The sequence below is a fragment of the Balearica regulorum genome, chromosome 3 (genome assembly GCF_011004875.1).
Source record: "Balearica regulorum gibbericeps isolate bBalReg1 chromosome 3, bBalReg1.pri, whole genome shotgun sequence".
Taxonomy (NCBI): Eukaryota; Metazoa; Chordata; class Aves; order Gruiformes; family Gruidae; genus Balearica; species Balearica regulorum.
In genome coordinates this window covers 49,634,935-49,779,113 of record NC_046186.1, presented here as the reverse complement: position 1 = coordinate 49,779,113, position 144,179 = coordinate 49,634,935, and the positions used below count along the sequence as shown (strand labels likewise).

The 144,179-nt window shown below is 40.2% G+C and overlaps 3 protein-coding genes across 7 annotated transcripts; 1 reads left to right on the top strand and 2 right to left on the bottom strand.

Annotated features, from left to right (window-relative positions):
- Positions 1-37,430: 37,430 nt before the first annotated feature.
- Positions 37,431-50,621, bottom strand: QRSL1 (glutaminyl-tRNA amidotransferase subunit QRSL1). 2 transcript variants are annotated; one of them, XM_075747814.1, is made up of 11 exons: positions 50,478-50,621; positions 50,035-50,194; positions 48,769-48,867; positions 47,450-47,546; positions 45,507-45,683; positions 43,116-43,291; positions 42,899-43,011; positions 41,170-41,362; positions 40,660-40,777; positions 38,369-38,574; positions 37,431-37,878 (listed from the first exon to the last, which is right to left on the bottom strand). In XM_075747814.1, the coding sequence occupies exons 1-11, from the start codon at positions 50,499-50,501 to the stop codon at positions 37,667-37,669; spliced, it is 1,575 nt and encodes a 524-aa protein (XP_075603929.1). In that variant the 5' UTR covers positions 50,502-50,621; the 3' UTR covers positions 37,431-37,666. The 2 variants fall into 2 exon arrangements, with proteins under 2 accessions (XP_075603929.1, XP_075603930.1); XM_075747815.1 differs by lacking the exons at positions 50,035-50,194; positions 50,478-50,621 and adding an exon at positions 48,080-48,221.
- Positions 50,622-50,631: 10 nt separating this feature from the next.
- On the top strand, positions 50,632-76,351 carry RTN4IP1 (reticulon 4 interacting protein 1). 4 transcript variants are annotated; one of them, XR_012834480.1, is made up of 10 exons: positions 50,632-51,032; positions 52,616-52,767; positions 53,575-53,643; positions 53,889-54,013; positions 59,186-59,234; positions 60,788-60,924; positions 63,076-63,259; positions 64,616-64,708; positions 69,498-69,664; positions 76,218-76,351. XR_012834480.1 is itself a non-coding variant. In XM_010311897.2 (9 exons), exons 1-9 carry the CDS (start codon positions 50,777-50,779, stop codon positions 76,332-76,334), a joined length of 1,182 nt encoding a protein of 393 aa, XP_010310199.2. In that variant the 5' UTR covers positions 50,632-50,776; the 3' UTR covers positions 76,335-76,351. The 4 variants fall into 4 exon arrangements, 2 of the variants coding, with proteins under 2 accessions (XP_010310199.2, XP_075603931.1); XR_012834481.1 differs by lacking the exon at positions 69,498-69,664 and adding an exon at positions 65,227-65,341; XM_010311897.2 differs by lacking the exon at positions 69,498-69,664.
- Positions 76,352-77,285: 934 nt separating this feature from the next.
- CRYBG1 (crystallin beta-gamma domain containing 1) lies at positions 77,286-143,260 on the bottom strand. Its single transcript, XM_075747813.1, has 22 exons — positions 143,131-143,260; positions 119,265-120,754; positions 112,161-113,625; positions 111,900-112,076; positions 109,279-109,326; positions 109,058-109,176; positions 107,538-107,700; positions 106,377-106,516; positions 103,476-103,602; positions 103,117-103,152; positions 102,578-102,720; positions 102,189-102,315; positions 101,952-102,097; positions 95,070-95,196; positions 94,850-94,882; positions 92,997-93,106; positions 92,605-92,734; positions 88,757-88,896; positions 86,294-86,417; positions 84,943-85,101; positions 82,443-82,605; positions 77,286-79,242 (listed from the first exon to the last, which is right to left on the bottom strand). The coding sequence occupies exons 1-22, from the start codon at positions 143,164-143,166 to the stop codon at positions 79,154-79,156; spliced, it is 5,292 nt and encodes a 1,763-aa protein (XP_075603928.1). The 5' UTR covers positions 143,167-143,260; the 3' UTR covers positions 77,286-79,153.
- Between the last annotated feature and the right edge of the window lie 919 nt (positions 143,261-144,179).

Genomic DNA, 144,179 nt, shown 5'->3' with positions numbered 1-144,179 from the left:
ATAATATTATATGACTAATAACCTCAATACTTGCTCTAAATAAAAATGTTATCATGACCTGATTATGGTAATTTAATTTCCATCATACAAAGAATAAAATAGACAAGTGATTTGCTAATGGGTCTTGGGCACAAAGAAAACTACCAGTCACTCTAAATAACTAGTGTAACACCTTAGTGTACTTAAGCATAACTCTAAAGATATATCACAGCCCTTATAATATGGTAGATGACCTGGAGGATGCTTCACAGCAACTCTGTCTGAGGACTACTTCCCATACAGTGTTCAGGCTCCATTTATAGGAAGGAAGCAGGACTTCCCTCTGCATCCCAGACCTTTGTCAGTCGCTTCTATTCAAGGCTCGCTCTTCTCCTTGCTTCCACTTCACCATTCACTGAGCCACAGAAGAAGTGCCCCGGCCTCTCTCCTCACCCATCATTGATTGCTGCTGTACAGCTCTAGGAGGGCCTGGCATCCTTCAGCATCACCCAAACTTCAGGTGAAAATATACTTATTTTCTCCTTTTTTGTTCCCACTCACTTGCTTCTACAAAGTGTTCACCTCTATTGTTTGTTTGGATTTTGTAAACAGATGCTTTTATTTGCTTTTCTTTTAACCTTGCTTGCCTTAGAGTGATTTTAAAGTAATTATCTGAACTCTTATAATCCCTCTGCCAATCTTAAAAAATAAGATGCTGACTGCTTTTCAGGTTCACAAGCTCTGTACTATATTCCACAACTGGAAACTACATGCCTTTGGTAGTACGGTAGAATTGAAATATCACTACATTACATATACTTATTACTGTGAATCAGCCTCCTGACGGGTCCATGGCAAATGAATAGGCACCAAGTTTATGCTTAGAAACCATTCACTCTCACAGTTGCATATCCCGTAATCAGACACTGTGGAAGAAGGGGCAGTCGGTGCTCCCCCCCATACATTATATTGAGTTCCATCATTTAACCAACCATGGCAGGGAAAGGATGGACATTTAAAAAAAATAAAATTTCTCCCTCTCTAAGTATCAGCTGAGAAGCCCCGATCATAGTGTTGTAGGTGGCTCTTTTCAGTTAAGTAATTAAGTATAATATGTAAGAAGTAGGTATTATACACAGCACTTGACTAAACCCCAGTAAAGAATAGAGGAACATTTTTACAATTCCCAGAACTTGGACTATTTGCTTTGAAACATTCCTCAAAGGTGACTTTATGAAACATAGCTACTCCTGGTAGTGGTGATCATCTAGTTTCCTTCCTCTGGTTCTCGTGAGGTGGGAGGAAAGAGATCCCAGGCCAGATGTTCATATGCTATAAATTGCCACTGCTCTGCTGAGTCTCAGCCTCACTAGGCCTGTTTTTGCCACTTGGCCAGCAGACCTAAACAAATTTTGTAATCATTGCAAACACTTAATTAGACTGGATTCTCCTGTTTCATAGATGGATTTGATTCTGAAGTGGAGATAATAATAAAAAAATTGCCTTAGAATAGATATAAGAAATCCCATGTTATGTTATGCCCTTGGAAGTCCTTTTCAAGAAGCTCTAAATCATAATGCCGTAAAGGCAGCACATATGGAAATTTGCTGATTATTTGAGATCCTGATCTTGCAGGTTAGTAAGCAAGTTTAAAAGATTTATCTGACTAAATGTAGATGTCTACATCTCAGCTACTCACCTTCAGCTGTCTTCATAGTGACAGAGATATAATTGAAGACGAAAAAGATTCATGATGAATAAGATTCATGTAATCTGAGAGTAGATTTCTAAATTTAACTCAGAGGAACCGCTCCTTCAAAGCACCCATTTTCCTCCATCAGATATAAAGAAGTTCCAGAGTGTCTAGACATCAGCGGTATAATTATCTGCATATGACCTAAAGTGAAATGTCACCCACTGTCAGTGACATCAAGTTTTTGCCTGCAATCACAGTAACAAAAATGATTGAGAATCCATATGGGTGCAAATACCAAAACTACCTAAACTGTGACACTGCTGAGATGCCCTGTGATACTGTCTATATTTGCACTGCAAACTCAAGAGAAGCAAAACCAGTTTGTGAAACCCTGCAACACCCCTTTTCCCTCTAACGCCGAGTCATCGTCAACCATACATAAGGGCAAAAGACCCCTCTAGTAGGCAGCTGTGTTGAGTTTTGTTTGCTTGGACATGACTTCCATTTCCTCACTATCCCCCACAGGAAACCTAAGTTATTTTCTAGGAAACCTCATTTGGAGCATGACTTTTGTGAGGGGTCTCTGACTATGTTAATGTCAGTATTGGTTTTGAGGGTGTTTAATATAAAGTACCAAATACTCAGCTTTATTGCTTACCCTGCAAAACTCACTGGCCTACGGCTGAAGGTGATGCTGAGGCAGAATCACAGATTTGTGCTTTGTTTGGTGCAGGTTGGAATCTGCCGGCTTGCATCATCTAGTTTATAGCATCTTCATAATTCAAAAATATTGTCAGTCTATGGCTCTGGATGGCTGCGATGGAATAGTTTGTTTCTACTGGTAGACTTTGCAAGGCTTACAGTGATGCACCTGGGTTTGGTTCTAGGAGGCACCAGATATTAAAAACTCTTCTGAGGATGTTAGCAGTCAGTGAGTTTTATTTGGGTTTGGAAGATGAATGCTGAAGAGATAATTTGATGACTAGGTCTGGCCAGATAGTCATGTTTAGAACTGAGGAATGGTGCCTGAAAAGACAGATTAATAATGTAGAGTGCTCTGTGGGGTAGGATTCATTTGAGGTGTAGATAAGGCTATGCTTTGGCTTCATTTACTGTTCAGATCAGTCAGAGCTACAAATGTTAGATATTTCTGGATGACAAAAAATGACTTTTGGATGGAGGTTGGGGTGGGGCTCCAGTGGCAGTTTCTGGGTTTATAGTTAAGTCTGGGGTCAGTGCTTGGCCTCTCCTTAAGGTGATGGACTGCTGGGTTGGACAACCAGGCTTTTAGCTGTAGAAGGAATATCACTCTGGCCTAGATTATGAACTGGTTTCATAAAAGACTGTTTTGTGTCTTTCTGTGGCCTGCAGCTAAGGCAGAGGTTATGGTTAGCGAGGCCTGATGAAAAGTAGATATCTATGTGGCAGCTTAGAGTCAGGACTGGTAGCCAGAGGGGAAGAGCTCATTCTTGTTTCAAGCTGTGATAAGTATCTTGGGACTCTATGTCCAGACATCAGGGTAGTGTATAGACAGCAGGGCCAGAAAAGCAATGTCTAAAGGTGCAATACAGAAGGCAGTGTGGACTAAGATACGGGCTTGTGCCAGGAGGCAAGAATATTTCGTGCTTCTCTACAGCTTAGATAAGGGTTTCAAAGATACAATCAATTTTAAGGATGGAAACAGCAGAGCCTGAAATACTAGCTTGACTATTTGGATCCTTAAAGATGCCATGTCTAGGAATCAGGCAGGTGTAGATTTTGTAGACTCATAATCCAGTCTATAACTATACTAACTGGAGTTTGGATTTTTGTGTACCAGGCACCTATGAGTTTGGCTTAATCCAAGAACATGCAGACTCTGTCTAGTATGAAGGGCTGTGCAAGAGGTGGAGAATGGTCTTCATTATTACTTCAGCCTCTTCCAGAAGGCTATACACACATATAGAAATGATGCATCTGTATATGTACTTTATTTATTTATTTATTTGTTTGTTTGTTTTCTGTATTTGGCTAAAGGGCTAATAATCTGCCTTGTGCTAGGGCTGGTAGAGTTATTAACAGCATGACCTGAAGACATATATTCATGGCTACAGTCTTCAAGACTTGGTCTCTTACAATGAGGACCATTGCTGGAAGGGAAGAATAGCTTATAGTTTTCTTTTTTCCAGCTAGGCCTCTCTGTGTTAAGACTAAAGCCTAACTTGATGGATGGGAATGAAGTTAAAGTTTTAGTATGTAGAACTATATACATTTAATATATAGGACTAGCCTAAGCCAAAGTCTTGTCACTGAGTCTTGTAAAACACTCAAATTCAGAATGAATGGTAGAGGGGAATTGTTTCCCCACCACTGTGGTCCAGTAGCCACACACTAACCACACCCCTAATGCTAGTTGTACCAAGAGACACATCCCAGTAGCAGATGTATTCATAAGGAGTTTGCTTCCTTTTGGTACCAGTACTCATCCTAATCTGCTAGGCTTGACAAGATCCAAGTCCTTCAGTCTCTGTTCTCTGTAACCCAACCTTAAACATAAACATGACCACAACTCTAGCCACAGGCTTAATAATAATAAACAACTTATCCGAACAAGAAGATAGAGCATACTAATCAAACTAGCTCTTCAGTTGAATCTTGGCTTAATTACATAGCCCAGAGCTGCCTCTTGTCTTTAGTTCTCCCTTGAACTTAGAGTAACAAAGAAACAAATTCTCACACACGGCCCCACATCTCATCCTCTGTCATTGAACCTTGCACCACTGAATTGAGATCTTCAGCCACTTTTCCCTAACTCTCATCCCCTCTCCAGTCTTAATCCTATGTGTACGTAATTGTTCAAGAGACATAAAAAAATCAGTTTAGCTACTGAGATGGACTTGTCATGACTAGCCCTAAGCCAGTTTTTCTTTTCAGCATGAATCTCCATCCCACTCCTCTCCACATGACAGATCCATGAAAAAGCTGTTCCTGCCCTCAGTAATTGTATCCTGAAGGAATACTCTAACCTTTCCTCACAAGCGTTCCAGAAGTCTGAAACTAAAGGAAAACCAAGGAGGACCCAGTAAATGTCCTAGCAATTTGATCCTTCCAGTCCAGAGCCTCACATCTAAGCCCATACTGAACTTAGACTTGCCTATGGTTGGGGAGGTCCCTGTTACAGCAAGAACAATTTAATTTCAGCATTGGCCCTTATTCCGGCTCAGAGTGCCTTGTATTTTACTTTGACTTTCAGTTGCCTGCTCTTTGCAACCCTATCTCTAGCTCCAGTTCCAGCTATAAACTTAACAATAACCCAGAAACATCTACCTGGACAAGAAAAAAAGGTATAAGCTATTCTGTCCTTCTCTTGACCACATTTGCTTTCCATATCAGTGAACCATGCAGAAATGAGCCTTGCCTTCACTGCTGCATGTGTTCATGCCTTATCTCTTTTCCGGCTCATTCTCTTCCTGCCCTACAAGTGACACCATGGTTGCTGCCCCACCTTTGAGTTTGGTCTTTGGCCAAAGACACTGTGTGGAAGAATGGTGGGCTTAATCTTATAAATACAGCAGCTGCTCCGGGAAAATTCCTCAGATGAACTGCTTGCAGACTTCCCAGACATCCTTTTGCTTCAGGAAGAAGACATGAACAATGAGTTCCTGGGAGTCTTTGTGCCCACGGATACTTTGCTGTTGGCCAGCTAGAGGATCTGGGCCCAGGAGAGAAGTTTGGTCTGGTGGGATCACATTGTCCTTGAGGCAAGGTACGATCAGCAAGGGGTGCAAAACTGTAAAGGCCACAGGCAAGACTCCTTACTGGTGTTACAATTTCATTGTTACTGGATAAAGGCTTGAGATCTGCATCTGTGCTCCAGAGAGTGGCTCTTTCCCTGTGAAACCTTATGGACACTGACTCTTACCATGGGTGTCTGTTGAGCAGTCAGGGGTAGGCAAATCCACCCTCAACAAAGTTGTGTTAAAAATCTCTGAAGCTATTGTCCAAACTCTCTACTTCTGGGTAATGAGAGTGGGAAATGAGTATGAACTCATCCAGGTGTTTGCTTTCCTTGAGTTCTTGGAAAATACTGGTGTTTTTCATGGGATCCACTGCAGCTGGTGCCTGGCTGGGGGCAGGCAGAGTTGCACCAGCTGTATGTGTGCTGCAGCCTCTGTGGCTCACCGGCTGGGCCAGCCAGATGGGGAGAGAGCTGCCACCTCTTTGAGGAGGGGGCAAGTGAATCCCTACAGCAAGTGAATCCCTACAATAGCTGTTGTGGTCTACCATCACTCTTCAAAGTGCAAATACAGTGACACACAGTCACCAGTCAGCTAGGGTGTAACTTTATTATCAACATCTATGGACATGTTAGATTAACGTTGTATCTGTTACAAATAAGCAACTGTAGTTAAATGAGAGCTGATCAGATTTTACACATCATAGACCGTCCCAGGGTCGTGTGCTGTTCCTCAGGTCCTGGCAATGCTCCTTGACGTTGAATCCTGATCTTCTCTCTTTAGTTTTCTTCTCCAGTCATCTCTCTTCATCAATCCCTCTTTACAAGCTCCTCTGTGTTATGCAAAACTGGTTTTTACATCCAGGCAGAGGTTTTATCACATCAACAATGGATATTTTACTCTCACACGGTGTTTCTTTTAACTTGCTACAGTCTCTGAACTGCCTCCATCCAGTTTGTGTTCTTACTGAGCGAGGTTAAATGCAAGCAAGACCTTTTCTATTACAAGGTCAGCTTTTTCTCAGGTCCTTGCATAGCAGTTTATCTGGTCAGGTTGTTTTGGGACCCACAATACTGTCTAAATAACAATGCCTCCCATTGCTGCTAAAACCTGTTTAGAAATCTCCAAGAACAGACTGTCCTGCAGACCTTGGTGCATTAGCAAGACAGAATTACAGACCCACATGTCCGCTTTAAGGGTGGGAGTACACTTGGAGGGGGCCTTTCAGGTTTGTTTTGTCTGCAAACAGTCTATTTACGTGCACCAAAGCTGCATGCAGTACAGCCCAGTGCATAGTAAGTGGGAATGATTAGAGGCTTAACTTTAAAAGCACGTTGTAGCTCTGATTTTAAAAGTTATTGTAGAATCACACAGTAATATCTTTAGACCTACTCCAATAAGCCCTGCCTGGACCAACACAAATATAAGCCATTCTCCATCCTGATAATGCTGCTACTTTTGGGCGGCAGGCAATACACCTGCCTCCTCCATCTTCCACACTCTACATTTTGAACTTTCCCCGATTCATTAGCAAGAGGGGAGCAGTAGACCTCTCATCCCTCCTGTGAACAGCAACAGTTTTCTGCTTCTCGTCCCAACTGTCCATGTCTCTGCTGTCCAGCCTGTTACCTCACACCAACCCATAGGCAAATGAGCCCTGCTCACACCTGAGCTAAGCTTTAGTCCTCACACACAGGTCTTACTCTAGTCCTTGCAATTTTCAGATATGGCTGCAAACTTTGGACCCTACTGTCAGTTACCCTAAACCCTGCTCAACCTAAAGTTAAACCTTCCACTCCATAAGCTATTCATATCACTTTCTCCTTCCCATAAATCAAACTCTTCGCTCTGTCATTTCCTGAGTATTAAGTCTTAACCTAGCCCTAATCCCAGTGCAAGCAGTAATCCTGTTACCCCAGCATGATCTGGTGCTGGCTTTAAGCCAAATGACTGTGAATCTTTTTGGAGCCTGGTGCTTAATTTTTTTTTTAAGAAGTGCACTGTAGCTCATTGTATTCAGGACCATTTCTTTTCTCATTTGTCGCCAGTTCTCTTATTGATGCTAATAAGCAAAAAAAAAGCACATGTGGTCTGGGCTAGCAGTCATGTTATAGCCATAGCAAGGACTAAGGGTTGAGGTGTTTTATCATTCAAGGCCAACAAAACTATCATTTGGGGGTGGAATTAGGTGTCTAAGTAGGGCTGAAAGGTTTGTTTTTTAACACTGGTTGTACAGGTGTTTCTGGGCTGTGGGCAGTGCTGAGGGTATCGGGAAGTTTGGATTTGGAGTTAGGCCATTGTGTGCTGAAGAGATTGGTTTGCTACTGGGTTCCACAGAGCCTGCACGAGTGGTCAAGAAAGGGCTCTCCCTGCAAAGATACTGCCTACACCAGCACCCAGTGCGCCCTGGTGAGTTACACAGGGACCTTGTGTTTCCTTCCTTTGGTCTAGCTTGGGGGACAGTTTGGTCAGAGAGCTGCTGCACCTGGTGTACCCCAGGGCACTGGCGTGGACCATTGGGGCTGGTGGCAGCGGGCAGCGTATGGATTGAGAACCCACGACAAAATCCTACTGCGGTGTTTTTATCGCAGAAGCTTGTCTGAGAGCAGATGAGGTGAAAACACCTCCTTCGAGAGACACGGTAGCCAAAATTTTAACTCACAGAGAAATAATGTTTATGCCATGGTAGTGTCACCAGTGAAATGCAGGCTCTGCTAGTCTTATTCCCACAAGGGCTGGAGAGAGTTAAGCTACAAGTGCCTCCTTCATCATCCCTGTTAATTTAAGTGAGCACCTGAAACTCGCATACCATGCCGGCAGACCTGAGCCAGCATAACAGGTTCTACTTAGAGTTGCCCTAGCATCTTGTTTAACCTACAAAACAACAGAACCTCAAATTTTCTTGATGTGGCAAGAGGCTAATTTTGCTGAGCCAAAGGGTCAGATAAGCAGGGGTCCCGTAACAAAGATAAAGCGGCACTTGCAATAATGGAGGTCCTTAAAAATGGTCCTCATCTCTGCTGGGATTTGTATAGGGAAAAAAATTATACAAATGTATTAACATAGTACCTGTAAAAAATGAATGTAAGTCTTGTTGAAACATGTCATATTGGCAAGCCTGGAAAATGAATTCACCAGTTATGTAGGGCTAGCAGCAATTTTTTTTACCACAATTTACAACACAGGCCTGTGTGAAGGCTGAATTCATCGTGGTGGGCTTAGAGGGAGACTGCATGCATCTCACAAGCAGTTGGATTTTTCTGAGCGATGATGAAATCGAGGATTTAAAAGGCAACTTCCGTTCACCTTTTTTTTTATTTATTAAATATTTGTATTTCAGAACCTCTCAGCTGCTGATGGAGAGAGGGTAGAAGGGCTGTGCTGTGTGGCTGGGTTTCAGCCATGCGCGGGGTGTGTGGCTGCGTCTCAGCCTGAGACATTACATACGGTGTCTAATCCCGTAAACCATAAAATCTCACGTGAATAGTGCCATTGATGAAGCTTGCAGGTAAGGGCTGTTTGTGTGAATGACTGCTTGAAGGGCCCAGCCCTCTAATTTCAGCCTGTAGGAAACTTTCCTAGCTGTGTTTTGTGTAAAAACACCTAAAAATCAGATCCTAATAACATTCCTGGCAGACCTGCCACTGTGGTGTAGGAAGGTATTGCTGATATTTAGCTGACTGCCATGACTGTGAAAAACGATGAACGGATTAAGGCCCTGGCCAGGCTCCCAGCGGAGCCGGTCGGTTGCACCAGGAGCAGAAGCCACTCCTAAATGTTGGCGAGGCTGAACCCTGGGACTGGGAATAGAAGACAGAGACAATCTCTGAAAACACTGTGAAATGAAGCGAAGCTGACCTTCCAGTCTTAGCTTTATGCCCAAAGGAGAAGAAGGTGGGAGGCAGGGAAGGGGGAAAGACTGTAGTTAATAAACTTGTGTTAATGATGTGAGTCATTCCTCCAGTGTCTGCAAAGAAGCAGTTAATTTATCTGCCAGGAATAAATTAACACTGTAACTGCTTTGCCAGTCTAATTACCTCGCAAGCTGAAAGGAAATGAGAGCTTGTTGTTCCTTAATAGGTTTTTCTTCAATGAACTGCTTCAAACATTTGCACTAAAAATAATGGAGATGAGGAGGTGTGCGTGGAGCGAGATCTGTTTTGCTCTAAGTAGCAGGGCTTGTTCATTCTTATGGAAACTGGAGGGAGGAAAGTTTTATGCCCCAAGCTAAACAGATATATTAGAGACATGTGGCAGACAACTGTCTCAGGGTAAGATACTTGGAGAAAGAGTCTTTTTCCTTGCCAAGACTGCTCTGTTCCATACAAGGAAGATTTTATCCTCCTAAATATTTTACATGAATACGAACTATTGATCATTCAAGCCAACAGATATATAGCCCCCCCCTTTTTTTTTAATTTTTTACCATTCAATATCTTCTTCTGTACAAGGTGTAAGCAGAGAGGTAATTCATATAATCATTTGTATTCATATTCCTATACAGCACTAATTATTTTTTGTCATTAAACACTTTTTTTCCAGTGCACCTAAGGAAGGGAATATGAAAAGCAATAAAGTGAATCTGAAGGTTTCAGGTGTGCCAGACTCAAATTGTGTGTCTATTTGCTCTTCTCAATAAGTTTCAAATGATGCCAGAAGTGTGACTGTGGACACTAGCTGTGGAATATGTCATTGGCTAGAGAATATGCAATTTGATTTGATTTGAGGAAAGTCAACAGCTAGTCGTTTATCACATAATAACCTTATTCCTATAGGTTTCTCTGGGCAGAATCAAATACTTTAGTATAGTTATAAAGACCTATGAGTGATGATAAAGACCTCTGCAGGCAGGTATTGTGGGATTTAATATTTCAGGCTGAAAATCTCACAGGATGAAAATGTCACAGAACTAAAATGTTACAATGTACATAAAGGAGAGATGAGCTTATGTGGAGACAGTAGTTGAAGAAGAACGAATCAAGAAATGCACACTGGGAATATTTGTGCCTGCAACTCCCCACTCAAAACCAGTATTTACCGTGAACAGGCTTTCAGAGACTGTCTAATGTGACAGTTGGTTGGATTAAGTGCCAATTATTCATTACTTAGTCACCAAAATGTCTGACAGTGCATCAGTTTCTTAGCAATTGTACAGCTGGTTAGGAAAAAAAAAAATCAATAGAACACCTACTCAGCAGAATTTATTGATTTTTGTCAAAATTAAAATGTTATGTGGAGATGGTTCTGGTTCAGTGGAAGCCATAAACAGATATTTTCTCCCAGGACCACTGTACTTGATGAAAGGGGTTGTTGCAGTTCCTCTGCCGTAGGCTGCTCCCCAGGTGAGCTCCTGGCCAAGTGCTCCCTAATGTCTGTCCTGCAAAATCAATCCCGGCAAATCGAAGAAGTGGATGGGGAATAACGGGCTTGATTTTTTAAATGATGTTTAAATGAATGAGGGAGTTCTCAGGTAGGAAACAGTAACCCCTTCCACCTGTATGGCTGGGCCTGGAGAGGACACCGAGATGCATGAGTGTCTGTGACACTTGTGTCCCCATGAACCAGGTTTTCTCTTGTCCCTCTTTTGACTCCAGACAGCTTGGTTTCCTGGTTGTTCTGGCAGGTACCCAGTGGTATGGCTTGGGGGTTTCCAAGCTCCACAGCTCTGGGGCACTTGGCCAAGCAGAGGCTCTTTGGTGCTATTTAGTGGAGGCATGAAGTGGCTTTTATACTGACAGAGCATTTTGAATTCTGCTGGGGACAAAACTGGTTTGAAAGGCTGAAGTCTTTAGCACAGAGGAGTTTCATCTCTTAAGATGTCTCTGACTGTTTCAAAATTAAAATGACATCTTTGACTGAAAGTACATGAAAAGGCAGGCTCAGAAAGTGCTGAAGACTGAGATACACAGGTGGTTCCTGTGCAAAATGGGCAATTCTACTAGCTGACGTGGGTTTGCAGGAAAATGAAAGGATGGTAAATGAGTTTGGAAACTCTCTTCAGGGAGAAATAATTTCAGCAGGATTTGAAAATTTATGGTCGTTTAGACTAGCCTCTATCACCTACTTCCCTTGTTATGTCTCTGAAGCAGAAATAGTAGGATAGAAGAAGATTCAGTATGCAGTAATCTTCACAAAACCTGCATGAAGATTGTACTTTGGGGCAAAGAATTGAATGGAAGCAATAGAAAACTAGTTTGCCATGGAATCACTGGAAATATAGCTATGGTGCTTCTCTGAATTGCTTTCTTATCAAAAAGCCTGTTTGAAATATGGAGTCTTCCTGTGTTACGACAATAAGGCAATGACTCTCCCACACTGTGGTCATATAGGGTGGAGATGCTGCTCAGGAAAGCTGCCCAGTTTATTGTATGCCTGTGAAGTATATGGTTTCTATATGAAGACAGCAGTATATCACAAATAAGGTATTTTGTAGACCTTAAACTTTTGTCAGAAATGCAATAAGACCAACAGAATATGAGTTTATCCTCAAATATTTTACTGGTGGCACTAATTCAGAAGATTAGATATTCAAATTTTGAAATTCAGATTTAACAGATTGGAAAATGTATGAGTTTTGGAGTAAAATTACTTGAATCTTGTCAAGAACTGCAAAAAAGAACTATGTAACTGAGTCTTTACTTAAGATTGTGCTTTCAATCTGTGTTTAAAAACATTAAACACTGTCACCTAAGAAAACACATTAGTCTCATAATTCTGTATTTTCAGTAAAATAGTGGTCTTATTTAATTTGTTTTGCTTTCATTAAATTCTTTTTCCAATTCTTGATTTATGTTTCTGTTACATAGGTTTTTATATACTTTCTAAAACCATGTTTGTTGATTTCGAAGCAGTTGGTTGAGGAGAGAATAAAGAATCGCAGGAAAAGTAGTAGAGAAGAAATTTGTTTGCTGGATTTTGTGTAAGAGAACCAACATTGCCCAAGAAAGCCGGGGATGAAAACTTTGCTTTGTAGTTAGAATTTCAACAATATGCTTGTGCATTGCTTTTGTTTCCTGGCAAATCCTACATTGGTCAGATATGGCCCAAAGTATCTCCTGTTGATTTTGCATTTACTAGAGATTTTTATAATCATCCCTACAGTGGGGGAGGGAGGGAAGAAGAAGAAGAAGGAGTGCTAGAGAATTAAATTATAGCTGAGTGTGGTTGATTATATCTGTAGGTTTTTTCTGTTCGCTTATAATGCATTTTTCTCTTAGAATAGTTTGCCTTACGTGCCAAGATGTCAGGAAGATGTTTGTATAGTAGTTATGCATCTTATTTTAAGCCTAGAGAAGGAGACGAATAAGTAATACCAAATCTGTCTTAACTTTTTATATACCCTCCCAGTTAATGAGGACTTCCATTCAAGGTTAGATCTTTTCATACCTCCAAGATACATTGGTGTGTTATACTTTTAACCTTGTTATCTCTTTCTAGTACAGGAGTAAGTGTTCAGTAGTTCAAACCACACACAAACATTTTGAAGATTGTTCTGCAAGTATTAGACCGTTCTACTCATCTGTGGAGCTGCTTTCTGTGTATATTCAGGGCCTTGTTTCTCAAAAGACAGGAACAGTCACAGACTCCAGAGTGTAACAGGAGAACCACTGAATCGACTGCTTAGTGTCACTGAAATTCAGGGTTTCTTGGTCAAAGGTTTTGCCTCTGAATGCAAGCAGGAGTGAAGATGTGTCTGCATGTGTGTGTGTATTTTATTTCTGTTTAATGACTAGAATCTGAAATCTCTGCATAGATATACTGGGCTTATAAAGTGCTGTATTTATGGGGTGAATTGTTAAATTCTTTTCTCAGCTGCAGCTTCACATAAGTTAAAATTAATATATAGGCTTGAATGAGAGCAGAGACTGACATGTAGGTCTCTAATTAGGTCTGACATAGAAGCAAAAAGCCCAGGGTGAGTTTGTATGACTCCCTTGTGATGACCTCCAAGAGTTATCACTGTTGCATGCAGGCAAAATTCTGTCGCCAAGAGACATTTGCCACTAAACCAGGGCAAGGAAGTTCTGGAGAACCTCATCTGGTGGTTGTGCTGGGAACTGAGAGATGTCTCCTTGTCCTTCTTGGAAGAGGAGCTTTTCCTCCAGGCAGCAGCAAGGGATCTCCATGGGGTCCTCTGCAGTAGCTCCCTTCCGTCAGGAGAGACTGCATGGGGACACCTTTGCATCTACTCTAACACAAGGGCCAAGATTTACATCAACTGATCAGTACTTATAGCAGAATTGGGCATTAAAACAAAAATTGAATCAAACTAGAAGATAATGTTAGTAAAGCTGGTCAAAACTCAGTAATTCATTACTACTGTCTACAATATTGGTGGCATTGCACCTGGCACACTGGTTTTAACATGTGTGCTGCCCAGAAACTTTCATTACCTCATGGCAACAAGTGTTGTTGTAATAGAGAGTTCTTCAGCCTAGAAGGTGGTCATAAGAAAGTTTAGTGCTGAAACTAAAAGAATTATACCAGAAATAAAATGCATAAGGCCATTGAAAATGCTTACATAAGCATGAGTGGTTATGCAGTTATAAAAAGCCTTTAATTTAGTAAAATATGTTCTGTTTAGGAAAGGCTGGAATTCATATAAAGGTTGCTCTGGGATTTAAAATCTATTAAAAAGACTTGTGAATAATTACTTGCAGTAAATGTTACTGACCTCAACTCATAAGGCCTGATGTACATTAGTTTAATGTTCCTAATAACAGGTCCAGATTCTTCTACTTTCAAATGTCTGTAATATCCTGAGAAATGAAGCCTTAGATCAAGACTTTGTTGGATTAAGATAATCCAATACATGCTTTAGAATCTGCATGACACTTATTATAAGGGGTCAGCTATGTTTTTTCCAGAAAAGCACTAAAAATGTTGAAAATTAATGATACATTTTGGAAGACAGAAATGATCTGGAGTCTCACTTTCTCATGACCTCTGAAAATGGATTAGTTTTTCTTCTTTTGACTTTTCCTTTCTTCTTGGACCATCATTCCCTCTTTGCTCACAGAACCAATGTTGCTGTGCAAAGATGGATGTAGGGTATTTGTGTGTCTTTAGCTCAGGACACGGACAGCAGCTGTTGCAGTGCATGGAAAGAGCAGAGCAGGAGAACCTGGCTGGAAGGGCTCAAACATACCCTGGGATGGAAGACTGCCACTGCCAGCCAGGCTTTATGAGTATGTGACTCATCCTCTGTAACAGAGAGAACGTGAAAGACAAACCTTGTAGAAAAAAAGACTGTGATGCTAACTGCCAATGTGATTGTCCTACATGAGGAACAGTGTGGTACACAAAGGTCTTCAGCGCAGCGAGCATGGGGAAGGTCCCTCACATGCGGATGGCAGGTGACAGATCAACAAAGAGGCTGTATTTCCACCACATAGGCAAGCAAGCTGACCAACCCTCATGCACACAGCTGAACAAAAGACAGAGCTGCATGATGGTAGGGTTTGCACAGTCTGTTAGGGCTGATCTGGGCTCAGTAGGAGAAAGTACTTGCATGTACTGAGGGTGTGTGATCAGCCATGCTTATTTTCAGGGGCATCGCTTGCTGCACTTCTTTGTGGTGTGAGAGTAGACCACATTAGCCCGTTAAGCTCTAAGGCACGCTGTAGTTATGGGTTAAGTGTCTATCTTCAGTGTGATCTGTCTTCTCTGAAGGTACTTGTGTTTAGTGTGAGGAGCCCCAGTCTTTGGATAAAACCAAGAGAATCTGTCTTCTAAAGAAAAAGCTGTTAAATCATAGCTGAGGATGACAGACTTTACCCATTAAATTACTATATTAAAGTATCTATCAAGTGTTGTACCTGTACCCCAGGTAAAGAAATCTTCTGTGAGGAGAAGGATTTCTGAAAAGATTTTGTTAGTGACTACTAAATGTCAAATGTAATATGCATTAGTGCAAAAGTCAATTCAGCATTTCACAAAGTGTGTTGTGCTCGAGTGTGATGGTATGCCAATTCACTCGGGCATGGCATGGAAACTTCTGAGCAGAAGTCATAACAAGGCCCTCTGGAAATGTTCATCTCGCAGCCTATAAATAGGTGAGGCCCCCAGCCCATAAAGTGTTACTACACTACTGGCACTTTCTGAGCAGGGAGGGAAGTAATAAAATGAGGGTTTCACAACTTGGTCATGGAACTGGAAAGAGAAAAACATTGCTTTTAGAGCTAGGGAGAAGAACTGAGTGAGAGTTCAGAAAAGACGTGAAGGGGAGGACGTCTTCAGAAGACCTGGAATGGAGGCTCCACGGACGTCGTCAGAAGGCTTATGCTTGAAGGCTGAAGAGCATGGCTGGGTGAAAGACAGAGAGGGTTTTCTCTGGAAAGGTTTTTCTGACTTTCTGTCAGACAGTGCCTGAAGGCTGGGTGCCCACTACTTGTTGCGAGACCAAGTCTTTTGAATTTGATCAAACAACAGTTTATATTGCAAATAATCTGAAATGTCATTAATTCCATGCCAAATATGTTTTAAATTGATTTTTGTCTCCAAAAGAGCTATAGCTTATGTAAAATACTAGAACCTGTGATTATGCTGAAATGTTCAAATTTCTGGGATCTAGAGGTGACCTTAATCCCATTTTTCATGACTTAAATATTGATCAAATAGAGTACATCCATGGCCTGCAGGCTGATTGTGAAACAAGACCACTTTGAAATACTAGTGATATGTCATCAGTCTGACTGATCTGCATGGATCCTGACTGTGAGTACGATGGTAATATTTCCTCCAACGTGTCTGCTCCTGCCCGTGTTGGAAGAAATGCTCTGCATTGTCTTCCCAAGCAGAGGAATGACTTTGCACGGATCTGTTCAGGTGCATGGCCATAAGGCTTATCAGCACATGCAGAAAATATTTCTTTATGACTGATGGGGTATTGTCAGATGTAAGAGACCAGGAAAACGGAATATATTAGAAAAAAAAATTGTAAATTAGCTTCTACAAACAAAACTCAATAGGTTTTAGAGAGAACAACAAAAATTAGCGTTGTAAAAGCAGCGAACCACAGTCGTATTCTCTGCAGTCATTCATATAAATCTCTTGACTACGACAGCAAATTCAATAACAATTTCTACCCATTTCTGAAGTAGTCTAGCTTTTTAGAGTGAGAGCTTCATTTACTGTGAATAACATGATCCTCTTTCAGTTTAGAAAACAATTAAAGATTGTGACTACTGATGCCTCAAACCCCTGGAAATATCCAAATGTTTCCAATGTTTATTGTTGGGTAGGTAGAAAAGAATAGTGTGCTCTCTAAATGAATATTTTCAAGACCTCAGTGAAACAGCATTATGAATATCTAAAAATGTAAAAATTGCTCTATAGACAGATGGTTTGAGCTTTACTGATGTACAACTGTTCGCAGTTGCTACAGCTAATGTTACTATTTAGAAAAAGACATTTTGTCTGCAAATTAGTAGGCAATAAGAAGCAATACTTGCTTCCAGCTACTTTTCTAGATTATAGGCAGCTTAAAACAGGGGACAAACATACTTCTGAAGTTGATACAGCAAAACCATTTGATTGCTTTTCTGTAGATCCTAAGAAAAAATTTGGGAATCACTCTGTCACGTCTCAAAACATGGCAGCATTGAGGTATACCCTAGTTAGATGTTTATCTCTCTGGCCTGCAGTGAACAGGATCTTAAAATATTTTACAGGTCCTATAAGTTGTTTCTGCACATTAGGTAAGTCTACAATAATTAAACTTTGTTTATTAAAGATGATGAAGAGACTCTTTCAGTAATTGCATAATGCTTCTCTTTAACAGCATACCAAATGTTTTATGATAGTCTTAAAATCAAAATAGTCACATCTTGACTGTGATACGTTGGAAGAACTGCTATAAATACATTAGATCATTAAAGAAGTGATGATAAATATTTTGGTTATAAGTGTGCCCATACAGAAATACAGTAAGATACGAACGCATTTTATGTGACAGTCTGTACTAGCTCTGAAATACATGACTTCAGATTTCAGAAAACAAGTGTCTTTTAGTTTAATTCAACCAATTTCTCTGGAAAAACAGTGTAGAGTTCAGGCAATTCTACTGCTTATTAGAGCTTACAGACTTGACAGAAGGTTGGACACTGTTGGTGTGAGGGGTGTTACGTACTGAGAGACCAAGGAGTATGTGTTTACGTGCTATGGGAGTATTGATTTCAGAAATGGTATGATTTTCTATCTATCTGTAAAAGCTCATTTTCTTGGTTACTCAATAAAGTCTATAAATACTACATTCATATCTACTCCTGATGTAGTAGCTGGAAGAATATTTCCCTTGGGTAAATTGACTTGGACATACTGTGGAAAACTGATAAATAACAGTTGTACTGAGGCTAACTTTGGACTAATTTATATTGCGTTTATGAGGAATGGATTTTTTAAATATCTAAAGTGGATAAATGTTACTTCATGTAACAGAAAATTGAATTTGAGTGCATTAAATGTACACTTGCCAGAAATGTACCTGATCTGTTGAGAAACATTTTCCTAAAATGTCTCTTAAATTAAAGTTTTTCAATGAGAAAGACTTTTGGAAAGAGGAATGAATAGTTTATTCTCTCTGAGGGGGGATATGACAAGAAAGACGTCTCACCTTACGGCAAAGTTAGGCAATGGGAAAAGCTTTCCAACGGTAAAACTAGTGAAGTAGTGAAGCAGATTACCTGAGAAGCTGTCAAAATTTCTAGACTTCCAGCTGTGAGAGCAGATTAGACAAATATCGGGAATTAAATACATGTACTGGGTTTAATTTGGAGGAGGACTGGTAAATTGTTTCCTGGGATCCTTTTAGCTTTGTTTTCTTTTTCATCCTTTCCCCTCTCCCCCCTTGCAATAGGTTGGTTTTCAGCCCTTTTCAGAAAAGGAGTGAGCCTTCATAGAAATCCCTGAAAAATCTGTGCCACCTGAGTTATAGTCCTGAGGCTTCCCTATCACTAGCAATGAATCAATTATTAAACCACGTGCCAAGGCACCTCGTGGAGCCGGTGCTTGCCGAGGCCTTTGTTCGTGGATATGCTTTCCTCTTGCTCTCAGACTGAGCATGGAAATCCCCAAATGCGGGCCTTCCTCCGTGACCTGTCTGCAGAGTCAAAGCAACTCTAAAGGTGACCTTCACCTTCTGGAGGTGAATTGGGCAACCACTAGTGGCTTGTTCCCAGGGAAAGCAGATTCGTAAAACCAGCCTTTAATGGCCATCTGCGTTAGAGATGGGCCAGAAAAAACAGGAGGAATTCAGCTACCTCTTAAATATCAAAAGAAATATGTATGCCACAGAGTTACATGGAGTCTCACATGTCCTTCGTAAAGCAAGTTGTCTTTGTGTGATTTTCATTTCAAGCGGAGACATGCTCATGGCTGACAGTCAATGTCTCGTGTTGTGATGTCCATCGTCTTTGGCAAGATGTCACTCTCAGAGTCATGGCCTCCTGCCTCAGGATCAGACTTTAATCCATTTGTTTCTCTCTTTCAAAGAGCACGCAAAAAATGATGGGGGAACTTGGTCAAGCACATTAATTTTAGAATATATTCTAAAACATGTTTATGTTATTCATAGTGATAGGTCCTGTGCTTCACCCACACTTCACCGGGTGGCCTCTGGCTCTGGTGTTCTGCCAACTTCTAGCTGTCTCGTGATTTGCTGGACACTTCAGATTTTGAAATTATGCTGAGTGGCCTAGAACTGTCTCAGGTCATACCTGGTAGCCTTCTTTGGCAATCGAGTAATTCACTTGCTGACTTTGTTTTAGTGCTTGGTGCAATCTTGTTGCTGTTTTTGTTGCATTTAACTAGTGACAAATGCAAGATTGTCTTTGTTCCTTTACACTGTAAGCTAATTCCCAGTAACATTAGTTATAGTAGTAACTGGCTTGCAAAGACAGAAGAAGAACAGTCTCTTTGAAAACACTGAGAATGAATGAAAGTTTACTTATTGATTTATAAATGGGGAAATTAAAGTTAATTTATAATGGCTTATTTAATCTCTAACTGAATGTAGGCAGTACATTTCTAATAAGAACAAATATGCATACTAATATAAAAGTTTAAAAATATAGTACAGTTGTTTAGGGATTTGTTGGTCAACCAGTCTGGCTTTTTTAACCAGTGGCTCGAAACTAATAACAAAGTAAGCATGCTATACAACATTACAGCTGTAGGACTTTTAATGCTGGCCAGGGAGTGCTTAAAGACATGAAGGGAGAAGTTGCTTTTACTTTCAGATTGGCTGCAGGCTCTAGCGTGGGTAACACAAGGACTTTGGCAACTGCTGCCATTGCGGTCTTAATGGGAGGCTACGCTGAAGCAAAAATTCAATTCAGTTTGGATTTATATTGTATTTTCTTTCCCTCCTGAATATTCATACTGGAATCTGGCACTGTGTCTGAAAGGACAGACTCTGTCTGAAGGACTCAGGGTACGTATAGGGATCGATCGGATAAAATATAGGATGCAGAAACAATTCACTGAAAATTAGTTACTTGAACCACAGCCACATCAAGCCTTTCCCCTTCTCATAGGCAACCATAAAACTATAAAAATTAAACTATCCTTCCCTTCTCAAGTTTTGCCAAGTTACACAAAACTTCCTGATCAGCTTTTTTCTCGATGCTTTTTGCAAAGCTTGGTGTTATAACTCATCTTTATTTAAGCCTGGAATGGTGCCAGCAGAATTGTACCTCAGTCATTTCAGGAGGCGATGTCTGACTCTTGCCCAGTGCAAAAGAAAAACTTCCAAAAAAAATTATTTGCAATGACTGGATAGTTCCTTGTGGCTGCAGCCCTTGCACTGGAGAGTACGGCGTCTGCTTCCTCCTGGTGCCTCCGGGAGGGCACACCATCCCAAGGGTGCAGGGAGAAGGTGGAGCTGGGATGGTACTGTCTCCCTCAGCATTAACCCAGGGTGTTGGCTGGCCTTCAAAGGAGGGAATAAGGCATTAACGAAGCAGATGGCAAAGCCTGGCTTCTCCTGCTCTGCTTCCCTACACCTCCTGCAGGTGTACCTGCATCCTTTGATATCCTTCAAATCAAAGGGAGCTGCTGAAAAGCCTGCCTGGGATTTTCTAAAATCCTCATCAGTAGTCCTCGCAGGTCAGGCAAGATTGATAGCTGGGTATGCCCCTGGTTAGATCTTTTTTTGATCAATACAATTGCATCAGAGGCTGCTGGTGCCCAGAGGTAGGGAGCTGGGTGCAGTACAGCGCACGCCCACGCATCTAGATGAGCTGTGTGACCAGAACACAACAGCATGGTGTATTTGGGATACACAAACCCTTAGAACAAAGTCTAACAGTGTTGAAAAGGATCTAATTGTTGAGAAGTACAAGCCAAACACCTCTGCAACTTTTTGGAGGTTATGTTTTCAAGCCCTTATGTTTTATGAACGATGCTTAGGCACAGAAGAAGTGGCCAGGATGTGAAAAGAACAAACAGTTCAATGTCAAAAGAAAATCATGCGGCTGCAAGTCAGCCTGCTTGCTCGCCGCACTAAAAGTGCAGCCAGGTTACAGCTGGAAATTCCCACTCGGGACATTAAATTGGAAATAGTTTTGCGCTGAAAACAGCGGGGGCGTGGGGGGAGACAACCATCCACAGCAGGCAAACTCCTGTGTTCTTGAGAGGATTTCAAGAAGATGGAAAATCAGATTTTGGGATGAAGGTGAAGTAGCAAAGGTTCCTTGAGACTCCACTACAGTCCACTGAAAACCTTGAGGTGGAGGCAGCTGTTGACCATGCCACGCTGCAGCGCTGCCCACGCCTGCCTCCAGGCTTCCTCCAGCACCAGCTGCTCTCCCGTTCGGGCACCCCGGGCAGCCGCCGGCACGCAGGCGATGGTCACAGCGGCACCCAGTCAGACGAAGTCAGTGGGAACTTGCTGCCAAAGCCCAATACACGCAGTCACACACCGGCAGACGAAAGCCAAAAAGGCCTGGGGAGGGTTTTTTCTGTAGAAGTACTCTCGCCCTTCTTGCTTATTTTTGGCATATTCCCTACGCTCGCTTTAGCAGACGATTGACGATATGTAACAATTCCTTTTTGATGTTACATTGTTCTCAGGGCAGCGGGACTCGCTTCTGCTTTCTCTCCCTGTTTAACAGTTAATGATCTGGAAAAAGAAACGAGGGGTAAGGTGACATTGGCAGCGCCGCAGCTCCCGGGGGAGACAGGCTCTCTGTGGGAGCTCCTGCCCTGTCTGATGTTGCTGGCCAGTCGTGCCACACAGCGCAGGCTCCGGGGAGGCATGTCTCTCCCTAGGACTACTTAGCCAGGGTCTACTCTGGCCCCACGGTGCCCTGGCAGCTTGGCTGGGACAGCTAAGGGACGGTGGGGTGCTGGCACAACCCAGCTGGCAGGGCACAGGCTGGACATCCTGGGCAAAAGAGGGTGCAGCCAGAGAAGATGGCAAAGGGACCTCTACGAGTGGGTGGCAAACTGGGAACAGAGTTCAGATGGCGGCAAATGTGGGGAGAGATGCAAAGGGAACTTGAGCTGTGCGTGTTGCAAATGTAAGCCTGTAAGAGCAGCCACACCAAGGGGTCAGCGTTGCCCCAGGTGGCCCCCAACCAGGGTCAGCACCTTTGTATTAGTCGTGGCTGAACTTTTCTTACAGGAACACGTCCCGCTGCAGTAATGGGCTGGTAAAACCGCAGTGCACCGTTAGGAGCTGTCGTAAGCCTGCCTTGCGTGCTCAGAGAAGAAAAAGGCTATTAAGATGCTGTGGCTGCTGTCTGAGCAGGGACTGAAAACACTCCAGCCAGCAAGGTATCATCTTGTTGGCAACACTGTGAGTTGGACACAGCCTGGCTGGCCACAGTGGAGGTGGTGGAAGTGGTCACAACACCAGTGTCTATATGCTCCTCCTTGCCTGTGGCTCACAAATACCCTTTTTGCTGCAGCAAATAGTTTAAATGAAAATCAAAATGTTTTCTTGAGGTAGGGACAGCAACAGCTAATGGTTGTGTCTCCTGATAAATGCACACGCGTGTGTGACATATCACCTGTATGTGTGTCTGCAGGGGTGTGTGTTGCAAGGAAAGAGCTGGTGCCCCAGGGGGCCACAGAGCCGTTTGCCCTTCAGCAGTGCTCCAGGCACGGGCCTCGTCCAGGAGCTCCCCCGGGAGAAAGCTCCAGCCCAAATAAGGTGTTGTTGCCTTCATAAGAAACAACAGTAACAGCAGTCAGGAGGAAAGGGGCCTGTACGCGTTGCTTTTAGTGGTAAATGCCTCTGCACGTTTCCAGCCTTTGCTGCATGAGCTTTAGCAGGTCTGACCCCACAGAACAGCCCGTTGTTTGCTACAGAGGTAGGGCTCCCCATGAACAGCACGTCTGGACGCGCCAGCCTGGATTTGAGGCACGAGACAGGCAGACAAAGATTTTGAAGGTTGAAACAGTAGAGGCTGGTGATGGAGAGAGCAGCCTGTGTGCAGGACGCAGGTAGAGGCAGCTCTCCCATGAAAATGGCCTCTTTCTGCTGACAGTGCTGCAGAAAGTGTGGCAGCGGGGGTGTGGAGGACTGCAAGAAAGCAGCAAATGGCGACTGTTGAACTTGCTGCGGCAGCTAATAATTACCAGCGAAGTGCTAATTCAAATGAAATTAAGATACGCTTGACATAGTTGCTTGGTGAAGTTGCTATCCACATCATGGAGAGTCAAAGCTGCTTCAGCACCTGCAGGAAGAGCTGTCAGAAGCACACTGGGTCTTGCAGTGAAACCCACATCTGGACAGGTCCTGGGGTACGAAAGTGTTACAGTGCAGTAACAGGAGTTCAGCTGGTTCCCATTACATCTCTTATCCTTGAGACTGTGATGGGAAGGCAGTACTGGGAACTGCAGAATATCTGCTTTGAAAACGATTGGTGGTCGAGGCTTGACTTTATTGGTCATCCTGGACTTTGAGAAGATGCATTATCAGAGAGAAAACTCCCTATGTTCCTGAGATACAAACAGCCAGCTGCTGTTTTAAAATTGGCAACACATCACAGCTGCTCAGGTATCAAGAACGTCAGCAATACAACAGGGCAATCGGAGCAAAGGACTTCACCTCCTGCTTTGGACAAAAATACCATCATATTATAATCATAGTCACAGTATTCTGATTGTTCAGTTTATAGCTGAGACCAAAATCAGAGGTGGCAAGACAGCATATTTCAGTTTTACACTCTCAAAAATATCTCCAGTATATTTATAATTTTTAGTTGGGTGAACTGCTGGAAGATTAGAGGCTTTATTTCTTCCCTGAATCCAAGTAAATGTGAAGCATTGATTTAAGAATAAATAAGCACTAATCCCTTTAGTCATTGTCACTTAAAACTCACAGTGGCAGTGCTGCTTGGAGAAGGTGAACAATGTATTTTGTTGGCTTTTCAGTTGTGCAACAGAGAAGATGAAGCTCTTCCTGCTCAAATTCTTGATGGTGCACTGCAAAATGATATGATAATTACATCACATTGAGTGCATGTTCACAAAGTCAGCAGCTCAGTTTTGCTTAGCTTGCAGCATGCGGTGGGTGCTTAGGGATGCTTTTTCATTCGCCAATGGGATGGGATGTTGTGCACGGCAGTGTGGCTTTGGGACTTCAATCTGGAGCTAATCAGAAGATATCTGCATGATATTTTCAGTTAGACCTTCTCTTTCTGCTCCGTCAGCCAAATTATACGTGTATGCTCTCAATACTAATATTTCTGGTTTGGTGTCAGTCTTTTTTGTTCTCAGTTTGCTTCTGTGAAGAACGGTTCTACTGCATTTTTTTCATAGGGATGATCAATAAATATGGGTCCCCAAGCTTCAGAAACATAAAAATGTCGTTGGTTCAGGCGCTTCACTTTAGAAAGGTGAAACCATAGCAATTCAGACTTCTCAATTTCCCTGTGTCCCATCATGTGAGACACCTTAGGTCAGGTTATTTGATCTGGAAGGGCAAAATGCTTGCACAACCGATCACGTGCGAGAGAATGCGATGAGGACTGTCTGGGCGCAAGGATGAACGGGCTGGTACGTCCGCGCGTCCATGCCCCCAGGGAAAGACCTGGGGCTCAGTGATCAGCAATGCTGCAGTGGGGCAAAGAGAGCCTGTGGCGCAGCGCTGCTGCCAGGGCACGGGTGGAAGAGGAGGACAGAGCTGCAGCCGTCAGGCAGGTCTGATCTCTCAACATGGAGCTGAGCGGGCCTGGGAGATTTGACGTCAGATTCGGGGAAAAAACTTCCTTCCAGCATGCATGGTACTTGCTAACTGACAAGCTCTTCGCTTGCCAGAGTGATTAATTTCAAATAACCAGGATCCCAGGTCAGGAATGGCATCCATGGAGGCTGCCAGGGACTGGCCGCATCCTCGATACCTGTGCCAGCAGGTTTCCTTACGTGAGCAGTCCCTGCTAACTTTGGTAAAGGATGTGGGCAAGGCAGGCTGATCAGAGCAGCTCCTTGGAGATCATTAAAAGCTTCAGGAAAGAAATCGTCCTGTCTGTGAGCTGGCCATGGAGGAGGCAGGGAGTAACTGTTGCTTAAAATGCAGGAACCTGTTCTAGTTTTGCCTTTCATGCTCCTTAGGACATGCCTACAGAGTATGGCTTATTCTGCCACGGCCTGTCATGGTCGATAAAGTGGCACAAGCTCATTAATGTGGGTACAGTATAAAGCAAGCAAGGTTTGCAAAGAAAAGGTATAGCCCTTGTTAGAGCAACCACTGCACTGGAAAAAACAGAGAAGATTTGAGGTATTGGGCCTTTTTGCAGATCCTCTGCTATTTACACAACCACAGATACAGACATGGTTACTACAACACTGTACAGGCGCTCATAAGTAGCTGTTCCCATGTGGAAAAGGAAATACACACAAACTTACACACAAGTGGGTTGTTGTATTTAAAAAACCCCACAAAAATAAATCACACTAACTAAAACAATTGAACCCTTCCCAACTCAGTTTGGCTTTAAATCAGGCTTTAAAACCTTCAAGTTCATCCTGCCACATATTACTAACACATGACTTTTGTAAACAAGTCCAGGTTCTTTGTCTCCATTCCTGCACAGCATGCAAAAGCATAAGCTTTTTCATTGAAATGTAAAGCTGATCATTTCTTTTGCCGACGGACCAGTTTACACAAGGCAAGTACACCTGGATGCCTGGTGACAAGCAGGATCTGAAGGTTGCTTCAAGGCTTCCGGCTGCTCTAACATGAGGTCAGGGCAAGCTGGAAAGTCCAAGCAACCACTCTGAAAATTGATGAGTTTCTGCACAGCGGTGAACAATACATTTGTACATTTGCTTTGCTGATGCTTCTGGTATATTCAGTCCTTTATGCTGTGACCGGGTTCCATGTCGTCTAAAAGGTCCTTATTGCCAGCTCATTGGCATGCCATAGGAATTGGGAAGGATGAACTTGGAGGTTTTGACCACTGGCTAGAAAGCAACTGGCATACAGAGAGGAATACGTTTTCTCAATGGTTTTGGTAGCACAATCAGTGGTGAAACAGCTAAAAACCTCATTATCCAAATGGTTGTCCGCAGCTTGGTGTCCAAGCAACCCATTGAAATGCGTGAGGCAATTCACGCTTTCCGAACACCATTGATTTAGTCTAGCTGCCAACTTTGGGAATTAACGCTGCAGCGATTTGCACTTGTTTCATGTTTTCACAGCCATAGATCTGGAGACAGATCCAAAACCAAAACTAAGCCCTTAAATTTTGGAGGACTGGGGGATCCTGAGCTCCATGGACTATTGATGAAAGAGTATAAAATCCTGGGTGTCATTCAGTCATGCTTGTTAACACAGCCTGTACCTTTGTTCTTGGTGGCTATTTTCTAGTCTGTTTTTTTAAATTTATTTCTTTTTTCTTTCTTCCAACAGACTCGCAAGGAAATCTTTTAGACCTACAATACCCTTGCAGTGGTACTGGATTTGAATTGAATCAAGTTTCTCTAGGCATTTGAAATAATAAGGTCATCAAGTGTGAGTTTTGTACTGGGCTAAGCAAACTGAGTAAGAAGTGGTTACAGAGAATGTAATAAACATTTCCTAAGCAAGAAAATGCTTTAGATGTGGAAGGAAAAAAGTTCTGGCTTTTAAAGTAGCTGTATAGGCAACAGTTCCTTTAGGACACTCAACTGAAAAGTTGCTTATTTGATCTCCCAAGATGATGTAAGATCTCTCAGCACAAAATGCTGAGCCATTAGGAGATTTGGATTAGGAAGGAATCATTTCTGTTCTGAGAGTAAGGGAACACTGCAGCTGAGATTTTTATTCTACGAAGGCATATAAAGAGCTAGCAGCAGAACATTGTGCTACTTTATTGGGAAGATGACAAGATTTGAAAGTGGCAACCATTAAATAAATAGGTCAAAGTGCAATTTCTTGAATAAATTGCTTTTTCTTTCTTTTTCTTTCACTGTTTTTCTCACTTTCATTATTGCTGTTAAGTACTAATTACAGTACAATTTATATTACAATCTGTAAGAATAATTGGCCCTGTTTTAAAGCACATCCTCGAAAAGGACCATTTTACAAGGTGTTGATAGGAGATTGCAAAAGCTATTCTCATACATTACATCTCTGATAAAATGTGGCACTGATTTCAAGAATGGGCTTCTGCAGTTTTGATTATTTGTGCAGGATAATCATCCTGATGACATTTTGTATCACACTAATAATCAAAGCACGGGACTGCATCATTAATGCCTGAATATATGCACAATAAAACAACTTCAACCTTGAACTGACCTCTGATATATTTAACGCCAGGTTTCCTATAAAACAACGAAAGCTAAGAGCAAGGATATGGATACACAGAAAGAATGACTTTTGCTTTAAAGGTTCATTCCTGTCTACCCTCCTCTGAGGTGCAATGTTCTGGGTTTTTTTTAACGGGGGAGGGAGATGCAAAGCAACACATGGTCAAGTATTAACAGGAGTAACAACAGAAACCACTTGCACACGCCTAAGAATGGCTGCGGGCATAAATTTGTCTGGCCACGGAGGAGAAGGAAGGCTCCTCTTCTCGGAGGGTTGCTGGTGAGCAGACAGACCCTGAGCCCGCTGGGGGAAACTCGGATGCTTCTGCCCTTTGAGAGAAAGGGACCGAGAGCAGAGAGAGCGTGGGAGGTCTGGCAGCGCCGGCATTAGGAAAAAGTGAAAAGGGGAAACATGTGAGCATCCATTTAACCCCAAGCCGTGCCGTGGTGAATAAAACCAACCCAAATGCCAAAGGACATGATAAAGAGAAATTATTTAGCTGCTTAAACCAATGCGAGGGTCTGGAATTGCTAATTTATGAGCATAAATTCGATAAGATGGCATTGCTGGAACTTGATGGGAAATTTCTGGTGACTGAAATCTTTAAATCACTGGTTATAATCTCTTAAGAAAGGTTCAGTGGACAGAAGGGGATGAGAAATGGCACACTATGACAAAAAAAGGGGGGGGGGGGCATGATTTATTTACTAGTGACAAATGAAAAAGAAATGATCTCATATATTGATTTCCCACCATGAAAAGTGCAAAATGGAGTATGAGTTGCTGTCTGTGAGGGAGCAGCCATTTTTATGGAGGAACAGATGACTGGCTGCTTCAGTTACTATCTCTAATGTATAGGAGGAAAAAGACAGTTGCATTTTTGTGGGAGCCATTAATCCAAATGACATATGCTGGCAGTCTCATGCTGCCAGCACTGAAGCATCTTCAGAATCACTAAATAACATTCTTAATTTTCTTGCTTATAAAGGATTGCACCAGATACCAGGGAAACTCTAGACTAGACTTTTGCCTCAGCAGAGGGGAGAAACCACAGTACTAAAAATTAGCAGCACGATAAATAAATAAAAATGTTCGTAACTTGATTACATTTGTTGAAGGCAAACAAAATGCAAATCAGTAGCTTTAGCTGAAATGATTTCATAAAGTGGAAAACAGTTCTGAACTAAGTCAGTTGGGGGAAAAATGTAAATGATAATTGGAAAATGTCTAAGAATATTACACAGGTTGCCTAATAAGCCATAACTGGGAAAAAATAAGGGTACATTAGTTTCAAGAAAAACACCACCACGCTGGCTGAGAGGGAGCTATTAAAACAGTAGTCCTCCTCTCTGTGAATATATAATAAGTAGAAGAATGGGGAAGCTGAGATTGACAAATATAAGACAGAAACTTCTATCTGGAAAAGCTGATACAGCTCTTTTTATAGGGTAAGGTACTTAACACTTGAGATAAGATATTAAACACTTGAGCCTTAAGCTTTCTTAAGAATAAAAATCGACCTTCCCATCTCAGCCCAGCTGTGCTCCTGGTCACCTACTGGTGCCACTGGCAAACAAAAGCTTTGTCACTAACAGCAGATAAAGGACTTAAAGATATTTATAGATACAAACCAGGGATATTCTAGCCATGTCATATGCCTGTATGATATCTTCCCCTTCTGTAATAATTTGGGAGTATATTAAATTGCAGCTAAACATTTGAAAATGTGTAACTTCCCTCCAGGAAACTGAGGGGGACCGAGAGGCTGTGGTGAGGTTTGGGGTGGCCACGGGGGAAGCCCCACGGAAGGAGGCGAGGAAGCTCAGGTGGTAGACATGTTAGCATTTCAATGGCCACAGCTAATCGTGAGTCTGGTGGGTTTTAGTCACAGGAAAAATAATAGAAACCATGATGGGGGGATTGGACTGATAACGCTTTGAAACAATAGAATGAGTGTCCTCAGACTGACAGAAAAATGCTTCCCGTCAAACTAACCTGAGAGCTTTGTAATGTCGTTATAAGAGGTGGCTGATAAAAATAATGTTGTTATCATATATTTAGAGTTGTAGAGTGATTTTTTTTTTTCTTGGATGGTACTTGATACTTGTATAGAAAGTGGGAGTGATACAAAATGAGCATAGCACACTAAATTAAATATGGCCTGCTTCAGCAGAACAGTAAGAAAAATTATTTATCACAAGGTGATGCAAGTCCAGTCTCTGAGTATTGGCCTTGTCCTTGTAACGTTTCACCGGGATCCTGGAAGGCAAGCTCAAGTCTGATGGCCGATCAAGCTTTCGGAAGGCGTGCCCTGAGTACAGAGCTTAGTCATTTCTTTAAAAATCAGTTTGAAAATGGTATCTTCAGTTTCTCTGTTCAGCTGCTCTTCCTTGGTAAAGCAGAAAAACCCAGTGCCTCCTACCTATTGGTAAAGATTAATATATTGAAAAATAGAAAAATATAACAGATGTTATAAAAGTAGCATATGGGTAGGGACCTGACAATGTCAGCCTTAGAGAAACAGTTAGATATCTCCAAAGGCTATTCATGAATAATGATGAAACTCATTTTCAGATTTCATCTTCATGTTCGGAGAGTTCATAATTTTTCAGGACTGTTTCTTGCCAATGTTCTTTAATGGTAATTACAGATAAAGGTTAGTGCTTGCAGCAGGTCCTAGAAAAAAGACTTAAAAATGGAATAGATCAACAGAATAATTAAGTGGTATTTAGTCTTCCTGTCCCCCACCCATCCACTGTGCTAACTGATACTTAAGGCAATGACAGTAACTTCTGACTGTAGACTGAAATAAGCTCTAAAATAAGACTGAAATATGCTCTAAAATGGCTTCAAAGTGTTGTTAATTCAATAGCACATTCATTCTGGTAATACTAGACTGCATGGAAACGTGACGTTTGTTTAGTGAGTTTGTTCATGAGAGCCACAGGCAAAGGTTTAGGGAACGTCTGTGCTTTCAGAGTGAAGAATGGCAGAAGAAGGAAGTTTTGGACACCTTCGTCAGGCAAGTGTGCACATTACTATGTTTATTAATGTCTCTTCTTGACAACAGCACATCCATTCCATCTATAGCAAGTAAAACCAATTTTCTTCTCATTTTTGAAAGATTTCCTCCACCATCTCCTGTCTGTCAATGAAATCCACGTTTATTGGCCAATTTCATTAGGAAATCTTGTTTTTAAATGGAATAGATTTAGTGGCAATGAAGCGTCAGACTGGAAGAGCAGGAGTCAGAGATACTCTACACAAAGAGTGCAAAGGTTGCACAAAGAGCAATAGTTCCCTGAAGCTCCTCTGTGCCATAGCTTGTCTTAGGGTCTCACTTTTAAAGAAGAAGGGAAAATAATTATATTCTTTATTTTCAGTTAGGGTGCTAGTTTAGTGCAGGTTCGGCTGAAATCTGTTTTTCACCAGGTTCAAAGCACGTTAGATCAAGTCCTAATCCTTCAGCACTCCAATTCGGTGTCACTGAGATGATGGAACTGGAGCAACGCACCTTCCTTTCATCAGGCTGTTTGCAAATCTAACTGTGCTTGAAGAGCAAATGTATGAGAATATTTTGCTGACTTGCTTGTAAAAATAATCTTGTCCTTTGGTATTCCATTTAACCTCTTCATTTTTTAAGGCATGCTACAAGTTTCCTACCACCATCTTTTCCTCTTGTAGCATGTACTAGAAAAGGGGAATTTGATTTTCAAGAAAAACATGCCAGGTGGGAGAAATAATACACTTGGCACCTGCGATGTCTCAGTATATATTCTGGGGACTAAACAAAGAGTATTTTTGTCTAAGAATAGTGTGTTTCCCCTGGGAGAGATACTAGGAGGTATAATCTCCTCTCCCTTTGGCCGAGAGTCAGTATGGCCTCTTTGCTTGCTGTGTGAGGGAGTCCCTCCTGCCTGGATGTGCTGTGGTCCTGCTGGGCTGCCCTCAGGTGCGAAGGTCTCATGGCAAAGGTGTGCAGCAGTGTTGGCTACAACACAGAGTGAATGTTTTTTTGGCTTCGAAGGTGATCCTGTCAAGTGGATGCTTTAAGTCTCAAATCTAACAGGTATGAGCAGAGCTGGGTCCTTGTTCCTCCCTGAGGATGTTTAGGCACGTTCCCCAGGGCAGACCTCATGCCCTGGGATGTGTTATTGCCTCAAACGCATGGTCAGTGTTTCACATAGTCCTTCTGGCTTTTGTATGTTCCTCACACCGTGTGCGTGCTATGATCGGTGCTTTGAACCTTGTGATTGATTCAAGATCCATGACTGGGATGGGAAATGAAGAAACTCAAATTTATCATTGAGTCCTTGGAAGCTAAGAAGTCTAATAATTATTATCATCACTATGCTTGAAAACTGTAAGTACAGATCTATTAAAAAACAATCCTGAGAAATGCCCCTCTCCTAAACATGGTATTAGCCTTCCTATGGGCCAACAATTCTGGAGAGGCACCAGGTCTGCCCTCATGTCACCCCAAAGAAAGCCTTTGCCCTGCTGCAGTGGGCAGGCCTCTCAGGGGCAGCTTTTCCTCCTAAATATGTTCTCTGCCTTGTTGTGCGACCAAGCTGATGGAGCCCAGCACCTTCCCACCACGGCTGGTCTGCACAGCAGGCAAGCTGGTGTCCCTGGGAGCAGGTAGATCGACCCAGAGCCGATGCCTCTCCCTGAAAGTCTTTTTGAGGTATTTTGTGCTCTCCCTGAGCCAGGCTGTATCGGAAAAGTCTGCATTGTCAGCAGAGTTGTGTAGCACAGTGGAAGGACACAAATACAACCTGAAATGGAAGACCCAGAATGAAGTGTAGCTTAGAGCTCGGTTCAACAACATGGAAATCCCCCTGCCTGTCGCATTCCTAACCGGGGCTGCAATACAAGATTTTCTTTTTGTTGTCTGTTTAAATACTGTGAAGTTAGATGTTTTCTTCTATGAAAGAAATGGCATTGTCTTACATGCTGTATGAAAAAAGCACAGCACAAACTTTGCAATGCAGTCGTTCTCCCCGCCCCCCCCCCCCCCCCCCCATTTTTTAAATTAATAACTGCCAAAGTGCTATGACTACTTTGTAAAAAATATCTTTTTAAAGTAGTAACATCTTCCCTGTTTAAGTGATGCTATTTTCCTTCATGGTTTATCCTGTCCACTCCTCTGGGAGTAAGTCTTAATTTTAAGCATTAAACAAAATTCTACACTTTGTGTATGAACAAGAAAGTAACATAACGGCCCCTCCTTCTAGCTGCAGTTGCAGCGACCATCTGGAGACTTCCCTGTTCAACTTTGGATGAACTTCAGCCGAAGCATGAGAGCCAGTTTGGCTCCATACAAACTGTTCCAGCCCTCATTGTTGCTCTTAGCAGTTTGTCTTAGTGACAAGGCTGCATTTTGCCTATTGAAGGTTTGGTTTTAGTGATTCAGCGTGTTTCCATTGTTCACTATTGAGAGTAGATCATTCAGGCTCTTATGTTTCCAGTGTTGTGGATACAAAGCAAAAAGGCAGCTCTTGTTCACAATAGCTTATTATCTTGGGGTGGTTTTTGTGGTGTTGTTTTTATGGGGGGTTTTGCATAGATGCACAATAGATGCAAGCTCTTTTGAGGGGCAGGTTCTTTTCTTTATATCCTTGCAGAGCATTTATCGCAACAGGGCTCTGTTTGCTTCTAGGCTTCAAAGCAAGCCAGTTATGGAACAGTGAGGACCAAAACCCCAAGTTTTTGTTAAGGGTGGCTGCAGCTCCTCAGCCTGTATGTAGCTGTTGTCAATAGGCGGTGCATCGTCATGATTCACCAGGACATGGGTGACACTTGAAAGGGCACACAGGAGAGGCCGGATTTTATTGCCCTCTAAGTCCATTGGCAACAACAGCTTGGAAAATTATTGCAATGAGGGTAAAGTTATGGCGATAAGTAAAGTTATGGCAATAAGTAAAGTTATTTGAAGGGCACGTTCTTTGTTTCTGATGACATGAAGCTAGGAGCTACTGTCAAAACAGCGGAGAGTGGGACTCTACAGGAAAAACTGGAAAACACCGATAATTTGAATAGCAGTAATGAGAAGGAGTGCAGGGTCATGAACCTAGAGGCTTAATAATGAGGTCTCAGCTCATACCAGAAATGCTTATCCATTGAAAGCAAAGAGAAAGCCCTGAGTGAATTGGTTAATCATAAATTGGCTTTGGGCTACCGGTGTGGTGTAACGTGGCTGAGTAAAAGACAAGTACAATTCCAGAGTGTTCTGGGGAGGAATTTTTCAGGAGCGGTGGGGGAATATTAATGCTGTTGTGCTTGTAAAACTGCACCTGGGATTGTCTTTACAATGCTCGTCACCCATGTTGGAAGACAGATGGATTCAGCTGGAGCAGGTGCAGTGAACAGCTACAGGGATTAGTACAGGACTCTCTAATATACAGGAGTAAACTGGAAGAGCTTGACTTATTCGTCCTAGCAGAATAAAGACTAAGGAAGAATGCAACTGTGCTCTATAAATACAGGAGTGAATTAAACACAAGGAGTGAGAAGGCATATTTAAACAAAAGAACAATATTGCCTTGAGCAAATCGGTGTATGTGGTTTGGCTGTGATTAAAGTTTCTAACAAAAGGTTCTGGAATAATAATAGGAGAAAGAAACCAAAATACTCTTTAGATAGACTTTAATAAATTTATGGAGATGACTGTATGAAATAATTACCTGTGAATAGAAATTGAGCCCACAAGGTCCCTTTTGCAGTGTATTCCTAGGCTTCCTGAAGTATATTGTTAATAACATAGTTTTCTTTTTGATATTATGTGTGCCAGGCATTATGTGTGCCTGAATAGCACTCGCTTTGGGACTAAAAGCGTGCAAATGCGAGTCTTATACACTCTGGTCTTGGACTAAAGCAAGCAGACTGTCTAGTTCAGAGAGGTACAATTCACAGAGGTACCCACCTTCAAAGATTTCAACTTAGGAACGTTTAGTTGGGGCCCCTCCTTCACCAGAATACTCCTGCTTCCTCATCCCAGTGTCCTTTATCTCTTCAATCTTCCTCTCCTATCTTCCTCTCCAATCTTCCTGGCTTCTCGAATGAGCTACCAGCCTCAATGACACTTAATCCTTCCCCTCTTCTGTGTGTTTTCTACCTCCTGGTATTTCAGTCTGCCTAGACAACCTTTCTGTGCTTCTGTGTCTGTTCTCAAGCTGAAACGTCCCCTCTTGGGTGGCATGATGAAGTCCCTAGTGCTTTTGCTCCATACACTGCAGTGCAGGAGCTTGTCTCAGCCAGTCTTTCCTCTGCCCTGTAACTCCAAGCCCTTTTCCTCTCCCACCACCATGCACTCTCCCCTGCAGAGGGACATCTAACCCAGGAGTCTCTGTTGCTGGCCCAGGTGTCTGAGCCGGCACACACGACAGCAACCTGTCCACATGTCACGATCAGCATGGCAAGGCAGGCCACACAAATCCATTCACCAACCAACACAGTGACATACAAGAGCAGTCCCTCTAGCTAAAAAATGAAAAAAATCAGTTCCCAGTGCTTTGAAGTCCATTTCATCACATACTGTGCTGCAGCATTTGCTTGTGATTCTCGACAGCACTTACACCCTTATTGTAGGGGTATGGGACCACAGCACAGGCTATGAAACTGCTCACAGGAACAGGCAAAGCCGCCTGGCTGTGTTCCTGCTGCTTTCTCTGAACACCCTGCGCTGCTGAGCTAAAGACACCTTTTATCGCTGCTCAACAGCAAGCATGGGAGGATGCCCATGCTGGGTGGGAAAAACTTTCTTCTGTTTACAAAAAACCAAAAGGTTAGCTTGGAATCCCTTAATTGTATCTGGGCATAAGTCAAGCAAAGGTGTGGTGAGCTAATTAAGATGACTGTGAGTGTTTTTCATTTCCTGCCTCTTTCTAACATTCCTGTAATTGGATACCTTCTCCTTTATTTGAGAGACATACTGAAAAATAACAAACTTAAATAAACCTTTATTTGCTCCTCTTTTTTGCTTATTTCCCCACTTCTCCGGTGGCACTGTGGGCACCAGTTTAACATGAAGAGTGACTGCCATACAACCCTAGCAGATTTTTAGGCACACAGTGCACACCTCTTCACCGTTTTTCAGTTGCCCATCTCTTGTATGCAAGTCCAATGATATTGGACTCAGTATTCTGGGGGGCAGAGCTGAAGAGAGGGGTGTGTGGAGCCTGGGACACCGCAGGTAGGCTACAAAGCCCATTTCCCAGTGCAGCTTTCCGGACAGATTAATTCCTAGCGATAGAGAAGATGTCGCAGTAACTATTAAGTGTCCAACACCTGAAAACTGAGAAATGTAGGAATAAAGAAGTAGCAGCAGTCAGGTTAAATTTTGCTTTGAATTTCTTCTATGAATCTGTTAAGGAGGGTGAGAGAAAAACACATATATGGAAACTGCATAAACTGCAACATTGGATTGCAGTTGTATTTAAAAACAGCTTACAGCAAAAGGTCTTAAAAATTTTCTTCTCAAAAATAACTTTTCCACTAGACAATGTCCTTAAAGCTTCTCTTTAACTGAAGAAAAAAATTTTGCACTCCTAAACATTTAAGCAGATTGTTTGCTAAGCTCTAGCTTTTGTTTCCTTCAGGAAACACTGGAATTATCTGGGCTTACTCTGTACTAAGGTTACACTTACCCCCTGCTGTGGCTACGCTGCAGTGCCATAAAACTTTCAACTCTATCATTTCAGCGAATTGTTTTTCAAGGCAGCTGTACAAAATGTTTGTATAGGCAGGGATTTTTTTTCCTTTTTTTTTTTTTTAATCCCCAGACCTTCCTGCTCTCTGGAATTCCTCTACTTCTGTATCAAGGGGTTTTGAGAGTCTAATTATCCGTCATAGAAACTTCACTGTTTATAACTCTGGAGCCCTGACTTAGCAGTGGTAGCAGTTTCACAAAGCTCTGCTCAGACATAACCCTCGCAACCGCTTATATCTACAGGTAAGCCAGGGTGTTAAGCTACTTCAGGAACTGCTGAAGGGCCCAGAGTCAACTCCTTCAAAATGGTTTTCTAATACGAAGACAGCAAAAGTGTCTTAGATACCCTCTTGCAAAACTTGAGGAACTCTTGCTTACAACCTGAACCTGCTCGACCACGCGTTCCCAGGCTCTCACCTCTGGCTTGGTGAAATTCCAGCATTAGCTAGGGGAACGCAGGAAGAGCATCAGGTATATGGTCCCCCAAAATTCAAAACAGCTGGGAGTGGGAGCAGGGCAGGAGCCTTGTTGGGGCTGCTTTGAATCTGATAGCCCAGAAATGTAAGTATTCACCCAGGAATTTTGTTTTCAAGTCTTTACAACCTTTAATTCAAAGATGCGTATCAACCACTAACAAAGTTATAAATGCCACGCAGAATGGATGCCCACTTGCCTGGTTTGTACCTTCTCTACTGTGTATTTCACTGCACAGTTATTCTATGCTCAGAAATCTACCAACAGAAGAACCTCTGAAGGACCTGTGTCAGAACAGCCAATTTCTCTGATCATCTGAATGCTCGTTTAGAAGATGCTGGAGACTGGAATCAAAGCCAGGCTTTAAAAATAGAAGTAGTGCAGGTATGAGAACAGTTCCCCCCCTCCAGCTACTTAGCAAAACCAAATCTACCAACTTATCTTTCATACTTTTTCAACTTTCAAAAAATGGAATCTCCAAGATTCACAACAGATTATTAGTTGTTTAGTAGGTCTTCCTACTTCCTACCAACATCATGGTTTGGAAATTTGTTTCAAATTACTATTGTGTTGAATGGCCATCCAGGAAGGAATAACTCTTATGGAGAGTTACATTGAAGAAGATAATTTCTTTCTTAGAAAGTATTCATTTTAAGTACTGATTATAAAGAAGAGTGATGAAGGAAGAAGAAAATAACTACTCAAGGACTAGTAGGCATCCTTGCCCGGAAGAAATCTGGAATTCATCATTCTTACAATGAATGTAACCAGAGTAATCTGCATGACTTGTAAACCTGGAAGTTATTTCACCTCTTGCATATGTTTGCTAGAAATGATTTTTTAAAATTTTTTTTTTTTTTGATGAACTATCTCTATGTTATTATCTTGTTTACTTTTGTATTTACCTGTTGGTGAACAGATCCATGATACCATTGTTCCATTAGAGCTTGTTTGATTGTTTCATTACAGAAGTCTACGCTCCAGAAGGAAACCAACCCTTTGGCAACAATGCAATTTTCACAGGAAAGTTCAGGTTAGTTCTTTAATGGGCCAGATACCTTACACACCCTCTGGGGATGGAAAAAAGCAGTTCCAGAGGCATGAGACACGTAATTTCAACCTGTTTTTTTTAATACCAGTTAGAAATGGTTCTAATAACAGAGATATTTACTTAATGATTCTCTTTGCCTTAAGTACATAGTAACAAGCTGTGATGATTCCACCCTGCATTACTGTATATGGTCGTCTTAAAACAGATTATTGTTTCTGCAAAAGAGAATTAACTGCAGGAATACATTTTTAGACCATCCCCACAGCCTTCTTACTTTAGGTGACTAGCAAGTCCCATGTTATGAAAAAGAAGCAGATTTCTGATGCTGAAAGGCATTGTGGTCATGCCTCTTCACTTCTTCTAGCTGGATCATTGGGAATTTTACTTGTTTTTCAAACCATTTGGCCACAGTGAGAAGCTGTTTCTCCTGGAATGAACGTCCAATGAACTGAAGCCCAATTGGCAAGCCCCTCTCTGAAAGAGCTGTAGGAACATTTATGGCTGGCAGTCCTGAAAGAAATAAAATAAATAGAAAATACACATGCAAACACTTACTATTAAACAAATCCAGTTGGAGTACTTTTTGTAATAATTGTACTCTTAGAATTGTTTTTATGTAGAGGAAAAAGACTAGCTAAAATAATTTCAGTCAATGAAATAAGGATACTGCTAGGTGATCACAAGAAATGAATTAGAGTGATTTAAGCAGTTGGCATCCCCTGAAAAGAGAATCAACTCTCCTAACAAAGATATTTCAGTCTCTGGAACTTGAATGGATTCATCTTATCTGCAGCCCAAGGTGCCTCATTTTAAAAATCTAGTTTTACATTTTAAAGCATTTCATAAATAAGCTATCCTTACACCTGCTTATCACTGTAAGAGTTACAACACGCAGGTGAAATTGTCTTGATTCTGAAGAAGAGGTTAAATAGCTGAGGGGAATGGATATTAAAAATGACTAGGTAGGGGAAAATGTAGTTGAATTCCTGTCCCTACTCACCAGCCATGTTTGCAGCCTGTGTTAGGATGTCATCTTGTGTGCTGCGGGTTCTGTTGTCTTCTTTGATGAATTCCATATATGGTACTGCATCACACAGAGTGGTAGGAGTGAGTAAAATATCAACACCACTCCTGAAAACCTTCACAAAGTCATTGGCAATGAGACGTCTGACTTTCTGTGCCTTGATAAAGTAATTCTCGTAGTTCCTAGAAAGAAATATGGGTATGAGGACCTGACACTAATTCCAAAAATACAGAACTTAATTTCTTAGTTACTGTAAGAAAGACAAGACCAGTATTCCTCCTGCTTAAAACATTAACAATGGTACTTGAGTTTTTTATATACCAGAAGCTTAGTCATCAAACGTGCTGTTCATGTTCTCATAGCAATGAAGCTGTCAGAGAAGGAAGAGATGAGGGCACACTGCTGAAGAAAGGTGAAGGGAAAACAAAACCCTTGTTTACAATAATTAACTAAAAATAAAAACAACACTTTTATGACCTTTCTGAAACTAAACCGTGTATTGAATTTCACTGCAGGACAGCACAGCAAAGCCTAGAAACAATATAGAACTAAACAGGCCTGGAAAATCAGCATTAATCATTTAGGATTCAATCCAGCAAGATACTTAAAGCATATGAAAAAGTTCCAACGTCTATGGAACGTTATTTCTAAACTGTCTCTACGTAATTCTGAAGCAGAAACAAATTAGTCAGCTTTATGTCTATTTTTCCTTTTAACTTAATATGCAGAACTGGTAAATGTGGAATCCTTAAATTCAGAGAAGTTCAGTTTCAAAAGCAGTTGCCATCTAAAACCACAGCTATTCTTAAAAAAAAAAAAAGGGGGGGGTATTAACAACTACTACATGCCAGACTGTAGATAAAACAACTGAAACTGCCCAAAAGCCACTTTGTCAGAGTAATCTAAAGATTTATCTTTCTGAAAAACTGCAATGAAAATCATGATAATCAATTATAGACAGCAGAATCAAGATAAGAAATTATATCATGTGAATTAGCCCTTTTTCTACAATCATTTCTGAAATCATCCTAGCTGTTAACTTCAGAAAAAACAGTAAAAGGAACAAAAAGGACCTCAAACAATATTTTGAGCTGGAAAGACTATTTTGGGTTTAAAGAGTGAAAAAATACTGTTAAATCAGACACATACTCTCTATTAATTCTGATACAATGCTGACAAGCTTCCACTGCTTCCTAAACAACCACCTAGTTCTTTTACAGATTTTGAAAGCGAGATAAAAATAATGTGTAAAATGCAAAATTTGCAGGAGAGACAGATGGTTTTCTCTACTATTTATTCTAAGAATGTTTTCTGAACCCTGGGTTCTGTTCTTCAAAAGTAATTTACTGTGGACAGGAACAGGTCTCTCCTGTTCAATCTTGATGGAAGCTAATTGTATATTCCTTCACAGAAGAATGAACTACATGAATTTTAAAGCAGCCTTAGGAAAGCTGATCTGGATAGTTGTAACCAGAAGGAGCACGCTTGGCAGGAAAACTGGCATTCCATAAAAGCTGATTGTTACATACTGACTGACAACATTCCTATCTCTGAGAGCAACTAGAAGTCACATCTGATGAATACTCTTGCTGACAGAGCTCTTTCTGCAGCGCACTTGTTTTTGAGACTGATTACACAACTAATATTTCTGTTAGTAGCTGAACAAATTAAGGCAGAGAAAGACAGCAGTTTTACTAACACAAATTAAGACTGTTGGATAAGGAGTGAAAACTAAAAAAAAAAAGTCAAATTGATCCATGCACCAGCTTCTCTACATGAGCTGGATAAAAACCTGTCTTCTGGAAAGATGTTAGTTCAGTACCTTTGCCAGTGCCTTCCTTTCCCTTTATACTGAGGCAAAGAGCTCTATATAGTTAATTTAATTGCTGTACCTTCTGGCTTTCTCTAAGAAGACCTCACTAGAATGTACCAGCAGTTTTTCTATGCAGTTTTAATGAGATTAACAGCTACAGAACTTAACACTACAACAGTGATGGCTTCAGTATGAATTAAATGTCATACCATAGGATAGATTTTTGCATAATTAATGGGTGCCAATAATACTCTGGTGGGGGAAAAAAAAATAAAGATCATTAAGTTGTTTTACTTATTTAATTCAGGTATTATATAGCTAAAACAATAATGATAATACAACTAGCTACTAGTATAATGATGATTTTTTTTTCATGTTACGATGAACAATTAATCACCATTTGCTTAAAAAATTGTTAACTTGGCAAATTTGAGTTTCAAGATGTTCCACTTACTGTTTCAACAAGAAATAGTTTCCTGATAGAATTCTTCCTCTTACAACATCATTAAAGCCTTCTCGTCGTGTTGCAGCATACATACTTTCTGTGGACTTGTTCATGTCAGAACGGTGTCCTGAAAAGAAAAAGTAATTTGGAAATTAATACTTTTTTGTAATCCTTAACTTTTAACAACATAAGGTAATGTTACACAGAGTAAGACAACATACCACTGTTTGATGCAGTCTGACATGCTACTATTCTGGAAAAACAACAAAGCATATTCCTGTTTTATTATAGAAATATTAAACAGATTGTAAGCCCAGACACGTGTCTAGAAGTGAAACATACTGAAGTATGTATTTATTTACTTATTTTTATTTGGGCAGGGTTTTTACTCTATTCCATCTTGGAGAAATAACACCAAACATTCAACCATGAAAAGCATATCTATTAAACCTAATAATTTTTAATGACATCCAGCAATGTTTCTATTGAGAAAAAAAAGAGTTTTTTCAAAAGCCTTACCATATTCCAGTCCATCAAACCTAGCCATATTTGATGCCACTTCTGCTGTGCACAGCACGTGATAGCAGACAATTGAGTAACAAGTGTGTGGTAGACTCACTTCAATTACTTTAGCACCTGCATTCTTAAAGAGCTCAGCAGCCTTTGACCAGAGAGCCAGAATTTCACTAGAAAGCCCCGGTGCATGATATTCCTGAGAGAAAAATAAGAAGGGGAGTGATTTTACATACTGGTTTAATTTTAATGGCAACCAAAATGCAAATACTCCTTGCTAAAAATACATTGAAATGATTACCTCACCACTGTATGATTTAAACTACTTATTAAAGCTTCTTGCATCTAGTAAATATTATACGATCAAGGAAATTAACAGGATTCAGTCTTCTTAAGAATACGACGTTCACCTCAGTAGGATCAACCCACATATCGCAGACCATGGAATTTCAGCAGTTTCTTCTGAAGGAGAAATTCCCCAGTTATCCACTTATTTGTCTAATTCATGGAGACTATACTGCACTGCTCTGCATTTTGCAGGTAGAAACTCTTCAGGTTTAAATCCTAACACTAGGGCTGCTGTGAGTAGGAAAGACAAAAAGAAATTATGGCCATAGCCTATCAGTGGCAACTGGCATGCCTCAGTGACACAAACAAAACAACCCACCAAAGAAGAACTACAATCAAGGGGTTGGGAGAAGGCTTAGATAACCTACACTCCTGTTTAAGAGCAAAGTTAAAGATATTCTATTAAAATTCTCTATTTTTGAAGACACTTGCTTTAGTTCTAACTCGCAATATCAGGGTCATAATACTGTCTGATTTCTGAGTAGCTATGACCCATGTTTAATGTATGCACATTATCTGTTTAGGATAATCTGTGGCAGTAGAAAACAACTGTCCAAAGGATATGAATAATTAACCAATACCACTATTTCAGATTTATCAAAATCTAAACAGTATGCAGCTAATTAATTTTCTAGGCATACAATTTTTGCATTTCACAGATCCTGAATAATTGGTCAGTGGACATCTCTGTTTACTGAATTAAATGTTTTGATATACCTATTCTAGTGCAGTTTCAAATACTAAGAATCAAACCAATAAATGTTATTCACATTGTCTCTTTGAAGGCAGAGCCTTTACTCCATTAAAAATAGGCTGAAGTCCCAAACGTTGTTCCTAAATTGCAAGTATCCTTACAGTTACAAACATGATTGAACTGCATACATGAGAAGCCAGATTAGCTGTCTTTCAGTCCCTACTAGAGGTCTGCGAATCACAGCTCCTTGTGCCACTCAACTGCCATTAAAATTCTGTTTCCTATTAACACAGTGCCATTTAGACAAGTACCTCAAAGCACTGCAGAAACCAGTACTAACCTCATTGTATGAGAAGGCACTGAGAGCAACTGGTTTGAGGTTATACAGGTGACTGGTGTAAGAGCAACTGAGAGAACCAAGAACTAAAGCTCCCTATTTCCCTTGGAACTTCCCAACAGTGCTATCCACAATGACGACAAAATGTTGTAGATGAAGCATTAGCATATGCTCACTCTGAAGCACTGGCACAGGCAACAGAGCACACACTACTCTCTTCCAGGAGCTGCTTGTGCTGTTTTCACTGTTTTAAATCATGAAAGACTGGGAGGTGGTGGGCAAGACATAAATATTTTTTTGTTAGGTGTCCTATTTGCTGTTCCTGTCCAGAGTTGTTGACAGGATTTAAACGTTACCTTTGGAATTCCTATTGAGAGCTTGCTGACATCAGTCAAATTGGGTAGTTCAAATGGCGTAAAGTTGTCCTGAATTGTGGTAGAGTCTTTAGGATCATGTCCAGCAAGTGAACCTGAAACATGACATATGAAGAACAGGAAAATGTACATTGGGTAGCCAGAATTCAATTTTGTTTTGAGACAATCTTGTAAACAAAGACATATAAAGTAATAATACCTAACACAACTGCTGCATCATCCACACATCTGGTTAGGATTCCTGGCACATCCATGGAATTCACTAGAGGAATGAGACCATGGCGAGAGATCAGTCCATATGTTGGCTTTAAACCTACTACACCACAGTGAGCAGCAGGGTTTCTGGTAGATCCTCCTGTGTCTGACCCTAAGGCTCTATGGTTTCAAAAGGATTATCATTAGTAAAATAATTCAGAACATTTCTAAATAATAAAAATGTATGGCTTTAAGATGTGTGTATTTAAAAATGTGAATTTTTCCAGATTAGAAGTCATAATCACAGTCTAAATTTCAGTCTGTTCCGTATGTCTGCTATTTTTTATCTGTTCTCGTATTTTTCCTAGGGGCTCTGAATTAGTCATCAGCAGAGACCAGTTCTCTCCACAAAGCAGAGGTAGACAGGCAGAATTTTAGCCATCTGAATATGGCCCTAAGTATCTACTTCTGCCTTCTCTGTTGGTCTTTTCCAATTCTGTGGACTCCAAAAGATACATCTCATAAGATTTAGTGTACAATTTTCAGACATTGGTATCTTATTTATTCAGTAGCCAATACGCTACGAAGCAGCATTTGCTCCTAATAATAGGGCATACTTTTAAAGTCTAGGATGTTTTTCCTGTTTCCAAACCTAAAAAGCATAGCCTCAGAACTCCCAGTTTAGAGTAGCTTAGGTGCATTTTTAGAACACAGTATTATTTTTTTTCTTAGCTGACTTTTTTCTTTCACAGGTGAAACCTTGTTCTTTCTAAACTGAAATTTTTATTTCAAAAATTGTAATGGAACTGGAAATTCATATTGAAATGAAACCTGCTCTTCTTTTTAATAATTTTAACTCAAGCATCATTTAAGAAATAAAATAGCTTTTATCCACATCTTTGCCAAAAATAAGCTTCAGAAGGAGGTACAATTTTTATTGAAGTGGGTATGTTACTTCTCCCATAGGCATCTGTTTCTGAGATGGCTGAACCAATTCAACTGACTTTGCTGAAGTGGAATTTTTTCAAAACTTTTGTGTTGATACAAAACATCCTCAATTTTGTAGCATTTCTGTACATCCAAATCTCAAATTGAAAAGACTAAGACTGGCAGCATTCCTGATGCTTGAAAGAAACTAATAGAGTGGATATACAATAGGTTATAGGCAATAAAATAGCTGGATGAAAAATTTCCCTGATCTGACAAAGTGCTGAGCAGTGCAAAAGGGGAGTTCAGCACACCCAGCAACATAAGAGAAGGTGCCAGACCCCAGCAGGATGGGGCCATTCTGGCTCAGGACAAGGACCAGCAGTCCTTGGGAATGGCTGCACTGAGGTCAGCTTCAACAGTATGAAAATGTTGAGTAGACTACATCCTAGCAAAAGGCAACGAGATGAAGAGATACAATTAAAAAAAATAATAAAATAAATTGGGTTTTGTATATAAAAACATAGTATTTTTTTAAAAAGCTGTAATCAGCATTAGAAAAAATATTTTAAAAATAAAATAGACATTTGTAATATAGTCTATAGGTAAACAAGGACACAGTAACTAAAGAGCATTCTTAAACAGCTTCCAGTCAAGAGCACAACCAAAATTATCTTCCATAAAATGTGTTCCACTATATAGCTCTAAAAACTGCATAAAAATGAAAGATGTAAAGTTTTAAGGATCGGATTTCTTTTAACAGTTGGATGGGGAAGATAGTACAGACAACTGATTTGTTAAATAGTATGTTGCTATTCCACGCAGATAATAATTGTTGTAAAAAAAAAATCTAGCTTGTTTAAATTCCTTTAAAAAAACAACCCCCAAAAAAACCTAAGACTACCTCCTAACTTTTTAAACCAGACAGGTTTGTAAGTATCTGTGTATCCTTTTGTTAAGTTGGGGATTTGAAAGCTTTTAGATCCCAAATCTCATGTATTATTACATAACTGCTATAAAAACAAAGGAGGGGAGGAAAGATTATTATATTGTTACAAATTAAGGGATCTTTTCAGGTGTTGAATTACATTTTCAGCATGTATTTGTGTAATGCACTTACTGAGGAAGATGATGTGTCACAAATTCCATATTAATTTTAAGAGAGTATGTGGGAATAACAATAACACTGTCATTCTTTACTGCCATTACAATTTTATTTCACACAGTGTAAAGTGGTCACATCGGTATGCTGAATAACACTCAGAATGAATAAGCCTAAATTTGCCTACATCGATTCATTCTGACTTCATGATATGTCATGAATAAACAAGGAATACTGAAATAAATTCTCACATATCAGTGCAAATAACCCTCCCATTTCAAACTAGATTATAAGAAAATTATAAAATTAAAACCTTGCAACGTATTTTGAGACATTTATAAAAAACAATTTTAAAAAGTCTCTTACGCAAAACATGTGAAAGATGACACAGCGGCTGCACTGCCTCCTGAGCTCCCTCCTGTTATTACCCAGTTAGACTCTTCATCCTCAGAATGGGATTTTGGGACAGATTTTTCCTTGTACTGTCTTGAATAACTCCAGGGATTTCTGACTGGTCCAAATACCCCATCTGTACTCCCAGATCTAAGATAGTCAGACAGGACAAATACAGACAGAAGTGACAGATGACACGCTGCATTCACCAAGTTTTTTTTCTTTACCCAATTCCTCACCCTTCATCCTAGCAAATTCAATTTCAACACAAAAAGACTGGTGTATGTAAATCCTTGTGCAGTCAACTTCAACAATGTTACACAGAATTATAAAATTTATAGATCTTCATCCCTTTCTGACACAGAACCTGAACTTGTACCACTTTCTAAATTCTGCTAATACCACTGAGAAGAACATAATCACAAAAACATAAGACTGATTTAAGCTACATAACAGTAAAGCTGCACATCTACTTCAAAATAAAGGTCTTCTGGTTTCCTAATGCTGCATTTGGAAAAGGCAAAAGATGACCACAGTCTTGTGGAAACCCACACTGCTAGAGGAGGGGGAAGCCCTGCAATAGCGGGAACAAGCACTTCTCTGTAAATAACACACTATTACTCACTCTGTAGCCCTCTCCTGAGGCCACAGTTTGCTGGTTCAGAGTGCCAGACTGGCTTCTCGGAAACTGCTCTCAGTCAACCTGTGGTCACCCAAGTGTGAGCTGCCACCGGAAGCGGGGTGGGGGTACCTTCCTCCTTCCTCACAGCCTCCACCCCATGTTCCCCCTGACTCCAGGGTGCCGGTGTCATTGGCCAAATCATCAGACAGAGTGGGCAGTTGGCACAGCAGTTTTAATTAACTTTACTGAGACATCATTACTTTTGAGCTGGATCAGCTCCCTGGTCAAGCTCATGGTGCAGCTGTGTTGCTGCTAGCGTAAGAGACCATGCAAACACACAGATCAGAGATGAGAGGCCAACAGTGGGATAAGTCTTTTTAGGAGAATCCTGTGCTTTAATGAGCTTAGGCCAGTTGTAACATTGCATCAGGCGTTTTTTGTTCTTTTTCCCTACTCTTCCTCTGAAGAGTCTCTCTGTCAGAGAAATGACTTTATCCAGAACAATAATGTCAAAGTATTTCCACCCCATCCATGTCCATTCCCAATCAAACCTTTCTCTTCAGTTTAAGTAAAATAAAAACAAACCCAAGCCATGACACTTATTGTTTCTCATAGGTAACTAAAGTCCCAGACATTCCTTTCCAGACCCAGCAGTTGTTCCAGACCCCTCCCATTCCTAACAGCCCAATACTGTTCCCTGCTATAGCTTGGCCGCCTTCACTGATTTGCTGGAGAATCAATTTGTCAGAGCGATTTCCAACGTGCTCCTGACAAAAAGTCACCAACTTTAGCTTAGGCAATTTTAAGTGTTTCTCTAGGTTAGCCTGTTTGCAGCAAATCAAGGAGCACTCATACAAATTACTCCAGTGGCTGACTGGCAGAGGCAGTGACTGCCATCGGGGGCATGATAATAATTAGCTAAGGGCAAAAACCACCAGTAAGGAGAAAAAGGCAGCAATTAACTGGTGGTGTAACCAATTCTACTAACACACTACTGGATCTGAAAGAAGTCCACTTGTCCTCGGCCTTCTGCAAAGGCTGTACCACTTCCTCCTCCTCAAACACAGCTACAGTCGAACACTATGTTCATAAAACTCAGCGTTTATATCTTTTACACAACAGTATAAATGTTCAGGGAGAAATTCATGCAACTCTATATACTCTTCACAGGTAAGTATTCATTATTTTCTAACCTCACAGAAAGAGGAGTTAAGGATTACAGGTAGATCAGAATAGATGGTGTATACTCTATTTAATGTGCGATCACACATTAAAAATAATAAACGTCACTCACCCCATTGCAAATTCATCTAGGTTTGTTTTTCCTAAAAGCACAGCTCCCTGATCCAGTAATTTCTGAACTACTGTAGCATTGTAAGGAGAAATATAACCTGAAAACAATCAGAACAGTTAAGAGAGTGATTGGTGAGATACAGCTGATTTTTAGAAGTAGCTACTCTGAACACTTCAAAGTTGTCATTATTTGTGCATAAGAATTGACAGTTCACCGTGCATAAATTTTGCTTCAAGATAACATGAGTAATTTCCAAAATTTTGCAAAAGTAAACCAAATGTTGCTTTGTTTGCAATGTCTTTTTTTTTTTCTCCACAACTTACAACCCAGTAATTCTGGATTATACATTTCTTGAGTGCGGAGCTAAGACTTCACATAAACAAGTTACCACAAGGGTAGCAAATTACTGCATTCGGCCAAGTTGCAGGAACTGTCTAAAATTAGAAGAGATGAGAAACAGCTCTTTTGAGAAAAGTGCTAAGCTATCTTGAATTATCTCCCTTTATCATAAATAAAGGGGCATATGGTTAACCACAAGCTGAAATACTAACTGGCTATCCTGTGATCAAATGTGTGCAGCCTTGACCACTTAGACCTTACATAAACTAGGATGAGAAACATGACACTTACACGAGATTCTAGGTAGCAACCAGTTCCTTTGGTGAATATTGACAGGGGTTTCTCCACCCTCAATGGGACCAACAAGGACAACGTCACTCCTAATAGTCTCAGCCATGACATTGCAACCAATCACAATGGGTCTGAGAATGTGCTTTAAGGAAAAGCATCTCAGGTAGTATAACACTTATAAATTAAAAAAGCCTTATAGAACATGTCTGTGTATCAGGAATATAGAGAATTGTTAATATCTACTCTTCCTACAGCCAAATGAAAAAATTATTAAAGTCAACAATTATCAACAGAACAACCACAAAAAAGAGACTTTCTTTGGATTTTGCTACACAGAACAGCAGCAAACAGTACTGACTGCTCTCCTGTAGACCTAAAGTAACGTGAAGCAAAATGTAAACTACAGAACAAATCTACTTTAGTATATGGGCTATAATAAACATTGTTTTGTTAAAAGCATATAGCTACATGAATAAAGGAGATAAAGTGCTTATACAAGAAAGATATGCATCTGTAATACTAGATGAGCTTGGCAGAAGAAATTAGATAAACGTATTTTCTCAAGTGAGTTCAGCTCCTTTTTCTGAAAATACTCAGATTTCTGGAAGACTCTGCTCCATAAACCCTCTAAAGAGAAGAGCAAGAGCTCTGAAATGAGATCTGATTTTACTTTAAAAGCTCTACTGTACCTTTTAGCATGTTTGATGCACATGTTGTCTCAATGCCAGCTGTATTAAAGTTGTCTTTTACTGCAATAGGAATTCCATCTAAAACACCCAGCGGCTGACCTGCATTAGGAATTATTGCAAAGACAACAGCGATTAAAGCAAAGTGTGCTATATGTATAGTCTCCTCATCAATTACAATTTATGTGTCCCTACAGGTGTTTATTGGAAGCAAGAATGCTATTCACTTAACATTTGATGGTTGTCTGTAACATTTTCAAAAACCATCTTCCCTTCTAACTCTAGCATTGAGCATTCTGCTCAGACCAGACTTGACCCTTCAGAGCAGAGGTCTGCAAATGTGTCTAAGCCTCCAAGACAGGCAGCTGCTTTCATATAGGTTAGCTATCCCAAAGGAATGCTTACCTCTTCAAATGTGACCACGTAATGCTTATTTCAGGCACAGGTGCCGCCTAAATCTACTCCATCTCTAGGCTAGAAGCCATAAATTCTGCCTACCTAACATACATTTAGATGATCTAAAAAAATTACTGAAGCAGAGAAAGTCTTCCCTATGTGATCGATTATCCATCAACCAGCAAAAAAAAAAACTTAAAATGCCTATATCAGGAAGCAAAATGCTCTGGCTGGCAATTTTCTTAAGCTGTCAGAGAACAGCAAGTATGACCCAGGAAGGACAAAAAGTACCCTATTAGGTGAAAATTTCCCTTTTCTGTCTTCCAGGACACGCAAAGGAAAATGAGGATGGCCAGCCTCTACGTGCTGCAGATGACCAAGATTTAATGCTGTTCTGTTCACCAACTCATAACGGCAATTAATAAAGTTGCTTTATTTTCAGTTGCTTTCTTAATTTAACACCTGATACGCTGAGCCAGATGTTTGTCCACCTCAGTCAATGGGCCTGCAAAAGACCACCGCATCTTCCTCTGCGTGCTACCTGCTGGCTACCAATTTAAAATAAACTGTTGAGGGAAAGAAGCAGCAACCAGTGGCAGTGCTGTTCAAGAAGCACAGAGCCCATTCAATCTGCAGTGCCTGCCAGGTTTGGTCCAGGTTTTACCTTTGATCTTTGAGCTGAACACGCTACCGAACACCAAGCATATACCCAAGAGCATGCACCCACTGAAAACTCAACCGCAATCCTCATCCCCTAATAGTCACACACATAGCACATACACCTGCTTTAAAAAGAAAAGTTGCTTCATCTAATAAAAAGAGCTCCTCCACAGCATCTTTTTAAGGACTAATATCAAGTAGAAGCAAACATACCTTTTCTGTATCTTTTCTCTGATTCTTCAGCCTGCTTCAAAGCGGTTTCTTCTGCTACGGTAATGTAAGCATTAAGAAACTTGGTGCTTTTGATGAGAGAAAGGCACCTCTGGCAGAGCTCCGTCGGAGTGACATGTCCTTCCTTCAACGCTGCCGAAACCTGAAAGCGCACCCTCCGTTTCAAGGCAGCCAGGTGACAGAGCCCGCTTCGGGGCGTTGAGGGGATAAAGCGCGATCCCCGCTGTCACGTCGGGAAGGAGCCCACGGGAAGGGCCCCCCTCAGACCCCGCCGTGACTGGTTCCCCACCGCCCCAGGGAGGGGGGGGATGCGAGGGGACATCGCGGCGGGCCCGCTTGCCCCGGTCACCTTGCGAGCCCACCCCGCTCCTCGGCGCACCCTCCCCGCGCCGCGGCAGCTGGCAGGGCGGGCTGGCACCACTCACCTCTCGGAGAGAGGCGCGCAGCATGACAGCCCGGTTCCCCCCCACCTCACGCCTGCCGGTCCGCCGCTACCCTTCTCCCGCCACGGCTGCTGGGCGCCGCCATCTTGCCGCAACACCGAGCGGCACCATTGGCAGGGCCGCCAAGAAGGCAGTCGCCCATTGGCCGCGGGTGCTACTGGGGCGAGGGACGAGGGCAGGCCGGGCCGGGCCTCCGGGGCTGAGCGCGGAGGTGAGCGGGTAGCGCCGCGTCCCAGCGCCATCCCGCGGGGCGCCGGCTGCGCGGCCCAGCTCCCCCGGCCATGCTGTCGCGGGGGGTGGCGAGCGGGCGGGCGCTGCGCGGGGCGGCGCGGGCGGGCGGGCAGCCGCCTCTCCGTGGCCTCCGCGCCTCTCCGCGGGCGCGGTCCGCCATGCCCTCCTGGGTCATAGACCGGTACGGCCGCAACGACGTGCTGCGCTTCACCAGGAACATGGTGTTCCCCATCATACACTTCCCGAACGAGGTCATCATTAAGGTTCACGCTGCGAGCCTGAACCCCATCGACCTTAGCATGAGAAGTAAGTGCCGGGCCCGAGCGGCCGGGGCCAGGCTGGCGTGATGGTAGGGGGTGTGCTTGGATCGAGGCTTCCGCATGTCCCCCGGCGTCCAAATCGTACAGGCCTGCCCCGGTAGGCACCTGTCTCGGCAGCGTCAAGAGGGCCCCGTGGAAGCATGTGTCACCCCCGGCCCTGTGGGAAACCACCTCTTTGAAACCTGTTTTTTCAAGTTCTTAGGGAAGAAAGGTACAAAAAGCCATTGCTTTTCTGAAGGCAAGACCGTGTGTGTTGAGGGAGTAAATTTTTAATCCGAGTGACTAATTGCTGTCCTCCACAGGCTTGCAGCTTGTATCTCAGCTTCCTTTTGTTAGTAGCATGACCATGGTGGGGTTTATTCCCTGGTCTTCTCCCTTGTCCCCATCACCTGTGTGGTGGTGTTGTCATGGTCAAGAGACTAGTCCTTCCGAGGAGCAGCGTTCCCCCGGAGGGGTACTGGATCTTCCCGTCTCTTTGAGGTGTATGGGGCTGAAGGTCAGTTTCCTCAAGGTTGGCTAATGCCAGCTAATCCAAGCCATGTTGTTCGTATTCGTGCCCTTTCTTCCTGATTGCCATCTTCCTGCTGTCATCTGGCCCAGGAAATCTGCATCTTTGACAGAATAACTCTTTGTATTGAACACATTCAATCAGATTTTTTTCCCTCAGTTTCAAGGTTTGAAACGCAAGAAGGAAATTGTGGTAGTAGAAGATCTTATACTTCATGTTGAGAAGTGACCTTGCATATCAAATCAGATTGAGTAGCGCATGCAGAGATACCTGCAGGAAGCTTACCAACAGAGCTGTAATTTGTGTTTCGGGTATCTAATAAATTAACTTTAAAAAAATCTTTGTATATAATTGTAAGTTTGATTATGGGACGTTTGCTATTGGAGTTGAACTGCAGGGCTGCTGTTAGTATTTTGAGTCAGTATCAAAGTATTTCGAAGAAACTACATTCTCATCCTGCTTTCAAGGTGCCTGTTTTTGTGTATGTTTCTTCTCTTTTCAATATAAAACCACTTTCTAGCATAATAGGGCACCTAGGCAGACTCCTCCAAACTTTGAAAGGGCATACATGCTTGAGCGCAGATTTTTTTAGGCTAAACAGTTATTCACAGCATTTAGCTATTGCTTACTGAATAGAAGTTCAGGTTACTCATCTTAGGATCTATGCTTTAATCATTTTAAAAACTATTTTTATATTGCTTTACAGTACTTCATTTGAAAAGGCAAATGGAAAGCTTGGAGTTCTTTTGGATTCCTAGCTACATGATACTGTTGGAAAATGGAGCGTTTCTAGCAGACTTCTTAGAATTTTTGACAGTGTTATCACATACTAAATATTTTTATAAGGGAGAGACATTTCATGGGCAAATAAGCCAGAACTGAGATTTGCTCTTTATTTGTAAAATCTGTAAAAATATAAAATAGTACAGTGGTTTTTTTCATGCTGAAGTTGTAACAGGAATGAGGCACATTAGGTACAGACAGTGCTTTATAACTGGAATTGTTCAGTTAACAAATGAAAACTCATTACAGTATGTTGTGGTTAATTTCATGTTTTGCAGGTGGTTATGGTGCAACTGCATTAAATATGAAGCGGGATCCCCTGAAAATCAAAGGCTCAGACACTGAATTTCCATTAACACTTGGCCGAGATGTCTCTGGTGTTGTTATGGAATGTGGACTGAGTGTGTCTTGTTTCAAACCTGGAGATGAGGTGATACCACTATTCTCTTTTTTTTCTAAAATGTATAGTTAAAATATACTATGAGGTGTTTAGCTTTTATTTTCCTCTTAAGAAAATTTGAGGGTTTTGATGTTGCTCATTCTGAATGAGGACTATCTGGCAGTAAATTCCTAGAATGCTTTCTTCCCTACCTTTTTGCTCTGAAAAACATAGTCTTTCCCAGACTTGCTTTTGCAAGTTAATTTCCCTTCCAGTTTTTCATTTTTGGTTCATTTCAGTGGTAGCAAGACAGGAATTTATTTATTTATTTATAAGTGTGCACTCAAGATGCTGCTTCATTTTTGACTGAAGATAGAATTCTAACAGGAAGGGATTTGTTGTGGGTTTTTTTTTTTTCTTGAGTAACTTAGGATAGGAACTCTGGCATAACTGAAGAACTACTTTGTGAGTCCCTACATAAATACTGGTATTGTGTGCTCTCACCTTCACCGGTTGCTTTCACATTTCATCACTTTTTGTGTAGCAAATTCTGATTCCTTTCTGCCCCATCCCCTCTAGCCTGGGCTTTCCTGGCATGGAAGTAGGTTGGGTTTTTGCAAAATTATGTCTTAGACACAGTATGGTGCAATTTATTTACATAGCTCTGCAGTCCTTCATTTAGTCAGTCTTGTGATTTTTTTTTTTGTGTAAAGAGTAAGTTAAACTGGTGACTGATAAGTAACAGTGAAGACATTCTGCAAATTGGAAAAAAGATTTCTTTGATGAAGAAAACTTTTCTGTGTAGGTACAATCATGTGCAAAGTCACAAAATGATACGTGTTTTCTCTTTGGTTTTAGGTGTGGGCAGCGATTCCTCCGTGGAAACAGGGCACTCTGTCAGAGTTTGTGGTAGCTAGTGGAAACGAGGTAAACCTTCAAAACTGTGGCTAACACAAAACCCCAAAATTGTAAAGACTGGCTTTTTTTTTTTTCCCTTTGGTGTCTAAGTAACTGTCTATTTCTTGGTGCTTGGATTGATTTACACTCCAGCTAGTTACGAAGATAGTTGAAAATGTGGAATACACAATCTGCAATTCAGTAAAGCTTGTTTAAATATTTCAGTGTCATGTAGGATCTGCTGTGTGACTTGGATGCAATTGGTTTTATTTCAGGTGTCTTTTAAGCCAAAGTGTCTGAGTCACACAGAAGCTGCTTCCTTACCGTATGTGGGTCTCACAGCCTGGTCTGCAGTTAACCAAGTTGGAGGACTGAACCGAAATAATTGTAGTGGGAAAAGGTAAATAGTGTTTCATTTTTATACTGATTAGCTGCTTCTAAGACATGCCTGACAATGATGAAGACTGTTACACCATGACATTCACAAAGACCAGCTGGCCTGAAGATGGGTAGGTTCAATCTACACAACTGCTGAGAGAAAGGTTTCTTTAGAGGGAGACTCAGAGGAGGACCCTAACTGAAGTGTACCTGGTCACTTGCTGCTCGCTTCCTCTATATAGTGACTATGTATAGTGACTATATAGAGGTAGTCCAATGTGCATCTAATATAGAGAATTTAAGGATGGTATCTCTGGGAATTTATAGCGACTTTGTCTTTCTGCCTGCTAGGACAGTTATCCAAATGTAATATCCTCTGTGAGTTATTTTGGCAACTCACAAAAAGCCCTCTCAACCACAGAGGTGTGGTTCACTCAGTTCCTGCATGCATGGGCCATTTGGAACAGACTGGTTTTCTAGCTTTTTAGAAAAAAAAAATGAGCAGGTGACTGGGTCTCATTTGACCTGTAGGCTAGAACTTTGATGAGGTCAGGAACGCAGAAGAGAAGAGAAGAACATACAAGGCGAGCAGCCAAATCAAATAGAAAAATTGGCTTTGTTTATCAGCCTGTTAATCTGACAATGGCAGATGGACGACAGAAGAGGAAAAATGCATTGAAAGATTGGAGCAGATACCATTTTTCTCCTGATAATTGGAATTTGCAGTTATTTTGGCCTTTGGATGTTTGTGTAAATAGATAGCAAAATGTTCAGAATGGAAAGAAGGGCAAAAGTAAAACTACTGGAATTGAAAAATAATTGTTAAAATTACTATGCTGCACCAAATTATTGGGCAGTAGGAGTCTAGATGCTTGACCTCCTTTTATCTTGGGTGTTACTGTTGTAATGCAACACATTGCAAAGGACACTAGACTTATTGAAATTCTTCACCCACATCTTTAGAAGGTAATTGAGTGAATGGTTGTTCATATGTCATGGTAAATTTCATTATGAAAATATCAAGTAATTGTTGTTCTGAAGATAAACAATGTTTTGAGAAAATGAAATTGCAAAATTTAAAGCAATTTCAAAGAGATGTCATTGAAATTAACTTCCAGCTAGTGACAAAATTCTAGATACCTTGCCTTCGTTTTTATATTTCGGTATTTGGACTTTTTTTATTATCTTAACTTTCATATGTAAAGAGAATTAACCGAAAGATAGGTTGATAGGCTAGCCTTGTTTAAAGTATCTTCCCAATCTTCAGGTAAGTGTTTAGATTGCTAAAAGTGAAATTTGAACTGCATTTATAGCGTGTCTTTACATTTAACATTTACTTTTATGTTCCCAATAAATATTTAATTGCTCTGTCAGCAAAAAAAACATTTTAATGTTCATATAAAATTATGATGTTTCCCATCTAGAAGTTTTGAATTGTAAAAACAGCAGTGGATGACTTACATTATGGTAGCTTTTTTCCCCTGAATAATTTTTTGTAGGAAAATACATAAAATGCATTGAAGGGGCTGTGCAAAAGTGTATTCCACAAACTTTACATTACTCTCTCAAGGCAATAATTTCAAAAGACAAGAATTCTTAATTTCTTGCAATAATTTAATATATTTGGTAAGAAGTTACCTATATATGTGATTTTCTGTTGATCTTTTTGTCTTCTGTAGGTGTATGTAAATAGCTATGTAGAAGGGTGTATATACACACAAGAGTCTGTCTTATTTTGAAAGAGCAGCTGTATTCCCTGATGAAAGCTACTTCACTGATACTTTATTGCAGTGTTAAGACATCTTAGAGCGAGATTTTTCTATTGGTGTGTATTGTTTTCTTTGCCTCTTTAAGGTGGAAGAATGGGCTAACCAGAAATACTCGCTAACAGTCCAACATCTGACTGCATGTTGATCTGACAGGAGTAGCTGCTGCACTGCACACACTTTTCACAAATTTTGTTTTTACAAGTTCCCTGAAGTGTGCTCACATTGTTTGTGATGTCTCCTGCTTTGCTATAACTCCAGTCATCTCTCCATAATTTTTGTCCTGTACCACTGTAATTTATGTCAATGTTCTTGCACAAGCTTAAAGTGAATGTTCTTATTATCCAAAACGTTCAGAATGACTCTGTTGTTTTGAAGTTCTCTCTGGGTAGTACCTGGAGAGCTTTTCATATGTGCCAGTATCCTGTTTCAGTAGAAAGGGGATATGCTTGTTCAACAATTGCTTTTAAATATCTTGCTTGCTGTAGTCACAAGAAGCATGATAAAAACAAACCTGACAATTTGGGAAGTTCTCGAAAACATTTATGTTAATATTAAGTAAAGGTCTTTTTATATAAATACAGAGTCAGTATTTTACAGGTTTAAGTATGCTAGGGAGAGATGCTGGATTCTGTTACCGTAAGCTATTAAATGTACACTCCTGGTTTATATTGTTACAATGAAAATTTGAATGATATAATACCCCAAGAAAATATTTTTTTCAAAGTCTGTGTGTTATTTCATCATTTTATCTGTTGAGAAGTACAAAATGAGTGTAGGTTGTAAAACTTCTTGATAGGGTAAATGCTTCTTGATACAGGAATAAATCTCTTAGGGGGATTTTGTTGACATAATCAAATGGAATTTATTTATATATATAAAATTGATATATTCAAGAAATAAAATATTTTTTTATTTGTCATGTGGCTGAGTCACTGAAAATTGTTAGTTGTTTATAATCTGGAGAAAATGTTAGTCCTTGATCTGTACACCCACTCCCCACCCCTTGCGTCTTTTGTTGCAGGGTGGGGGGACGAGGGACAACAGAGCTGTAACAGGTCCTGGCTCTCTGATGCCTGTTTCTGACCACACCGTAGTTCCAGGCAGGGCCCAGGGAGAAGGGCTAAACTCTCACATCACATGGTGTGCTCATCTGGAGAGATCTGCTGACATTCTGGTCATTTGAACCGCTAGAGCCTCATACAGGGCTTGGTGAATGCCAGCTTGAATTAGGTGCCTCTGTTGGAAGGGAGCAAAGCCTGGGGTGCGAACGTTTGTTTTGTTCTTTTGAGAGTATTGGTTCTTGTGGATCTCTGTTCAGGTTAAATAATTTGTTAGTTTGTTCCTTCGTACACGTGCTTATATGTTAGTTTTCTCCTGAGCTCACCTTTGCAGTGAAACAGGTTTTCTCCTGGCTGTGTTTTGCCGAGGCAATGCAAACAAACTCTCACTGTGCCTGCTTTGGCACTTTCCACCATCTATGGTCCTTCAGTAGCATCCTAACAGGTCCTGCACCTTCAAACACTTCCCCATTTCCTTGTGTTGTGCCAAACAACGTGTCTTGCTGTCCTCGGTATAAAAATGTTGATCTATTGAGCTGTGGCACATGGATCTCCTGTGCAGACATAGTTTGTCTCTGAAGCTAAGAGCTTTCTTGAAATCACAATGTATGGAGACAGTTTTAATAATTAGAAGGTTTGGGAGAAAATAGCCCGCATACCATAGGAACAAACTAAATCTGGAAGGTATTTCTATCTGAAGAATTTCAAGGGCTTTTATTGAAGGGGAAAATAAAAGTCCTAGCCAAGCAGCTCCCCCAAACTGAAAATGTTACCTAAATCCTTGAGGAAAATGTACATTTTAAAATGACAGCTTTCTCCAAAATTTGTAGTGGAAGAAATGCCCTTTAGCAAGGAGTGAAACTGCAAAGGCAGTTTGACAAGGTTTTTTTGAAAGGATTTAATTGTGATGGGCTTAACCCAGTATCTTGAGTGTAGCATCCCTGAGCCTTTTCAAGTATAATAAAATCTAAATATGAATGTTACTTCAGGCATCTGTTGTTAGAAGCATGGCTCTGAGGATAAGTACTTTTTGGCAGATTTAAAAGCTGCAGGCATTGTGGTTTCAGATTCTTAATCTGAATTTTGCAGCTTGGATCAGTGAAATAGGAGGGAACAGAATCTGATCAGTTACAAAAGAGGAAGCATTTTAAAATGGATTCTGTGACCAAAGCCAAGTCTCTTAGGTTACTTCAAAGAATTTTTGTAAACTGAGACTCCAGATTGTATAGTACAATTTTGCACTGTAAAAAGCAATTTCCTTCAACATCCAGCACAGTGAGATTTAAAATAGGAACATCACCAGCTTCTGAAGGTGCTTAAATTTTTCTGGCAAACAGAAGTTCTGACAAACATCATGTTCCCCAGTCCTATGCCAAGGCTTCATCTTGGATCTTCCTTTTATCCTAGAACTAGCAAATGAGTCCAAAGTCCAAGCACTGTTTGTGGCTTCAGCAGCAAGGCTTTCTTGCTAATTCCCTTTCTGAAATTTAGTTATTTAATAAAATACTCAGATGAAATCTTTGGGCAGTGATTAGGCTGCTAGGGGTAAGGTTCTCGCACCACTAAACTTGCATTAATTTTTGTGAAATTTAGGGTAGTGTGTTCATTTAAAATGAACTCTCACTTGCTAATAATTTGTTAATACACTCTTCCATTTTCTTGCTTGTCTGCCATTTTCAACAACCTGGCTTTTACAGGGTCTTGTTGAGATGTACTGAACCAGAAAAATTCTACTGCCTTTTTTCTACAGAAAAAGGCACATATCTTAATAGAACTTAAACTTGTTTATGGTGAGGATACTTCATTGTATTTTTGTCTTTCTTTTAGACAAATATTATGCAATATGGGAAAATTATGTTCCATATATTCTGAAGTTACCAGTCTCCCTAAATATTGTGATACTGAACCACTTTTTGTCTTAGATAACATCAATTTTTGTAAAATGTTGGTGAATCAGATTTTTTTTCTTTAGGATATATGACAGTGGAATCTGAGAGACAGAAAGACTCTTAATTGATTTTGTCCCAAACTAAGCAATTGAGTTTGGGAAAGTGAGGTCAGTGACAGCGCTTCTGTGTGATGTTACTGCCTGACAGCTCCACTGCCTGGTTTTAATGGAAAGCACACAGGAGGGAATCTTTTCGGCTGTGTATTCAATAATGCTCGTGGCACAGGAAACATGATCAGCAGCATTAAGTCACATTACTGGTTCTCTGAAGAGTTAACCACTAAGTTACGCTGAATGACAAATACAGTCTTTTGCTTAAAATAATTTAGTGTTAGAGATATATAAGAAGCATTAGAATACATAGTTACCACAGAGCTTATTTAAAGAACTATTTAATATATTTTAATTTTCTCTTACAGAGTATTAATATTAGGAGCTTCAGGAGGAGTTGGTACATTTGCTGTACAGGTAATACAAACCAGCATGCCCAGGATGCATCTTCAAACTATTCAATATAAAAAAAAAGAAATTAACAGAAGAGAATTGAGGGAAGGAATAGTGAAATAGCAAGCTACTGATTGATCCATCTGATTGATCAATATTTCCAAAAGTGAGATATTTTCAGATTTATTGCTTTGCATTTGGTACGTTGTATTATTTTAAAGTAGGAAGCAGAGACTTTCAAAGAAAGGAGTTGTGAATGTAGGTGGTGAAAGATCGTATTTCACAGTTTGGGTGCAGGAAATCTCTAATTGGTGTAACTTGAAATACGTAGCCTGTTTTCCTAATCTTGCAGTCAGCTCTGCTCTATAAATATGAAAAGAACTTGGTGTATGATTAGAAAAACTGATGGAGAATGTATCATCTACCATAAGTGTTGTAGGTGGTTAAATGATACGAAAGGCACCAAGCTTTTGTGTGCGGGGTATGTAAAGCATGGTGGCTTAGATTAGCTTTCCCTCGCTGTCTTTGCCCTGTTGCCGCTTTGTGTGTCTTTATTTCAGTAGCTCTAAACTTTGGAGAATCAACATGCTCTTATTGATCCATTAATTGTGGAACATCCTCTTTTCTTGCTCTCATTTAATTTGGGGATTTTGATTCTAATCGGTGTCATCTCATGCTGAACTATATTTCTCTTAAGAATATTAAAAAAATGCAGAAGTTGGGTGATTACATCCCTGCGTTCCACATTACTAGACCATAAACATAGTGATTTTAAAGAGGCTTACAGGAGGATTTTTAGTGGTATGCTATTTGCCTGATCCATGATAAAGCAGGTGACTAAATTAGATCAGTACGAAAGGCTGACCAGCCACTGACTAGTTGCAATTTCTACCTGATTAATCCTGAGTAAGCTACATTAATTAATCTGGAATAAATATAAAAAAGATTACTGTGAATGAAAAATGAGATTACAAAAGAGATAAATATCTAGCCAAAATCCTTTGCTGTAGCTTTTGGAGTAGAAGATAATCTGGCATCCTCCCTGTGGTAAATTAGAGATTACTTTCTTCTTTTTCTCGTTACTAATATTTAAGCTATTTACAGTGAGATAGATATATGAAATATTTAATGAGCAGGTAGGAATAGAAAATATTTTAATTTTGAATATTTAAAAATATTTAATGGTTGACCTGATGATGGTTTTGTAGATTGATAACTTGGACAGTACCTCTTGGTATACATTTAGCTGGCAGATTCAGATGGCAAACTGAGTATTTTATTTGAAGCCTTATTTATCCTGAGACCTGGTATCTGTAAGTGGCTTTAAAAAAACCACCTTCCTTCTTCCACGCCAACTCCTCTCTCCCCAAAACCTTCTTAAATATCGATAAATTCTAACCATTGTTTGTCTGTGGGATGTGTGACAAATGATCCTGTCTTGGAACACAGTCTCCCCACTCCCTACTAAAGGTGCTCATTTATTATATAAATATAACAAGATTTTGGCTTTTTAATTTGTTCTCAATGTTTCACTAATTTTTAAACTTTGGACTTTTTTTTTATATTCTTGTTTTTAGCTAGTGAAGGCCTGGGGTGCTCACGTGACAGCAGTTTGTTCTCATGATGCCAGCACACTGATGAAAAAGCTTGGAGCAGATGATGTGATTGATTACAAATCTGGAAATCTGGAAGAGCAACTTAAAACATTACCCTTGTACGTGTTTGTCTTGCTTAATACTGAGATGAAGGAGTTACCGGTCAGACCTTCTGCCTTTTGATTGCTTGACTGCAGTCTATTAGAACTCTCTTTTGTTGTGTTCCCCCCTCCTAGTTTCTAAAGTGTTACTTTGTAAAGCAAATTCATCCCAGCCTTTTTTGAATGCAGTTTGCCAAGTGAGTATCCCGAGCACAGATTTCATTGTAAGACTAAGCCAGTTAATTGGGCTTGTGGAGTCAAGCTCGCTTCCACATGCTTCTCTGCAATGACTGTGATTTGAACAGTTTTGTCAGCTTCCATCCAAGGATCTTGGAGCATTTACAAAGCATGAATAAATTAAAATAAGTCTCAGAAATCCTGGATGAGGTTAGTAAATAGTAAAATTGATCTTCTAGAGGGAAGAACTATGTCATGAAGCAGTTAAATGACTTGCCTGAAGGCCTTTAGCCACTGTGCAACTCAACTGGGAATAAATTTCTCTTCTGTAACGTTGGGTATGGCTGCCTCTGATAAACAATCACACTTATCTTGTCACAGCAGTGATGTTTCAACTAGCTCGGGGGTTTTCTCTAGAAATGAAGGTTTTTTTGCTTTTGTAATCTTTCCATCTGTTTAAACTTACTCTACTGTGAGTTGTATTTGAATATGGTATTTACACTGCTGTCTTTAGCTAGATTGAGTTAACTTTCTCCAAGGGGAAATAGAACCTGTTCAATCTATGAAATAATCTTAGATAACTGTGCTAAGAAGGCATGTACCCTTTAACTATGGTGTCACTGTCAGTAGGCCTGAGGTCAACTGTGAAGGTACGGGCACTGTCTGTATGGGCAGGATGTGCAGCAACTAACTTAGCAGTTTGCAAGCAGTGTTAAATTTGCCTTTGTACAATTCAACATCTTAAATGCTAAACGCCCATTCTAGCAAGTGACCCTTTTTAGGAGATACCACCAGCACTGTCCTAGGATGCAGTTTTATGATATACCTAAGCTGATCAGTCAGGTATACTGCGGGGGGTGTGTTCCTACTGCCCTCGACTTTTCAGTTGTACTGACTTTTCAGACCCCATGTGAGCTAGTTTTTTCTTGGAGCATTAGTTTTCATGATTTTAATTTTTCTTGTTGGCAGCTAACTGTTAGGTTGACTGAACTTTAACATGAAATCACATCCTTGGAAGACAGGTAGGAAAACTGCCTTTCCAGAGATAAAAACTTTTCTATTTAATTTGTGTAAAGTATTTTCCTTCTTATTTGTAGGTCATTTAGATTAGATGTATGTGTATATACATACCTGCTGCAGTCAAGATTGCTGGAAATTTACAGATGAAAATGAGAATGAGCTGTGTATCTAACAGCATAGGTGCAGAGCTCCCTGTTGCCCTATTCAGCCTTTACAGGCTCACATGCTGGGATAATGAGAAGGAACGCTGAAACTGTCGCGTGTTGCCAGAGGCTTTATATACCCATTCCACAGGAGGAACGTTTTAGACCCTTTGCGTTGTTAGGTTCTACATTGATAGGTAGATGCGAAGAAAAGAGCTATCAGTAGAGGTAAAATGGCCCCAAAACAAATGAGGTAAAAAACGACTTTTAGAAGTGAAGCTGAGAATTGGGTCACAGAAAAGATGTGAGGAGATAAGGGTTAGTCATTTGTTTACATAACTTTGGCCACTGGAACTGACTTTCACGTGAGTACAGCTTGTGCAGGAGATGTTACTAGTCAGGGTGTGAGTCCAGACTAGTTTTTACATGCACATACCATATTGTTCAATGCTAGGACCAGATTTCAAGACTGTTCCAGTAGTCTCAGTGGGAGGGCTGAAGAGAGAGCTCTAGAAGGCTTTAAGCAAGTAGAGAATGCAGTTGTGCATCTAAGAGTCTGCTTTTTGGAGTTTAAGTTACCTAAATAGCCTGTGTCTGTGCAGTGAATGGGCAATAACCTATAAATCTAACTCCCATTGTACAGTAAAGCTGGGCTTTAGCTGAAGTCTTGGGACTTTCTTGCCACTGTCTTGCAGGCAGATTATTTTACTGCATTGCAGTGACATGTAAAAATGTAAATGATAGCCATTTTCTGATATGAATTAGCTTAATTATGATTAAATTATTTTTCCCACATCATGATTTGAAACCTGTTTTTACACGTCTGCAGATTTGATTTCATCCTAGATAACGTTGGTGGATCCACTGAGAAGTGGGCTCTAGATCTCCTGAAGAAATGGTCAGGAGCAACATATGTTACCTTAGTGACACCTTTCCTCATCAATATGGACAGACTTGGAGTGGCTGATGGCATGTTACAAACAGGAGTCACTGTTGGTTCCAAAACTGTAAAGGTATTTGACAAAATCCTATATGCTTTAATATTATGTAGTACTCTAGTGGCTTCCTCTGTGGCTTCGATGCTAGTCAGGTGGGCTCATCTAGAGGCATCTGTTGTATTTTCCTCATACATCATTAAGTATACTTCAGATGCATTTTTACTCTTTCCTTCTTTCTTGCACTGAAAAAAAATTATGTGTTGGGGTGGTGCTGATTGGTGTGTGTGGTAGTTTGGGGTGCTTTGAAGTTTTGATTCCTTACTGTGCTTTTCATTGTGGCCTTTTTCCATATGGCCTCCCTAGCGAGTCCTGCTGACAGCTAGTGTTTCTTAGTAAACAGAGCAAATCCCTGCCTCATTGAAGTGAGGGTAATTTTGCTACTTGCTTTAGGCGGGTCAGGCTTTCTTTCAAAACATTGTTCCATGACTGATTCTCTTCATCCTATTCCAGCACCAGAGAGCAATAAAAATGGTTGAGGGTGGCTAGGAAGTCTTTCATCTCTCTCATGTTCATGCATCTGGATGGCGATACTGATTTTTCTGGTTTTCATAAGTGGATCCTAAAATATTCAGCCAGTGGCCAGATCAGTGAGGCTTTTTAGAACTTTTCTCTTTCTTCTCTCAACATGTGTACTTGCTCTCCGAATGAATGCTTTTCAAGCAGTTGCCATGGTATTCCTGTGATGGCATGGTTGAAAGGGATTCTAAGTCCTGCACCGATACTTTCAAAGGAATGCTCAGAAAACAAAATGCAAAGGCTGGGAAGAAATCACGTAATACTGTTTCTCAGTGTGCATGTTTCCATGATGAGGAGCATTGTATGCCATGTATTCAAAATCAACTGGCCCTTTTATTCCTATTATGACTGACTCAGAGAAGGTGTTCTTGACTTGTGCTTGTGAGATCTTCCCAAAATGCTTTTCTTGTGAGCTACCATCTGTCATTGGATCGTGATGACTTTGGCAGATGTGATGGTGGAAAATTTAATCACTGACACCAAGGTGGAAGGTTCTAAATGTCCCATTGTTGCGTTTATTTCACCCCCTTTGTGAATGAGTATAAACATATAGCACCATTTCTCTGTTACATAAGAAATAATGGTGGTTTTAGCTGCAGACATGAGGCAGTTGTTTTTCTCAACTAGCTGACTTGTGCAATTGGACACAAAATTCACCCTGATCCTATTGTGGTAACACAACATCCCTGTCTGTACATTTAATCCACATGCTTAGGTGAAGTTTTTTTTCAGGCACTAGCATGTAATTTCCATGTGTTTTCCTTAAGTTACTTCTCTAGGGCTTCTGTCATTAATTTTAGTTCCCTTTCCAGTTTCCTGTCATGATTTTTAATATATTTGTGATCTTTCTTGCAGCATCTTTTTAAAGGAGTCCATTATCGGTGGGCATTTTTTATGCCAAGTGGCCCAAGTTTGGATGAAATAGCAGAACTAGTTGATTCTGGAAAGGTATGTCAGTAACAGTTACTTGGCTATTTGTGCTGAAAGAGGTGCTGCTTTGACTCAAAAATGGTGTAGTTTACAATTGGGGAATAAAATGTCATGAGGGTTACAGTGAGGAAAACTAGTTAAGAATTTACTTACTCCTGTTTCTAACTTCTGTCTTTCGCATGGAATTTAGGAGTTTGTAATCCTTAAGACTCTTCTGCCTCTGTCCTCTCCACCCTACCTGTTTTTAAAAACACAAAGCTTACTAAGTTATGAGGAAAGTATGTCTGGCAATTGTTTATTTTTGCCAGTGGGAATCATTTGGCATGAACTCTGGTGTTGAGAATGATATGTTTTAAGAGGCTTCATTTGGTCAGAATGAACATAACTTTGTATCTGCATATGCAAAATTGCCTAGCCTGGATGATCAGGAGTCCTGCCCATAATGTGCACAGAACTAGAATATTCAGGTTATTGCAGGTCATAGACAATCTGCATTGACAGGGAGGTGACAAGAATATTGTGTTTCATTATTTCAGTGCTTCAGAGCGTAATGTTTGTGCCAGTTCAGCACAGCAACCTGGAATATTGTGAATGTTCTTAAGCTTTCTGGGAATCACTTAGTGAATTTGGAGGAAAGGCATGAAGTGGCAGGTAGATTACTGCTCTTCTGATCTTTTCAGGTTTATGAGCTTGTTTCAAAATGTGTGTGAGAGTGAGCAGTTGATTGCCTGTTTATTGGACTGTGTGGTGCTGTAGGTCCTTCCAGTGTCTTCTTTTGGATAATTTCATGTTGCCAAAATTCCCAGAATAGAGAATATGGACAACTGCTGTTAATCTTCCTGTGTGGTACTTAAGCAGAAGAGGAAGCAGAGTCTGCCATGACTGCTGGCAAATCCAGTATGTGGAATTGTCAGGGCATCTTGTGCTCTAAATTTGTGTGTATTAGTAAAACTTAGATCTCTCAATGTTTGAGTGTTGATTTCCTTTTTTGCTATGCATTATGTTCCAGAGGTTGGAGAAGAGTAAATAAATTGCTGTCGTACTTAAGGCCTGATTGCTTCCATTTGCCACCTCAGTGCTGCTGATCAGAATAAAAATCTTCCTGAATTCAGCCACTCCTGTTCCTCTGTCGTGACCAGTGTGCTGCTGACACAGCCAGTGAAAAGTCTGTGTTTCCTAAAAAGTTACCTACTCATAAACAGAGGCTGCAGCAGCAAATAGGCGGTGGTGAAGTGTGCTCCGGGCAACAGCTTTGCACCACTCTGCTTTGCATTATGCCCAGTGCTGTAGGCACTATCCCATGGTCAAGAAAGAAACCCTAGAAGATGCTCCTCATCCTGTGATTGCATCCAATCACACTGCTAAATTATAATTGGCTAAGAAACAACAGTGTCCTTGTCTTCGTTCTTACCGTTTGCCCTGAGTCTTAGCCAGTCACAACTTGTTTTGTGCTCCTACCTTGTATGCAAAACAAATGCAGAATATGCCCATGAAAGCCTCTTGGGAAACACCTGTTTATGCAATAGAGATAGGGCTTAATCGGTGTTCTCTGCCTAATAATCTAGACAGGTGATTTGTAGTGCCATTTAAAATGTACGTCATACATATATGAATGTCCTGATGTACTTTTTGCTCTAAGATGATCATGAGGACAAAGATGTTTGCTTGGTCTTTTATTCTCTGTGCAAAACCAGGTCATAATGTCAGACTGTTTATCTGCATAGTCATTATTCTAGCAGCATTTTACTCTATTTTGTACAATGCTGTAAACACCCGTGCTATCATCAGTATTTTGTAAGACCCAGATGTGTTCCACTTAGATGTTAATAAGACTATGACCTTTATTGTCTAGACAAGAGTTCTCTTTAAATGGACAGATCATCCATTCAGAAGAGTAGGTGTTTGGAAAAAAGGCAGGAGAGAATTACTGGTGGAAGTGTACCATAATTTCCCGTAACTAAGTGAAAAGACATGTTTATGGTTGAATAGGAGAGAATAAATGAGAACTAAAAAAAACAATAAACAAACAAAAAAACAACACAAAGCACTAAAATTGAAGCAAGAAGACTTGAGGAAGCAAAGTGAGCTCATGTAGTTGAACTTCTTAGTTTCGCTTGAATACAGTTTTGAGTAATGCAGATTTAGTTATTTTGAAATTTCAGAGAATTACCTGTTCTGTTACAGACATCTTAATTTTGATATTGTATGAAGTGTGAATAGGAGAGGAATTGGAGAGCTCCTGAAAATGAGAGGCTTTTTTTCAGGAAAGTGTGAATCATGAGGGGGGATTTAAATGAAGGAAATTAAAAAGAGCTGATGGTTTAGAGAGATGATGTTAGGGTAAGTGACGCTTTGAAGAGCATACCCCTGAAGCAGTTACAGATCATATTGATTTGTCAGTGTTTTTTTCTTTCAGACCTTTTGCACCAACACAGATTTTTAGTTCTGATGAGTTCATCATCTTCCTTTGTGAAAGCAAAAGGATTCTCAGTCCTTCAGTGGATGAAGAATAAGCAAAAAGGGCATTTTGTTTAAAGAGCCTTGGTTTTCACACGGATGGTCTTTGCTACAATGAGTGGAAATTTGCAAAATATCAGCTATGAGGAGGAATTCTGTTAACATCCTTTTTTTATGGGGAGGAGGAGAGGATTTGATGAGCTGGTAGTGCAAGGAAGACTAATTTTCATTTTGTAATTTACCTGCACATCAGCTCAGTTCTGGGGATTGTAAAACCATTTTCAGTTTATGAGCTGTTTTCTCTGCCTTGCAGCTGGACATCTTGCAAAGAGACTATTGTGAGACTGAGGTGCTAGAAGGCTGCTGCAACAGTAGCAGGCATGGAGAAAATCAAGTATTTCCTTGTCAAATTTTAGAGATACTGGCTACTTTCTGAACTGCTGGGAAGTCCCTGTTGTGGGTTGAACTCCACCAGTTAATTACAAGCCACTAAGGATTGGCTTAACATGGGCTCCACCAAATCAGTTGACGAAGCTCATGTCAGAAGCTGGAGATCTCTTGACATGACAGAACGTCCCTGGTGAATTACAAGGTTCTTATCTAAAGACAACTGGAATCAACAGAGCCTTTAGTTCAGGACACAGATTTGCTGGCGCACTGTTTGCTGAAGCATCGTCACTGGTCTCTGCTGCCAGCATTGTTAGGAATTAGTTTGATGTATTTGTGGTCAGTGTTGTGGATTTAACATTGACAGGCTTGGGTTTTGCTGCTTTCTTGACTTTTTCCTCCTTTCTAAGGATGTGTCATTTAGTCCTTGGTGAAAATACACCAAACTCGTATAACTACCTAAGTTTGTAGAAACCCTCTAACTTATAATTGAGCACTTACTTTGCCTTTTATAAAGCCTGATGGAAGAAGGCAGGCTCAAAAGACTCCTTAGTGTCCTAAGGGGGAGCACTAAGTATGTTGTATGTTCCTTCTGGACCATGATAGGATGTGGGCTAACATGCAGCCCTACAGAAATTTGAAATTTTCATTTTAATTTGGTGCCATTTAAATGCATGGTGCAGGCATGTGTGTGCAGCGGTTCTGGTGGCTTAATGCTCTTTCCTTCAGAGCAGAGTTGCATCAGATGGGCTGATGGGTGAAAGTTGATTTTGCAGAAGGAAGGCTAAAGGACAAGTAGAGTCTCCGATTGTGAAATGAACAGGTCATTCTCCGTGTTGTTTGCTTTCTAGATAAATGTTACAGCACAGGCACACATAAGAAAAACAATTGCTTGCCCATATTAATGTAATTTGTGTGAAGTGTTGATTATACATTCTGCTGACTACAGTAGATGCTTTGGACTTAGCACCTGCTTTTGTGGTTTGGAGGACAGGATGCTGACTGTTCTTTGGCCCTTTTGCTGTCTTCCTGTGCAGTGCTGTACAAATCACATAACCTTTTGCTACCATAATTTCTCTATCTACTAATGAGGGCTAATGCTCTTTATCCACCTTTGGTGATTTGCTCTGAGACTGTTAAAATGTGGAATTCAATTGTTTTCTACTGCTAGTCTTTGCTATTCAGGAAGTAAATAACACAAATATGTATGGTCATCCACTTTGGCATTACTTGGGTTTTCAGTTGTTTGGATGGCCATGATTTAAGATGGCTTACATTTCCTCATGCTAGCATAGGTTATTACAGCTTCTTGACTCTGTATCCTAACCGTGTGGATTGATTTGCTTCCAATTCATCTTGTTACAGTTTTGCAAGTAACTTTTTCCCTGGCCCTCTGTGCACAATTGTGCAGATTTCTCTCATCTGCATGAATATCAAACAGCTAATGTAACATATTGAGTCCTTGAACATTCTCCAAATCTGGCATCTCTAGATGTGGCCTTCTCTGCAGTAATTCCAGTCTTTGTCTTTATGGCTGTGCTAAGGTGTCTTAAGGTACCTGAGGTGACTCACCTCTGGGTCGTGCTTGCTTTACCTTTACCCTCCCTATCTGAAGGATATTAGGGTAGTGATTCTGTACTTAAATGTCAAATTGACTAGAGATCAGTTCTTCTCCCCACACTCTTTAGTCACTCACGCTCATTCCAATGACCATCTTTCTCCATGCTAAACTGCAAAGCTTGCACTTTTTTTTTTTTTTTTTAAATTTTGTATTTTCTTGTTGCAGTACTTTTGCTTGCCAGGTTGGTTGGCTAGAGCCCAGAGATGTTGGTCAAGGAGAGGTTGCCAAAAGCTCTATTCAGTCCTTTCTCTTCCAAAAGGAACCTCTATCTGCATTTTGTCACAGCCACCAAAAAAAACCACTGTGGTTTTTATTAAAACACTTCTGCTCCTCTTCCTCTAGGACATTGTAGCTTGCTTATGCTCTTTATGAAAGTGATGTGTGATTACATCCTAAAGTGTCTGTGAGGAAGACTAATGGAAATTTTGCATACTGTGGAGAGATGGGGTTTGAATACGTAAATTCACATATATCACAATGAGGTCTGGAAAAATTTCATCATATACCAGGTATTTAATCAAATGTGTTGCCTCAGCCTGATGTAATTGCATATTCTGTAGAAAGTCAGTCCTAGTGTTCTGAGCTCTGGTCTCCAGTGTAGGAGGGAATTATGTCCAGCACAGCAGTGAAATGCGGGGTCAACAAGATAGCTCTTGTCTGTTGTGAGTTTTATTTGCTGATACCTGGGGAGATGCAGATCATGTAGGACTATTCTATTATATGTAATATATAATATGCTTTAATATATAAATATATATATACTTATATCATCATAGAATACCAGGTTGGAAGGGACCTCAAGGATCATCTGGTCCAACCTTTCTCAGCAAAAGCACTGTCTAGACAAGATGGCCCAGCATGCCATCCAGCCAAATCTTAAAAGTGTCCAATGCTGGGGAATCCACCACTTCCCTGGGTGATTATTCGGATGGCTGATTTTTCTCATTGTGAAAAAGTTTCCTCTTGTGTCTAATTGGAATCTCCCCAGGAGTAACTTGCAGCTGTTACCCCTCATCTTTTCTATGTGACTCCTTGTAAAAAGAGAGTCTCCATCTTCTTTGTAGCCACCCTTTAAGTACAGGAACATGGTGATGAGGTGTCCCCTAAGCCTTCTTTTCTCAAGGCTGAACAAATCCTGTTCTCTCAGTCTTTCCTCACATGGCAGGCTTCCCACTCCTTTGATCATCCTGGTGGCCCTCCCCTGGACCCTCTCCAGCCTGTCCACTCTTTTTTGTATAGTGGGGACCAAAGCTGAACACAGTATTCCAGGTGTGGCCTGACAAGTGCTGAGTAGAGTGGGATACTGACTTCTTTATCTCTGCTGGTGATGGCCTTATTGTTGCAACCCAGCATCTTGTTGGCTTTATTTGCTGCTGCAGCACACTGTTCACTCATATGGAGCTTGTTGTCCACCGGGACTACAGATCTGCTGTCCAGCCAGGTGGATCCCACTCTGTGCCGCACTCCTGGATTATGTCTTCCCAGGTGCAAGATCTGACACTTGTCCTTGTTGAACATCATAAGGTTCTTGTTAGCCCACTCTCCCAGCCTATCCAGGTCTTGCTGCAGGGTGCCTCTCCCTTCTGAAGTGTCTACTTCCCTGCTCAGTTTCGTATCATCTGCAGACTTCATCAGGGTGCACTTGATCCCATCACCCAGATCACTTATGAAGACATTAAACAGCGTTGGGCCCAGTATCGATCCCTGGGGGACCCCACTTGTGACAGGTTGCCAGTTCGAAAAAGAGCGATTTCCCACCACCACCCTCTGGGTGTGGCCTGTCAGCCAGTTCCCACCCACTGTATGGACCACTTGTCTAGACCATAACGCAGCAGTTTCTCTAGGAGGAGGCTGTGGGAAACCGTATCGAGTAATATATATAACTGTACTAAAGTTTGTTCTGTCATAATTATGTGGTAGCATTGCCCCAGATTGCTTTAATTACCAGCATAAATATCAGGACAACTACCATGAATGTGACTGCTAGGGGATTCCAGAAAAAAGACTTGCTCTTTCCTTTAGTTAATAGTTTCTCAGCATGGTTCAGTAGTTAACTAAACCCAGGATCTTCCTAATTTCTACTGATTTAAGCTTGGCCTAGGCTGGCACACACTATAATTCTGGGCTCATTCCAGTTTCTTACTGCTCTGCATAGCGTTCTGTAGAAGCTGTTCTGCCAGGGTCAATTAATGAATGAAATATTTTTTTTTTAAGCCTCTGTACACTCTGGACCATACCCTGATAGCCTGCTTAACTGGGATTTATCTTCTAGCATTTTAATAATTGTAGATGATACTTAGGAGTTCCTGTGGGCTGCTGTTAGAAGCTTGATATGAAAGAATGTACCTTGGCTTGAAAAACAAACAAAAAAACAACCTGGTAATACAGTTGTTTGCAAGATGACCATAGGAGTAGACCCCAGGACACGTGCCTTCCATGCCTGTGTCTTAACCACTGCACCACCATTCTTCCTGTGGGTGTATCAGACTGGGTCGTTGGATCATTTTTACTTCTGGTAGGCATTTGGGACAGAAATATCACATATCTGATGTCCTTTAATGTGCTTTTGGATGAAAGTGCATATTCTCCAAAATACAAGTTAGTAAGAAACACAGTACTGTGTAGTTGCAAAGCTACCCATACAACTTGTGACCAGAGCCAGCTGTTCCAGAAGGTAAAAACTTGAATCTTCATCTTCAGTGAGGGTTGACCCTAGAACCTAATGTTGGTAAGCAGTATGAAGCTCAGCAAACATTGTTGCACCCCATTTTAAAGGGAAGGAAGGATGAAGAAAGGGATGGGATGAAGACCCAAAGAACCTGGAACTTGAGTACAGCAGAGGGAAGAAATGACAGAAACAACAGTGTCCCAAACCAGCATTTTTCAGTAAAGTACTGAACAGATAACTAAATGTTTAGTTACAGGACAGGGACTGTTCTTTGTAATGATTTCTGTTCAAGTCTCTTGTTGGCACTGAAAGGAGACTTGGTGAAGGCCAAAGGAGAGTATCAAGCTCTGCATTTGTGCTCATAGACCACATTTGGGCATGGTGGCAATTTCTGGAGGAAGATAGCCTGTATCTTCTAACTCAGCTAGTCAAAATGGCAAGCAGGTCTTTCCCACTACAGTAAGATTTCAAGAGGATTTTGATGTCTGGTGGAGCATATCACAGCTCTTGTTGTGTGCATATACAAGTATCTTTTCCCAAGTGTGTACACAAGCCGTGAGCAGTCTCATGGCTGCTTCCTAGGCGTGAGTAGGGGATGTGCAAGGGAAGGCAGCAGCTGGGAGAGAAGCACGCTGCAAAGCAAGGCTGCCCTGCAGTTTTGACACACGCAGCCATCCTTTACAAACCTGGAGGAGAGCCAGTGCACTGTCATTACCCTTGGAGTGACGGAACTTGTTTTCTTTTCGGCTTTGAACTAGGCTTGCTCTGAGGGTTTCTGAGGTTCAGTTCTCTCTTCTGAAAATGTCAAGGCTCTAGCTCTCCCTCCAGCGGCAGGAAGCAGCTCCACGCTCACTGGAGTGACTTGCTAATATGAGGGTCAAAGCCATCTTCATTCCCTTTGTGTTTTCTCCCTTGTCCCTTCCTGATAAATTCAGCCTGTGTCCTTGCTACCACAGAAATGGGGACCTCCAAGGGTGGGCTTCAATTTGCCATTAGCAGGAGCGTGTTCCTGCTGCCCAGTCAGCTCCTGCCAGTGCCTGGTCACTGCCTGCTGCCTTTGGAGCTGGATTGGCTGGGATACTGCTTCTGTGCTTAATGTAGGATAGCCTCAATCAGCATCAGCAATTACTCTTTTTATTTTCCCAAACACGAGCTCATTTCAAGAGATCTGAGATTCGTTTCTATAGTATGTCCTGCATCGGAGAGAATGAAGAGGAAGAAAATACCTTTCAGGCCCAATCTGTTGTCAGATAAACATTTCAATGCGAGTGTGTTAGTCCTTTCTCTCTCAGACTTTAGTTTAATCCCTTTTCCCTGAACAAATAGGTGTCCTCTGGCAAGGAACTGATGTGTGGCTGTAAATAGGCAGTGTTTTTATTATCCAGTTAATCTCCATTTATTATCACACATTCAACAAACAGCAGACGCTCCCCTACTTGTTTGTCTGTTCACAGGAAGAAATTTTATCTTAGTCAGTGGATTATGGTAAAGGCTGAGTGAATCACTGTGCTGCAACATGGTCAGCCCTTTCACGGTTATTCAAACAATGGGACTGACCAGCCAGCCAGATAAAATGTTTAATGCTCTAGATTGTCAGGATCATCAATTTAGTATTCATGTCTCTGTAGCGCTGCCTAAAGCCAGCGTTTAAATGGCGCTAGAGGTTACATCAATGTAGCAGATGGGCTTTGAGTGTGTGGTGGCTGCAATACACATGGTGCTTTGAACTGTGAGGCTGAATTCAGGGTTCCTCTGAATCCCTGTGTCACCACTTTTCAAATGTGGTGCTTTGAACTTTACCTAATAGACTGAGGATGTAACATACCTCGGTCTGTCAGGTCTATAAGCTGCAGCCCACAATAAATGACTGCTGGTAGCAAAACGTTGAAGCATCTTGTTCATTTTCTCAGTTGCTGTATGTCTATGAAATGAACTTCTGCCTTTCCCTGGAATCCCTTGTGCTTCACATCCCTTCCCCACATACCTTTCCCCTCCTGCCAGGGTCATCTGTGTCCATGCTCCAGCAGGCTGAGTGTCTGTATTCTTTTTCTTAACTGAAGTACAGCTTTGTGTGGAACTGCCGTTAACAGTAAGTACTTGTACAAGTGCTGCACTTGTGCTTGGCTCAGTGAAGTTACTGCATTGTTTTTTTCCCAAGCTTTTGCTATGAAAGCAAGGGTTGGTCTTCCTCAGAACAGTCACTGCTGATCAGCAGCACGTTCCTCCTGCTGATAGTCACAGCAGCTCCAGTTTATGGGGATGCTTAGTTTACCCAAAGCCATTGTCTCATTCAGTGGTTTTGCTGCCCTGGGCCCATGTCCCTGACTTTGTTGATGCCTGAGACAGCATGGATTCTGTGCTGGATGCTGACCAAACATGATTTTGTCTGGAATCAGTCATCATTCATGCCCTGCATTTCTTCCCCAGTTGAGCAGCAGAAAATGTTACACAGTATGTTTGTGGCTCCTCTGCTGTGTGTTACTACTGCTAGAGGTTTGTTTACAGACTGTCCTGGCAGAACAAGGGAAAGAAATTACCCAGCTTTGTACCCTGCAGCATGGCAAGTCTGAGGCACTTAGTGAATGTATTTATTTGCACAGTTGCTCTCACAGTGATTAGGCTAATTCTGACTTTTTTCTTTGGGCGGTGAGGGGGGGTTCACTCATTCCTATTTTTCTGCCATGTAAAGTTTCACACTACTGCTAAGCTTGACAAAATGGAAAATCTAGTCAAGATTAGGAGATACTGCAGTGTAGTAGTTAGATTATTGATGTCTTGGGTTACTGTTACCATATAAGCAAACCCAGTAGTTATTTTAGTGCAGTGAATGGACTTCAAGGTAAGGCACTGTGTATGAATAAAGAGCAAATTAAGAGAGTTCAGAAAAGGACCTCCATGAGCAGGGACATCTACCAGATTGCATTTGTTGTGCTGTTGGGGAGGGTGCTTGGGTGGTCAGTGCTCCTGTTTGGAAAATGTGTGCATATGACAACATTTACTTGGTAGTGCTGCACATTCACCTTCTAAGCAGCATGTCTGAATACATACCCCCTTGCCTTCCAGGAAAAGTGAGCAAGCCTTTTGGAAGATGGCACTGTTCTGATGCTGGCAAATTGTTTGTCTTCTTATTGCTGTTGTATTCCTTTTCTGTTTAGTGAGATGCATGTCCTACCAGGAGAAAGCAGTTACCAGTTCTGGAGTAATCAACAAGATAGTGTGCATGCTAGTGGCTGTGAGGAAAAAGCCTGGAGATGTTTTTTCACTGGCAGAAGTAACGAGGATCTTTTTCTAGCACAGTAAATAGGGTGTTTGGATCTTTGTTACTTCAAATCTTCATCATTGCAAAAGCTAGCTGCAGACTCATCTACTGGTCATGTTTTCCTCTGATAAAGAGGATGAGGATCAGTTAATCAGTGCAAGAACATGCATTGGGCTGGTGTTAGGGGATCCACGGTGAGACCCACCTCAGGGTAGGTAGGAGGTACTTTTGTACACGGATCTTATTTTGGCCTTTGGAAGGCTGACTCAGAACTTGATGACAGAAGAAGTCTCTTCCCTTAGACCAGCAGTGAGAAGTATTTTTCAGAACCAGCTGAGATTTCTTCTGCCTCTGTTGGTACACTATAAGACATATAAAGAAAATGCTTGTAAGGCTTTCAGGCTCCTTAGTTAAATATTGGGGACAGCAAATAGGATAGTTGCACCTTCATTATTAGAAATTAGTCTAAAACAGTCCAGAAGGCTGCTCTACAAAATGAATGCCAAAATAGCAGTTGATGCAAGCTAGGCATAATAATGTATGCCTACTGGAATATACACTGGCTGAGTTTTCAAGTGTATCTCAATGATTCAGCAACAAATGTTTGACTTTTTTTTTTGTACTTCATTTGTGGCCAAGTCTTTTAAGGATACTGAGGCAGGTACTGATGCAGACAGGCACCCGATTCATAGGTATCTTTAAAACATGACACCTTTTGAAAATTCTTGTGTTTAACAAGAAAACCAGTAGAGAAATATGAGAAAAAAAATGTTCTCCCTTTTCCTCAGTGTGTCATTGTGGACAACAAAAAGCTGACCCACAGTGTCAGCTTCTAAGGGGACTTAGAGCCTTGCATGGTGACGTTATTGTTAGAGTCCCAGGTGAGGGCTTCAAACTGGTAGTAGAGATGTTTCAAAACTTGGGCAAAGAGCAGCAGAAAGCCTTCTCCTGCATGCAGAGGGGGGGTCCCTGAAAGAAGTTACAAGGTAGCAATTACATTATTTGGTAACTTCTGCCCTGAATACTATCAAGAAACCTCTCCCCTTTCTTCATACAGTTTTGAAGTGTTTTATTTTATTCCTTGAAGTGCATTATTTTGTTCCTAATACAGTGATACTTCTTCTTTATTCTGTAGATTCAACCAGTTATTGATCAAGTCTTCTCTTTTTCTGAAGTTCCAAAGGCATTTCTGAAACTGGAAGGAGGACACGCACGTGGAAAAACAGTGATTGATGTAATTAGTAAAAAATAAAGTATTTCTAATCATCATTCTGCCCCCAGTCAGTTCTTTACTGGTAAATCACACTTGTATGTGAACTGATACGTAGCAACTGTTTCTTCTGTAAAAGCCTACAAAGGATGTAAAATTTTTTTAAAAAGTCTTGTATAGAAAAGCCTCTTAGATTCCTTCATACTCTACCTGTTAATAACTGTTACTATGCAGACAAGAAATACTAATGGCCCTTAGGTATTTCTACATGAAAACTATGTTAAGAATGTAGTTGTGACTTTTGCAGAACACCCCCTCACTCTTGGGATAAGAGGAACAGCCAGCAGCATTTTCAGTTTGTAGATCTTGGAGCTTTTATTGTCCAGATGTTTTAGCTAAGTCCTGAAATGGTGAGGCAGATTTATCTAATTGTCCATATGAAACTTGTGCTGTCCTTTTTCCTTGGCATTTCTTACCTCTGTTCACCTTTATTAATGTATATATTATTACTCAATCTAGTTCATTCTCAGAACCTGTAAGTTTTTCCTGTATGAAGTGGTTACATTGCTGTCTCAGGACCAGCACTTTAATCTTGATAAGGCAAATCTCTCATGGCATAACTAATCTGAGTAGAAGCATGGAACAAAATCAATCTCTAACTGATAATTACTCTAATTGCCTAACTCCTGGCACAGATTCAGCTGATGACAGTGTTTATACAGTTAGGCTAGACATGATTTTGTCAGTGATCAGGCGACCCTGTTCCATGCCCCCTGTCACAGCTGGTGGGGGTGAAGTGCTTGAGGGGGCATGTGTCCGTTTTAGACTCTTTTTAAACTTACCATTTTGCCAGAGATGGGCTATGGAGTGGACTTCCCCTGCAATTATGCAGGTAGATCGAAGGGAAGCGGTAACCTCTTGAGAACCGCACGTTTACTGTGGTGCGGTGATGGTGATGGAAAAAACATGTTATGCAGCACTTCTACCAGGGGAGAGAAGCAGCCGCCATGTGAACTGTGGCCCCATGTGCAAATGCACTTAACGCCTGCTTGTATAGGAGAAGCATCCATTCCTTGGAGCCTGCAGTTATTCCACACCATGTATGTACTCATTAGCTAGCTGTCACAGAGGAGTTACGGACAGAGAAGGGTGCAAGCAGAAGCAAAACTACCTGTGAAGCGTCAGCTTTCTACCTTTAAAAATCATTTCAATTAAAAGTTACCTAACTTAAATTTATTTGTAAAATGCTATATTATATATAGCAAGAGCACATCAATGTGACAAAGTACCACTGTTTGGAACCAATAACAACACATTTTCTATGGAGAACTAAAAGCAGCACATTTCAGAGCAACAAGACTTCAGTATGTCTGTACAAAAGGAGGAAAATTAGTAAGGCACTTCCTCTAGGGTGGTAACAACAAAAGCACCAGTATTCCTTTGAGGCAATACAATAGTACTGAAAATGTTAATTCTAAACAGACTTACTATGCAAGACAAAGGTCTGGATGCTCCTAGGAGCAGCTTGTAATAACACTGGTCTACGCCAGAACAAAACACAGCAGCATAGTACAAGACTTCGTTTGTATTTTATCTTTTTGCCAACATTATTATGGAAAACTAACAAAACCAGGTGAAGAGCAGGGCAATGGAAGAACCTCCTGCAGTCATCAGCATGTCTTACTTGTCACAAAGTCCTTTACTAAACCAGTAACCCTTACTTTGCATATGCCTTGCGGATGGGCACACATCCAGGCTTGGCTATGCCCCTTTCTAGAGCAGTCTGGCACTTCTTCCCAGCAGCAAACAAGAGCCATCAGCCCACCACAGACATTGCTCTCCAACATCACCAGAAATACTTAGGAGTCTGGCAATCTCCATAGTAAGCCCAACAGGCAGGGGCTGAAAAACTTAGTAACCACAGCGCTTCGGGGCTGTTGCAGTCATGTAGAGTGATACTTTCCCTAAGAATTCTTGTTTTCTATATGATTTTGGAGTTCAGGAAGACTCTACTTACTGGAACTGTTTTAAAAGATAAAAATTTGACTTGGCAAAGACGTAAAATACCCATAACTCAGAAAGTTAGGCAGCCTAGAAAATGGGCAAGTTCTTCACATTCCGATACATCCTTTTGCCAGCCCTCTCTTTTTCTAACAAACATCTACTAATTTACATCATCTCTCTCCATAAGAAAAATCTAGATTTTTTTTTTTTCTTAATTTAGGATTTACTACATTAGCATACTAACTATATTTGAAGCCACGTTAAAAAAATTCTTTGGGTGTGCTAGCAGTCTTTAAACTTTCAGTAAACATAAGTTTGTTCCAGTGAAACAAATATATTAATTTCCAGTAGTGAATACTTCTCTATACTACAAGCCCATAGGTCCAAGTTGCTATACCCACATACACATTGCACTCCTGTCCTTTATAAAATAAGCTTTCATTATTTTTTAGCCCTGCTCTCAGTTAAAAAAAAACAAACCCTTTTAAAAATAATTTAAAATTATGCTTATTGACTATTCTGGATTAACTACTCACTGACACAATTGTAACTCCAAGGGGGTCTCTCCCACCTTTAGTTCTTCCACTCCAGATCGAGGAATAACGAACTACTCTCTATCTCACATTGAGTTGTGATGATTTTTAAAAAAAAAAAAAAAGTTTGAGAGAGAGATATTCAAGCTTTTATAGGGATAATAATCTGAGAAAGAGAGGTGAAATCATTCTGTTGCTTGTTTTTTAAATTGCAAAGAAAAAAACAAACTCTCGTTGTTGATCCTGTATCCTTCAGAGATGGCAGTGCTGATTCTAGTGTCCAGAATAGTGGCCGATTTAAATGTCATCTTTGCTTGTTTGGGTTTATACAACCAGTGGTTCCCAACACTGCGTTAACTTTTCTTCATTGACTGCGTTGACAACAACATGGTCGCGATCATATTGCGTGCCCCCTGTAAAGAAAAATTTCAAGAGTGTAGATTATCTTTGAAATAAGAGACGCATACTCTAGATTTCAGGACAACTTTAATAAGCTTTGGTGTAGGCAGTTTCTCTTCTCCCTAAGGCACTGAAAAGACAAACTCATTTTCATCACTGCCTGCTTTTGGAAGTAATTTTGAAACAAGGGAGCCTGCTCCTCTCCACCTCTTCAGTAATTCAGCACCTCAGCTTTTTCAGCGTGTGTAGCAAAGGAAGGAAATGCTGCAATACAGGCAGGTGTACCTCCTTTAAGACTCTCACTTCCCAAAAGCCAAACTTAGCTGTTCAGTTTCCCCTCAACAGTGTCAGTTGTCAGCTCTAAAGATGACGTTTACACAATGAAATAAGCCCTGCTGCTAAAAAACAATAGGAGCATGACCACACCAGGGACAAGATCACATCACAAGTCACCACACTCAGACCATCACCCAATGTTCAGCTGTTTCCACTGGCAGCTGAACATACCCGAATGCAAAAACAAACCCCTTTCTTAGAGGGGCTTAATTTACTGGTGTGATGCAATGCCAAACATGTGTCCATAGAAGAGCACCATCAGTAGTCTGACAAACTCAGAAGCAAAGAAACATCGGACTAGAGCTGAAAGTCAGAACCAACATTTTTCTTCCTTACATCTAGTGCACACTGCAGAAGTGCCGAACACATGCATCTCGTGTAGTACAACACAGCTGCAATAGCATGTGGTATTCCCATGGGAAGCAGCCACCTGAGCCAACCATTTATACAGAGCACCAGGACAACCCTGTAGACACCGTCCTTCATTCTGCACCCCTAGAGCCTCACGCTCCCTGAATGAACAAAAGACAAGCCTGGCAGCTGAAAGCTTATGGTGAGCGTGAAAAATACGGATTCTAGCGGATTTCATCAATAAATATGCTAGGCACCTGGACTCCTGCTTGGGCAGGCACATTTACAAGCGGCTCTTTTGTACTAAGGAAATGCCATCTCAAGCACCTTAGCAGTTCTCTGCTTGGGGAATTTGGGGGAGGCTTTCTGGTGCCACTGTGCCAAATCAGAAAGCTCTCAGAAGGCTAACACCAACATGATTTCTCTTCTTGCCATTACCAGGTAACCACCATAGAATGACAGAATGGTTTGGGTTGGAAGGGACCTCAACCCCCCTGCCATGGGCAGGGACACCCTCCACTAGACCAGGTGGCCCAAAGCCCCATCCAACCTGGCCTTGAACACTTCCCAGGGAGGGGGCAGCTACAGCTTCTCTGGGCAGCCTGTTCCAGTGCCTCACCACCCTCACAGTGAAGAATTTCATCCTAGTATCTAATCTAAATCTACCCTCCTTCAGCTTAAGGCTATTATCCCTTGTCCTATCACTACATGCCCTTGTAACCAGTCCCTCTCCAGCTTTCCTGGAGGCCCCTTTAGATACTGGAAGGCTGCTGTAAGGTCTCCCCAGAGCTTTCTCTTCTCTGGGCTGAAGAACCCCAACTCTCTCAGCCTGTCTTCATAGGAGAGGTGCTTCTAAATTACTAAAAAGCAGTAGAGATATGCAGCAGAAATACTTGCAAAGTTCTTCAGAAAGAGGGGAAAACCAAAAGGGAATACCAGACCAAATACTCCCACAAGAAAAAAAAAAATCTAACCAGCAGCTACAAAAATAACATTAGCTACACAGCTCAGTTATCACTGAGAATGCAAAAAATATTTTTAAATGGTGTCTGATAGAATGTAAATGTGTTATAATGGGAAAAGATAGGATTTCTGTCAGTGGAACAAGAGACTTGGACAGAGCGGTGCTTTGGAGAAGGCCCTGTGCTATGCCAGGGTATCCACAAGGTGGCATTGGTAACTGCGCAGTCGCACAACGGCGTTCCTTTGCTCACAAATTCATTAATGCTCAATTTGTGGTCAAGAATGGATCAGCAGAATTGGCAGAAACAGGTAATGTTCCTACTGGGCCTTCTCAAATAAAAGCCAGATGTACCTACTCTTTCATATTTACCGTACAGATTTATTTTTTAAAGCTAAGAGTACATCTACACTTTCATCACCAGACCTATCCATTGTCAAGTTCTTCAATTGTGAATGCAGAATACATAGTTGCTTTTAATGTGATTCACTGAAGACAAGGCAGCATAATAGTATTTCTCCTTGTTTGGTGCAAATTGGAACTGACTTTAGAAAAAGGTATGCAGAATCACTGTGACTAAAGACTGTCCCTTGAACTGGAGCCTTTTTGATAAGTTTATAATTAATCATCACTAGCTTTTTATGGCAGTAAAGAGAATTTGTGACTATCTGTGCCAGTGTTGTATTATAGTCAGACATTAGGTAACCCTTTTCTCACAGTTCTGATAGTCCTGTCCTTTTTAGTTCTAAAGTGCTGACTGTTGACTTTGGTTTGTTTTTGTAATTGCCGTAATTAACGTCACAGTATTAATGCAAAATTAATGTTAAAACAGCTAAAAAAATTAAAAGCTATAGAAAATGATTACTCCCCCCCCACCTGAAAATGCAGTTATGTAAGAACACCTGATTATGCTAATTCTGCTAATCAATTTGTTGCTTTTTCAGACCTTCTGTGAAACTATGAAAACAAAATTCAGAAACAGTATCTATATGAATCAAATTGCTGTGACAAAAGCGACTCTAAAATACGCATCAAGTGCACACAGACCTTAGGCTGCTATGGCAGAATCTCATGTTCACAATAAAGGTATAGCGATTAATAAATAAATGAAAAAACTTTTTGCATCTAATCACATCAGTGTACAAGCCTGCCTTTGCTTTCCTAATGTCCTTTGGCTATTGCATCTACATCTACTATGTAAGAAAATTTGCTCTATATAAATTAAAGTTAATAAGAAGCTAGGTTTTTCTTGCTTCAGCATTTTAAATAATTATAGTCAGATCACTCAGTGCCACGTAAAATTATCTGAGGATATCTACAGTGAGTGGACACTGGGAATACAAGATAAGCAAGTATTGTGAGTTACTAAACTCTATGTAGGAAAAATGAAATGAAGTCCTAAGGCCTGTATAATTCAGGAGGTCAGACTAGCTAATCGGGTCTTTTTTAATTCTAGATTAAAGTAACTATAACACCATCCTTAATTTATAGGCACGTTTAGTGCCTATCCCACTGTAAATACCATGTAATTAAGAGACAATGTAATGAGATAACACATTTGCTTACCTTTGATATCTAAAACCAGCTTGGGTTTCATCTTGCTATAAATCCTGCCATCGGGACTAATATGCCAATATTGTTTGTCTTCATTCCGCTCAAATGACAGACCGAGTTTAGAGCCAGGAGTTATAAGATTTCCAACAATTGTCAAGCAGCAATCCTCTGCCATCTGTATCATCAGAAAGGCAACAGCAATTATTCAAACCAGCCTTACTTCTAGTATCCACTGTTTTTTAAACAGACAGGACAGATGTCAGCAGGTGAGAACAGAATCTAGGAACTACTTTCCCTAAAGGAATGCGTTTTTGCCCCAAACTCAAGACTACTTAATTTCCTTTTGTTCCTGTTTCTGCTGACACTACTCCACTACGTTAGAACGTTAAAATAACCATGCTGTATCAGATCAAAAGGTACAATTAGCACCTGCCTCTAGCAGTGGCCAGTGACAGATGCCATGGAAGATTACATTTACTCTGCTCTATTATATATGTTTGTTGGTAATTTCTCCCAGTCTACAGCAGTTTCCAGGGCAGAGACTTTTCCATGCAGATCTGGTACCTTTAATACTCAGACAGTTTCTGTCCCATATGTGAATTTGTTAGTCACTGCCCACTGGGATAACTGTAATCCTTTTACACCAACACCCTTCTGTATCATGACCCGTCTGTGGCAAGCAGTTCCAAATCTTAACTACTACTATTAAAAAAAAAAAAAATTTGATAGGCAACTACTAGTTTTATTTGATGCTCTCCTCACCCCCCCCCTTCCTCTCCCTTATTTTAAGGGATGTCTTGTCCACATTATGTTTGAAGAGACTTCAATCACATCATCCCTCAAACTGCCCCCTTTGCAGCCTAAAAAGTCCTAGCTATTTTATCTCTTGCTTGCACAGAAGCCCTCCATCTCCTCTGTGCATCCTTTTTTGTTCTTTAATTGTTTCTAGTTCTGCAAGAACTTTTGGAGATAAAGGACATAACTACACAGTATCTGTTTCTGGCAAAATAAGCAGAATTACTTTCATATCCTGCTTACTGGCTGCCCCTGCTACCTAAACCAGCCCTTCTTTGAAAACCTAAAGCATACCTTCAGGTACCATGACTCAGTCAGTGAGATGACCTAAGCTTACAGGGAGAAAGTCACAAGTTCTTCCAATGACCTGCGTTTGCCTACGTGCACGTACCTACCCACCCATGAGCTTAATCTTCTTTTTAAAATGTGGTGAAAACCCCTTTTTTTTTTTTTTTTTTTTGCTCAAAATACATTTACTGCCATTCAACAGAAAGATGGCAGAGCTGTGTAAGAGTTCAGTCATTTAAGATGCATGTTGCCAGCTTGCACTCCACACTAAGGTACCCGATTGCTACATAGCACGAGCTGTGCATTTGCAGTGCATGGAAAAACTGCTTTATGAGATACAGAGACAGGGACAAAACCCAAGAGCATTTACCCAAAGCCTTACAATACCACGCTACCTTGATATGAATACTTTCAGTGAAATGTTTGAGAGGCACTGTCAAGAGAGAAGTCTTTTGTATGCGATATTACAGCTTTTAGCTTACTTTGCATCATTTTGCTGTCTGCATAAATCCCTTTTACTACTGCATGTGTCCTGTAAACATGTCCAAACAATGCCTTAGCTTATTAACAGTCAGATTCTTCCCTCCAGCATAGATGATATAGTTATAAATGGCTCCTTTGAAGTTATACAACCCTATAGAAAAGGTTCACATGATTCTTTGCAGTCAAGCTCTTTAACAGTATTAAAGTAATTTTCTTTGGCTGGCATCCCTACCTGAGACTGTTCATGCTTAAACATTACGAACTGTGCATACCTCTGCTCACCTCAATGACAATTCGCACATGATTAGTTTTATGGACTGTGAGAAAAGGAGGACTTCATTTGGAAACTTGTACAGAGGAATGGAAAAAGTATGAATTTGACAAATACAGGGATAGCCAGAAACAATCAAACAAAAAACCCTAAAAAGGTAGGATTTTATCTTTAAGTTTGCCTGAATGCAGAAGAGGATATAACCTACATTACACTAACTGACCCACCACAAGGTATGCACAATTCAAAATATTATCAGGAAGGTGTGCATTTTAAAAAGTCTCCCCTGCTTGGACACTTTTTTAATATTTTCACAGAGCAAGAGGGCATGAAAGTAGGAGCTCATGAAGAGCAAGACAATGATCTGGTGTTGATTGTGCTTATAAGGCTACTATTCTTTAGGGGAAAAGTAAATCATAACTAAAATATATCAAAATTCCAATTACATCAGAAAAGATACCATACAACTAGATTCTATCACCTGAAAAAGCCAGAGTTGAATTAAAAAAAAAACCAAAACAAAAAACAAAACACAACCCCCTACAAAAAGATTCTAAGACAGCTGAAATGGAATAAGCCTATAAAATAAATTAAGATGATACAGTAGGAGTTGGATTCAGAAAGCCCTACTATTGGAGAGGAAAAGAGAAAATTCACATTGAACTTGAACCTCACCCGGCACCTTATGAATCCATCCTGATAAACCCAGATTTGATCATCCGAGTCTGTATCTTCTGCAACCTGTATTCTGAGAAGATTCAGATTGTCTAAGTTTCCATCAGCTGACATGAATTTTCCTGTTTCCTTGTTTCGAAGCCTGAAGTACACACGTTTCTGCAGAAAACAACAGAACTCTTCAACCACAGTCTCAGCACAGAACGCATCCTGCTCTGGTTAACTTCAGAGCAATTGCTGCTCAGGTGCTGAACCCCACGTCTCTCCGTCTTTCAGAAAGCTTAACTTTCCTATTTTAGAGTTTAATTCCAAAGTCCATAAATGCCTAGGACAAGCCAAGCTTTGAGAATTCACCCTTCTGCATGGAGAGTTTTAGGCTTTTCTATGCACCAAGATTAGCACACAATGGAAAGCTAAGAATTTTTAATTCAGAGCAACACTAACTTGTCCCTGCTAACTTCTAGTATAGATGCTTTTAGCTTTCATTAAGGGTACACTTGTGCAGTGCTGCTTATTTCACTGGCAGCAAGTATTACAGGGCACATTCGTGCTGCTGCTTGTTACCCATTAACATTTCTGTTTAGACGAGCTCTCAGCCAGGGCAGACAAAATGCATTATTCCTGACTCTGCTTAAGGCTATACAAAGACAACGTTCTGACAGCAAGCAAATGCATTTGGTTACAGGTACAAGTAATCTGTGAAGCAGAAAAGGTTGTTTCCTCAAAAAAATATGGCTCAGCAAGAACCTCAAATGTTAAAGCTTACAGGACTGCCACAGTGTTGGGCCAAATCACACGGTCCTTATTTAGAGAACAAAATGAAAAGGACACCACAAGAGTAAGTTTTGCATTAGATTTGCCAATTATTCTGCCAAGTAATAAGCAGGGAAGGACCTTCCCCCTAAATCAACACAAAATCACTACTAATTGAAGTATCCAATTTTGTTGACCAGTTTTCTTGTTGTTCCAAAAATAACGCAGATAGTACAGACAGTATGCCAGTGACCAGTTTGGGTGCTAATTATAAAGCAACTTAAAATAATTTATCTATAGTAGTTGTAGCCATTATTTGTTTAAATAATTTAGGCAATCCTTATATGCTGTCTTCTATACTTTGGTTTAAAGTATGATTAATGAACAGTTTAAGCAGCAGAACTGCAAAGTCATGTAGCATAATCAAATAGCTTTTATTACAAGCAAAACTGCAGAGTGATTTCTTTACACAATTGCCATTGCTGACGCTTGTGACATGCATCAAGACTGCAATGTTGCTTCCAACTGTATAATATCCCCCAACCCCACTAGAAAATATAGATTAGTACTTGACAATCTCATGTCAGCGCCTACTCACCTGCAGTAAAGGTCTCAGAGAACCTATCTGACAAAAGCCACTTGCTTTATACCAATCTGGAATTTCATTCAGTGATAACAACATCTGACGCCCCCTGTAATTACTATGCTCATAAATTATCCACCTATGAGAAAAAAAGAAGAAAAAAAAAAAAAGACAGAATGCTATTACTGCCAAATGCTGCTTTGGAATCAATACATGGGTTTAACAGAAATCTGTCCCATAAAGTAGTAGTGTTTAGCTTTGGAAAGCCAGTGACCTTCTTTTCAACAGGTCTTCAAAAATAATAAAATCATGTCCTGGTTTAGATCAACCACATTAAGATGAGTACACTGGAGGTCACATTTTAAAGTCCTGTTGTTTAAAAATTACAAGCTGAATGAAACAAAACATCTTCTTGCCTTACAGGGAGAACCCATATTTTAAATATGATCTATTTTCAGGAGGTACTGTGACTCCTCAAGGAGAATACATGTATGTGCTACATATGCTGTATATGCTACATTGCTGCATGTACAGAACCAGTAGTTCTGTGTATCTTAATTTGGACAGGCCTGACCCACATGGAGAATAACTACTAGGGATGCAGATTGCAACAAGCAAATACTGGAACTGCAACAGGGTGCAGGGAACAGGGATGTTCTCTAGGGTATTTTGATAGAAGTTTTATTTCAGAACACCTTTCTTCTTTCCAAATACCTGAAAGGGGGGGGGGGGGGGAAGACAGAGAGAAAAAGCATATAGAAAAATTTTGTTTAGCATTCCCTAGCACACTTACAATCACATTGAGAGCAACCTGTCAGAACCTGACTTCCACTTCTCTACTGTTGGCACAGGCAGTGAACTACAACTAGACTTTGAAATAGGCTGCAAAGTGCAATGTGTTGAGTTTTCTCACACTGATTTGCTGGGACTGTCCAACAGCCACAGGTTTTTGAGTACATGAACGCTTAATACACACATTTTCCTGTTACCTCCTTTCCTCTGGCTGATTTGTCAGTAGATGGCTATATCCCGAAGAAGCACACTCACCTTAATTTTGGTGCTTTTTCACAGCCTAATACACATCTATCCCCAGGTATGAAATTAAGAGTATTATAAACAGATGTCTCTTAGCAAAGGACAAGAAGATGAAAATCCCTTCAATAAGGGAGGCAGTAGGGACAAGGACACTCTGAAACTTGTATTTTGACACATTTCAGCAGCTGCCACTGCTGTAATGAAATCAGAATTTTCATATCATACTCTATACGTTTCCAGTGATCAACCAGAAAAAACATATGTATTAATTAGACAGGAAACACACACAATTCACAACTCCATTACCTGGAATTGTGGTAACCATGTTCGTGGCAAAGAACTAACTTGGTGTTTGACTTCATGTTATTTCATGTTATGGAAAGTGAGAATCAACTACATTGTGGTTATGGTGAAAGATACTGAAATCTCAGGAGACTTAGAATATGGAGCATGTACCTTAGGACCTTTATGTTTCAAACTTCAGTGTGCTAAGGAAACCCTTTGATCAGCTTATCCGGATGGGGAAAACAGTTTGCTCTACAGATCTGGTATTAGCTATCCACTTGAGGGCACTCTTAAGCTATCCAACTGCATCTCTCCAGCACACACCTTGGAAATTTACCTCTTCAAAAAGAACACATTTAAATGCAAAGCAACAGTAACAAGGATTTATCGTTTAAAAAAAAAATAAGTCACATTCTTCAAGTTAGAAAAAACCTGAACATATGCTTGGGGCAAGTGTCTGGGAGGCAGAGGTTAACAACAGGAAAGACACTAAAAGAGAAATTTAATAGATCTGCTGGAACACTGGAAGATAGCACTTAGTTTTCAAAATGCTTCCAGACAGTTTTTAAACTTCATCATAGACTATTTTTTCACAGGATCCTCAAAAGTAAATTTAGAGAACACAACTGCTTAAAAATAGCTAACAAATTTAACTGCTAGATTTACAACCAAAAGCCTGACCCAGTTCCTGAAGTAAAAGGGATTATTACTAATGCCAAAAGGGGCCAGATCATCATCTGTGTCCATAACATCTAGGTAAAAGGATGAATGTGAAGACTTATTAAAACATTTTGAACTTATGATAGATGACACAGATCACAAACTTTTAATGACATTTTTTTAATGACTGAGACCTAAACCAAGAGCACCGAAGTTGGTTTTAAGGATGCTATGTAAGCTGGCTTTTATAATACGGCATGAGAGAAGACACCAGTTTCCTTGTGAGCTTTATCCAAATCAATTTCTACTTCCAGCACAGGGCACCAGTCAGTGATAACATGTTGAAACATGAGGTGAAACGGTTCTAGAAGAAACTGCATTAATGCACTGCACACGTTATGATATTCTAATTTTACACTCCTTGGTTTCTAACGCCTGTAATTTTTCTGTTGAATACGTACATCATTCTAAAGAATCAAAAAGTGATTTTAAACTTACATGCCGCCAAGGACTTGAACTGAAGCTATTCGAGGATTGTATCCCAGGAACTGGAGATTTAAGATTTCTGTACTGAATTCAGTTTTCTTTCCTTGGAAACCCACCTTTTCAAAAAGAGCTATGCACGGCTCAGACAGCTCCTGCAAAAGGAAGATGAGCACTTTTATAGCATGTTAGAACTCCAGATGGTGACTGTGAACATCATTATTCCACACAGCCCTTTTCTCTCAAAGGTTTCTTCTTGATTGTTTAAGACCAGAGACTCTGAGTAATGTTTTTGCTCTGCAACAGGTTACTTAAATCAAAAAGTAGTAAAAAGCCCTTATACAAAACACACAAGGGATCTTCTTGCATGGAACATAAAACTTCCTAATCTTAAAGCACACACAAATGTCTCTGTGGTTGATTATTCCCTAATGTCTTAAGTATGTTTTAAAATACATTTTAATTAATGCCATATCCTTCTTCCATTGCACTAAACGCCACTCATTGCAGGAATTTTCATCTTCAGACCTCAACACACAGTAAGTTAATATTGATTTCTACAGCTTCAAACGATGACAGCTTTGTCAGCACTGCTTATCACTTACTGCTCTCATTTTTAACTCTTACAGTAGGTTATGGCAACATCAATCTCTGACTAGAGAAAAGCTTCAAGATTCATACTTCTGAGGTGAAATTCATGACTCAAGCAAAAACTGTAACATCTGAATCCTCCAAATTGCTGTGGGGAGATGATTCTTCTCTGTCAAAATGCTTCTGGTGTCAAAGGGATTCCACCCACATGAAGCTCCCCGCATCCATTTTAAATGTCTTCTGGATAATGAACCTTGGACTCTTCCGTGTGGCAAGGTATCTGTAGTGGACTGGAAATGACATCTCACAATTAAGGCCTTCCCCTGGACGCTGGGAGGTCAGGGTTTGAAATCCCTCAGGGTAAAGTCAATTAAGCCCGAGTGTCCTGGTGTTACAGTTTACGCTCATAGATAGAAATGACCCTGCCACTCCCTTTCTCGCAAATCTTCCAGCAACGACTGCATAAAACCGACGCCATAGCCAGAAGAGCTCCTTCCTGCTGGCATGCATTCGACATGCTCGAAACGCGTCAACTGGATCAGGAACGCCCGACATGACGCAAAGTCTCGACAGACTCCCATCCGGCCTCAGGCATGGAAACAGGCCCTCCAAGGCAGAGATGGCTCCGTACACAGACAGCAGCAGATATCCATGCTTCCGTGTGACTTTGTTAGGCAAGACCTCATGTCTACCAATTTCTAGACAGTACTTAAATTTCTCTTTAATCTTCCTTTAGATGTTTAAAGGCCCGGATGACAATGTTGCATGAGCATCACCATTATCTCCGCAGCAGTCCAGGTTATCACATAGGAGCTGAGCTACGCTTCCTCATCGCATGCACGCTGCTAGGCTGCGGAAAATGCCAGGAGAGTGTATGAAAATGCCATTTCAGCGTATTCCAAAGTCACAGTACACTCATCCCCACTGTGAAAGCTAAACACCAGACTGGCATGTGCCATCATGGGTAAAGAGCCCAACAGGAACAGTCACACCACGATGATATCCCGGTGCCTCTGACACCTCAAGCCCTTTTATAGACCTACACCCCGAGACACGCAACTGGTCAAGCAGCAGCCTTTGAGCCATATGCAATGCTTCAGAAGTGATCGACTTACAAAGAAAACACACAGACAGAAGAGGAAATCCTCCAATTTTCCACCGCACCTTCCACTCTGGGCATTTTTTAGATTCAGCAGCAACACTGTTACATAAAACATTCCCCACAGAGAGAAGTGCAAGGTCAGCTCATGAGTTTTCTCTCAGTACCTCCCATGTACTGCACTGTGTGAAGCTAGTGCTCCTGTGTATCTACATTTAGTTATTTCACAGAGTTGCTCATTAAAAAGAAGTATTTTCAGCATGACTGTTCATGCATAAACCACATTCACAGGAAATATTCAGGAAAAAGAACATGTAGCAAATTCAAGAAGGGAAAATGCTATTTTCTATCTGCAGCACAACCATGTGGAGCGTGCAAAGCAAGCACAATCAAGCAAATAGTGGTTTAAAACCCCAAAAACCTTGAGCTCATGAACAAAAGCCCTTTTAACTTTCACTTCCAAGTTAATCAAATATCCCTTTTGTTTCCTTTTTTTTAATGGTCTTTTAGAAATGGACCCCTGCAAAGGGGAGTTACACTAGGTAAGTATAGTAGCGTGACATTAAAATAGCAAAGGTGCTTCTTGTATAGAAATGTCACAGAAAAATCATGAGGAAGGTTATGGGAATGGCAGATGGTGGGGAGGAATTAAGATTGGCTCTGTCAAAAAAAAAAAAAAAGAGGCCCAAAATAAATCTGACAGGTGAAACCAGTATCTGGAATAATAAGGTTCAAACTTTTGTAAAATTATGAAAAATGAACAGTATAATATGATTGTTTCAACCTAACTTCTTATCCTCTGTATTCTGGTTTGCTAGTAAACTGCTGAGCAAAGTAACCCATTTTGCTCTTCTCCACAGGAAGGGAGCCTCTGAGGAAGGGAGCAGCAGCACAAGACTTGCAGACAGATGCAGCTCTGTGCTACTGTCTGAAGTATGATAAACTGTACGGCTAGAACAAGTTTCAGAAGTTTGTAAGAACTTAAGAGGCACAGAACTGGCATTTGGCTGTTTTAACACAACAGTCTCTGTCACAAATAATAAATCTTCCAAAAGATCCTTCCAGCTTGAAACAAGCATTTTAAACCCAAGAATTTGATACTGATGTGTACAAAAGAGCCTATTTTAATTCCTGGTGATCACCCATGAAGCTTGGCTAGAAACTTTTCCATTGCTTTTAATAGGATCTGTCTACCGGACAGCCAAAGAGTTCAGAAGGCAGACATACTTGCTGCAGATGTTTGTTTACACTGTACATCAAAATGTTCCAGAGACATGAAAGAGGATGACACATTTTAGTTCTCCTTCGTCAACTGCTACATCACTGACGGGTTACCAAAATTACAGTGGAGTGCAATGAAGTTGCCAAATTCAAAGAAGAGAGTCAATAGTGTACTCCTTTTTTTAAAATGAGTACCATCTCTTCATATTGCCATGAGTTTCTGGATTCTTGACCACATTTTGCTGGTAATTACTTTGATCTTAAAAGATACTTGCAGATTCCACAAGTGATCCATCATAATGATTGGTTATAGGCTTGAGCAAACTTGTTTCTCGCCTCTGATGAGTTGCACAATATGTAAATGTTGTTTAGTTTGTATCCACCACACATAACACCACTGTCTGATTTTGCCAAATGGCACTGGGTGTTGCTTTACTTTATCTAGAAGGGTGCATTATTTAATGATTAACTCAAATTGCATTTCCCTGATGATAGCAATAGCGTTTTATAATTACATGTATTTCACGCAAAGTGGCTTGGTTAAGTCTGCTTTTTTATATGCATAAAAAACAAGGTCCGCAGTACAGATATTTCTTCACGCTGTCCTACTGACATTTCTCAACCCGCTCTAAGTGGTCTCTCCTACTGGAAAATAAAGAGTCTATGTGACACATCCTTGACTCTTTTTACAGAATTCATTTTATAAGCAGTTATTATGAACAGTGATCCCAGGCAGCTGCTTCTGCAATGTCCTCTCCTTTGCAAAAACAGCACAGAGGTCAAAAAAACTGACTGTAGCTAGGACATTTAACTGCAACTGTGTAGAAAAAAAAACAGTAAAAATACTCCTTTGCTGTCTGTGCTTCCCTAGCATTTCTACTGTTGCAAAAAATGGGGAGGTCAGAGTCATCAGTGTACTTATCTTTACAATATTTCTAATAGCTTTACTTACAATATTTATAATCCGTAAAGATTTTAGAACTGCTTGGGGTGAACAACCCATCGCCGTCAGATCCGGATAGATTCCTTCTTCTAACACATACTGGTTACCCGAGAATTCTTCCCCATCATAGACTATGCAGCTGCAGGAAGGAGAAGAAATTGCCTCTTAAGAATTCTGTGCAAGTAAAATGATGCTAGTATTTCGCAGTCTTTAGCAAGAGCTGCTGACAGAAACATTATTTACAATGTTTTGTCCTGACAAGCTAAAGATTGATGTGTAAACTGCAAAGTGTTCTTCTCTGTAAGTCCCCATATGTGAAACCAGGTGTTAGAAAGTTGGTTGCTTTTTCAAAAACCTTTACTATTTTAGTGATTTTCCAGTATTCATTCAATATAACTTACCTGCCATCTAAAATTTTTGAAGACTTCACAGCAAATGAATCAATACATCTTGTGTTTTTTTCAAATATCTGGCAGTTACCCTTGAATTCAGGCTCTGAAAATAACTGGACCTTTAAAAAGTTATAAACATATTTAAAAACAATTCATTCTTCAACCTTCAGTAACATGTCTCTACCATTATTTCTATAATTAGATTTACTTAAAACACCTAGCCTTCCTCAGTTACATAAATTTTTTGCTAGCTCTTCCGTGCTGTAATCCTTGTTCAAGACAGCAAGGTAACAATACCAAAAATTACTTCTGGCTGTAAATCACTCGGCAACATACAAAATAATGAAAACAACACTAACAAAGATAGCTCCTTGGACTATCTGCTAGGGAAGATTTTTAAATTCCCACAGAACGGCCAGAATAGGCACATCTTTAGTAAAGGGCCATAAACAGTTTTGTTTTAGATTATTAATCCATTTAATCTCCAAAATACATACTCCTCCCACTAAATGAAAACTATCTGTTTTTCAGAACATAAATGGTGCATAATCTTGGCAAAGTACTCAGTACGCCAACAGGCACAGTATATATTCCCAGGGTAGAAGGGGTTTATGTTCCTGTTACAGCTATAGTTACAGTCATGTCAGTTCTTCTGTCTCTGCTCAGAGGGTAAGAGAGTATACGTCACCCAGAGTCTTTTGTCCTTGTTAAAAAGAAAGAAAATTCTAAGCAGCAAACCTGCTAATTTGGTTAGAGGATAATTAACCCTGATCACATAGAAGTCATTCACATTATCACATGCCTACCAGCTTTATTCACTTTTAACAGAGATACGAGTGTGGGCATGTACAGCGTTCTCCAAAAAGGAACATGCTGACGAGGGATGCAGTCTGTTAACTATAAGCCATTACTTCTTTGTTTCCTTAGGATAAGGTCTTAACAGGCACATAATATATAAATGCAAATAATTTTTCATGCACATAGCTGAAAATAAGCAGCCTTGAGATTTTTGTTCCCCAGAGTTTATAAATTATCCCTATGAAGGAGATTCCAGTGAGGCATGCTATTAATCAAGAATGCAAAATGAGACAGCTAAGACTTTTCTCCCTAGTTTTCAGTTCTATGACATACTCACTATTTTGACTGAAATGAAAATAAAAGTAACTTTGTACAGAGACAACCATGAAAAGGTTCAGAATTATGAAAGGATGAATAAAGCCGCCCATCACTGTCAAAACTACGTATTAGCACCTGCACATAGGAGACAGTCCAACGTAAAAATATGTTAACTCACTGAACAGACAAGTTCTCCCTGCCATTTCCTACGCTTAGTTATTGACAAAGATGGCCTTAACTTTTAAGCACAACTCAGCAGTATTTGTGAATGAATGAGATTCCCTTAAACTGCAACCACTATCAGCAGAACTGTTAAACAAAGAACTAGGTTCAAAAGGAATTAAGTCACTGCTGTACCGTGAACACCACCTAACTTGTAGAGCCCTCGCCTCAGCAACAGAATCCAGGTACCTGCACCTCCACACAGAGGGCTGCGGGTTCCAGCTCCTCAGAACAATCACCAATACCCCAAAACAGCTCACGTGCTGAACCAAAACACTGCCTGTGCCCTGAGAAAGTTCTGACGGCAGCCGTGTATTAAATCCCACCTTCCTCAGGCCTTAATGCGCCTTACTTCAGAGATTTGGAAAGCGGCTTTCCTTCACTTGCAGTTCTTACTCTTTGTCTGACTAGTCAACCGTCTATGCAAATACCTGGGTGTTACACTAGACAAAAAGCCATTTCTTTATTTACACATATTACAGACACTACACAGGATGTTTCATGCACTTAGAGAAGTATCTTACCTTGACTTTACCCCTTTCACTTCCAACAATATCCTGCAAAAGTTTGGAAGGGAAAAAAAAAAGGAAAAAAGAATTTTAAACAGTGATAAAATAACAAACATACAAAACTTTACTATTAATTTTTGTTTAAAGAATGTAAATAAACTGAATTTGACAGAAAAAGTATAGCTCCAAATACTTTAGAGAAACTTGCAAAAAAAGTTTAAAATGCACTCCTTACCATAATGATGGGCTGAACTGAAGATATTTTGCAATTCTTTCCCCCCCATGCCTCAATGCTGGGATATAGCCCTTTAGCCAGTATATACTGCTCCCCCGTAAACTCAGGATTCTCATAAGCCACCCACCTAAGAGAGACAGAAGAAGAGGGCAAGGGGTAGAAGACACACTACTTTTCCAAAATACAGATTTGTATATTCATTACTGTCTTAATGTCAGAAAAAATAACAAATTTCTCCCCTCAAGTGCTCAACTGTGATGCTATTAAAACCCTAAACAAACCCGTGTATCTGATACTCCAAAACCCAGCCAAATTCCACTTCCATTCACCCTACTATGTCGATATGAATCAGAGTGAGTTAGCTAAAGCAGACCACAAGTTCAAATATATCATCTGCTAGATACCCTAAAAGCTATCTCCAGGAAGAATATTTTGAGATGTTTCATAATTCTATTATTTTATCTAGATTAAGTTCTTCTCCAGAAAAACAGACAGATAGCAGAATACAATTTTTTTAATAAAGCCAACTTTCAAAGTCATCTAGGCAGTAGAGATAGGAATATCAATTTTTAATGTTGCCTGTACCTACACTTTAGTTTTGTTTAAGCAAACACACACCCCAATAGAAAGTTGAGTTGCAAGAACAGGCACATATGCTAATCACAGAATTATAGAATGGTTTGGGTTGGAAGCAACCTTAAAGATCATCTAGTTCCAACCCCCTTCCATGGCCAGGGACACCCTTCACTAGACCAGGTGGCCCAAAGCCCCATCCAACCTGGCCCTGAACACTTCCAGGGAGGGGCCTCCACAACCTCTCTGGGCAACCTGTGCCAGTGTCTCACCAGCCTCACAGTGAAGAATTTTTTCCTTATAACTAATCTGAATCTACCCTCTTTTAGCTTAAAGCCATTACCCCTTGCCCTATCACTACATGCCCTTTTAACCAGTCCCTCTCCAGCTTTCCTGTAGGCTCCCTTCAGGTACTGGAAGGCTGCAATAAGGTCTCCCTGGAGCCTTGTCTTCTTCAGGCTGAACAACCCCAACTCTCTCAGCCTGTCTTCATAGGAGAGGTGCTCCAGCCCTCTGATCATCTTTGTGGCAGGCTGTGAGAGCAGGCTGTTGCCTGCTAGGAATCACAGACATCAGCAAGAGGAACATCCTTGAAAGTTAAGCATTAAAACCATCACAAATTTGACCAGATTAATGTATAACTGCTCAGTCAGATCTCATGCCTGACAGAGACCACCAACTCAGATTTCTGCATCAAACTCAGATTTCTGCATCAAGTCTGTGACTTCTGTCTCAGTCAGAATATGCCTTTTTGAAAGACATTGAACACACATGAAGTATTAGAAAAGTAACCAACTTACTACGTATCTCTCTCCAACATTCAATTACCCCTGCAGTGCTTTATTTCTAGTCTGAAGTATCAGCTAGTCTACTACATTCAATAAACCTTCTATTACGGCATTCTTCTAACCCTGGCTCCATACCAAAAGCCCAGATAAAGCACTCCTGCATCAGCACTACCTTTGTTTTTATGATAACCTGCATAACTTCTGTTGCCTTTCACTGCTAGACTTACCAAACTTTCCCATAATTACATTCCAGTTCTTTTTTAAAACTCATCTTTTCTGTTTGTTTGGAGTTTTTTGAATGCAAATATTAGCACTGGCCACAGTAACAGCGGAGTTTGATTCATTGTGTTTATGCAGGGATCAGGACACCTTGCTGGTTCCTGGTTCTGCAAGATAATCTTCTACTCATAGTCAACCAGCTTTTAATTTTAGCCAATGTGCTGCATAGTAAGTGTATGCTAGGTTATGCCAAAACCCACTTTCAGTGCAGTTGTCTTAGAGTTTCAACACTAACAAAAAATTTCACATCATAAAGCAGTAAAATGATATGGAACTTATACTTCGCAGTGAGGCTACCTCTCTCCATCTAAATTCACCATAAAATGATCTATGTGTGTTGAGCAACTGGATTGTATTAAGCTGCAGTTTTATTCCAAGAACAAATGCCAGAGTCTCTGCAGATATAGCAAGTAGGATAACTTCAAATTGAAATAAAGCTGCATCAACATGTATGTGCTGAGAGTATGAACTTGGTATTATTTCTCCATGGCAAACATTTGTATAGTGATTCACATTTAACGCTATTCACGTCTCTTGGTTTGCCTCAGATATAATAAATTCTTCTAACTTACTATGCACTAATTACTTAAGACATATTTCAAGGCAGATTTCAAAATCACCTCATAGTAATTTATCAAAGAGACATTGGTATGTACAATAAATTGAGCAGACGGTTCAACTGTCTCAGGTGTGTCTATACCTGTATGCCACATAACCAAAAGCTCAGAAATTGGTTAAGGAAAGCTAATTTTCATCAGCAGATGTTCATTAGATTTTTCAGTGCACGAATGCCGGGGTGCAACTACACTGCATGACAATTTAACTTGATTAATGTTTATGCAAACAAGTGTTTCTGGTATTGAGTGAATGATAAAACATGCCAGGTGCCTCCTAAGAATCTCTCGATAGCAGCTATTTCATTTCCCCCATCTAAAAAGAAGCCTGAATACAGAAGTAATCAATGTATATCACTTGCAGATGTTTATGTTGAAATCAGTGAGATTTAAATAAGTAAGTACCACTCTCGCATACAAGTTAACCCATGCAGCTAGAGAGTTTAGATCTAAAGTCGGGGCTTATTGGTGAAATACTTGTGCATATCCACTTCATTCAGAAGCCCTTACAAGCTGCTCAGAGTAGTAATAACAACATCAAGGAAAGGCAGCCGAATTCAGTACCAGCTAAACCTGTCAGACCTCAAGACTATCCCTAGGAAGGAGCACTGCCTTAATCCAACTTCTGACTTAACAGAAAGGCCTGGAGAGCAAGACATTGACTCTCTTACTCAGATATGGAGGCACATTCCAGCTGCCAGGCACCACAAAAACTGAAATACTGCTCTGCAGCATGGCAACAACAACCCTGCCCCACAGGGAGTGAGTTCTCCTAACACAAAAGTTTTTGTAACCCCCAGCCCTTACAAATTGCCTTAGTTAGGCTGAGCAACAGCCTTATCCCAGGTTGCCAGCAGGGTGGTGCTGGATACCTTCACTCCTCTGCACCATCCATGCCGCTGGAACCAGAGACGTAGAGAGAAGCGTTGTTTATATACTGTTAGTACTATTACATGCACAGCAACTTTCCCCAAAGCCTTCTACGTACGACGTTTAGGAAGTGCAGCTCCAAACAGAGTCTGCAAGAACAGCCAAGAAAAGAACCCAGACACAGATAACTTGCCAAAAATGAGCTTTGTCCATGGTTAGCCCAGGATTCATCCTACCTAACTTTATCTTTTAAAACATTGGCCATTTCTCATCACATACGCTCTTTCTAATGTTAGCTGAGAGGGGCAATCCCCCTTTTTGCATTGCACAGACTCATTTTAGGATAGGACAGATTACCAAAATCCTGGAAGGACCTTTTCTCTCAGCTACAGATGAAACGGCAACACCTTCATTAAACTAAATGCCATAGTTACAAGCTTTCAAGGCAGAGAAGCACTCCTTCAGGTCTGAAATAGAATCCACAATCTTTAAAGCTTAAATACTACATGGAGACAATGGGTTTAAATTGGCTTATACATGCCAATCAGATAGACCAGGAAGGGCCAGGAACTTAACTGGCACCTGCAGATTTCTAGCATGATTAACAGAGGGGATGAGTAAAATTCTTTTTATAGGAAACAGAGAAAACAGGTTCTTTATGATATCCCTTCGTGCTTGTGATTCCTAGTATCCCACGGACTTGCGAACTTTAATTTCCTGAGTCCTTGAAAGGTTTTTTTGAACATCAGTTCAGCTCAGTTCAGAGATGGGAACTCTGGGAAGTGGAAGCTTTGTTTGAAAATGTTCTCCCACGGGGTACCCAAGGGCTCTTGCCCTTTTTAGCTCTTAGAGGAGGTTTGTTCTTGTACCTCCTGTCTCTTTAGTTTTACCCATGTTACCTTCCCAAGTGCATCTAGATTAAATTCACTACATTCTGGCTCCTGTATACAAACTACTCATCGCCTAATGATTTCCTTAATATCACTATCCATATGTACACTAGAAGCAGTCAAATCTGCACTATAGACTAATTACTTGAAAATTAGGGGAAAACCAGGCTGATGATAGGACCACAGTATAACAAACGCCTACGTAAAAAAAAAAACAAATCTGGAAAAGTTCTTCCACAAAGTTCAAAAAGGATCAACTAAAAGACAGGGGCTTTTTCAGTACTTTTGGCAGAAGTTTGGTGTGTTTATGGATAAAGAAAAGACACATTTCAAACATGCAATTCCTGAGATTTTGATCACTATTAAATACAAGCTTGAAGAGTTTTTAAGCAGAGAGGAAATCAACATTGTACAACAGTTGATTTTAGTACTTGCTTAAACTTGTAAAGGGTGTTACCTGTTGCTAGTAAATACTTCCATTTTCCACCACTTAATATTCTGCCAATTTGGAAGTAAAGATCAAACCCTACTTAAAAGAAGAAAAGCCTCTCCTATTTTCAGGCAGTCTGGATTGTTTTCTCCCACTGTAATCGCAGAAGAATAAAATATCCTGGATTTTATGCTTGGCCAATTACTGAAGAATGCTCAAGAGCAAAACATTTTTTATTTTTTTTAATAAGTCAATCCTCATTACCTTAGGATATTTTTTCAGCATCTCTGTACAATGGATTTAGCAAAGACGTTAAAATATTGCTTAGAAACATTCTTCAGAAACACAATAGCTGAAAATTTTAATGCAGCTAGTGCTCAATTGCCCTGAAATGGAATAGTCAGTCCCCAAATGCAGAGCTAGGCTGTCTTCAGCATACAGTTCGGCTTTGAACTTGTTCAGTAGTATCTGTGCACTGCAGTGTCAGGCTTTCTTTTCTTTGATATACCCTTTAAATTACAGAGCAATCAAATTAATTATGTGGGAAACACAGATCATCTGTTATCTGTTACTGCTATAACTGCTTAGTCCAGATACCTGTAGTTAAAAAAGTTGCTATGAAAGGTTCAGAGCTTCTTACATTTTTTACTTTTTTTAATGAAGTATTTTCAATATGATACCAGGAAGGTTACTTCCAAATATTATGACAAGCTTTTACTGAATCTGTCACAGTTCACTATGACATCATCTACATTACAGTCTAAACAGCTCAGGAAATTGCTCAATGGATTATTCATCGCTCTATGACTGATTTCTTGGAAGGAAAGATATAAAAGTTTTCTACCTGAACAGTTACTTAACACTTAAAATAAAGCATTTTATTACTAAGTATGACTTAACGTGAAGCGTTCAACTTTTCTGACACATTAGCATTTAGTAAGGACGCCACCACAAAACCCCCAAACACTCACAACCTCTTTGGAAACAGAAGGGTCGCACAAGACTGTTAAGAGCTGAGTACTAGTCACCTGTTATGAACAATGCACCTAAATTTCTGAAAAGCTTAGTGCTACAAATTACATCTTTAAGAGACTACAAGGTGAGATTACAGGAGCAGTAGCAGAGTCTGTGGGACAAGAGTTTTGTTTGTAATGACTTCTACATGCCTTTACCACCAGAGTATTACAGTCACTCTTAATTACTGGAATACTGAAACTCAAGTATGATTCCTATCTCAGCTGCAACAGATACATTTACTAGAACTACACAAAGGGCGTGATAGGTAACCCACAATTTGTTTCCCAGCCTTCAGAGGTGACTCTTTCCCATGAATCTCCCTTGCATGTTACAGAAGACAAAAGTGGACAGTGGCTTCAAAGGTCATCAGGCAGAAAAAAACCTGCTGTCATACCATATTCATATACAAATCAAAAACATTCATCTGGAATGCACTGAGCTTGATTCTGCAATCTTTATCCAGACATAACTTGCAGAGATATCACAGAGATAACACACAAAGATTTAGGGTGTGGCTGTGTAAGGCAGAGCTTTCAGCCAGTCTCTGCATACCAGGCAGGGAGACAGGCTGTACGGACTCATAGTCTTTTGGTTCTACTACTTTAAGTAATTTTGTATATTTGGAGACATGGTTGATAATACTTGCTTGTATTTCCAAAATACTTTGATGCAGTCTGCAAGGCTGTGACACTCTAGCTGCAACTGATGTACTGAACAAATCAAACAGCAAAGTCTATCAACTTATCAACTGCGTGTGACAACATGTGTGGCACAGAGTTGTTAATGGCCATGCCAATGCAAAGTTCTGGGAACCATTATGTTAAAAAAACCCAAACCACCCTCCCCCTCAAATCTCCCCAAAAAAGCAATGCAACACTACTAAAACACTATTAACCCATAGGATTCACTGCAAAAGCAATGTTACTTTTCAGAACAGTTAAAGTCTCCTTAATATCAGAACGTATTAGTGAGCAGGGTAAGAGTTATCTCCATTTTACACACAACTGAGAGACAGAGCAAGGAATTTGCCTCTGGTCAAACACAGCAAGCCTGAAAATTAGTTTCAAAACTGGAAACGATTTTGCTGTTGAAACACTTTAAAAAAATACAGCCATGAGAACAAGCTATTTCTACCTCTCTGATGAAATGTCATCTCATATACTTTCACACTTGTATACCTGTAAGCTAACACTTCCTGAGAACATCTGATCTTATCATGAGAAGAAAACAGATTTACTGCCCATATTCACAAAAACAATGAGCTTTACGTCTCACATTCTGCAGTCAAGGGCATAAAATTTTATCTGAAGACTCCACACAGACATTAGAAGTCAAAGTGCTGAAAAATATCTGCAAATACTACCAAATTCGAAAAAGAATAGCACATTTAAAATTAAACAGCAGTTAAAAATATCACTTACACGCCACTCAGCACATTTATAGACTGTGTCCTCAGCCCATATCCAGTGTCCTTCAAATTGGAAATAATTCCTAACACATTAATATTGGAACCCTTTGATCCAAACTCTTTTTCACTGTACATTATCATATGGGAGGTTGTGAAGTCCTGTTAAAACAAAGAGAAGCATCGTAAGGAAAACGCAACATGACGTCTCAGTGCCCTCAGGAGATGCCTACTACATGTTCTTGGAACTTACGCCAACAATTGGTCGCAGTGACTGCAACTCTTCATCATAGCCACCCCAGTCTGTCCAATCCCGATACGCTCCTTCTTCCAACAGGTACTGATGGCCTTCAAATCCGGGCTTCTCATAACCAACCCAACTAAACAACAACAAGAACAACAGACTCTGTGTGTGAAAATGGACAACTGCCACTCTGTGTTGTTATGGAGCAGATACAGATGTGTGAAATTTGTTCTTTTGCTGTGAATATTTCCAAATTTAACCCAGGCATATAACTAAACCCAAAAACTAGGAATATAGAGAAAGCAAACAGGTACGGAATTTGTCCACTACAATTTCCAATCTATGCAGTTACTACTTCTCTTGAAGTGGAAATATTGCTGGTGTTTTGCCACACTTACACTCCTCCCAGTACTTTCATGGATCCCACTGACGTAAGTGGAAGTCTTGTCTTTTCTTCTGATTCCTTGTCATCGAGCATAAAGATTTCTGATTCTATTTCCACATGTCTCCCTTCAAAGAAAGGCTTCTCATAAATGATTACCTATAGCAGAAATGAAGTAAAAGAAAAGTTGCAGGAAGCATGATAAATTCTGACATCTGACAGCTTCTTTTGCATGGGCGCATAGAGGGAGAAGGCAAGATTATGAAAATAACTAGTGGGATCTCTATTCTCTTCAAGAGGTCTTTCCCTTAGAGATGCAATATGAGGGCCTGAATGTTCATTATGCATCTGCATTATCCAGATGGCTGTTAATATGTATGCGATGGATGCATATATGTGACAGAAATTGCAGTTCCATGGTGTGGTCACATAGAGCAGGACCAGCTGCTAAGCCATAAGTAGTCAGTATATGATCAATATATATTTATCTACCCATGTATAGTTCATGTGTTATAAAATACCTTTGGACAATCAAATAAATATTGATTTTTTTACCTTTGGCTCTCCACTGAATTCAACTTTGCGACCACCCTGTTAAAAAAAAAAAAAGGAGAGAAAAATAAGTTGTCTATACTTATTTACACAACTTAAAGACAACTGTAAGAGTCATCAACTTCTTCACAAAAAGACAGAATTAAGTTGAAACCTTCATTGAAAAACACAAGTGAACATAAGAACATTAAAGGCAGAAATGGCTGCAATCAAATGTTAAAAGTTCAAGGATTTTATAGACTAAAAATTTTAGGTTTTAGACTTACATTTTTGAGTGATTTGAAAAATCTAGCTACCTTAACACATTATTTCTAACACATTAACGCAGGTCACGTAACTTGCAAGTAACAACAGTATTTTACCATTTTCAAGGGCCTCATGGACCTGATGTAGGCTTCCTTCTTCTCCCAGAATGCTAAATTAGGATATTCACCAGGCTCCAACATTAAAGGGACTCCCTGGAAACCAGGTTCTTCATAAATTAGCCATCTAAAGTAAGGGAGAGAAGAATGCAAAAGATAAAAACCCCAGAACATTTCTTAACAGTAAAGAACAAGACAATGTGCTTACTTTAGAAAGGATGCCATCGTACTCTTAATAAAATTCTGTTTCTTTCACTTTACCATCAAAATTGCCAACTACAAGCTGGCATACTGGCAAACTTCTGCATCTGTGCAGAATCCACCAACAATGCATGCGTTTTGTTTGAACAGGCAAAACCAAAATCAGTGCAATGAACAGACAGTAAAGAATTTGACTCTCTCTTATCTGAGGGCAACACATATTTTAGACTGAAGTTTCAAGACTTAAGGTTACTGTGTATTATTTTTTTAATAGTTTTAAAATATGCAGAACCAATTTTCAAGAAGTTGAAAGATCTCTACTAACCTAGATTTGGATTTGTTGAAATCTGTTCAATAGGGAATTAGAAACTTGTATTATTTATTAACACGCAGAAAAACCTGTTGACTCCTTAGAAATCTACTTCCTCATGGTTTGTACTTGCTAATAAGTCTGCTTTGAAAGACATAATTCTCAGAATTCCTGACTGGGACAGCAACAGTAGTTTTTCAAAGCTTTTTCAAGAAAATCTTAACCAGTAATCACTTACTGGAAACAAAGCAGCATACTGCTGATCTCCGCATAGAGGATGGCAATGTACTTCTTCCGGGTAAATTTACTGATCTCTCAGAAGTGCAGCATGGAGCAGATTAAAAACACATACTAAATAGGAACACTTTATGCAGCCAACCCTTTCATCATGTGAGGATCATACTGTATAAATCTGGTTATATCAGAATGATGTCAAAACAATCTATCACCCTACCATGCTTAAATGGCAGATTCCAAGCTGATGTAAACTGGCACAAGCTGGCACAGTTTCAGCACAGATACACGCTTCCAAGAAATAAACAAGGAGCTTTAGTTTTATTTTTGTCTATAGCTGAATGTTTGATATATTCTGTGTTCTATAGTAGAACCACTCAGTAAGCCCTCAACTTCACTGCAAGAATTGAAACACATCAGAGAGCAAGGAGACGGTACAATCAGAAGATAAAGATGCACTGACTCATTTCTGTTGGCAGCTTTTAGTAAACAACAATTAAGCATGAACACTGGGAAACCTTAAGAAGATACAACCGCACCCATAAGGCAAGGTGACTCAGAATCAGAGCCTCCCTCCCTCAACTGCCAATACAGTGAACTATGTCATGCCTGCAAACTAAGGGAAAGAAAAAAACCCTGCAACATGCAAAAAAGCAGCAGCAATTCAGTGAATTTCTCATGCAAGCAATTAGTAGAAGCAACTTCTTTCTATACTGGACTTATGAACTGGTATCTGAGAAAGATTATTTTCCAACTCTCTATTTTGCTTCCTCGTGCAAATATTAGTCTGCCTTCCCTCAAGGGATTCAAATGCAAAATTAAAATTAAGACTCTACGAGTTTATGCTAATTTAGTGCAAAAAATTGCTCTCACACTGATGCAAAGTAAGGACCAGTTTGAAGTCTGAGGGATGTGCACAGGCCTTGCTTCCTTTCCAAAAGATTTGTTATTTCACTATTCACAGAATGCTTTTAAGTGAGGGACAGAAGTAAAGTGGAGAGGTAGATTAAGTCAATTAATAACCAACCTCCAAATAACATATCTGATTTCATTACTGTTGGTAGACATGTAATTTGGATTAAGCTTGCAGTTCAACAGCAGCAAGTTCTTGGCAGAGAACTAACTAGTTGGATACCTTAAAGTTTTCCTATATACCCAAGTGCTTCATTTTTTCCCCAAATCAAGGGGTAAAGATTTAATCAGATAAATTACCCTTTACCTAGCAACTAAAATGCCCTATCCATCATGTGGAGTATTTGAATACATCTTTGCAGTGGTATGTAATACTTGTCTTTAGTTGGGCAATTTTCAATCATTAAAAAGACTATTTGCAGCAAGGCAAATGCCATCAGTGCCCAAAGATGGCACAGCCAACAGGTAGCAACCACGCTCTGTACACCCCGTAAAAAGTTCTGTAGGACCCATCATCATTGAAAGTGGTTCCACTCTCACTTTTTCTGAAAGCAGTCTCCCTCTTCTGCATACGTTTCCCAGTACCACTTTGAGGAATATTTTAAGTACCAATTTGCAAGTTAGCTTATTAAGTTATCAAAATTACCACTGGTACCATGTCTCGATTGTTGCTCAGACGTCTCCTTTCTCATACAAGCTTGCTTAGTTCATGACACACATTACGCTCCTAACTCATATGGCTAGGTATTTTCAGGTGACATAACATACATGTCCTAAACATCACCATAAAAACACTGATTAAAATGCACTGTGAAATACAACACTGTCTTCCAGAGTCCACATGTGACACTATTATTTTGTAACACAAGGCCCATTTAGTACAATGAAAAGCAAGTAGGAAATGTGGTCAGTTCACCCCCTCACTCTCCCTTATGGTAAGTTTGCCTGAATGAGAAAGAGCAGGAGAGAGAAACTCATTCCTTTGCTACAAATACACAAGGGTTACTTTGTCTTTACCACATGCAAGCAGAAGAAAAACTGGCTCTAACACAAAACATTCTAAGAGGTCAGCCTGTCTAAGAGTGAAGCATTACAATGATGCGTTAATGCTACTGTCAACAAATACTACCAAAATATAGGACTAAAATAAATACAGCCTGCTTGCATGCCTGATAGGTGTAACAAATGGTTTAAACCAAATTCTTTTCATAGCAGTACGTGTTCATACAGAACTACACACTTACGTGCCCCAGTGTACTTTGATAGAGCAAGTCTTCTGAGTGGTGCCGAACACCCCCGTTTCTTCGGTGTCGTCAAAAAAGGAAGTCACGATTCCTAACCCTTCAGGTTCTGTATACAAATCAATTCTGCAAACCCTGTAATCCTGAAAGATGAAGATTGCCATAACCACTTAATCTGTGCTGCAAGTTCTCTAATTAATGTGGATAACTAAATGAGTTTTGAAACACCTGTTTATTTTAAATTGTTTCTCCTCTTGTCAATTAGTACTGCTATTAGATGCCTATAATAAAAGCATAACTAGGCCAGTTTGCCTGTCTCTGTTTGGACCAAGACAGTCAGTCAATCTCTAATCAACATTTACGATGTTTACTTTCTGCCATCTAGGAATGCATCTTCTTTCATCAGTTAACATCTCCTCTAGCAAATTAAATCCTAACATAACACTAAGCAAGCCATTCTTGAAGAAAACTGCAATTTGAACAAGAATTGCAGTTACAAATAATATATATTCCTCCTCTTTTCCTTTTCTAGTCAAATAACTTTATAGCTCATGCTTGGTTTGGCAACCTGCAAAGGTAACTATTTAATAGTAGATTAAAAGTGCACGTAGGAAGCCTGTTCCACCATGTGTGAAACTCCCCGGTAAGTGCGCATACGGGGCTATTTTTCTGAGTATCAAACAAGGTTTGGTGTTTGACACTGAAATTCATGTCGAGTGTAAGCTTGGTTTGTATTAAAAAAAACCAAAAAACACCCCAAACCAAACCAAACCAAACAACCAAAAAAACCCACTCCCCCCATGTTTTTGAAAATAGGAGTCTGTGGAATTACTGATGGTTTTCTGGGATGTTTTTCCTGAGAAACTGACCAGGCTAAAAAGCCTATGCTGTACATAGCATTTTGGAGGCTATTCTAATGAAAAACATTAAGTTTTCTTCCTGCCCTCTTCTTCCCGTGGATGTTATCATAATGCCCATTGCACAACACCCCCCCACCCCCATTTATTTTGTGATCAAATAAGAAATTCAGCATGGAAGATTGTTTCATGCACTTACAACTCATGTTACACTTGTGTCCTAATACACTGCTCACTCTTTTTACCTGTACAAAACATCACCAAACATTAAGACCTATACAAAGTTTTCTTTACTTATATTACTTGCCTTAACAACATGTCTTATTGAACCAATCACTGCAGGCTTTTGAGATTTGCATTCATTTTGCTCTTCAGAAGTACCTGCACCCCAAATATCCGTGAGTTCCAGCTCTCCTTCTTCCAGGGGAATAGAGGGGCCTTCAAAATTTGGTTTCTCATAGAGTATCCAGCTTAAAATAAAAAAATTCTCATTTTTAATGGTGCTTTATCAAGTGTAATTTCAAATAATCATGCTCACATTTAACAAATCCTTTCACAAGCAGTAGTATTTCCAGACCCTTCCTGCCACCTCAGTATAGCTTATTTGCCCAACATCACTGACGCAAGCCATTTCTACTCTCTGTAATACTTTTAAAAGCAATGCTAAAACCAAAGATGCCTACTGCTGACTTTATAATTCAATCAAAAACTCCTCCACCTTTTTAAATTGATGATTTGGGGCAGCAAAACTACTGTCTATGAATACCAGACTTTTGCATGAGATATTAATCAGAACCAATTTGTAGGTCAGAAAACGTTGACACTGCAGACTGCTGCATCATGTATAAACAGACAAGCTGCTTGGATCGTGTGAACAGCAGCCTGGAGTTCCACAGGGGCTGGTATAGATGTGCCGAAGGACGATAAGACTACTCAGAGCACACACAAAACTTTATTTTTAACGGCAGGTTTGAATATGTAACTAGATAAAAACTATATCCATCTGCAAACAGAAAACCCTCCCCTGGAGATCTCAGTTGAAGGGGAAAAAGGAAAAAAAACCAAAACCAACAAACCAGTCCCCTAGTCCATGCTGGAAAAGATGACCTGGTTCACACAGATCAAGAGATACTCATTCCAGTTTTCTGAAGCTAAACAGCAATCAGTGTGCTTCCCTACTGCAGCTAGCCCTTGTTTCTGCAGCTTACTATCAGATCATTATTCTTGAGAACCTGCTATTTGACTGGAATATAGCCCGGCCACAACTTAACTTGCCATGCTATCCACACTAATAATGACTGTTCTGTTAATGCTACAAAGAATGCAGGAGATGAACTTGTTTTGAATTACTGTTAGACAATCTAGCTTTTAGAGAAAAATTCCCTCTGGACTCATCAGAGAAACAGTTAATTACCTCTACAGCACCACCTTACACCTTTGGAGATGGAATTAATCTTCTGCATCCAAACCCATGTCAGACCTGGCTTTAAACCCCTTTGCTAGACTTTTAGCCCCATTCAAATACTATGAAAGAACCCATAAAGGGGAGAGGAGCAGCACAGCTGGACAGAATCTGTCATTTAATCTCACCCCTATGCCTGGTGAAATGTTGTACCCCTCCAGATGCAGCCACTCACTCAATTTCTCAGCAAAATAAGTTTTCTGGCCCAGAACTTCCTATTGCAGAGGTAAAACGCCACATTTCTTGCTCCTAAGTGTCTACGTTACATTGCCATTTGCAAGGCAGACTTACTGTGAATTACATGCTGGTTCTGTTTCAAAAGATTTTTGGATAGACCAATGACAGAGTAAAAATTAATCTCTTACCATCCTCTGACGACTTTAACTAAAATTGTTGGTGACAGAACCCAAGAACTGCAATCCAGAACATCATGGAAAACTTCAATACCATTTTTATGATAGTCTGATTCACAGTATATCACCAGCTGCATTTAAAAAAAAAAAATACAAACACCAACAACATATAATTCTATCTTGCTATGTTTTACATAGAGAGAAGAACAGTACAGATATTAAATTCATCTTACCTTGCCAGGTCTGGGATTGATTTTACTTTGTCCATTTCCTGAAAGTGCCTAATAGACAGTGGGGAGAGAAAAGTCACCAAAAAAACCCAACCCCAAAACAACCCAAAAAACCCAAACAAAATACATATTCAATAAAGATGCTCAGCTATAAAAAAAAGAGCTAATGAAACAATATAAGAATTAGTCTGAACAGTAAAAAGCTGGTAACACTTCAAGTACACCTACTTACTACTTCAATTCCTTCTTTCTCCTGAAGAGCAATATCTTGCCACAAATGTACAAATTTACACACCTTTTTTTTTTAAACTCTGAATTATCATCTCACTGAAGCTGACTGAAGACTTGAAATGCTTTAAAATCCTTCTGATCAGCTTCCTATATATTCCAGGAGTTTCATACCAAGAGACTACTTAAAACACCGGCATTAACAAAGTACATGCCCTACAATCATAAATATATGATTATGTATCATAAATACAATGCAAGTTTAGATGTCTGGTAGCCGTAAAGCATGAAATAATTTTGAAGGAATATATGAAAAGACTGAGGAGGTATGATGGCATTAACATGTATGAACGAACTAGCATAATCAATTTTGTGCTGAACATCTTGTAACAAGATAGGTTTCTTCAAAAAGCATGAGACTGTGCAGTAAGTGACAGACTAAAAAAGCCAAGAACCAATAAAACACATTGAGGTATACAAAATCTAAACCAATGTTGAAGTCAGTGGTAAATTATATGATATAGAATACATGGGAAAGTTGTGGTTGTATCACATCATCTTAAAACAAATAAAGAAAGCGTTGCAATTATGTGTTTGGTTTCCTAGCAAGGACAGTAGTGCTCATTCTGGGACAGGGTCCCACTCTTCTGGGAACTATTCATACAAACAGAAAAACCCCAAAGAGATCCTGCCCCTGACTAGGTTGCTGTCTAAGACAACCAGCAACACGTGCGAGGAACTAATGAGAACATATTAGTCGGTACGCAGGCAGGCAGTGGTCTCGGGACAGAGTTCCTAACCGCCATCTGATTTTTGTAGGCATCATCAAGACATGTTGAAGCACGACTGGTTTTTTAGCCTGTGCTCCAATTCCAGTTAGAACTTGCTCTGTGTTTTAAGGAATGCCAAAGTCATTGTTTTGGGCTGCCCTTACTCTTTTCCTTCACACTACCCATTAGCCATTGCATCATCATTTTCTTAGTCAGCGGAAGATGCACAGTAGGTACACATCATACAAACATTTTCGGTTCCTGTCTAACTTGAGCAAGACAATTCAGTCAGCAACAGTGCTGCAGAAGTCCTGGAACCCCTCAGAGTCTAACAAGCTTCTCTCAAGAGCAGTCTTGTCTGTGTACAGGCCGTATCAGGCCTCCACACTCTACTGATAAATTGAAACCTACTCAGGAACAACAGTTTAAGTAGCAAAAAAAATCAGTACTAGTCATTTAGCTTTAAACTCCGGTTCTGAAATCCAAGCAGGACCATTCCGAGTAAAAAGCCTTTTTAACTGGCAGCATAAGTCTACACCACTGCAAATAACCCCCCTAATTTTCATCCCCACACTAATTAAAAAACTTCTCATGAGAGAAAAACATCTACGTTCTCAAAATTGCAAAGTACCATAGATTATTTCCTTCTGCAAGGTGAAGAAGAAAGGAGTTATTTCTACTACTCCTCCACTCCTTTTAGTAGAACTGTAAGAGCAGATAACCATTAGCTTTGGAAAAGTATTTCTCAAACTTCTTATATGTTGCTTCAATTCTACAGGTCACGTTAATATGGCTATTAAACTTTAGAGGACATATTTCTTCCCACGGTTCTTAGATCTCTTGATTATAGTTCTCCTCTCAGGTAACAGTAAGGGCCCACATCATCATAAACAGCAGATACTATAGGACATTGGTTCATCCTTTGAAAATAGAAATTACAAAGTTCTCCCACATTAGGGTAAAGTTGCCTCCAAGGGAAAACGTAGGTCTGCCTTCACTCATGATGAACAGATGCTCATAATCAGACAAAGGGACAGCCTTCCACTGCAGCAGCACTTTCAATAATGGCTACTATCCAGTTCCTAAAGTATTCTTAAAGAATATATATTTTCTATCGAATGCATGGGAATACTGGGAACAAAAACAGAGGGCTAGAAAAAAAGTTTGCCTGTTACTCATTTAACATTGCAATGGCTGAATGCCTTGCTGGAAGACGAGAGAGATTACTGTCAACACAGGCGGCACGAACAAGTTTTCTGATGTTCATAAAAACCATTCTACTAATTTACAATAAAAAAAAAGTTCGCCTGAGATTTGTTTAAAAATAATACAAAATCAAGTATGAAGACATATTCAAACATACACTTTCAATTCATGTTTGTGAAGAGTCTCAAAATAAGGGCACTGTGAAGAAACATAATCATGTTACTAGATGCCATCTCATTTTCACGTGTAGCCAACATCAGAAGAAACTGGTACCATACCTACATTCACCTCTAGATATTTGTAATCTATGTATGTCCCTAAGAGGGGAAACAAAGCAAAACAATGTATGCACATCATCTATAGAAAACATAAAAGCTGGATAACTTTCCAGGCAGATTTTAAACACCACACAATACTTACATCCACATCTAATAAACCAGTGGGGACATTTGATTCATATCTGCTTGTCCCTAACCAGCTGGAAAAACTTTTCTCAGGGTTCCCATAGTTGGGCATTTGTAAACTTAGTTCTTTTTTTGCAGTATCTGCTGGCATGTACTTCTCCACAAAACTTGGAAACTTCATATCTGAAAGATACTGAATTGCAAAATAAAAATTAATAGTCATTCAGCAGGTAGACAAAATTTTACATGGTTGCATTTCATGAATGATCGTTATTACCTCAGATTTTTGAGGCATGCTGAATGGCCCAGAAGCATCCTGTTGTAAAGGAGGCATCCCTGAGGAGTCAGTTGTAAAAGCTGTTGCGGTGTTACTTACTGAGGTGACAGAAGGATTAAAAAACTTGTCTTTAGATGTAGAAGACAGCAAGCTGGAGAAGAGGGAGCTTTTTTCAAGCCGAGATCTCTTAATTTCACCATCTGTACCATCAACATTCTCTTTTCCATTTATTTCCTGAGTAAAGGCAGGTTCCTCTCTATTACATGATTGCAGGGCTTTGAATATGATACTTTGCTCTGTTGATGCACGTTTGGGCCTGACTCTGGCTATCGTTTCCAGGCTTTGCATTTTCATTTGTTGGGCTGGTAACAGATCCTGTGTTTTTTCCCTCCTCAGTCCCAAACCAAAAGTAAATACACTAGGATCAAACACTTTCTCTAAGTTGTCTTCATGAATGGGAGGCATTGCAAAGTGGGGTGCTGGGGACTTGGGAAGCTTTGACCTCTTCTTTTTCTGGGGTAAACAAACTGAGCTGTCCAAGTTTTTTATTGTTTCAGCAAACTTCTTCATGTCAGATGGGGAATCAAAAACACTATCGTCTTCAGCAGATCCATTACAGGTTTTGCCTGGGCTTTTTTGTGCATTGGCGTTGTGCTCTGATATCAATATACTATCTTGACTGCTACCACCATACTGCAGTGTCACAAAGCTCAAATCTCCCGGCTTTGCCTTTTTATCTCCATTTTCCATCATCTTAAATTCTGGTCTAGAAATCTGATGAGATGGCAGAGGATATTTATCATCACTGCAAGGTAATAAAACCTCTGTGTTTGGCAGCATCTTTTCCTCACTTCTGTGGAATTCTGAGCTTATGTTATTGCTTTGGTAAGAAGTATCTTGAGCATTTTCACTTTTACTGGATGAGTGCAAAGACAGTTTAAAAGGTGAACTTTCTTTTTTAGCTGTCGTTAGTTCTGGATCGGGTTGCTTCAGAGAGGCACTACTAGCATCAATTTTGCTGCTTTGGTTAAAAAGGGATATTGCAGCTTTTACTTTAAGTTCTGTTGTCTTCCCAATATCCTCATAAGAGGCAGAGCCTTCTTCATTTTTGCCTTTTAATTCTGCAGTGCTTTCTTTCTCTGGTGTGCCATTCTCAAATAACTTCTGGCGACTGCTTTGCTTATTTAACGTTTTATCAGGCTGCTCACTATCCTTAGGTTGTTTTCCAAATTTCAGCTTCGCTCTGCCAACAAACGTGCTTGGTACAGTACTATTTTTTGAAGCAGAGATGTCAGTAGGCCTCTGGCTCTGGTTAGCACATTTATTTTCAAACAAGGAAATTTTGTTGGCAATATTGCTGTTAGTTTTATTAACTGGTTTTTCAAGAGTATCTTGCTCACTGTCTAAACTGTCTTGATTCGTAGACGCTTTAAAATTCAGCTCTACATTCTTCGGTTTGGCTGGACTACAGGAGGCAAAGTGATACAGAGTTATATCTTTGATTAATCTTGAAAAGACTTGTAACAATTTTCAAAACAATAAAATGTAGCATTATAATGAAATTTTCCATAGCCATATTCAGTTTAAATTTTGGAATCTCAAAAGGAATTAACTAAAAAAGGAGTAACTACACAAACAACAACAAAAAAACCCCAGACACTAAATAAGGAGAATACATGTCAAACATGTACATAGTTCTTTAATGCTCAGTAAAACAAAACAACACAGCAGCCTACAGCATCTGCAGTTGAGGCAGAGAACTTTACTTATGACTGACAGACATTAAAATTTAATAGTGAATAGGCAGAATAAATTATACACATGCAATTCCCTACAGAGTTTAGGAAACAAATGCCAATTCATTAAGGTGATAATGAGTTGGTTAACATTTGAATATACCTCTCCAACAAGTTTTGAGACATCTGCCCAGATTCTTTGCAGCCCTTACACTGCAGAAGCAACCTTAAATCAAGTGAAAGACCTCTTTTGGCCTCATTAGTGCTGGTGGAAAAGGTAACTGTCCCCAATCACTGCATCACCACTTGGCTAAGCATACACCACATGGGAGGACTCTCCCATTTCCTTCAAGTAAAGTCAGCTAACAATTTAAACTGTGTAAACTAGCCCTGCTGATTTTACAAGAATTGGATTAGGAAACACTTACAGAAACTTCTCCATCAGAGTGGCTAGAGAAGCGTGTACAATACGTAGCACTCATGTACTATGGCAGAAGGCTAATGACTTGCAGCTGAGGGTTTTAAGCCTCCTTCCTCTGAATACCTACATCCAGGAAAAATAATTTCTCCATGTCACTTGCTACTGCAGGAACAGTATGAACAGCTGTGAAGATGCAGGGCACGTGTCTTCAAAATTTCTCAGGCAGATATATGGAATGCCAAGGAGCCCATCATCACCTCAAAGACAGACCTGTTCCCCAAAGAGGAATCTGGAGACACTCAGCAGTGGGAGAACAGGCAGAAACTGCACTACACAATAGCAGGAGATAAAAGAAACTAGTTTGCAGCAACAATTTCTGGGGGTTTCAAATGCTCTATCAATCAATGGATGATTCTGGTATTTAAGTGCTTTCATCTTTTTTACCTACACAAACTGTGTTCACTGAGGTCTCAGACAGCTCTTTAGCCCAAGAAAGAAGCATGAAGTACAAGTGAGTTAACATGAACAACCTAAAAACCAAGATCGCTCCTTTCTCCTCTTCTTCAAGAGATCCACCCCAAGTAAGAAAGTAAACACTATAAAGAAAGACTCTCCATTGTACAAACTTCTTTTCTTGGGAAAAGCATGAGGATCAAACTTACTGCAATAGCAGGAGGGACCCAAAATCAGCTGCCTAAGAATCTGTACAGAAAGCAACTGTTAAAAATCACCACGTCTTTTTGGAGAAGACTTCCCGACAGCGCTCACCGTAACTATCAGCCTGCTTATGTTGGTTCACAACTGGAAGGCTCTTATGAAGAACATGTGATCAATAAAAAAGGGAATAGTAAACTTAAAAACAACTGGCCATACTTCAGATAAGTGATAATAAAACACACTTGGAAAATTTAAGTCTAGAAACAAATTATTCTTGAAAGGGGGAAGGCAGGGAGGGAACTATCACACAGCACAGAATTAAATATATTTAGACACTACTTTTCATTTGCAGTACCACTGTTTTTCTTAAACTTTTCAAAGTTAAATTATTCTATGATTTTTACTTTTTTTTTTAAAGTGAACATAAGTTGCAAAGGACCTCTAAAGGTCAGTTAGTCCAACTTCCTGCTCAAAACAAGGACAGCTTCAAAGTTCAATCAAGTTGCTGAAGGCTTTGACCAAGTTCTGAATATCTCCAAGGGTTGAGATTTCACAACCTTACTAGGAAAGCATTGCAGCAGGTCAGCCACTGTCACTGTGAATTATTTTTGCTGTATATCCCATTGAAACGTCACTGTTGCAACTTGTAACTGTGGCCATTGCCCCTTCAACTGCACACCTCTGGGACGAATTTGGCCCTGCCTTCTCTATAATACCTCTACAGATAGCAAGAGATGATTGAGGTCTACCCACATCCTTCTCTCAGTTGAACAAATCAAGCTGCTTCAGCTTCTCCTCACACATGGTATGTTCCAGTGCCACCACCTTCTTAATGGCTCACCACTGGACTCATTCCAATTTGTTAACATTTCTCTTGTACCAGGAGAAGAGAGTTGGAAAAGGAAGGAGGGGTACAACTCAATATAATGCCCCACATGCAGCCCACAAGCACCAAGTATCTTCTTTGACCTGCTGGCTGTGTTCCTTCCAATGTAGCCCAGTACAGGCTTAGTCTTTGTCTGCTACAAGGACGTACTACTGACACATGCTGAATTTGCTGTTTGCCAAGACCCTTCATGTCCTTTTCTGACCAGAAAAAGGTGCTTATCCTCTCCTTCTACCTGTATTTTCAAGAGGTAATGCTAACGGCCTAGTTATCTTAAGACTCATTTCCATACCATCCTTTTGTCAGCCTGTCACTTGCACTACTACGTGCATTTCTACGTAACAACACAAATCTTCCTAATAAAATCCGTCTCTCCCTGTATGCCTCAACACAAGCTAGTTTAATGGTTAACACTGATAGTTATCAGCCACACCTAAAACTTGTTTTAAATGAACAGCTAACACCTCAAAGGTATAGTTTCAAGCTTTGCAAATTTAAGCAGAAGCAATCACTTCAGCACTTTGTATTTTACATTCTGCAGTATTTCTGCACAACAACAGCAGAACAGCCGAGATTGAAGCACAATGGAAAGCTCAGCCCTGGAGCTCCATCCACTGCAGCTGCCCTCCTCTAACTAATCTTTTCATTACGCCTTTTTCCACACTACGAAATACTGACTTTAAATACAGCCAAAGGATGTGCCTTATTGCAAGAACCGAGTTCCTAAGCTTGTTTAAAAGGAGATGTTGTTTGAGTATCCTTTAAGCCTTCCCTCTAGTATGGCGGAAAAGAACTGAAAGATGGATTCACTTAACAGGGCAAACGCTTTCTTACAAACAACCCAGTATGGCTGATTCCTATTGCCCACTGCTGATCTGCAATGCCAGGAACAAGCAGTCACAAGAGAAATACCAATGTCCTTCTCTTTGGCTACCCCTTGCAGCTACCCTGTGGAAGCAAGCAGTTAAACCTCTCCCAATATAGTCATAAATGGAAGGTGAGTCACATAGCTGAAGCGTGCTATTCCAACGACCGTGTCAAGCATGTAACTGATGCCAAAAACCAGTGATGCCAAAAGATTTAGGTGAGCAAAGAAAAATGGCATGTTAACAGAGCAGAATAATTCAGCAATTGGGCATAAATGCAAAGGCAACTACAAAACCATTTCTGAACATCAAATATGACAACTGAAGCCAAGTTTTCCGCTAAGCACATCAAAGTGACTACTGCCTGAGGTTTTATTCGCTGATTAAGATGTCCCGTCAATCTCAGTTTAGTCTCAAACCTGATAGGTTTCCCTTTCAAAAGCTATAAGCAAAGTATCCTGTGTCTTCCTAGTTGCCCACTACACAGACATAAAAGGAGAAAAGATAGAAAATGCTATCATTACTTACAGGGAACCAGCAAAACTGACTTCTTTTAAAACTGTTTCTAAAGAAACTTGATTCCTAGAATTGGCACAATGTCATTAGTAAGAGACATTATGCAATTTTAAGTGAAAACTATTTTGGTTATACAAACCCCATCTTATAGGAGGCAAACGAGTCTGTAAATGAGTATTTTTCAACTTGAAAGGGATTCATGTGAAGTATCTAACTATGATTTTTTAACCTTGGAAAAGTTATCTGTTCTGTAGTTCAAAGCAATAACAAGAAAACAAACACACCTTCCTCTAGTAATGGCATCATCTTTTCCTCTCCCATTTTACAGCAGCTTAATCCACATCCAGGTCTATAGTTCATGTGTTCTGATGAATGACTACAAATTATACCAGGTAATCTGACGATCGATTTGTCTGGCTAAAGAAACGGTGCGGTACTGTGCAATGACAGCTATTAGATGCATCAGGAACCTTGCATGCAACATGGCAGTCCCCACCCAGGGCTAAAGTTCTATAGCAGCAGATAAGGTCAAGACACAGAGTGTCACACACTCCACAAAATCAGGTGAAATAGAACAGGCTGTTTATTCATTAAAATTAAATCTGTCAGAAAGGCTATCTATTACTTTATAAGTACAGCAGAAGATAATTTACTGTACAGCAAGCGAAGGAGATGATACCCAGAAAAACGAAATCCAGCTATACAAGCATTTATAACTCCATCATCACTAACAACAGTGACACAAAGATAAAAATGTATGTTACCTTTCCTCTGAAGCTGTGAAGAACCAAAACTTCAGAGTTTAAGATTTGTGATCTATACTGTCAGACAGCAAAGCATCACCATATACAAAAATACCACAATTTAACTTTCAGTACTAGGTGTTTTTAATTCAATTACAAATGAACAAATCAGATGTACAGTATTACAGATCGTGCAAAGGAAATTGTCCTAATGCTCCTATGCTTCTCAGATGTGGGAAGCACAATTGGAAACATATGTGTTTCTTAAGCCATAATGTTGAACCTTCACGTCCCTCTAACGCAACTGAAGGACCATTCTAAACACTCAGTGTACCTCGGGTGGACCTATGGGATTCAATGTACTCTGACACCTACAAATGAATGTACCAGAATGAGGAAAGCAATAGTGCATAGTACACAGCCATGACAATCAAACAAGAGAAATGACGAATGTAATAAAGTGATTCACTGTAGAAGACAATGTAATAGAATCCAGGAAATCAATCGCTGGACTCATACTAGTGATTACTGTGAAAGTTATAAATACATCCACTTCTTTATAATCCTAAGGAAAGCAGTGATCACCTCTGTGTGACAGACAACAATTTCTTTGATTGTAAAACCAAATCCCGCATACTAATATACACATAAATCTGCAAATGCCCGATGTTATTCACATGCATAAAAAATTATGTGATTCATCCTGCACATACTTATGAAAACAAGTATACATATTCAAATTTCTGGAGTGTGATTTATCACATCATTTGAAAGACCAAGTTCTACATCACATCCTACGTTTCTTCATAAATAACAGCAGGACTTACGCTGTTTCAAAGAACAACTCGAACACATTCCTTATTCAAAGATTTTCACATACAAAATCTTCAACCACATCCTCAGTTGGTTACAGATGGCAAAACTACATTAAGGTCAATAACAGCCGAGCTAATCTGAGCAACAATGGGGGCACTGACAATGACAACAGAGCAGCTTTTATGTATGTTAAATTATTCTATACAATGAAGTTGACATACAAAGAAATTACCTATTCATAAAAAAAAAGAAAAAAAGAATTCTTTTTCTAACACATGTAAACTACAGTGCTTGTTAATTGGTATCTTTAATTATCATAAATTTAAAAAAAAAGCAGTTCTTAACTGAAAATAATCTGATAGATAACTGATACATAGCTAGTGTTCCTATAGAATCATAAACACAGACCCAGGCAAAATTACAGCTACAGGGGTAAGGTAAACTAGTTTATGATGTTACTTACAGGCTAATCTTTGTCGTGACTGTTCTGGAAGCATCCAAACTCTTCAGCTTCGAGCTGTCTAAATCAGAATTTGTTTGTCTCTCAGCTGACACACACAGGTCTCCATTTTTAATCCCATCAGTACGCAAGAAAGCTCTTCCATCCGAACCATTACCATGCTTTACTGCCTTGGTCTCATTTCTGCCTTCAGCAAACACCAAGGGAGTGTCTTCTGTCTTATCGGCCAAAGACATTTTGGGAGATTCCAAGCTGTCTTCCCCAAAAGCCACAGGTATAGTTCCCTTTTCCACTGAAGTTCTTTTTGTTATTGGATTACTCTCTGGTGATACTAAAGGTTGCCTTTTTGAGGAGTAATCTTTTACCTGACCCTTCAAACCAGTAGGGGAAAGGGGGACAGCGTCCGACTGATTCTTTCTATATGATCTTCTCCTTGTAGGGGTTGTGTTTGAGATCTGCTGCTTGCCTTTGTCAGCTTCAGTTTTAGATGCCCCTTTGTGAGCAGATCCAACTTTTAGGTCCTGATTATTACCTAGGGAAGAGGAATTTCTTTCAGGAGTCTGCTGAGGAGACTTCGCTTTTCTTTCCGAGTTTATCATCTTGTCTGAAAACACTTCAGAAGAGACATCATCCTCAAAAACAGATTCCTCTCTTGCAGTAGTCTCAGCCTGGTTTCTCTCTCCATTTGGAATGTCACTAGATGACTGAGATTTTCTCCTTTTTCCAGATCTTTTATTAGCAGATTTTTTATCCATTGTGTCCGAGTCACTACAATTTTCTTCTGATGTAACAGTCACAGGCTCATTAAGGAGTTCGTCAGTTTTTCTTAGATAGATATCAACTGTTAATACTCTAGCAGAATGTGTGTGTTCACTCGCCGCAGATTCCAACTCGTATGGCAAATCCTTTGGTTTTGCATGCCCAGGCTCCTCAGACACCCACGTGTTCACGAGCTGCTTGTGGCTTAGGATACTCTTTTCTAAGTCGTCGCTAGACAAATTTCTCAAGCTTTTTATGAAATCTGGAGTAGTGGAATTATTTATATCTGTGATGGATTCTTTCTCCAGTTCCGGGGTTTCCACATGGAGGCTATTCTCAAAGAAAGAGTTTTTAATGGTTTCGCTGCTGCTGCTCCAATCTGCTGACCACTCACTGTCAGAAGAGACTCCTCTGCTACTCCATTCTGAAACGGTATCACGATACAGTGGTCCTACTTCCCCAGTGAAACTGTACTCCTGCGTCTCAGGAACGGCACTCACGTTTCTCACTTGCTTCTGCAATTGAGGAGCTTCTTGTCCTTCCTTTATGTGCCTACAGTATATTGGCTGTGCTCTGTGAGGGGAAACTGACCTCTCCCCTTTCCGATGCGAAGTGTGTTCTAGTGGATTTTTGACATTTTTCCTTTTCCCTGTACCAAACAAATTTCCAAGTCTTTCCAAAACTGGTTTCTTTTTATTCTCTTCTCTGCAAGAATCTGGAAATTGTGAGGTGGACTGTAAAAACAAAAAAACAAACATTTGGTTAATGTCAAAATTGTTTCTACAATACATTTGTTTGTATTAGCACCACATATAAATTAAAAGGACACAGTGAATGGGAACAAAGCAGCTTACGGAACAATACTAGCTCTCCAAAAAACCCAAGAAAAACAAAACCCTCAAAACCCAAAATCCCAAGATCCTTCTGCATGTTTTTGCCTGTTTGTTTACAACTACGCTCATCTTGCCTAACAATCCCAGCATTTTATGTCCCAAATCTCAAACTTTTGCCCAATTAGTTAACATCACCCAAAATAATACAGGAAAGCATCCTGGTGTCTGTAAGACAGTGGACGAACTGCTCGGTCAAAAATTTCCTTACAAAAACAAGAGCAGGGAGTTTAACCTTCCTCTCCATACTGGCCAACTTAGTTTTGACACTTGTGCTGGTAGAGAATAGTTTCAAAGGCGTAAGTTGTATTACAATTCATACATTGCTCGCTAATGAAGTCAAATAAATACTTGGCTTGTGTTTTGGGCTAGAAAACCCAGAACTGTAAAAGCCACTGCATCATTCAATGAGCATTACTGGGTCAAATACTGCCCTGGATTACTCTTGGTGAAGTTTTCCCTTACAACTTCTAATTAACATGGTAAACAGGAAACACGCAACAGCATTGCCGAGTATACATACATATTTGCATTTTAATACATTAGCACTTTTTACATGCCGGTACGATGAATACTTGTTTTGAGATGTCTATTTCAAAACACCGCGAGTATTTCCTACTTCGGCGGATCCGACCTCCCGAGGAGCGCGGGTCCCCCCTCGGCAGCACCGAAGCTGCTTCGGCGCGTTTTAAACTTGTTTTTTTGCTCCCCTCGCCGCCACTGCCCGCCAGCGGCCAGGAGACTCTTCCACCGCCGAGCGCCGGTCGGGCAGCCCTGAAGCACCCGCGCCCTCCGCGGAGCCCCGCTCACCCCGCCGCGGGGACGCCACCGGTGGGGTCTCTCCCCCGCTGCCGCTTCCTTCCCCGCGGGGAAGGCTACGGTGTACCGGGCCGGTACCACCTCAGCGCCCGCCGCCCTGCGCAGCCCAACCCCGCGCGTTACCAGGAGACTCCCTCTGAAACTGCCGCCGTCCTTCACCGTCCCAGAACAGGACGAGCGGGAAGAAGGAGCCACGGCGGACTTTACCCGCGCCGCATCCTCGCCCGGCTCTGCAGGTGCAGGTGCCTCGCCTAGCCGCCCCGCCGAGCGAGGGGCCCCACCAGCGGCCCGACACTCACCACCCGGCCCGGCCCGGCGGTCCCTGCGCGGAGCTGCCCCACACGCACCGCGCCGCTACCCGCGCGGCTGCCCCGGCGCCAGCTGTCTGGGCGCTCCGCCTCGGCCCGCCCCCGCAGCGCACCTCCGCCCGCCCCGAGCCACCGCCCCGGCCGCGGGCAGCGGCTCTACCTGGCCGGGCCGCCTCCCTCGGCCGCCGCGGCGTACTGGCTCCCAGCGAGGGTGAAGGCTGAGGGGCAGCGGAGAGCACGGGAAAGCGGGCGCCCTCGGCCACGGGCGAGGCCTTCGAGGGGGCTACGGAACGCGAGTGGGCGCCGCATCCCGTGCGTGCCCCAGCAGCCCGCGCTGCGGCGGCTTATTTGTTATTGAGGGCAAAACGCCGCTCCGGGCGAAACCGACGGACTTTTGATGTTGAGGGAAAAGCGCCAAGGGTTGAACGCAGGCTGTCACGCCGCCTTCGCCGCCGCGGCGGGTGGCTGCAGGGAGGGCTGCCCGGCGTGAAGCAGCGCCCGGATCAGGAGAGGGCCAGCGCTCGCCCTCCGCCTGGCCGAGGTGAAGGGGCGGCGCGGCCCAGGAGCACGGGTTTATCTCCGGCCGCTACAAGGGCTGCGGGCGCACCGGCTGCCAGCGGGCCCGCTCTCCTCGCCACCCGCGACGGCTGCGGGGCAGGGGCGTGAGGAGGGGGCGGTCCGGCCTCCCCACGGCCCCAGCCAGGGCTCGGGAGTAGGCGTCGCTCTTCCCAGCCCCGCGGCAGGACCTGCCCGGGTAGGCATGCTGGGGCCGGCACCGCCCGGCGGCTGGGGCCATTGTGGGAGATCTCTGTTCAAAGCCCTGCGGGGAGATGAACCCGCATTTTCCATCTCGCAACCGCGGGGCGGTAGGGCCGGCGGGCGCGGCTGACTGCCGTCTGCGCCCGCCGCCGACAGCCTGCCCCTGGCGTGCGGGCCGCGGCCCCGGCTGCAGGGGACCGGGGCGGCGGGCTCCGCACGCCGAGGCGGCTCCCCCCTCCCCGCCTGCCCCCATACCCGGCCGAGGCGGCGTGAGAATGACGCCGCGGCCTAATGGTGCCGGCGCTCTCCCCGGGCGCTCAATTAGTATTTAATGTTTAATGAATGCCAAACTAGTCCTCTTCTAATTAACGCTTAATTACTTAGATGAAGTGGAACAGCTTCAACAGGAAGGACCACGCAAGTCTCACTTCGGTGCTTCTGAAGGCTCTGCGCAGAGGCGGGAGAGACACCAGGTCAACCCACCTGCAGCTGGCCGGGTGGCCTGGCACACAGCATGTCTGGCCTTCTGGCTATTGAAGAAAATAAGGCCCTTTTTTACACAGTTGCTTCCTCCTCCGGGTGAACAAGTATTAAGTTAGTTATTTTTGCTTAATCAACAGACTAACATTTGGCCTCTGTCTGTAAGTCCTTCAAACGTGAGTTGTGAGATGTCATCTTTGCTCCGGAAGAGCCTCGCAGAGCCTACTTAATGCCAGCAAAATGGCGTGCAGCAGCAAAGCTTGCCCAAACATAGGGAAAAATATGGAAAACCTAAACTGGGGAATATGTAGAGTTAACTTACCATACTGCAACCAGATATCCACGGGAGCCCTTGTCTTTCCCTAGCTTTCTTAAGTCTGTTGCTTATATAAGCAACTGTACCACCAAGGAAGTCCCGTGTTCACACATAACGATCCTCCCGCAGCAGCTTTCAGATAGGCAAGTCTACGATCATGACCCTAAACTTCAGTGTTTGGGGATTGTGGTTTTTTGAGAGATAGTGAAATAATCTGCAAATGAGAAAATTTGATGTCTCTTTTTCCCTCCCTTTTCTGACTTCTTTCAACCCGTAGAACCAAAACACTAATTAAAGAGCAACATAGAGGGCTGCGTTGAGTTCATACAGCTCAGACAGTTAAAGTGCTTTAGTGATAAGAAAAACAACTATAAATTTCCCTATCAGATGCAACAATCATGAGTAATGCAGCCCAATTACTACCTAATTTCTTGATTCTACATCTGTATTGCCAGCACTAACTAATTATAGGATAAGGAGACAGTAATGAACATTGCTAGCTAAAAAAAAAAAGTAAAAATATGAAATTTTCAGCAACACATAAAGCAAGCCAATAAGGAATGAGTGACACTATCTGAAAATTCATGATAACTACAAGCGTGAATATTGTTCATATTAAAAACTAGTGAAACACCAAAATAGGGGAAATTTCACTTCATTATGGTGTCAATCTGCATATTAGTATTTGGATGTAAAATAGCTGTCAGTCCTCTAAATTAGTTGGGATTACATTATCAACCTGACAATCATTATTACACTTGCAGTCAAGCTTTGGGTTTTCAAGATTATGCTTGGAAAAATTAGTTATTTGAACTGTGGATCTGGATTTTTCTCTTCCCAGGAGATGATTTTCATAAAGTCCATGGGAACTTAATTATCTTTGAGACGTCTCCCCCTTTCAAATGCAGTTTAAACTGTCCAACAAGTTCAAAAGGTATTGGATGGAAGGGAGGAGGGACAGCCAGCCAGTCCAGTCACATAAGCCTTGTTTCCTCAGGGAACGAGGCTAAAGATTTTTTTCTTGATCTTGAAATAGCTACCCTATGTAAACTGTTTTGAAGTAATTTCTTCATACAAAGTACCTTAATTATATACAGCTCTTTCAAAACACATAAAAGGCCAGGTACTTGCCCTGAAGAGCTTGTATTTTAACTCAGATAAATGTAGGTGAGCCAGTATTGCCAGTGCAATAGGGCACAGAGACCGAGCTGCTCAAGAGGCTCCAAAGTGGGGCCGAGCCTGACAGAGCAGGGCACGGGAATACTTGATTTCCAGAGCACAGCAGTGAAATGTTTGATTTTCAGACGGCAAGAAGTATCCTTGCACTGCGGATCAGGCCTCTTCAACATGTTTCTGCTCAAGCATTCTTACCCTTGAGACATTAGGCGTTTCAGAAATCCCTGATCAAAGGCGTTGGCTACTGAAAAAAACAGAGAACTTGTCTATCCGTTCCTCGGACAGCACGGAGGAAGCTGTTTCAAGTACACTGCGTGACTCTTTAAAGCGGTGTTCTAATCTGAAAGCGAAACGCCGCCTTCTGAACCAAGAAATGTAGATCTTGTTTGTGTTTATATTCATACCTGTTTATGTTAGCATTAAAATATTTCCTCTGTTTTTGGCTGGGGTTTTTTCTCATTAGCTAATGTAAGTTGCCACAGCCAAACCCCTAATTTAACAACGTAATTAAACGTGCTTTGCTGGTCTCCAGTGGAGAGAAAGCATAAGCTGCTGTGATTTGTTGAATCAGAACTTCAGGCTGTGTCTCAAGGGATCAATTGGATGTTATTTTCTTAGATTAGTTCATCTGAGTCAGTTGAACATGACTGAAAACACTTCTTAGAGCACATTATAGAAAAACGTAGTGCTTTTACAAGTCATTAGCAATTTTGTGGTAACTAATATGTGGTAATATCTAGTGTGGACAGTTCTGTAATTTAAACATTTATTTGCTAGTGTATGTTCACCTTCAGAGGGGAAAAAAGCAACAAACAGTATTTAGTGAAGAGTAAGTCTGAGCTTTATCATTCACTAGAAGGTCACAAATATCTGGATTTCAAGTAACATGAAAACCTTTGAGACTCTCCTATCTTGAACAATTCTAATAATGTACGACCCTTCTGAGTTCATACAGGAATGCCAGGAACTTTGGGTATCTTTAATTCACAGCACTGTAATTCTCACAGCCATGAGAAACAGAATGCCTCAGAGTTCTAGCAGTCACGTGATATCCCAAAAAGTGCATTAGCCAAGACCACTGAAATAAATAAACTACTAGTTTTCAGGATCTAGTATTCTGCAGAGACTGAGACTCAAATATTCAACGCTAGCAGTGCCAGGCTTTGTTAGGCTGAAAATCTGGCTGGAGTACTGCTGGCACAATGTGCTGTAAAAAATATTAGTAGGAAAACTAGAAGGAAGGATGTACAAAAAAAAGCTAAGAGAGAGAAGTCTGAGCAGCACAAGACCCACTTGAGTCCCTGTTTCACGTCCTACAGAGAGAAGATTTCATACTGCTCTCCTACAGGTGAATGCCCTAACTACTGGCAGAGAGAGAGGGAGTTGTGAATGGAAATAAAGGCTTGCTGCTTTTGCTTGTGTTCTTATTTAAAAAACATGGAAAAATTATACTTAACATTTGACCTGAAACAATTTATATTTTTTTTTGTGATTCACTGAGGGAAAAACCCCAATTATATTGCCAGTTAACCTAAACAATTTCTAAACTTAACCAGTTACCTTGCCATCAGTCAACTAGATTTGAATGACTTCAATTCACTATAATAATTTTTCCTTGTTTTTGCTGACCCTTCACAAAGCCACAAAAGAGGGGTTACTATTATGAAAAGTACGACTTATTTTATTTTAATCCCCACACTGCCTTCTTCCAAATACTCAAGAGTTTGGCACATACTCATTGAACTTTTTTAGCATTTCTTTTAAATTTATCAGATTCCAGGTTGACAGTGTCCTCTTCAGAGGTGGAGAAAGAAATACACTTTAAATTTAACAAGTCCACTCTAGCATGGAATTTATTCCCTGCCTCTTCCAGCTCTTTGCCTGCTACACTTTACAGAGGATATAAACAGCAATAGCTGGATTTTAAACAATTTCATCTTTCCCTGAGCTCTGTATACAGGGAATGTAGTTATCTAGATTGGGGAACTTACCTGGATAACCAAGGAGCTATAAATGTGAGACTGTTGAGCAGAGTGAAGTGAAACAAACATCAGTTGTCTTAGTAGTCACATTTTTCCACAAACTATATTTTCTATTTTCCACTAAGTCAGGATATTGTAGCAAAGCAGTTCGTGTCTTCAAGAGAACAGGACCCACCTGCTTCCAATTTATTTTTTCACTGTAAAACTAAATTTTTAGTTCAAACATTCACTGAAAACTGACCATTTTGCAGCAGCATATAGACTAATGAGAATACTGAGCCTGCATGTTTAACTGATTTTTTGAAAGGAAAAAATCAGTTCAAGAAGCATAGATGTAAGTATAAATCCCGTATTATTTCTTAGGTGCCAAACATGGAGATTTAGATATTGGATGTATCAAAAAAACCCACCAAAACTGAAAGAAGCAAATCATGCAAAATCAAATAAATAGAAATCTTTCAAAAAAGCTCAGTAAAGACAAAGAAGCATAAATAAAGATTGAACAGATCCTTACATGAGTATTTAGGAAAGGAGGCTGATAAAAAAGAACAGGCATGTCAGAAAAGGCATGCCTGCTCCCATCTCCTCTTCCCCAGAGCTAGTTATTTCCATATACTAAAATCTTTACCCCCTCCCCTTCTGTCAACAGTAGCATCTGTCAGTTAAAGAGACGCTCTATAGAACTAATGGAGATCAGTTGATTTTATGATTTTAAAAAATTAATCTTGTATTAACCTAAAGATTTCTGTCGGAGTTTAAAGAGGGGAAAAAAAGAGAGTGCTGTTTGCCTTACCATGATGATGATAATTCTTTTTGCTGTTTACAGAAGAAAAAACAAACTATGGTGTGTGAGATGCAGTCCTGCGTGTCATTAACCAAACCCTTTTTCTTAGCAATCCTCCCACGCTTTAACCCCTTCTTTCTTCTGGCAGCACTCAGTTAAAAACAAGCAAAAAAGGAAGTAGTATCTGACTTGAGCCTTTCCAACTGATAAGTCATTTGGCAGACAAATTATAACTATGAAAGGGATTCAATTAGAGGATAGGAGAAAGAGCTGCAGAAGGGTGGCAGCAAGTCCTTCAGTAAGCACCTCTACAGAAGCAGAGAACCTGTTGCAAAGAACTATGAAGTTAGTGTTGAGCAAATGCCTTACGTGCATTAATTAACATGCAATACTAGAATGTAGATATGCAACAGGAGGAAAAAATATACCACACACGTCGGTTCTCACAAACTTGATTACTGTTTTCTGATCAACATTTAAGATGGCTAAAGAAAAAAAAAAATCACTCGTGCCTTTATTCAGTAAGAGATTGATTTACACAGGCATCCTTGGTTCTTTGCCTTCCTGAGTTGGTATATTAAATCTATTTTTCTAGCGACTCATGGTAAAATGATACTTAAAAGGGACTTGAAAAAGCAGAAAAGAAGCAGCAGCAGAAGTAGGAGCAGGCATTATTCAACACTGAAACACTAAGAGAATATTTAAACTATCCTGAACTTGGAAGACTTCTAGAAATAAAATTATATGCAAAAAATGGCATTAACATAAATTATTGTACTTGTAACTCTTTGTGTTTCAATGTAAGAGAAAGTGAGAAGGTTTGATGAGAGTTAGCCTCACATCTTTGCTCTCAGGATTTTGAGGCTTGCTGCTGGGTCAGAGCTGTATCATTAGATAATCTAGTCAAAGATTCAGCAAGACATCACCTCTTTTGAAGTAAAGAGTGAGAATAAAATTATATTAGCTGTGTTTTGTTCTAAGAGACAGGAACTTGAAAGTACTTTTTCTGTAGAGCAACAGAGGATAAATGGCAAAAGCATTTTGGAGGGGATGAGAGAGGCTTGGAAGTCTTTTAGGTCTCCCTAGCCAGAAGCCACAACTAATAAATCTAACCCTTTTTCTTTTTTCAATTCCAAATGCAATTCAGAATGATAACGAATCTGTTACGTAAGTGGTTTTTTATTTACTAGGTCTCTTTCTTCTAGGTTTGCAGGTCTCTCTTCTGTTTTGTGAGAGCGTACAGTGTCCTGTCACTAACTGTAAATGGTGTATATTGCTAAGTATAGATTTAACATAAGTTGTCTAATTTAGATCTGTAGCTCACTGTAATACTTCCCATTTCCTTTTAGATTAAGTATTTATGTATAATTACTGGAGATAGGAAATAGGATTCTTTTGCTGCAAATCTTAAGAGTCTCTGTACAACAGGCTAAGCTCTAAATCTCTGGAAATCAGCTCGCTCTCAGGCACCATCAATCTTGATCTCTTCCCCGTGCTTTCACGCAAACTTGTTGCTGTCAATAGGAGCTCCACAGTCTTGAAAGTATACAACATTTGAAAAAGTCTTGCAGCATTTCAGAGCACATCCAAGAATTTCATAAAAGCATCAGAAATTCCCAGAGGAACCCAAAATCAGGTACTATGACAAAGGCTGATAGTTTTTACTATTACTACTGAGCTTACAAACAAAAACTGCTGGTTAGGTCAGCTAAAAATGTGCAAGTGACAACTCCTTATGTTTCCTATTCTGCATTGTTCTTATCTAAGAAAAAGCATTTTATGTAGCAATCTGAATTTATTTCTTTGCTTAGACTTAGATACAGTAAAGCTGACATATATTCCCAGAAAAGAAATTATGCACACTGAAAACACCTTTGAAATCAGACTGTGGAAATTGTATTTTAAACTGTCAGACTCATTGTAATCCTTGGATCTCATTCCACATAGTCTAATCCGTCTCCTCAAGACTGTTTATACATTTTTACATTAAATGATTATGGGACAAAGAGGAAATAATCCTAAGGAGCCACACATGTTATTAGCCTTTACCAAACACGGCACTGATGTGGCTACTCTGTGCTGGCTAACTGAGCTGGCTCCTCCTGGGCTAGCTTGGGCATCTCTACATGATTCTGCATGTAGCCCAAAAGCAAGGCAGGGTTTCTAATATGCTCCTCTGCCCAGTCTTTCTTGTTAGCTAGCTCTAAGTGCTCAGCAGATGAAGGATACAGATTGTCTCACTTTCTGCTTGCACAAGGTAGGAAACCTAGGTTCTTACCTGCAGTTTTAATTCAGTCTAGGGAAAATATGCCTAGGAGTTAGTTTAACTAAAGCACCTGAGTGTTTTAGTCCTGCAGCGGCTCTAGCTCTAGATACCTAAAAGTAACTTGTGCCATTTGAAATTTAGAAAACTGAGGTAAAGCAGATAATCTGAAACAATAAATGGAAAACTAAAAGCCTTTCGCTAGCAACCCAAGACTTTCCCCAGGTCAGGCACAGCAGAAGATAGGCTGTCACAGGTATACAGGGTAGGAGGCGGAAAGTCATCCTTCTGAGCACTGTCTTGTTAATGTGAGACTGTAAAACTGCAAAAGAATAAAGACAGTAAACAAGCTGCAAATTGGATTGTTAATCTGAGCAAAGCCAAATTGCATAAACAACAAAGCGAACTGGATGTTTGACATACTTGCTTTGGGAAGTTGCTATGATGGTCCTGAAACAGGAAAAAATTACTGTATGTTTATGACTCTGAAAACCATTTAGTAGGATGAAAAATGACAATATTCAATCAAAGTGTATTTAAATGTGAAATTAATAGAATCTCTCTTCTCTACAGAAGTTCCCATTAAATAGATATAAATCGTGCAATGTAACTTCTATTACACATGATGCCGGAGTACCGTGTGGTACCTTTAAACAAAAAAACCTTTCAACTGAAATGTGTCTCAAGTCAACCCCCACAATGTGAAGGCACCCAACGTAGCAGCTGCTTTGGAAAATTTGGGCTTGATAGTCTATGTGCTTCAAAGAACCCTACTGTAAAATGTATAAAGTATTTACATCCCTTGATAACTTCTTTGATGTACAGATTTTTCATCATGTACAGATGAAGAGTATTAAGTACAAGGAACTATTATTACTAAAATACCTTATCCTGACTTTATAAAAATGGCTGGACATTTCATTGTACATTTGAATTACAATATTATAATTTAGCATTTATTCTAAATTACAGTGTTCACCTAAGGCTCCCAGAATTCCCTCAAACTAATTACTATAATAATTATGACAAAGAATTGCCTTAATATTAATTAGAATAAACTTTATAAAACCAGTACAGAGAAGATAGGAATGACTCAAGACCCACTGGTTCCCTGCAGTGCAGTGGGCAAAAATTAAATCAAGTGGAACAGTCCTGCAAACTCTTTGCTCTGAATCCCACGATTACATCAGTATCACCTAATATTCACCATTAAGCAAGAGAAACTTCTAAGAGAAAATGTTTTAATGAAATGCATTTATATTCTTAGGTGTGTTTATTTTAGGCTCCAAACAGAACTAATTAGTATATAAAACATTAAAATAAACAATACGTGTCTGTCCAGAAAAGAGATACATTATTACTTCTGAAGAAAAAGGGAGATGTATGTTTTCCTGCTATTACAGCTATATTATTACAGGCATGTTGCATTATCCTACCATGCACCCAAACTACTAAATGTTAACTGCTGAGGAGATGTAGCTACAACAGCATTTAAATCTCACTACTATTACTAGTCAATAGTTAGATGAAAGTTCAGATTCCTACCTGGTATTCTTAAAAAAAAAATTCAGGTCTTAATGCAACAGGGAATTGGATCAAACTGGATGAAGCTATTTAGTTCAGAAATACCAGCATTTCCAGGAAATGTCAAGAAATATACACAGGATTATTGATTCTGCACTGGAATTTCTGAGTAAGACATTAGTTTGGGCATAGGCCAATCCAACATGCTCCAGGATTGGCTTTGGTGTCTGTGCCTTACAACAAGAGACATTACAAATGTACTTTTAAAGTTAAGCCTTAAAAGCATTATGATTAAACAAACACAGTTTTAACCACAACCATTCTAGCATTGGGCTCAAACTACTTTAGATCCTTTCCAAATAAAATATGGTAAAAACACTCCATGAGCAACTCTTTGGGACCACTTTGCATAAGCTTACTCCATTGTTTGTCAGTACTTGAGAATACAGGAGGGAGCTGGTTGTCTACCATTAAAACCTGACAGATGACAAGTGCTTCCTGTACGTAGAAGGCAGGCGTGTGTCTTCTCTCCTGTTCCTACTCTCCCGCTTCCTTCCCACGCCTTCTTGGCACCTGGTGGGAAGGGGGTGGGAAGACAAATCTCTGCTCCTCTGTATGGATTTCCTCTAGCTACCTACCCTTTTCATCTGCAAGTGACTCCATCTTTTGTGTCTGCTGCAACTCGGGCTTTCCCAGCCAGCCGCGTGATGAACCTGACAAGTCTCTTCAGTTTTCCAGCTGGGCACAAGGCTCTGAACAGCGGCCGGCAACAAGCAGGGTGAGCTTCTGTTTTGCTAGGTGGCCACTGAGAAAAAAAAAACCCTCACAAACTGTCTATACCTTTTTCATGTTTGGAAAGTGGTTTTCTTTTTCAGGTCCAAGAGTCAGAAATTTATCTGATAAAAATTAAGTCTTATGTGCCAAAGAAAAAACATACCCTCGGCATTCCCAGAAGCAAAACAATCAAAACTCCCTTGGAGAAGGGGGAAAGGGAGTATCCAGAACTACCACTGGATAAAATCGCAAGTTTCTCTAGATGAAACGCAAAAAAAGTAAACAGATCTTGATGTTCTTTTTATCGAAATTCTGGTTGCTAAACATTTACGGTATGGTTTGGATTTTTCAGACTTTTCAAAAGCTAGACTCTTCAATCCCTATTTTCCTTCTAGACAATTGTTCTCTTTTTCAGCAAATATACCCTAGAAATCCAACTGGTAAAATGAAAATAAATTAAAAAACAAAAGGAGGGGAGGAACTGTAAAGATGGGAGAGGAAAAGAGGCTATATTTTTATTTGCATGTCACAAGGTATAATTTAGAAGAAATTACGATGTCAAGTTCCATTATGAAAAAGCAATGTTTGTAGAACAAAACATTGTATTCTTTTTAAATCTTTAGATATTGTTTGCAACCACAACAAACTCAAAACTTATCTGTTGAAATGTTAACCACTGTGATTTTGAAAATTATATGAACAATGCTAGTTTGTAGGAATGGTAGATTTCTTTTAGAATCTCTAAATCTTAGTCAAACAGTAGTTTAGGCAATTCTTTACTCAAGTGGATCGTGCTTTGCTTTTTCAGATCTCAAGCCATGGCAGATTGAGTGCTTGTTTTAAAGGGTTAAGTTAAGGAGCATTCCAGAGTATTCACTATAATTCAGTTCTCAAGAGAATAAAACCAGAAAGATGAAGTTTTTCATGACTACCCTTTGCAAACCCATTATTATACTGCAGCTGGAACTACAGAGCAATAAATTACACATATATATACATATATACACATTCCTAATTGTCATATGCATTATATAGTGTATAAAGTGGCAAAAGCCTGGTCAGGAGGAATGAACTATTACTAAAAGCTTTCTGTCGCAATCTTCTCAGATCTGAGGGTGCACAGGTGTACTGTGCATATGCTGAGCCACCTGGTCACGTAGCATGGCAAAATGGAAATAGGGTTACACCCAAGGAGGGAGCACAGCTAGCTGCCAAGGTCCTGAAAACCATTCCAACGCATTGCACAAGTGTTGAAGTGGTAAAAGAAAAGCATGATGCAAAAGAGTCTACAGCGCTCCACACAGATCACTGCACAGTAGCCTAGCATGGAGGCCAGAAACAAACCCCTGGTGATTCAAAGAGCAACTTCACAGGACTGTACTCACCAAGGGAAAGAGAAGGGAGGAGTATGCCCTTTGGGAAGAAGGCAGTAAAGTGCCTGGTGTCATCCTCAGAAATAGCATGAGCAACACCAGTGAAATGTTGAAATGCTATGTAGCTAGGTGTTTGGCATGATGATACACAAAGGTGGGGCAGATAAAGGATGGCCACTGATAACACTGGACTGCCTGGTGCACACCCCCATGTCACCGTTACCACACTCGTTATGTACTGTCCATGCTTGATCATTGACGACAGATTTCCTTAATACTTTGCAATGCATGAATGGCACATTGCCTTGCCGGGGCAATGCCACACTGAGTATATGGCTATCCACATTATCTCACTCCTGGAAAGCACAGTATTGTGCCAGTTTGATAGACCTTTCATTGTGTCACTGCTCAGGGAACTGTAGATTATTCAGCAATCCAGCCCTGAAGACCTCAGCACTATCACACATCCTGGACCATTGCTCACGTGACTGTATTTTAAGCCGTCACTAGCCCTCTCAAACAGAAACAGTTTTGCCCATTGCATTTTCTAAATTTGTTCACAATATTACATGAAGCATACAATAACTAAGATGAAATTCAACTCCAAACATAGCTCAACACGAAGACTATGCAGGATGCAAGTCCAATGTAAAGTTGGCCATAGCCTTTTTATGATTCTTCTGTATCAAGGTAGATGGGGTGAACTGCTTAGAAGGAGAGTGCTCGAAGTGACATCTGCTTTAAGCCGCCAGCCAAGAATAAATATAAGCTGTCTGATACCTGTTACTGTTTGGAGGGGTTTTGCATGTAAAAAACCCCAGAAATCCCCTCAACAAACTGTGAGTACTTGAAAGATGTCTATCAGAATAAGAATGTGCTGGTATTCGTATTATGCCTTCAAATTTATTTATATTCTAAAGGGGTGGATGTACTTGACTCAGTATATCCACTGCCACCTTGAATGCCAAAGTGTTAGACTAGAAGACAAATTCCTCTCACACCAGTATTCCAGGAGACATGTTCCTTCTACAAAAATGCTAAGTGACTCCATGCCATCTTCCCTCCTGTCTTTCGCATTTCTCTTCTCTGAAGTCCATGCTGGCTGTCTGCTGTAGTCCTGTATACCTGCAATCAACCACAGCTTAAAGGCTCTTGTATTCTCACCAAAAAGTAGCAGAAATACAAGAGAGAAGGATGATTTCAAGGTCTCTCTGAACTAGCCATAAAAACCGGACATAACCTAGATGTTATTTTTAGGAAATAAGAGAGTCGTTGCCTTAAGCCAAGTTGGAAATAGCAAAATAAAAACCTTTTTAAGTTAATACAGAAATAAATTTGTGGTTCAAATAGTGATAAAAGGAATAATGAGCTGGGAATATGGAAAAAAGTGGACCAACAAGGAAATTGCAATGATGCCATCAGTCTAGTCAGCAGAATGGTATTTTATGAAGTGGAGAAGTAATTTTGTTGAGCAATACTCAGAGAGGTTCTGTCATGGATAGCTGAGAACCTCTCTTGTGCTGTAACTACCCATAAATTTCCAGACTTTTTGGAAGATAAAAGGACGATCAGGTCTTTAGTGAGCTATGTTACAAAGCCAAATCATAATAATCAGCTAGTTTTATAGTGGACGTGATGTCCGAGCTTTTTCACATTGGGACTTCTCAGAATTTTGGTCTCTGCCTACGCAGTAAGCACGACTGTGCATGTATAACTAGCTGCTGGATTCTTCTGTCTTCATTATTAACAAATGTGGTTCAGTTGAGGGCACCTGGCATTTTCTTCTATGAAAGAATCATAGTTTTGTATCCAGAGCATCTCTGCTGCAATGATATGGATGCTTGCTGTGTCCTGGGAAATCTGGGCAGAATGATGCTTAACCAAAGGTACATATCATTATGGATACTCTTAACTCAGGAATTCTTAATTCTATTGTGTGCCTTAGACAGATCAACCATGTTAGAAAGAAAATTCTGTTATGAATGGCTTACCCTTCTGGGGATGCAGTTACCAGAATTGTAGTTCTTTAACCAGAGACATAAAATAAAACAGACTTACAGTAGAATCCTAGAAGAGCATAAACCTGGTATCAGGTAACTGAAAGCACAGAAACAGCTTATTTTGTCTTCTGAACACTCCTACTTCAATTTTTGGGTTTGCTTTCTTTCCTATCTGCTGTGGATTTAATCTATGAACAATTAAGCGTTCTTGCTTTGGTGTTTTGGCTTGCTTTGGTCTTTCTGGCTAGTTTTGGTGCAATCTTTTTGGTCTTTTCTCTATGGTGTCCCTCTTGTCCCCTCTCCCTCCTCCTATCGAGGCCTTGACAAAGAAGAGATACAGATAAAGCAACGGACGTGCAATTATTGCAGCCCGAAAGCAGAAGTGCTTCATGTACACAAATTCATATCACGTTTATCTTTATTTTTTTTCTTTAAAGCAGACATGATACCTAAGTTCTGTCAGCCTGAGAAGTGTCGCCAGTGGTGACTTACAACTGTGGATGGCTGTCCCAGTGTCCTGATTGAGCATTCCTACAGGTACAACAGTACCCATGTGCTGTTAAAAGTAAATTGCTTGTATAGGGGCTCTGTTACTTCTATGGTTTTTCGTGTCAATGTTGAGAAATATTTCTATTAAAAGACAGCACCTTAAGCTGTTAAAACTGAAAGAATTAACAAAAGCATCGTTCAGTCCTCTGCTGTTACTTAGTACCGTTCTTTAGGAAGAGCTGGCCTACGTGTGGGTTCTTGCTAGCAGGTGGTATTACACAAAGACTCTCTGTACGTGCTGGGGCCAGTTTTGCTTTGTTTCCATGATTCTGAGCATCCTTTTCTGTCAAATATACTTATGGTAGTCAATGCTGCCATTATGTCTCTGTAGACCATGCTCTTAAATATACTCTCAATGGAAAGCACTTTGATAGAAGCTATCTTCAAGTTATTCCCCCTGTACTTTGTGGGTTTTAACATTTTACCATATCATTTTAGGTTACTGGTTTATGACACTACTCACCAAATACTGTGGACAAGTAATTTAAGATACAATGGCTTCTTGGAGCACAAGTGTTTGTGGGAGACATCACTGTGACTTAAATGGTCAGCATTTAAATACTGTCCCAGTTCTGTATTTTCTGGCTTCCATGATGATTTCAGTACTATTTAAATTCTGTTTGCTTCTTATTGTTTGTGGTAGTGTTGTGTTTTTAATTATGAATTGCATATTTATCAATTAAATAACTCTGAAAGAATATTTCAGTATTAATCATCTCAAACTATTGCAAAACATAGCATGACTCAGAGTTAAGCATCCTATAAAAACTTTAAAAGTTTAAAGGACAGAGCAAATTAAATATTTGCTAAGTGTATCAATCCTTTGTCAACCATGGCCAGGACAAAATGAGGCATTCTTTTTTTCCTTCCCACATCTCTCCACCCTACTCAACTGGTTTGGTTTGAAAATTTTATTACTTTTTTTTCCCCATGAATTTCAAAGTAAACACTTCAGTGTTCTTCTCCTATTAACATCACTTTCTTGCCCAAACCACAGCATGGTTCCAGCCCAAGAACAGGAACAAATTGTGTAGATAGGATAAAAGGAAAAATAATAACTTTGATAAACTATTATAACACTCTCATGTTTTCCTAGACATTTTAAACCACAATAAGGAATGACTGTGCTGGCCAGCACTATAACATAATACTAAAATCCGTATTAGAAGCCACACAGACAATGAATAATGTAGCTATTCTGAATGTTGTCAGAAAGCTCTCGTGTGACCCATGCTTCATCACATTTGATCTTTTTCCATTCTCTCTATATACCATTGTCTTCAATTCATGCAAATACATCAGGACAGCAATCCCAAATACATGGCTTATGGATAACATCCCCCAAACTTTCTTCAATTCATACATACATTTAAATATACATCCATATATATGTATGTATACATGTATATATAGAAATGTAAATAAAATTCCTACATATATTCTAGCCTATAAAACAGTCTATTGCCTTATTTTTTTGACCGATCTAAACCGAAGAACTGTATTTCTTCAGATATCCCATAAAGTAATGCACTAGAGGCACAGAACATGTAGGTGACTCTATAGGCAGACCCGGCTATTTAAAGAGGTTAAAAGTTATGCTTTAAAATTTAAAACACAGGAGGCTACTCTCTCCTCTGCAGGTATGACAATGGGGAGCAACGTGATTAAAAAGTAGCCCTACCAGCATGAGCACAAGCATGACTAATTGGAAAGGGAGTAAAGGCATGACAGCTTTTTGTGGGGATTATCAAGGGATTTTCAATCTATCTGTCTAATAACAAGGGGGAATTCCTGGTAGAAAAAAAATGGAAGAAAAGAAAGAAAAAAGGAAAGGAAAATGATTCAACTTGTTAAGCCCAGGAGGGAGGTAGAAGGTGTGACCATTATTTCAGGGGAAACAAGTTACACTTGGGGGAGGAGGGTGACTGGAAGCATCTACAGTAGCAATGTAGATAGAGTGAGGCCTACTATCCAACTTGAGTGACCCTCGCCATATGTCCCACTGAGGAATGACAGTAATTTTAGCAGGTAAAGAACACACTAGTTATACTCAAGAAGAGGAAAAAAAAACCAAACCCCACAACAGATCAAAGTGCGTTATTTCATACACGAGTTGAGCGTAAGTGCAGTTAAGCAGATAGAAACTCTGGCAAGAATCCAGATGCCCAGCACAGCACTGAGCAGGCTTTTTTCCCTGGTTTGTTTTTTTTTTTTCCAAGGAATATAATAAAACTTTGTCCCACTGCAACAGTTAATTAGCTGGAAATGTATAACCTATTTCAAACAGTTGAGGACCTATGCAGATTTTAAAAGAAAAGAAAACAAAACCAAGAACAAGCCCACCCCCGCCCCACCTAGGCCTTTCTTAGGCAACTGCTTTGCTATACCTGCCCTTCACCTCAAAAGAAAATACCATGTAGCGTCGTATAATTTCCTCTTCCTTTTTCCCCTTCAGTCTTTGCACAAGGCAGGTTAGTGCTCTCTTGATTTATTTTTTTTCTCCTTTGAGAAAACCTACACCAGCAAATATTCTCGGCCCCTGTATGACTCACTCTGTAGCTCCAAGGTTTGGTTTAGCTTTCGAATTCCACGCTGCAGAAGGATGCCTTCTTTTGGTCTCCAGTTTTGGGAGGAGATCGGTTAACCACTGAAAGGCCTTATCTATTAAAAATTGTGGTGAACCTTAAGGCAAAGACTTGCTCTCCTCAGGGCAGGCTCCTCTCACCTATCCACAAAATGACAATTTAGTTGTCTGTTACTTTGGAAAGTGGCTCACCTGCTTTCTCACTTGCTTGGTATTGGAAGTTTATCAAATAGCAATATAAAACGCTTTGTTTCTACCATTTAAACATCACTCTGGGAGGTGATTTTGTAACCCTGTGGGATCCCAAATAAACTTTACGTTTTGTTATTTCTGGAGAAAATAAAGTACTGTAAGGGGAAGCATTATGAGGACATGGGCTGGATGTCTCGCTAACATTTCTCTGAGCAAGGCAGAAATGAAAGAGGCAGATGAGAAATCTTAAACTGAAAATATCCTGGACCTTGACAAACTGTCGTCTTGAAAGATGAGTTACAAGAGCAGGAGGAATTAGGGATCTGCATATCTGCTGTCTCAGGAATATGGCAAAGGCAGCGATAGAATAAACTCATTTAATCCAGTAATTTGACACAGAATCAAAATGGGCTTCCACAGCCACACCTGGGTGTTAGAAGTACTCCACCCAGTTTCCTTCGTTAAATATTCATGTCATAGGACTGAATCTTTGTGTGAAAGGCAGTGGCTCTGTTCAGGTAGCAAGTAGGTGTGAGAACTCTTATCTAGATGGAGAATCCTGAGAAACCTTTAGACAGGTACCTGGTTATAGGTCTGAAAATATGACTAATCAACACCTGAATATAAGAGGAGAGACAGCATTAGAGCACAGAGATGTGACTCAGAAAATAAACTGTTTAGACCTAAGTATCTCATGTGGACTTTTAAAGTCTAGATTTTTTTATGATCATTATTCCTAGCTCACAGGAAATGTCTAAATAATGAAGGATTAAGAACTCTCTTTTCATTCACTCATTTTACTATCAGCAGAAGCCAATCTAAATTTGAAACTGTTCTCTACAGGAATAAATGCCTTTCAGCTTAACTACATGGAAACCTATCAGCTTAAAGCCTATTTATCTTTAACTACGAAATTTAAGATCATTTGAGTTTGTCATATCACAGGTAGGACTCCTTCTCAAGTGGTATTAGTATTTTGTCACTATTGAAGCTGTATGACTGCAAAACATACATTTATCTGTCATTTGATCTTCAAATGGAATTATTATTTAGTCGAAGAGAAAGGAATGAATCAAACATTCAGGAAGCTGCTTCTTTATTCATAGTGAGAACACTGGCCACATTGTTTTTTTAATCAAACAGTCTTAAATATATTTAAAAAAAAAAAGTCATAAAATTATGGCCACAGCTATCTGCTTCATGTAGTATAGGTTATATGACAGCTCAAATAATCTTCAATATGGATCTGCACAGACATTCTAAATACAAACAGGAATCTAATCAAGCTATTTTGCCTTGATTTGCAAACAAACTCAAAGACACCAAATACACCTCCTATTTAGCTCCACTGAGCAAAACTGGATTGTGCAAATGTAACCAAGGATGCAATGCATTATTTGGGAAAAGGAATAAGCTGAGCTTTAGAAATCTAGAAATAGAGTATTTTGCAGAACTGACATCTAGAATTATATTTTTTTTTGGGGGGGGTAGTATTTAATATTGTGTTAGCAAACTTTTATTTGCCAAAATACCAAAAGAGAAACTGCTGACCTTCAATTTTGTAAAACAAATGTTTTGCACACTAAATAGTAAAGGACTAGAAGAGTCAAGAAATTAAATGTCTATTTAAATTTGTATGATTTATTAATTTCTCATGGATCTAGTTACCTCTAGTGATTTAATAAACATATACTATTTATATATTTGATAAGAGCACTTTAAAATCTCTTTTTCATTGTTACATAGCTGACATTTTCAGTTGTTCAAATCAGAAGCTTACAATAAAACAAAATGATAAATTCCAAACAGCCTTGCAAAGGGAAAAAAAGTGGAAATCTTTGTACAGAACTAGAAGTACATCTGAATCAGCATCAGAGATATTTGATGAGAAAGCAATACTGATATAGAAGGATGTTGCTTTTTTCCTAAAACAATGATGTAGTGAGAGGGCAACACAACAAAAAGGAGGAGAAACAAAGTTGCACTGTATATCAAGAACTGTTGCTGTGAAGTACAGGAATAGGTAAGGTGAAGATTTGTTAACCCTGGAAGAAGATGAAAGAGGGAAAACGGTATATTTTGATACAAGTTTATTATACACTAGTTAATTGGGTGCAGAGAAGACTGGTTTTTGATCAAGGAAGGGAAGCATCCAAAAGCACAGAACCTGACGGCTTTAATTACTTCTTGGAATTAATTTTTTTTTTTTCTGTTGGAAAAGAAATACAAGACAGAGACAGTCCAACAAGTTCTTGGAATATGCTGGGGACAGCTTTTCTTCAGAAGGTAAAGAAAACCATTAAGGGAGTGGCTATTTTAGATTTTCTGCTGACTAGTAGGCATGAACTGGCTGAGAGTGGAAGGGAATTTAGGTGAAAGTGAACTTCATCATTTAACGATCTCTACTACAAAAAGGAAAGGGAAAGCAGCAAAATTTTTTATTTTTATTTTTTCAGAAAACAAAACCAAATGTTAACAAGCTCCAGAGACTGATAAGCAAGGTTTCTTAGGAAGACTGTTTAATTAATAAAAGAATGCAGGAGAGCTTGTCTGTTTTAGTCATTGCTGGAGTCAGCTCTTAATTATCTGAGGTAAAGGGAATAACCTAAATTAGCCAAAAACAGAGGATAATACAAATTAGGCTGTGTAAATTAGTCTGCAAGACTCTACTTAGTACATTTACCTTTGAAAGGCTTATGAACAGATTTCCGTACAGAGAACAGGAACAGAGAGGAGCCTGGTGCAAACAGCTTATGGTCTGTGTCATGCACCGTTCCCTACTGCTCTCCCACAAGAAATGCTGAGGGAAGGCAGGGCTTAATTAAATCCCAATCCCCATAAACCATCCATCATCAGCAGGTGACTGTATTATTACACACATTAGCAGATTATCCCAATACAGAAGAAACTGCTGAATTCACACGCACCACACACACACGATTTCCTTGATTTTTTGATTTATCTAACAATCAGACCTTTGTGTTATGCATTAAAGCATAAAACGATGTGGCCTGCTCTGATAGTCTTTTAGATGCTTCATTTAAAGGCTTTTAAATGTTCTTAGTACAAATGGATCGGTTCCAGGTTAGAGGAATGACACCCCAACAGTTTAACTTAGCTGTAAGTATGAACAATTTATTCCAAAAGAAGAACAAAATGCCAACTCCGAACTCACTAAGTAACACCTAAATTCTGACATTCTTGAATTTCCACTGAAAAAAATCAAACATCTGTTTCTGGGAGAAGTCCTTGCAAGGAGTTAATATACAAGGCCATCCAAGACAGTAATAGGGTGAGCAACAATTTTTTCTGTTGGAAAGCTAATTCCCCAGCTAGCTCTACCGCAACAGAAATGTCATCCCATCCCACCACTGCACCATTTTGCTGTTTCGTAACTGTGAAGAACTGAGCTCTTTTTGTAGGCATGTTTCTACAGTGTCCATAGGACTAAGATGCTGAGTGAGACCACAAGGGATGTTTGGGGTTTATATTATTTGTGTATTCACCTGAAGTCCAATGAGTCTTTTCCAAAGGCTTCATATAGAAATTAGTAGATGAGGTTTGCTGGCTTGAAAAGACTAGACAATAAATGTATTTGTTTTAAAGACAGAATATTTTAAGCCCTCATCAAATATATTCAGATGGATATTAGTTCCACAACCAAGAAAAAAGCAACTTTTTCAATTGCTGGCCTGCTGTGTACTTTTGTTAATGTGGAAAAAAAGTACTTCTCTCTCCATGGAAAGATTACAATAAAGACAAGAATGGCATTGCACAACCTTGTCTGCAATCTGAAATTAAGTTCTCACATTAGAACAGAAGTAATTAGCATTTTCCCTAGCTTGCTTCCATGCAGTAATACTGCTGCCAAGCAAATGAGTAACACTATACGAGCTAAATGAACACTAAAAACTGAACGCGTAGCCATTTCTCCTTCTTTGGAATAAAACTTAGCTTAGAAAACAGTACAGGTTAAGTGAGAAACTGTAAAAGTGTAGGTGCTGTTCCTTTATTATTTTGGCTTATATATATTTTATGAACAAAAGGAAAAAGCCATATGGTTTGTGAGAGCATGTGGAAGATGTCCTCGAGCCATTTCCTTTATTGGCTCTTCATGCCAGCTATAGTCATTATGTACCTACCTTATTTCCGTATATGATATTCATTTGAAAATTTTCCAGTACATCAAACACACGTCTTTTAAAGAAAGATTACAATTGTACTTAGTGTTAAATTCCATTTTCAGAACAGGCATCTTCTTTACGATACACCTAAGTGTGTGTATAGATATGTATATATATTTTTTATGTAAACACACATACTGAGTTTTCTCTTACCTTTCTAAGTGCTGCTGGTAATGAGGCAGTAGACATTGATATCGCTGGAAGAACATAAGAGTGTGAACAGATTACTGATGGTATTTGGTTTTCTTGAACAGTATAGCGTCTGCCTGATATATCATAGTACCTGAAAGGAGAGTAAACATTGTTAATAAATCCCAGCAAAATAAAGTCTGAGCTAATATCTGCTGTATTTCTCGACAAAACACACTAAGCTGTTTTCTTCTGTTGTAGTGGTTCCGGGCCTCCAGTACTTCTAAAGTTTATGGCTTTATTTTAGCCAAGCTACTTGCTCCTCTTATTAGACATTAAATTCTCCCACCTGCTTTAGCTATCACAAACTCTGAACTTGTCAGCTTTTTTTCTGATAACGAAACAACTAAAAACCAAATACAGTATTCAGCAGGGTAACCACATCAGAGTCATAAGGCAGAAAAAATTGTCGTGTTATGTCACTCCACCTCTACAGACACAGCAGATTACAACACTTGGGGTTTATAGTTCCACATTAGATCACACATTCTGTTCGCCTTCTTTCTGGAAGCTCTCTCAGTAAAGAATCAGTTGAATTCTCAAAACAGAAGGTCATTTATTGGGAAGGTGCTGTCACCATGAGAGTGTATACAGTCTTTAAAACAATACATTACTTTTAGCAAGTCAGTCCTAAAGCTTAACAGACCTAATTTTCCTTAAGTTTATTCTGCAGTAACAATTTTGAAATTCTGAATCCAAAGAACGTGGAAAATTTCACTTAGTCTCCTCCTCAGAAAGAAATAAAATAGTAAAACTGACCAACTTATATCATCTCTTTCATTTCACTGTCTGAACATTTCACATTTCACATTGTCTGAAAAATCAAAGTAGCAAGAATACAGAATTCTCTGAAGATATGGTTTTATTAAAAAGGTTGATAAAAACCAGTATTTTATATATTTAGTCCTTTAGATAATTCAATAATTAGTTAAAATCCAGCTTTTTTTATATTTATGTATTTTGATATTGTTGCTTCAAAATTGGACTGTATTTTTCATAAGATCATAGGACAA

What these genes read in the sequence shown, in the direction of transcription:
- QRSL1 (XM_075747814.1), bottom strand. Translation starts at nt 50,501, where the DNA reads ATGCTGCGCGCCTCTCTCCGAGAG. An exon ending in GTTTGATGGACTGGAATATG is followed by an intron (nt 40,778 to 41,169) that starts GTAAGGCTTTTG and finishes TTTTCTTTTCAG; the next exon opens with GACACCGTTCTGACATGAAC. An exon ending in AACTATTTCTTGTTGAAACA is followed by an intron (nt 38,575 to 40,659) that starts GTAAGTGGAACA and finishes ATTTCTTTCTAG; the next exon opens with GAACTACGAGAATTACTTTA.
- RTN4IP1 (XM_010311897.2), top strand. Translation starts at nt 50,777, where the DNA reads ATGCTGTCGCGGGGGGTGGCGAGCGGGCGGGCGCTGCGCGGGGCGGCG. An exon ending in GTTTCAAACCTGGAGATGAG is followed by an intron (nt 52,768 to 53,574) that starts GTGATACCACTA and finishes CTTTGGTTTTAG; the next exon opens with GTGTGGGCAGCGATTCCTCC. An exon ending in TTGGTTCCAAAACTGTAAAG is followed by an intron (nt 63,260 to 64,615) that starts GTATTTGACAAA and finishes TCTTTCTTGCAG; the next exon opens with CATCTTTTTAAAGGAGTCCA.
- CRYBG1 (XM_075747813.1), bottom strand. Translation starts at nt 143,166, where the DNA reads ATGTCTACTGCCTCATTACCAGCAGCACTTAGAAAG. An exon ending in TACCAGCAGCACTTAGAAAG is followed by an intron (nt 120,755 to 143,130) that starts GTAAGAGAAAAC and finishes TTGTTTTTACAG; the next exon opens with TCCACCTCACAATTTCCAGA. An exon ending in CCATGAGGCCCTTGAAAATG is followed by an intron (nt 103,153 to 103,475) that starts GTAAAATACTGT and finishes TTTTTTTAACAG; the next exon opens with GGTGGTCGCAAAGTTGAATT.